The 144,179-nt window shown below is 38.2% G+C and overlaps 5 protein-coding genes across 5 annotated transcripts in view; 1 reads left to right on the plus strand and 4 right to left on the minus strand.

Moving 5' to 3' along the window:
* mtbp (MDM2 binding protein) overlaps positions 1-8,214 on the plus strand; it is a gene marked incomplete at both ends in the record, with an annotated part of 26,280 nt that extends 18,066 nt beyond the window's left edge. The window contains 10 exons of the mRNA XM_079241136.1: positions 490-645; positions 2,476-2,569; positions 2,724-2,882; positions 3,332-3,427; positions 3,509-3,772; positions 3,874-4,028; positions 4,656-4,768; positions 7,399-7,512; positions 8,007-8,072; positions 8,170-8,214. Coding sequence (XP_079097262.1) covers positions 490-645; positions 2,476-2,569; positions 2,724-2,882; positions 3,332-3,427; positions 3,509-3,772; positions 3,874-4,028; positions 4,656-4,768; positions 7,399-7,512; positions 8,007-8,072; positions 8,170-8,214 — 1,262 coding nt within the window. The remainder of the gene's footprint in view (positions 1-489; positions 646-2,475; positions 2,570-2,723; positions 2,883-3,331; positions 3,428-3,508; positions 3,773-3,873; positions 4,029-4,655; positions 4,769-7,398; positions 7,513-8,006; positions 8,073-8,169) is intronic.
* A 15,924-nt stretch (positions 8,215-24,138) lies between these two features.
* Positions 24,139-58,011, minus strand: sntb1 (syntrophin, basic 1; the record flags this gene model as incomplete). Its single annotated transcript, XM_079240010.1, has 8 exons — positions 57,468-58,011; positions 46,467-46,716; positions 38,189-38,306; positions 37,962-38,051; positions 35,061-35,197; positions 34,637-34,833; positions 27,375-27,604; positions 24,139-24,231 (listed from the first exon to the last, which is right to left on the minus strand). Exons 1-8 carry the CDS (start codon positions 58,000-58,002, stop codon positions 24,139-24,141), a joined length of 1,650 nt encoding a protein of 549 aa, XP_079096136.1. The 5' UTR covers positions 58,003-58,011.
* A 14,790-nt stretch (positions 58,012-72,801) lies between these two features.
* Positions 72,802-80,358, minus strand: LOC306756409 (CCN family member 3-like; the record flags this gene model as incomplete). Its single annotated transcript, XM_079241137.1, has 5 exons — positions 72,802-73,098; positions 73,233-73,456; positions 73,865-74,119; positions 74,235-74,463; positions 80,242-80,358. The coding sequence occupies 5 exons, from the start codon at positions 80,356-80,358 to the stop codon at positions 72,802-72,804; spliced, it is 1,122 nt and encodes a 373-aa protein (XP_079097263.1).
* A 4,390-nt stretch (positions 80,359-84,748) lies between these two features.
* LOC306756410 (secretagogin-like) lies at positions 84,749-96,442 on the minus strand (the record flags this gene model as incomplete). Its single annotated transcript, XM_079241138.1, has 11 exons — positions 84,749-84,880; positions 85,677-85,745; positions 88,007-88,066; positions 88,175-88,220; positions 88,400-88,455; positions 89,026-89,103; positions 89,417-89,473; positions 89,967-90,056; positions 93,891-93,983; positions 95,976-96,046; positions 96,373-96,442. The coding sequence occupies 11 exons, from the start codon at positions 96,440-96,442 to the stop codon at positions 84,749-84,751; spliced, it is 822 nt and encodes a 273-aa protein (XP_079097264.1).
* Positions 96,443-99,726: 3,284 nt separating this feature from the next.
* LOC306755737 (F-actin-uncapping protein LRRC16A-like) overlaps positions 99,727-144,179 on the minus strand; it is a 66,171-nt gene continuing 21,718 nt past the window's right edge. Inside the window, exons 3-40 of the mRNA XM_079240241.1 lie at positions 143,037-143,087; positions 136,792-136,851; positions 128,724-128,845; positions 128,031-128,128; positions 127,760-127,830; positions 127,556-127,629; positions 127,274-127,349; positions 123,897-123,985; positions 123,539-123,633; positions 122,265-122,351; positions 120,868-120,971; positions 118,914-118,991; positions 118,363-118,439; positions 116,428-116,532; positions 116,012-116,081; positions 115,056-115,067; positions 114,704-114,785; positions 114,515-114,614; positions 114,351-114,405; positions 112,850-113,022; positions 112,384-112,452; positions 109,960-110,053; positions 109,706-109,804; positions 109,304-109,432; positions 108,996-109,127; positions 108,494-108,669; positions 108,229-108,316; positions 107,128-107,268; positions 105,760-105,777; positions 104,591-104,657; positions 104,163-104,389; positions 103,893-104,002; positions 103,480-103,719; positions 103,176-103,386; positions 102,459-102,495; positions 101,974-102,234; positions 101,650-101,790; positions 99,727-100,068 (exon numbers count right to left, since the gene is read on the minus strand). Of these exons, the coding sequence (XP_079096367.1) occupies positions 99,896-100,068; positions 101,650-101,790; positions 101,974-102,234; positions 102,459-102,495; positions 103,176-103,386; positions 103,480-103,719; positions 103,893-104,002; positions 104,163-104,389; positions 104,591-104,657; positions 105,760-105,777; positions 107,128-107,268; positions 108,229-108,316; positions 108,494-108,669; positions 108,996-109,127; positions 109,304-109,432; positions 109,706-109,804; positions 109,960-110,053; positions 112,384-112,452; positions 112,850-113,022; positions 114,351-114,405; positions 114,515-114,614; positions 114,704-114,785; positions 115,056-115,067; positions 116,012-116,081; positions 116,428-116,532; positions 118,363-118,439; positions 118,914-118,991; positions 120,868-120,971; positions 122,265-122,351; positions 123,539-123,633; positions 123,897-123,985; positions 127,274-127,349; positions 127,556-127,629; positions 127,760-127,830; positions 128,031-128,128; positions 128,724-128,845; positions 136,792-136,851; positions 143,037-143,087 (4,092 nt within the window). The 3' untranslated portion in view covers positions 99,727-99,895. The remainder of the gene's footprint in view (positions 100,069-101,649; positions 101,791-101,973; positions 102,235-102,458; positions 102,496-103,175; positions 103,387-103,479; positions 103,720-103,892; positions 104,003-104,162; positions 104,390-104,590; positions 104,658-105,759; positions 105,778-107,127; positions 107,269-108,228; positions 108,317-108,493; positions 108,670-108,995; positions 109,128-109,303; positions 109,433-109,705; positions 109,805-109,959; positions 110,054-112,383; positions 112,453-112,849; positions 113,023-114,350; positions 114,406-114,514; positions 114,615-114,703; positions 114,786-115,055; positions 115,068-116,011; positions 116,082-116,427; positions 116,533-118,362; positions 118,440-118,913; positions 118,992-120,867; positions 120,972-122,264; positions 122,352-123,538; positions 123,634-123,896; positions 123,986-127,273; positions 127,350-127,555; positions 127,630-127,759; positions 127,831-128,030; positions 128,129-128,723; positions 128,846-136,791; positions 136,852-143,036; positions 143,088-144,179) is intronic.

Consider the following 144,179-nt stretch of genomic DNA (forward strand, 5'->3'; position numbering starts at 1 on the left):
TGTCTCCACGTGTGTGTGAGAAGTGTGCAAGCCGAAGCTGTGTGTGTGTGTGTGTGTGTGTGTCAAGAGCTTCATTTATCATTCTCTTTCTGTTTCACTGGATCGCTAACTCTCAGCCATGTAACCCCAAAGAACCACATTTATAATTGTATGATTGTGTCAAGTAATATTCACTGTATTTAGCCCAAAACTGGGGGGGAAAAAAAGTTTAGTTTTTATTAAAAATCAGTTTGATGAATGCATTCCTTACAGCAAGTTTCAGGTTAAAGAAACCATTTTAAATTGTGTGTGTGTGTGTTGTATGTGTGTGTGTAATTACAACAAGAATTTACTTATCATTTTGTCTGTTCACTTGCACTTTAAAATTAACCTAATTGAATAAAATCACTTTGCAACTTTCACACCAAAGCCTAATATATTTTCACCTGTAAGTTGGGAAAAAAAATCTACCATGTTTAAAAAATGAACTTGTGCTTTTTTGTGAACCAGAACGAAGAGAAGATGCTTCAGCTTTAAATTCAGTGCCAGTCAGTGACCTGAAGACCCTCCTGAATCTGACCAGAGAGCGGTATCTGAAGATGTTTGACTCCAGTCTGCCCAGTGCGGCCACCTGTCTGATGAATGAACAAGCTCCAAAACTCTCAGGTATTTGCAAACGAGCCACGGGTAAACTGTAAAGTAGCATCCAGTCAACTTTTCCCATGTTGACTCATTAAGGAAATCATGAATAAAAAAACACAATTTTCCACTTTCATCTTGTTGTGTTAAATACTGGTTTTGCTGCTTTATTTGTTGAGAATCAATGTCCCACTCCTAAAATGACTATTGTGTGCAGAATACTATGTGACAGTAGAATAAATAATGAAGTAAAAGTTAACTTTACTCTGATTATTACAAGATAAACATGTGCTGTGTGCTGGTCTGAGTTCAAGCAGACGATCTGTAGGTGAACACAGCAGAAACGGGAAATCTCACAAAACTGCCTGAATTCATGCAGGACAGAAAGACAAACAAATAAATCAATGAAATCAGTCTTTACTGCATCCAACATTATATAGTGACAGTTTTAGGAAACAATAGCAGCTAATAATTTGCCTGTAAATTGTTAGTAATAAAACAAATTAAGGCCCTTCAGCTACAGCTTCATTTGCACAATGAATGCAGCACTAGCTGTAAAAATACGGCTTTGGGGCTAATAGACCCTCATGTTCAGCAGTTCGGTGTCAGAGTTGTTTTATAATTTGAAAAAAAAAATTTGAGTGTCTGCACGACACTGTCTCATTATGTGTGGTGTATTATTATCCGTGCATGCAGAATGAGGCATTGACTCGGCATGTGTAACGGACTTTGCACAAACTGCAATGTAGCAACTCCTTTGTCAGCTAAACCGTCTCTTCACTGGTTCATCCAAACAGCACAGCCTTTTGTTGTGTGTTTTATCAGTTTCATATTCTCTACTTTTTACATGCATTTAGCAGAAACAAAGGTGATGAGATGCTGAACACATTTATAGACAACCGATCAAACGTGCAAACAGTTTTATTTTCCTTATAATCCTTCCACACGTCTTGCTCCAGAAATTGTTTTTGTATTTCATTGCCAACATTGCCCGAAGGTGTGAGCGACTTTGTGAGGGCTAACAAACTTCTGGCAGGTAGCGTCACTTTCTTCATTTGAAAAAAATTCGCCCTCAGGCCATAATTGTTTCACGCCCTCCTCTTGCTTGCTAAACTGGTTGTATCCAGACTTGTCATATTTCTATTCATTGGTGATAACACACCGTCTTCCAGCCCAAGCGTTGGAAAAGTGCAGAGTCGGGGATATTTTGGATGCTTGAATTTATTCCATTCAGAGTCCCATCTTCTTGGAGTGTGTGTTGACCTGCGTCAAGTGAAAGTTCAGATAAATTTTGCAATCCATCATGCAGTACGTGGTGCTAACATTATGCAGCATGCTGGGAGTGGGCACTGCAGCTCGGTTTGTTTTTGTTGTAACAGCTGTTTCTTTTAGAAAGTGCTTATGATCTGTGAGAGCTTTTCTTTGTGACTGCTATGCGTTGCAACTTCTATAATGTCCTCCCCATTCTTTCTGGCGGTGGCAACTTCATTTCCGTTAAGGAACCATGAATGCTCATCCATCAGCATTTAGAAGAGACAGATGTCTCCCACTCATTGTTTGGAGACATCAGCTACTGTGTGCGCTTCCATTTTTGAGCTGTGCTGACAAAATAGCACAGAAATATCTGAGGCCAAGGTTTTATATGGATTTTTAGGCATGTGTGAGCTTAACAACTAAAGCTGCAAGCACAACTGCAGTGCACATCTCTGGTTTGTTTAATTTGGGATTGAATGATGTTTTTTTTTTTTATCTGCACATTTCTCACTCAAAATGTTTCATATAACTGATTTGCTCTTCACTCTGAAGGCACAGCTTTTTTTTGTCATGCCGGAATAAATCTAATTGTTTTTATTCTAGATGTTCAGCGTATTTCCCACTTACCCTCCGACTGGCCTGAAAGAAGCGTCCTTCACAACATTGAAAACTTACAGAGAAGACGACAGAAGAGACGGTAAACAGGGTCTTCTCTATTTACCCATTTTTATCCCTGAGTGAAGTTTACATGAAAAAAACACCCAAAAAACTTTTTTTTTTTTGTTTTGTTTTATTAACATAAATTCTTTTTTTTTTTTTTTTTTTTTGCAACATGGACACGTGTCTCTTAGGTTTGGTCTGCTGGGTCCAGGTTCTAGTGACAGTCTGCTGGGTCCCAAAGATGCCCAAAGGGGCTCCTTTGCTTTACTCGACGCTAAAGAACTTCTAAAACATTTCACATCTGATGGCTTGCCCGCTGGGGATTTACAGCCCCTGGCTATCAACAGAGGGTAGGTTCAGCTGTGAGAGTTCAGATAGCATCTCCTTGGCTTGTTGAGCTGAGTTTTCCAGAGCGAGCGCCAGCTGAAGCTTTTAAATCAGCCTCTACTGAGACAGATGGAACATTTTCAGATTATTAAATAAACACACACATACCATGGCCAGGTAAACAGCATATGTAGTTAAAATGGATTTGTTTCTTGGATGGATCTGAATGAAAAACACTTTTTGAGCCCTTAATTCGGGTTTGATTATGATAACTGGCCTGTTACAGCAAGGTTATATTCTTTAGAGGAAGCTTATTGAGCCAGGGGGGAAAAAAAGATGAGCTGAAATCAATCGCTACTAATATGAATTCTGTCTGACCAAAATGTTTAATACAAAAGGTTTTAAATGGAGAATATAACAGCCTTCTCATCCTCCTAATCTGTCTCCCTCTCTGTGTCCCAATATTCTGTAGCAATACTATGTTTCAGCTGTCGTCTGACCTCTCTCCCAGAAGAGCAAGTCAGATGTCTTTCAGCAAGGCCTCAGCCTCTCATTACCACGGCATAGAGTAGGTTTCTGAAATGGATACAGCAGTCTATCATTTGCGATATTTCATTGAATTACATGTGTAATATGTTTGTTCATACAGGTTCTGTCTGGATAACCAGCGCTCCCTAGATCGGGACCAGGCTTTTGCACGCCTCCAGTCCCGTCTGATTCGCTATGAAACCCAGACTACCTGCTCCAAGGAGCCCAGTGCTCTCCCCTTTGCTCTAAGCCCCGCCCCCTCTCCCGCTGTGATGTCAGAACCAGGAAGTGTGCCTGATGGAGAAACTTTGCAGAACAATGATGTTTCACGGCTTAAGCGCAGGTCTTGGGAAACAGAGATAGCTGGAGGTTATCCTCGCAAGCGGTATGAGGACGTATTTTCCCTCCTTTTCGCTTCAGCAGTGACGTTAAAGGTCGTCACCAAAAGGTTGTTGATTGCTTGTTCTGGATGTCTGAATGATGCAGGTTGGTGAAGTCAGAGAGCAGTGACTCTCTGTGTTCACAGAGCAGCGGCAGCAGTGGCACACACCCCACCATAAGGTCTCTACGACAACATCCAACCAGGTCCCAGTCCACCTCATCCTCCATTGGTACCTGTTTATCTACGAGACGTTCATCAGGTAAAAATAAATAAATAAATCCGAGGGAGCCATTAACTCTGTGACCCTGCTGCATTACCATGTAATAACTAGTTGACACTGTGTGGATTACATGGTGTGATAGTTGAAGAAACTACACAAATAATCTGCCAGTGTAGCTGTGGATTATGGAAATAAGGTTCTAAACCTTATTTTATTAATGAAAAAATGACATTTTGCATTTAGAATTTTTTCTTTCTCTCTGAACATTTTACTTTCCAGAAGCTGTTTTAACTTTTAAGGTTTGAATATTTACCAAAGTGTTTATTTTCTTCTGCATGACTAGTCCTTTGGTTTGTTGATATTGGCAGTTGTTCCAGAGTCATAATTAAACATGTGTTTCACAGTGACAACTTTATAAAAGCCAACAGCGAAATCAGGGAGGCTATCGGGACATGTCCAACCATACCTGACATGTTTGACTACGATCTGAATGGTTTAAGAAGATTAGAAAAACCTGATTTGAGGGACATTTCTATACGTTTGGTACATTTAAAGTTTAATATAGTAATTATTGTCACTTTTGTTATTTTATTTCCATATTTTTGCCTTTAGTTAAGGACTTGTACTGTTTTGGATGTCATGAGTGATCCTGACCTTCTTCCACAGGTTTGGCGAGTCTCACCTGTCCAGATGGACCTAAGCCGCAGCAGCAGCAGAACACACAAGGAAACACTGAGGACAAATCCAGCAAAGAGTCACGCTCGCAGAAACACAACAGGGTGAGGGATTTGTTCTATGTTTTGTTTCATCAATGTTTATGGAGTTAAACATGTTTATGCTTCAGATTTAAATACAAAAATAAAAGAGGCCAGAAATGTATTTTTCACCATGCTAATTCTGCTACTTTTTTACCTGCTATTCTCTGATTTTAAGGTATTTCTTGTAGGACTATGTTAAAACAATTCCATTTATTGATATGAATTGATGCAAATTTATTTTTCCAATATTGATTCATAAAACTCAGAGATAGATTTGTTTATTTTTAGTTCTTTACATGTTTCCTTTATTCAGTGACAACAGCAACCCGACTCTAAAACCACCTAATGATGCTCAGCGAGGTCTTACACAACTGAAAGGTTGCCAGTTGCTTCTCTCTAATATCAGCTTTCCTCACCAAAATAATGCCTGATTAATATTTTTTTATTCACCTGTTTGAACATTTATCTATCTAGCAGCTGACGATCTCTTACATTAGCAGCTAAAGATAAGGACCATGTGGTCCGCCATGTTCAACAAAACACCAAATGCTTTGAAAATGACAAGGAGCCATGTCGTGTGTTCTAACCCGTGTTGGAAGCATGTTTCTATCGCCACTCGTTCCATGGTATGTTCGCTCCCTGAGTCACTTGCTGTATATTAAAAACATCCGATAATGGACTGGCAGTGTTTCCCCTACCATTATAACCAAAGCCAAGCCCCCACTAAAAGGTCAAGTAAATGTCTTTTGAGTTTGTTTCTTCGCAGTGCCAAGTCACCACAGAAGTCATTTAAAGTCACTTTTCCTCCGGAGCAGGATAACATTTTGTCAGATGATAAATCAGACAAAAATATGAGAGTTTTTAAATTCTCCCAGGTAGGTGGAGATGGAAAAACTCTCATCCCAGAGAGAAGCAGCTGGAGCATTTCTCCTGTTCCAGTGTTGCACCGAAGATGTCTTTGTAGTAATTTCTCTGTTATATTATAGCTTGTTGTCTAAAATCTCAGCTTTAGGAATATTGAGAGCACTTCCACTGAATCAAACTATCGTCATCAGAAAATTAAAAAAGTTCAACTTTATTCTGTTTTTAGTATTTTTTTTCGTCGCAGTTTTGGTATCATCTTATCATAGAAATGCATACAGATGCGTCATATCAGATTATTACAGTAATCCGAGACAATTACCACAAGATATATCGGATTTTGACGGTCATGTAAATTGGCTCAGTGTTAAAATAGTTATCTGAGAATGTTTTTAATATTCAAGATAAACTACATGAATAAAACTGAATTGATGTAGTATCGAATTTGATTGAATCAAAATCTAATCAAAAGTGAAGCGAAATTAAATCTATTTTGAAAATGAGTAGTGATCCTCAGCCCTGATGCAGTGGGATTATTAGCTAGAAGTCCAGTATGTGTGGCTGAGCAGAGCAACTGTTGAGCTTATAAGGCAACTGCCTGCTTTTGGTTGAAGCCGAGCTGTACTGGTGACGACAGCAGCGGACTGCAGTCAAACTTTTTGCTCATTGTTTCTCTGCCACTTCAAACTTCAGGCAAATTTTGAAGAATGTCAGCGGCTAAACCTGGTCTCTGTCGTTCTTTTCTTGCAAGCTGTGCTGTAACCAAACTGAAGTGACGTCATGGCCAGAGTGGGAAGAATAAAAGCCTGTAAAGCTGCACTTAATCTGCAGTTTTCCTGTTAGACTTCTTTCACTTCTATCAAAATCTGAAAACTGATTATGCAGCCCTGCAGCCCTAAACGGACTCGCAGTGTCACACACACACACACACACACACACACACACACACACACACACACACACACACACACACACACACACACACACACACACACAATTCATTCATTCCTCTCCAAGTCAAAGCACAGCGCAACACACAGCAGAGATGAATATGTTATATTTTGCATGATCATTGTGGATGTGTGGGCTGTATCATAATGGTTGTGGCAGATCCACTTTAACAGCTATGATATCACCTTCTGCCTGCTTCCACAGACACGTCACCTCTCTCATTCTTCATGTTCATACAAGGACACACACGCACACAATCCTCTGCACCGTTTCTCCTATGACATGTACAGCACACACTCTGTATCTCGACCTTGACTTGTTCTGATTCCTGATTACTATGCAAACACGCTTATCATCCAAACCTGAGAAAGGGGAAAGAACAGTTGGTCCTCTTTGGTAATAATGATAGCACTTTATTCAGGACTGAGATTAAAAGCTGCCTGTCTACTCCTCCCGAGACTAAATGGCACTGATGATTTCTCACAATAATTTATAGTGTTTTCTCAGAACCGTTGCCTTGACGAGATTAAAGGCGAATCTATTTATTTCAGGAATGTGTTTTCCCTGTCGACACTACCAGTGAAATATTTGTATGTTTGTACCTGCAAGTGAGCACTGGGAATGTAAAGGCGTACATTTATATGCCAGCAAACAACAACACCCCACCCCCCCAAAAGGAGAGAAAAAAAAAAAGAAAAAATAGAGTTGGCCATTGACTTCCTACTATAAAGCTCTCTGTGAACTGTTCTGGCATTAGGTGTGGAATAAACTAAACAGCATTGAACACATTTGCAGTTGTATTAGTACTGAAGTATGCTTCGTTTTTCCCCTGTCCTCAGATGCTGCAGGAGGTCGTAGCGAAAACGCTCAAACACCATGGGATCACAGCAGAGCATGAGTGCTTTGAGGCCTGCAGCAAAAGACTGTTTGATATCTCGAAATTTTATCTCAAGGTTTGTCCTTTTGCTGCCCTCACACAATCAGTGTTTTCCCTTTGTGTGACAGTCTCTCTGTTTGTGAGTCTCTGTACACCCAGAACCTTGTACAGTGTCTGGTTTTGTTGTGCATTATTTTAACAAATGCCATTTTCCTTTTAAGTCTTTTTTGTGTTTGCTGATAGCAGCATTCATATGTATTATATGTATTACTTATGTAGCAATACCTTATTATTAAAATCCTCATGGAATAAAAATGTTGTGTTTATATGCTTAATATTAACCAGATGTACGTAATGTTTAGTCTGCCTGAAGACTCTCATGCTAAGTGTAAATAAAGACAAATACACAAACTTTTCTGTATGAATAGGTCACTTATTTTGCCTTCAAACAATTCAATATGTTGGTTCGTCAGTATTTTCCATTGTTGATGTCAAGTTTTAACTTTGATGATTAATCTGTAAGAAGTCTAGCATTACCCTCACATATTCCATTCTGGTTTATCCATCCAGGATCTAAAGACATCTCGGGGTCTGCATGATGAGATGAAGAAAGCAGCCGGCAGTAACGTTAAACAAGTAATGTCTCCAAAAGCTTTCTTCCACTAATTGCAGTTTTTATTTTTTATTTTCACTGAATCCAATCTCACTTTTATAATCATCTTTTCCATTGTAGGTCATTGATTGGGTGCTGGAGAAGACCTCAAGAAAAGGAAGATGATGATGAACAAAGAGTGGGATGAAAAATTGTCTTTTGATGTGTTTTTTGGGGTTTTGCCTCAAAAAAAACCTCCTCTGTTATATTTGAAGACATTCATGATGGTGTTTGATGTTTTAAGCCTTTCTGATTGGTTTTAAATGATTAGAATAAGCTCATTTTAATTAACTTAATCTTTTCTTTGATTTTGTTTTCCTTTACTTTCCAGGAGATTGTATAGCAACTTCATATTTTAGGTTTGTCTTTGTGTGTATTTATATGCACGGCCGTGCTCCCATTGCTCCCATTGCTCCAGAGCTTTGAAACACAAATCAACTGCACAAGCTGCTCTGGCTGTAGAGGCCACAAGGGATACAATGTTGTTGGAGTCCTCTTTTTTTTTTCTTTTTTTTTTAACAGATTTTAAATTTGATTTTAATTTCTTCACCAAATGTTATTTTTGTTTATAAATACATGAATAATTTTATGCCTTGATGTTTGTAGATGTTTTATCTTTTTCTTTGCAACACAATAAATATATTTGATCTCATTTGGTGTGTAAAGTGCAGCTCAAACTGGAGGTTTCTGGGGGGGGGGAAGGCAGTGTGTACGTGTGGACAATGTATGCGTGCATTCTGTGTGTGAGAAATATGTACTGTGTGATTACAACCGACAGCTAACAACCCAATCAGCATGGTGGCAGTTACTCAGAGACAGCATAGCCCCGAGCAGAGCAGCACTATATCAGCACTGATCATTACTGACAGTCAAATTTCCCTTACTTGTTAGTTTCTTAGAGATGCATCAAAAATTGCTCAGGTGTTTCCGTTCCTGTGATGAACAACATTCCTTACGTCTGTGTTTTACAACTGGCTCCGTTTGGTGTTTTACATGCAGTGATTGGCCAAAAAACTCTTTTCTTTTGCCAGTCTAACATTAATTTATCTGCTTTTTGTGACGCAGAACTTCACTACAAAATTCCCAAACCTGAAAACAGTGGGTTGTTTTTGGCTTGGAATGAAATGACGTCGTAGAAGGCGGCTATAAAGAGTTTTATGACTCAAGGAGAAATAAATTCCTGCAAAGCCAAATATGGTGGGAAATGCTGATGCAGTGTTTCAGCACATGGCTTGGCACTTAAGCACACTCATCTGTGATGTTTTTTTTTCCAGTGCTGGAGCTAAAGCAGGTCAAGCATATGTGAAGAGATATTTATATTAGAGTTTTAATATGGATTATTAAAATATTTTTTTTCTCTCTTAATTATTTAAATGAGTTTTAGTTTACTGAGTGGAAGTTTAGAAGCAGGTTTTAACTACTGGAGCTCATGAGGAATTGAGCGAACTTCTCCCCTGTTCTTATCTAGATCTTAGATCTGTACAGATTTGTTCAATATAAGGAAGAAATTATCTGGTTAATTAATGTTTAATTTGGATTTTTCCTCATCCATGGCTTTCCTGAGAAAACAAAGAAAAGCCATTTTAGGTTGGAGGAGTTATATAACTTGTTCAGCCTACTTTAACTGCTTGGACTTTGGTTAATAAATCTCTGTTGTGCATTGGGGTCCTACCTCCTTGTCCCATACCTCGTCTTGTGACAGAATTTGCTGTGTAGGTGTTTCTCAGTGTGGAAACCATCTGACTTACTAAAGCTTTTGTCCTAAACAAAACAGCTTGCTCCACACAAGCTCCTTCCTGGTCAGATGAAAGCCATGGATCAACAAAGATGTCATAACAAGGATTCTCAGTTAAAGGGCAGGTTAACCAAGACTGACACATTTACTGTGTGTGTGTGTGTCTTTAGGGATGGGCCGTGAATATGACATAGCACTACTGTGAAAGTGTATACTATCTGCATGTATGTGTTGCATCACTAACTAAACAGATAAAACGGTGAACAATGTAACTGCTGTGTGTGTTAGACAAATTTCCATAAAAAGGCAAACTGTCTTTGACAAAGGAAGAAATCCCAAATCACCAAATGATGCCAATTTTTCCAAAACAGTAAATAGAAAAATTAGGTGACGTGAAACATTCATTTACTGGGGAAAAAGTCACATCAGTGTCACAGGTAGAGGACAGTCCTGCCTTTTTAAGATGTGGAGCAACAAATCTGCTATGAAATATATCTTAAAGGATCTAACTTCTTGTTCTAGAAAAGTTTATAATGATTTTATTGTTATTTTAGGTTTAAGCCAAAACCTCCAATGATCATTTCTGTGGGTACATTAAATGAAAACAGCAACTGTTAAATGAGTAGGCCATCTGTTGCTGCGACATGTAAAATGCATGTCATTAATGGCCATGGGGTGTTGTCGTTCTGAGGGCTTGAAGATTAAAGTGAAGGGGAAAGATGTGGGTAATAGATAGGGAAGTGACTTCCACTCATTCCGACGCTGTTTCATTCTAAATACCCAAGAGGTAAAACGTCCCCTTCAAACACTGTTGTCATTTATTGCCTGATAATATTTGTCTTTCTGAAGCCATTTTAGGGAAATGCAGCTCCACACCTCAAACCTCTCAAATGTTAAACGAACAGTAAAAACTTGTATTTAATGATCATATGCTTAATGTGGACTTGAATACTCACATATGCAGGCATGTGGTATTATCTATAGGTTGGGCTAAGTTGGCCTGGATTTTATTCACAAGAGAGGATCGTTTCTTTTGGTAGGGGTAGGGTGTGTGTGTGTGTGCAAACTTCATAGCTTGAGAAAGGAAGTTGTTACACAGCATGCAGAGAAGGCACGGATCCCCTGATACGACCTGTCAGCAAGCAAGAGAGTGAAGCTGCTGCAGCTGGAGTCCTTCATGAGGTCGATCGCCTTATTTCAACAATGATCTGATGAATATATTGGTGATATTGATCTTTTTCTGCTGTAGGCTGTTCACCATCACTGGTAGGATCAGAGAGCTTTATCCTGTACCTGACAGGTGGATGCTTTCACTGAGGCTTCTGGAGATTGTGGTGAGAGGGACTGATGAAGGCTTGATTTCACTTTGCAGAGAAAGAGCTGTGCTCTCCAGGAGGTGTTGGGGGATTGTTTTTGATCCAAACTCGAGAATCTTGTGCTGCTGACGATAATTGTTGGCATTCACAATACACTGAGTCGAACCACCTCTGCTCCTTGTGCTGTGTTTTATGAGGACATCAGCTGAAATGGATATTGTTGTCCAGATTGTGTATCTGCACTCTGAGGCTGTGAGGGTGCTGGTGGTGTACCTGCAGGTAAGGTTTAGCCAGGGGGCTTCAAGCAAGGATGTCCCTGAAGGAGATGGAACTGACTTTGAATGGATCAACAATGCTTCTCTCTGGTCCAATTTCTTTGAGAGAGTTGACCCAGGAGAGTTTTTTTTTCCTCACACCATCTGCAGTCACACAGAGTTTGGTTATCTGGGAAAATAATAGTCTTTATTGCCGTCACGGTGCTAAGATTGTGGCCAGCAAACCCCACCTAGGGAGAATACTGGACACAAACACAGCATTCAGGATGATAACACAAAGTCCTCAGGCACAAGTCTCAAAGGACAGCAAGGCTGTAGGAAGAGCGTAGCTTTAATGAAAACCAAAGCTGAAGCTTTCTGTTGGGATACTGAAGCCAACAGTATAGATGGAGAGAGCAGGTGCATTCAGCAGAATTTCAACAGAGTTTATTATGAAAAACAAGAGTAATTGCAGCAGACTTAAGTAGACGCTGTCATGTCATACTCTACAGTCAGAATGACTTGCTGCATTTTTTTTTGGGTGAGCTTGATGTTTTGCCTCTTGTATAGAAAACACATTTAGAGAAAGATGGATCCAGTATATACCTGTACTGGAACCATAATTAGCTGTAAGTTGAAAGAAACAGAAGTCCCAAGAGAAAAAAGACTGACAGAACAGAGCATTTGTACATTTTACAGAGCACTAATTAGTGTGGAACAGGCTATGAAGCCACTTTCACAGCCGAAGTGTGTGTGTGGTGCACAAAGTGTGTTCTTCATTCTGTTAGGTAGCTAATTTTGAGTTGAGTACATCAGCCTGTGACGATGCTCATTTTGGTGGCAAAAGCAGTAGTGGAAAAATGCGTATCAACCAAATGTTTTATTAGACTTGATGAAAGTCTGTGCTCATTTAGCTGAAATGAGAGACTTGATTGCTGCATCCAATTTGCACAGCAACAGTCTAACAAATATATTCTGATGGACAATACAAGAGCAAACAGACTATTACCAGCAAAGATAGCTTGAACTTCTGGCACATAAAGGAAATAGTTTACTTTTGCTCTGCAATTTAGATGAGATACAGTCATCTGATTGATTCAATGATGACACGTCAATTTAAGCTGTTTAACTCTTTAAAGCCCGACCCCCCCTTCCCCAAAAAGGGGAAAATAGTTATTTTTTAAAGGCTGAAATCTTTATTTTGATATTTAATTATATGTTTGTTTGTTTATTTTTACTCTGTCCTGTCCAGCATTGTAGCATACAGAATGGAAGTCTGTGTGCCATATTTAGCCAGACAGATTTACTCTACCAGGAGAGACTTGTCTCGTATATGGCAGCCCTTGATATTCTGAATATTGTTATTGTAATCAGTCCTGATGTGGCAATGCTGAACCTGGCAGGGAAAGAGAAGATGGGAAGAGAGAAAAAGGAAAAGACGGAAAAGAGAGGAGAGATAGGTACAGAATTAAAGTGTGAAGGGAAAATTTGTCGAAGCTACCAAATTCACAGTATACACACAGAAACAGCTACAGTTCTGTGGTACTACAGGATACCTAATATAGAATAATAATGACATGTAAGAGCACATGTAAACACACCTGCAGGGAACCTGACAACACATAAATATCAGCAACATTCAGTAAAAGTGGCACTTTTGTGGGCTTGCACGCGGCAACGGTGAACTGTGTGCTTGTAAGGGGACCACAGCCAGGCCCCGAAGCATCAGAGAGGAACCCGAGTTCCAGCAGAGAAGACCCCTGGACCGGAGCCGCAAGGTGCGATGGGGCAGGGGCACCAAAGACAAATATCAGATTGTGGACAAAAGGGTTTTGAGTAAAGTTTTCACCACATAGTGAAGCAAAAGGTCATAGAAACATCACGATTTAAATAGGATTTATACGGCATTAAAGGGTGAAGGGGATGATGTTAACTTGTCCAGAGGGAGCCTGTAAAAACATGTTATGCACATTTTATGTTAAGTTAGACTCACAAATCACAACATTTGTATTACTGGCAATTAGACTGAAAATGGAAACCATTACTCTGAAAAAGAAGACTGAGCAGGGTTGTTTCTCTGAGAGAGGAAACACATTGCCCCGGTTTCTGTAAGCTAATCCAGTCCACTTATTAGAGCTGCAGTAACACAAAGTAAAACACTATTAAATGCATAGATATTACTATGAGCTGTTACTCAGATGATTACTGTAAAAGACATCCTCGGCTCAGACCCTTAGCCGTTTGTTGCTGCATGAAGGAAAGCGCATGGCACTGCTATGGAGCTCACATAAATCCAAATTAAGTAGCAAGAGCAAAAAACAGATCTTTGAAGGTTGGTGTGAACTGTGGAACTCAGTAATAACTCGAGGTAATGGTCTCAATACATACAATACGCTGCACACTAAACCAAATAAGGCTTTAAGGGTAGAGGCTGAGGAAGATGCCATTGTTAAAAAAAAAAAAAAAAAAAAAAAAAAAAGATATAAAATAGAGTGACTGATTTTTACCAAAGAAAAATCTGGACAAAACAGAATCCTTCTGCGCAAATGTTCTGTGGTTGGATAAAACAAACAGAACATTTTGGTAATGCACACCCACAATTTGTTTTTAGGTGACCAAATAAAGCGAATAAAGAAATAATTACCCGCCCAACAGTTAAGCATGGTGAAGGACCTGTAGTGTTTTAGGCTGCTTTGTTACATCTGGTACTGGAGGCCTTAATTGTATCAGAGGACTAAAAAAACAGGATTATCAAGGGATTTTAGGATGAAATGTGCCACTCAGTGAAACTAGGTTTGATTAAAAAACAACAAAACATAAAGATTCCCACAGGGATGGTTGAAAAGAGGGAAAATTAGCTTTTTAACTGGCCAGTAAAGAGTCCGGATGTCAACCAAATAAAAATATATAGAGTGAGCTAATATCGTTTGGGAGAGGACACCAAATGCTTAAAAACTTGAGAGTGACAGAAGTTAATGGCTACAAAAACTGTCAAATGGTCTGTAATCAAATTTTATAGTGTCGCCTTTATCTCCGTCAGTGTCTTCTTTTTTCTTTTTATCAACAAAAACTTGATTATGGTCACAACTCACATACTCCACTTTCCCTTTCATTCCAAAAATGCATTTGAAAGGTAAATAAACGGGCTTTTCAACAATAAAAGATTTATTGCCAAGAAGCATTGTTACAAAGAAATAATTAACCAATCACTTTATATGTCTGAAATGTTACAAAGGAGTAATGTATGTGTACTTGAATTCCTTTAGGTGGTCAGAGGGACATGAAAATCCAGTCAATTTGTTATTTGACATGAATTGATACTCTCATAATTTCACACAAGAATGACAGGAGAATAACACGCAATTGTTATTTTCATTTTACCAAAGCTTTGGGAAGTTGAACTTTATCTCCTTTGTGTGTCAAATTGACTCATCTGTTTTTTACAATTAATATTTTTACATATTTTTAACAGCTTATTTCTAATCTTTTATTTACCTTCTCTTTAGTACTACACAGATTATTTAGCAATGAAAAATGTTCATCAATGACAAAGAGCAGAGCATATGACCTCTGAGTTGACCATTTTGGTTTTTGCAGAAACCCCTTGTATGCTTATGGTCTGTGTTTTTTTTAGTTAGAGCATACAGGATCAGTTGAAATAGTTCGCTGTTGAGCAAGTCAATTGTTCCAGGGTGGTTAAAACTACAACGGGTAGTTCCTGTTTAAAAAGTTCTGCTGGTCATATTTTCACAACAACATGCAGGATCCAATGTCATGTGCAAGGACACACCCTTATTGCATGCCTCTCAGTATGGAGGTGTGTGCGTGCATGCAATGTGGAACATTCAGGGGCACTGTGGGGACTTGGCAGAGGCATCCTGAAACATTCCTTTGCCTCCCACACTTGCACCCCTTCATCACTCCACGTTCCTTTTACCATCAGCCTCCCAGAGACAGATACTTTGTGATTTTGTGTGCGAGAGAAATAGAAGGGGCAGATATATTGTTTCTGCCTTGCTCGCTAATAAGGTGAAAGGGTACGGTCAGGGTTAGTAGGGATTTATATGAATAGACAACTTGTTTTTTAGAGTAACCGAGACAAAAGTACAGCCCTTGTGAAGTTTTAGAGACATGGCAACTATGTCACCTGTCAAACATGCTCTTGTTTGTCCTCTAATTTTGTTACGACAGTATGTCCTCTTGTGTCCGTTTACACACAGTGTGTATGTGCTGCTGAGGTGGTTACTCATGCTTCTCTTGTCCATTAACAGATAATAACAGGGATAGGGTGAGAAGATGACCCAGTTTCTGGCTGTACTTTAGTTACACAAATAGTTAAAAATCAGTCTAGCTTAAGACATGAAACCTTAATTTCAGAGTTTGGATTATCATCTTAGATATCAATCCAAAAATGAGTTGAAAGTGACATTTTAGACATGAAGGCGTGAAACCCCTGTAGGAGAAAGAAAGGGAAACAGAACTTTGTAGTTTGCAATGAAAATACCACAATTTTCAAACATGATGTATCTTTTTAGCTAAACTCTAAAGCGAAAGAAATGGGTTTACTGACACTCCGATGGTGAAAAACCCATAAAATCCAGTGCCATAAATCTCATCCCTTTTCTAACAGGTTTTACATATTTAAATGCAGATCTCTAAAATTAAAATATTTTTTACTGTAGTAAATACTTTCCATCATGTCAGACATTCCCTTCAAGCAGAGATCTTTTTGAAATATGGCATCGTATCAGGATCACAAATAGGATCTTATTCTATCAAGACTACAGACCATGGCTGCATGGTCAGATACGGGCTCAGTTTATTTAGCAGATCAGACTAACAGGCACATACTGAGCATTTTTGCAAATATTTAAACAGGTCCCATTAAACAGAGACATAGCTCTGGCATTTCTAACGTGCAGATAATGCCCACAAGTCACATTGTAAAAAATGTACTGGAAAATAACAGCGACATACTGGCAGCAGACACACCAGTACAATGCTGTTACACAATTTCCTAATTGTTAGTTTACAATGCTTGTACTCATATAACTTTAAATATTTCTTTAATGAGTTATAGTTTTGATGTAATTTACATCTAAAATATAGGAGCATGTTACCATTGGATTACAAGTGGCAGTATAATCTGCTTATTTTCATTTGTCTTCAAAATTTTACATCTTTACAAAACATCATGGTGTTATGTAATTTGGCTTGATGTAAATTCAGTCACATAAAATTAGTTGAACTTTATGCATTAACATAACTTCTTCTCACTCTGTGGCTTAAAGTTACTCTTGAAGTCACTCCAGACTTGAAGAGTATTGGTAGACAGGTCTTCCAAGAAGTGAGTTTGCTGAAGAGATTACTTCCACAATTCAACCTGAAAGCTTCTCCGAAATTAATTTGAATTCAACACTAATCTCTGTGTTAATCACCAATTAAGGAACTCACTATACTATGTACACAGTAAGTGGGATGGGAATGTCAGAAAATATCATTTTGTTACAGCACTCTTCTGTTATTTTCAAATAAATATATTAATACACCAGGATAATCTACGGTAAAAATCCACTGTAAGTGGTGTCTGCAAAATATGAATGTTTAAAAAAAAACCAAAACATGTGAAAAAGCATTAGTTGGAAGAAAATGAAGTGATTTATATCACTGTGTGACGACCTCCTAAACATCAAGTCGTATAATTGTGCTCTATGCTAAAACTAATAATGGATTATTTTACATGTGCAGTGATTTATTTCATCTTTTTGTAGACACTTGTCTGCAGTCATTTAAATTGGATTTCTTCCAGCTGAGCAAATACGAAAACAGTGGAGATGGTTTCTTTTATTTTTTTACCATTTCACTGGTCTGGATCAAAGGCATTATTTTGTCATATATACTTTTTAAATAATCTATTCTAAACACCACATATTTGAGTTTAGCGCTTGTCAGATAGCAATCTTTTTCTGAGTTTTGGGAAAAATAAACATCAATGTTGCTCAACTCTAGATTTTTAACTTCATGGTGAAACCAAATGCTCTAAAATTGCCAAAAACAAATTAAACTCAATTGAGAGGGATTATGATCAAACATAAAAGTTAACACTTGAATAAGTGTAAGTTCTTGAGGTATCTTTAAATATTGGATTATGCTAGCCCCATATGAGGTACCTAGAAAAGAATTTATTGGAAAAATCTGGCGTACTTAACTGGGAAACAGCTGGAGTTTCACACAGGCCACAAGGGCTCTTTCAAATATTTGAAATGTCTCCCCTTTTTGCTCTTAGTCTGACACTACACACCAGCTAAGAATAAACCACTTGTTTAAATGACTTGTATGTATTTTTACATGCAGTCTAGTCTTTTAGTAAAGAATGTGTCAAGTACTGTAGTATTCTGATGTCTTTAATGTAAAAGGTCTGAGAAATCACATCTCTCATCTAAGGACAGTATGATGAAGATTTACCTTTACTACTTACTACTGGAGTCTTCTCCATTTTAAAAAAAAAAATTATTATTATTACTGGGAGCTAACATCAAAATAAGGACGATGAAAGAAAACTCATCAATGTGAAGATCTGTAAAACAAAAATCGGTTTCATCATTCAAAGGCACCAGCACAGCGCCACCTCACAACAAACAGTGATACAGTTAATCTGACAATTTCAATTAAATCTTTTCACCAGTATATCTTTAATTTAATGTTTGCAAACATGAAAGTGTAAAAACTGTAATTTACTGTTTTGGACAAGTCAGACACTTTCTTGGCAGAGAAGAGCAACTTCCTGGAGTCCCGGCTGGTTTCCTGCAGCTTCTAATATGAATCAAGCTCAACTGCAGCGTTTTCCTTCAGTACTTTAATAAGCTAAGCCAACATATCCAGCTGCAGGTTTGCCCAACTTTAACTGGACAGATGGGAGATTTATATTGACCTTTTTTCAAATTCTGCCAGAAAAAATATTTGTCTTAACACCCTATTTAAGCTGTTGGCTTTGATTTGGAAAAAAAGAGAGAGAAAGAGAGTAAGTGAGAGCAAAAACACACACGCACACACACATACAACCCACATTAAAGATCTCAAAGTTTCTCATGCCCTCTTTCTTCTGTTTTTTTCCCCCAGAAACAAACAGAAGAAAAATTAACAGTGTTAATAGATAGTGGAAAGCAGCATAGAGACCAGTAACAATTTAACTATGGTTAACATGTTCTGTAGCTCAAGCTAACTTACTACTTGTACAAAATGTGACAGAGTTAGAGCTGTACACCGGGAAGAAAAAAAATTGTGTTTACCTGGCAGAGAAGAGCCTTAAACGTGTCCTCTAGTCAGTATTTATTTGTCTTTGTTCAGCTTCTCCATGTTCCATTTCATCTTTACCCAAACATTTGTGTTTTACTCGGTTAAGGCACCACAAATTTCTTTCAGTGTTATGACGACTGTTCAAAAAGCAGTGCATCGTGATTCAGTTTTTATGTACTCGGTCATTTATCTGTGAACATCTGGAGGCATGCACCACAGTAAAGGATGGGTGGCATCTTGAGTAGGGATAAAAAAAAAAAAAACCAAAAAAAAAACCAGAGAAAGCCTGTGTAGGTATTTTATGTAAATTTTACATAAAATTGTAATTGATGAAAAGAAATAATGATATTTATAAATGAGCCAATAATAAAACGAGACACAAGGTCGAGTTTTCCTTTTCTTGATCAAGGCATTCACTTGATGTCCAACTGGACAAGAACATTTTAGGTTTGTGTTCGTTTACTTCACACCTGCATCCCAATTTAAAGACACATCTCAGTTTCCATCACATTTTTTCTTTCTAAAATCCCTTTTATGAAAACATGCTTATTATTTTTTTTAACACGTAGTAAAACCAGAAACAGATTTTTGCTTGTAGTGCCTGGCCTCACTTGGCATCAGCGTTCTAAGAAACACTGGCAGCTTACACCTGGAGAGATGAACCTCCCTTCCTAACAAGTCAGTCTTAAATGTTTCATACACATTCAGCTGTCGGATGACTTGAACTTGATTTGACTTTTCATTTTCACTTTTTCTACACCCCTTCTCACCTGGCCTGTTTCCTCCCTCCTACAATACTACAGTGATTTTAATTCACTCTCTCTCTCACATACACACACACACACACACACACACACACACACACACACATACACATACACATACACATACAAATGCCCACACAGACAAGCAATCCAGAGCCTGTGAGGACCTGCCACAGCAAAGGAATGCAACAGGAGACTGGGCCAAAGAAAAGCTTTTCATTCAGAGTGCCCCCCCAACCAACACACACACTCACTCACACATACACACAAACAACTGTAGTGGAGTGTATTTGCATATGAGAGGCACCTACTGCATGCACATGAACACAACTTTGGGCAACTCTCATATGCTCTCACAAACATAGTTTATGACTGATTACTTATTGATCTGGCTGTTCTCCAGGCCATTAAAATAAAAAAAAAGAAGAAAAAAAAAAGCTGACATTCTTGGTCAATACGGCCCCATTTTATCTCCCTCTATGAGATAGCTAGCTAGTATTGAGTGTGCATGTTGGGCTGATTTTATAAAAAATCCATCTATGTTGCCCTTCAGGGCTAGAAATTGTGCACATCTGTGCAGAAACTTAACCTGGAGAGACTTTCTTGTGTTTTTGTTTCATGTTATGCAGCACTTGCTATCTGCAAGCGTCCCACTGCCTGAACACAAGGGAAACAAGAAGAAATGCAAGAAGGGTGGGAAAATCTGCTGGTAAGGAATGTCAAGCAGTAAACAATGTCAAGTCACTTCTGTGTTTTGAGGTCTTAACTTCTTCGTCTCATTACCATGAAATGCATCCATCCCTCTGTTTGTGAGTGGAGAGGTGAAGTAAAAGATGCCAAATCATTACCTTGGAGGCAAGTAAACAATGTCAAGAGTTACGGTTGTGTTAAGTGCCACCCACAACTCAGCTGCTCCATGAATTCTTTCTGCTGAGCTGCTCAATAAAACTCTCCAAATCAAGCTGAAGTGTTCACCAACAACCAGCAAATTAAAACATCTCTTTCATTTTAACTGTTCCTAAACTAAGGCTTGTTTTTGTGTCAGCGCAGATAATGTGCATGTGGTCACAAACAGGTTGAGGTAATTTCCATTCTTAAAGTGGAAGGGGATTATTTGGATTTCCACACTGCATTAGAAATTAATTTAGAGGCTGTATTATTAGCAAACAAATTACTCTCCATTTTAATGTGGAAGAAGAGCTGATATGTATTCACGGCTGATGAAAAATGAATAAAGCACAAGTGCAGACAATAAAAAAAAAGCATCACATGAATGTTTTTAAATACATGATTTATGTGCACTGTTTGAATTAAAAACTATGCTTTATCGTTCTCAGTGACAGTACAGTAGCTGCACAAGGCATCCGAGTTTTCTACATAGAAAAGGACACTTTCCTCAGAGAGCTTCTTTCACTTGACATTATCAGTAAGTGCATGATTCTTTATTCTTACAGTGTCTCTTTCTTTCTACATCCACCAAAACATAGAAGTCTGCAAGAGTGTTTACAATGTGTAAATCATTGTTCACAGTGTGTGTGCGTGTGTGTGTATGTGTGTGTATGTGTGTGTGTGAATGGCCTTTGGAAAAGTGTCTGTGAGTGCTGGCTGTCCATTGTGACACAAATCCACCATAGAAGTTATTCTTTGATTCATTTCTTTAAAAATTCTCTTTTTTTTTAAATATTCTACAGTCATCAAAAGGCACAAAAAAATGACCTGGCAGCCTGTCATGTGACAGAGCACTCTACAGATGTGATCCATTGCAAAAAGTGATGAACGGCACAGCGGCTGCAGGATGAATAAAACTGGGATGGTTAGCTTAATATGAAGCATATACCATGTATTTATTTCTGGATTCAAATTCTGTATCGATACTAGGAATTAAGTTATTTAGCTACTTATGACAATTATTGTCTTTTTAAGGCGCAGAACATCAGGATTTTGTCATTAATGAGGCAAACATGATCTAGAAAGGTCTGAGTTAATAATTGCTCCATTCTGGGGAAAAAAAAAAGAAGGAAGCATCATGTCTGATCACACAGAAAATCCTTAGATGAATATTTCAGCTTCTTTGAAAATATGCTTGGTCTATTTCTTGCAGAAATTTGAAGTCAGAGGATGGAGCCTGTTGTTTCGTGATAAGGAAAATGGCTTGCCTGGATCTGTCTGAAGGTTCCAAGATTCATCATTCAATGCTTCTCAAATTGTCCAGCTTTTTCTTATTTTCTTCCTACGTGCAAAATCCACTCAGGTAAAGCAGCGTGCCAGATTTAAGTGATCATATTCCTGAAATGAAAACTAGGAACATTTTCAGGTCGCCATTCAAACTATTCTTAGATCACAGATTGCCACAACTCATCAAAAACAAACCGGCACAAACTTATAGTGCAATTGCTTATTGTTATTATTATGTGTGACATACAGTGTAGAATTTTGATGAAGTTTATGTTATCGTTTGCAGTATATCAATAGACAGTTGCAATTATTTACATTAAATTCACCTGCAATTATGCTCCGAGTATGCATGATTTCATCCAAATGAGCTGCTTTTAAATTGGTCTCTCTCAACATAATTACTGTGCTTAAATGAAAACAGGACAGTCTGTGCGGTCAGTCACTGTGACAGTGATCAAGATTTATCGGGACTTCTTACTTCAACGAATAACAAAACAACTACTCAATCTAAATTTTGCAAAGTGATTATTAAATGCTGAATTTGATCTGTGATTTGGAGGGTACAGAAAGAGTATATGTCAAAAGGAGCCACACAAATGAACATAATGAAAAAGGTACATATATTCCCCTGAATGTAGTTCATTACTTTTACCATCATAATTTTCACAATTTTCCCTGTCCTGTACTCTTTGTCTTGCTTTCTGACACACATATCTGGCTGCTAGCTTTTATTGTCAGAATCATTAGAAACTGACATAAGGCTGAAATGTTGTCTCAGTGAAGAGTGGTAGATAGCTGCTGAAGCAAACATCCACATTCCTTTTGCAACAATAACAAGTAAAAGAAAACTGAGACTTCAGCTAGGTGAAGCTGTGCGCACTGCACTGTCTTGTCACCTTTATAGTTATCATTGTTTACAGTCATATTGAATGTACAGCAAACCCCCATCCAGTAATAGACCACCAGCAAACAAAGCTTATCTAATTAAATAAAGACATCTTCAAACCTGTGGATATAGTATTACCTAGGAGAGTTTAAATATTTCTGAAATGATTGCATCTCTTTTTTATCTTTTACTAATCCTGTTCCCAAGGTTAAGTATGATCGGGGATGCGGGTTTGATGTTTGAGAGTTTGGTTTCATATGTTATGTGAAATACAGTTTCATATTAGTTTATCTGAGAGCAGCTATTCTTGCTCTTTTCAGAGTTAAAACAGTCCACCTACAAGCACTAGATGGATTAAACCAACAAGACAGGACCAAGCAAGCTCTTTTCCCCGGCTGCCAGTTATGTAGCACAGGTCAGCTTTTTGCTGTAGCTTTACATGTAATAAATATTTGTGTGAATACCTGTGAAATGAAAATCACTATAAAGTCTCTACGATGCATTGTTTTGTGCAATCCAAACAATTTTCAGTTTTAGTTGATTGCATTACAGTGAAAACTTATGATGTTAACTGTCAACTTCATTAATATATCTAGGAAAAATTTACAGGAATTAAAACTCAATGTATAAATTTGATATAGAAAAATCATTTAAGCAGAACGACTGAATTGGATTGCTTTAGATTAGACAATAAAGATGTTCCTGATTAGTCTTTACATTGTAAATAGGTCATCTAATTAGGACTAAGAAAAATAATGAAAGAATTTTTGAAAAACATATAAAATTCTTGCTTTGAATTTTCAATTTCTTTTGTGTTTTGAATGTCTTAGATGATTGGGATCCATTATGGGATAATTTACTAGCATGTATCTTTGTTCTTTTCATAATAATCCGTCTGCATGTAACTGTCAGATTGTTGTCAACTCATATATGGAAGTACCCTAACCACGCCAGGGTCATTATCCGCAGTCTGTTAAATGAACACTGTGACATTTTGAATTTGAATGAGCTGTCACGTTGTGGAAAATATGCCCCCGGTTTGGATGATGAATGCTGACACTGCTAACGAGACATCTCAGGGGACTTTAATCAAGACAAATGCGCAAAGTTTTTCCACAGTGTGTCAAGTGTTTGAGGAAGAAAAATGACAAGTGAAATTCAGAATGTCCTTTCTGAGCTAATGGCAAATGAATTATAGAAATGGCTAATGGAAGGCAGGTTGCCATTGCATTTTGATTGAATTAAAAATGAATTCATCTCAACCTTGCTACACGTGGCCAGCCCGTCCCATGTGACAGTAATGCCCAATCTTTTTCTGTCCGTGTGTCGATATATCTGTATATATAATTTGACTGCATCAAGTCCAGTCTGTGTTTTTCCTCTGTGGTTCTTCAGATAACATTCAAGACCCTGCAGCCCTTACAGGGGTATTTACCCCCAAAAATCCGTCAGGAGCATGATCAGTCGCAGTTGCTTTCTTCAACACAGAGTAAAGGCTACATTCACTTGGCTTAAGTTTCCATCTGAAGATGTTTGAGGTGGTTTACTGCATGCAGACTGCAGGTACATGAAGAAACAAGGTGGATTTGTTTTCAAGGGAGTTGGAATGTCCCTTTAGTGAGAGTCAGGCTACCAGACCCAGGCGGGAGATCTTAGCAGAAAGGAAGGAGTGGAGGATGAAGACGATCGGCTTCGGACACGAGTGGAGGTCCAGCTGCTGGAAGAAATGGAAAACAAATCCAGATTTAAAATATAAAACCGAAAACGTGACATTAGATGAAGAGAAAACAATGAGATGAAAAGAACTGAAAAAGCTGAAGATATAAGACGGTAAAACCCTAGTAGGTTGCAAAACATTTAGCAACATTTAGTAAAGGCTTCATTGACTCGTGGAAGGTCTTTATGCATCGACAAATTCAAGCAGCTGACTTGTTTAAAACTGGTTTAAATAATTTCCTACTCAGTTTTTTTACACAACTGGATTAGTGCGGGATCTGATATCTCAACCTACAACCCATTAAAAATCCTCTGATTTCATCATTCCTTTGATACACCCAATGCCTTAAATTCCAATGACAGAAATTTCTGCCCTAGAACATGACGGTACCTCTAGCAGGTCTCTAATTTGTTAGTTTAATTTAGTACCTGATCCACAGTCTGAAACACTGCAGAGAACTCTATTTATGAGGCTTTTGCAAACAAATTGATATTTTTTTTGTAACCTTTCACCCTTGAGCTCTGCTTGGTTCAGGGTACAGCTTATGCCCCCCCCCCACCTCCCCTCAGTTTACACTAGTTCACCTGAAGCACTTTATACATTTCTGCTTCCCTGTCTCATTTAAATCTTAACAATTAACAACAGTGAAATTTCCTAACTACATTAAAAAAGCATTTTTAAGATCTTTAACTTTGCTTAAGCATTTAAATGCTGCTTTTCCAGTTTTAAGAGGATTTTATTGTTTAAAGCTAAACTCAAAACTAAACTTTCGATCAAAATATAATGATTAGAAATAAACTAGTTTATTTCCATCATTTTTTTAAAGTCCTAAAAATGACTGTACTGTAAAACTGAAGTCTACCACATCCAACGGGAGCTGATTAAAATCATTTAAAAAAAAACAAACAAACAAAAAAAACATACTCAAAATGAACACACCAGTCAACAGTTCCTCATGTAGCAAGGATTAGGCGCAGCCAGGCACTGTATACACACACAAACATCACATCTCTATGAACACAGCTCTGTTCATTCACTAAGTCAACAGTGGCTGATTTAATCAGTATGATGACTCACATCCTGCTCCTAAAGCCAAAGGCCTGTAGGGGTATTCATCTGATAATTTCACACACAAATTTGTGTTCAGGTGGTCAAAGTTAAGTAGAAAGGGAAATTTCAAAGGCCACCTCATATCCAGCGAGCACTTTACAAGTGAAACATAAGGCGATCTACACATCGTGACTGGACCACAAATCTCAGCTAGTTAAAACGTGTTTCCTGTGTGGATATCTCACCCTGTGGATACTGTGAGTAAATTCTAAATAAGAAAAGTAAAATATCTGCCAAGTTGACACCATAGTCAAGCCTGTGAAGAAGAAAAAAAATAAGGCCCTGATGACTTTCAAACGTTGAGCTAACGAGCCACCAGCTACATCCACGGGGGCCTTGGGATTGTTTTATAAAGCCGCGTAGATGTGCTGGGATTCAGATACCACAGACACCAAAATCTGTCCTGCTCAAGTAGCCAAGAGGGGGGTTTGAGTCAAAGCTCAGAAGTTTTTTTTTTTATATATATGCCTTCAGTTTAAGCAGAGCAGTCAAACACGAGTTTTTCTGTCTGAAGTCCACAGATGCATGAGGACTGTCATTGCAGTATGGGTCACTGATGTAACACACCGTTTTAAAATGTTTAAATCCACAAAGCTTAAAGAGCCCATTTGTATGTTTTTAAAGTTACTTTCCCTTCCAGCCTGATTGAGCTACATTCCAGGAATGATGATACATAAAGGAGGAGGCTATAGGTAACAAATAAGCAACTGAAGTTAGTTCAAAACAACAACAAAAGTTGAACAAGAAGCTGAAAACTCGGCCTGTACTTTAACCGGACCTGATTACTGAAACTCTTCCCTGGCCTATGAGACAAGTGGACTGATTATGGGAACTGTTGAGTGGTGTGATCACATTAAAAGGGTAACATATGTGACAGGATGTTTTTAAAGAAAACTCAATTTTCAAATGGTCATTTCTTGCATTACCTCAAATTTACGTCTTTGTGTTATTTCAGTTTTTTCTTTTGTTTTTAACAAAGTGCTGGAAGTGACTGTTTTACTGCCTCCCTCCTACATGCCTGTAAACCTTTGTGTCTTCATCTCCTAGAAAAGTTCCTGAGGCCATGTGGAAGGCTGTAAGTCATATGTGCTTTACCACAATAAAGTAAGCCTGATGATAAATACTGTTATTTGTATGAATTACAATGAGAGCTAAAAAAACAAAACAAAAAACAAAGTAACAAAAAATATAAATAAAAAGTCCTGAAATCCAAAATCAAATGTAAACTGATCTGAGTGAGTTTTACTTTAAGTCACAAAGAAAACTTGTTAACATGTAAAAATGAACCAGTCTTTGGAGCTTCCTTCATCAGTAAACAAGTCACTGTAGCTCGTGTCATCATGCAACTCATTGACTGACTGAGGTTTGTACAAGTCAAACTCTATGACTTATATTGATGTGGTGTTAATTGATAAATCTGTGGCACTATCAGTGCTGCTGGAATAGCAGCTTGCTCCGGCAGACCTGGCTCTTAGTCGCTTTTATCTCGCATCTATCATTTTATCTCAACTACACAAAGATTCTGTTTATACTATACTGTAGCACACAAACTCTGCAGTTGTGTCACCAGACAAGTAGCAACTAGCTGCAGCAGTGGTGCAAGAGGATGCAAAAAGCACACTATAGTCTGTAGAATAAATAATATTTCTACAATCGTCTACATTGAACGCACCATGCTCAGCTGCTTCAGGTGAAAAACAGCATCATGATTAAAGCGCACGGCCTGCAGATGAATGGATCAACCCAATATATGCATTTAGCATTTTCAGATTTCCCTTAGTGTTCTCACTTCTTCTATTCAAATACAAGGATTACAAATACAAATACAAGTGTTTATATCTAAACCATCTGATTTGAAGAAGACACGGATGAACAAAACACTCAGTTATTTTGAGTTGCATTTTTCTTTCTGAACAAACCGATTTCTCATTTGGTTTTCTTTTACTAGATCATAAGCAGGGAAGACATCTGAGCTCTCTTCAGACCATTCCTTTTATCATTTTATGAGTCAAAATATAAAACTTTCCACGTACGATTTCCCCTTCCTTTCCTCCAAAGTCGAGGAGAAGCATTCGTACTCCATCATCAGAGGACATCTTTAGTTTCTCGAAGGGGTACGAGATGAGCACTTGGGGCTTGATAGAAGTGTTAACGACTCTCTGTTCTCCATCATCCCCGTCTCCTGCTATCGGGTCGGCCAGCACAGAGAAGCCCTGTTCATAGTGAATCACCAGCCGACACTCCTGACCCTTGTACAGGCAACCTGAAAGGTAAATATGAGTGTTTTACAATAAAGCTACTTATTAACAAATCATGTTTACATGCATATTTATCTCATTGATGAAGAAATAAGAATGAAGACGAAGCAATCAATTAGCCTCAGTGGATGTTTTATAAAGCCCAGAAACAGACAGAAATACATGAACTATAATAAACTGCAAGATGGGCTGGCAACCTCAGAAGTGATGTGTGCCACATGTCGGTTTGGTTGAAAAAAAAAAAAACACATTACAGGTTGCAACATTTCACTAAAACACACTCGTCTTCAAGTAGAAATCTTAGTGATAGCAAAGAGAGATATTTCTCTGATTTGCACCATTTCTCGTCACTCTCTTTGCAGCTATTTCTCCTCTCTTCACAGCAGGTGTCCGCTTGAGTATGGCCGACTATCTTTATCAGCTCCCCCGAGTGAAGCATAACTTCAATCAGCTTATCCACACACATAGCGTGAACTTGGTACATTTGGTCCAGTTTGTTGTAGATTTGACAGCACGGTGCCCTCACTTTCTCCAGCAGACAACAAAGACTTCATGCTGAAAACTTTTATTATAAGCTCATGTCTCAATGACATCTAATCTAGCAGTCAGTCTGTTTAACAAAGAGGCAACAAGCCAAAATATTTACCATCTCTCCAATGTTTGCTGAAAGCCTGGCTAAGATTCAATTCAATTCAATTCAACTTTATTTATATAGCGTCAAAACACGGCAATGCCATTTCAAGACGCTTTACAGACAGAGGGGAAAACATAATGAAGGCCAATTCATAATAGCCTATATAAGGAAACCAACAGATTGAGTTGAGTCCAACTCAATCTCCCATCCTGAGCAAGCACACTGGCAACAGTGGGAAGGAAAAAACTCCCTTTTAACAGGAAGGAAACCTCCGGCAGAACCCGGCTCAGGACAGGCAGCCATCTGCCTCTGCTGTGTGGGGGGAAGAGGACAGAAAGACAACAGACAACAGGAACTGCTACTCCCGGCCAGGGAGACCTGCTGAGACAGGAGACATACATGTTAATGATGCAACACTGTTATGGGGGGGGGGGGGGGGGGGGGGGGTAAAAGAAAGAGATAAAGAGAAAAAGAAAGAAGCTCAGTGTATCAGGAAATGTCTCTCAGCAGTCTAAACCTATAGCAGCATAACTAAGGGATGCTAACCATCCCTAGCTATAGGACTTATCAAAAAGATAAGTCTTCAGCCTAGTCTTAAAGGTGGGGAGGGTGTCTGCTTCCCTAACACTAACTGGGAGCTTATTCCATAAGAGAGGGGCCTGATAACCAAAGGCTCTGCCTCCTGCTCGGCTCTTTGAGACTCTAGGAACCACAAGTAAGCCTGCAGTCTGCGAACGAAGTACTCTGCTTGGTATATAAGGAACAATGAGGTCTTTGATATATAGTGGTGCCTGGTTGTGGAGGGCTTTATATGTAAGGAGAAGGATTTTAAATTCTATTCTAGATTCAACAGGCAGCCAATGAAGAGAGGCTAAAACTGGAGAAATATGATCTCTCATGCTGGTTCTGGTCAGGACTCTGGCTGCAGAATTCTGGATCAGCTGAAGGCTTTTCAGGGCATATTTAGGACAGCCCAGTAATAGAGAGTTACAGTAATCTAGTCTCGAAGTATTAAAGAGTGAGTTAAAGGCCTGTAACTGAAAATCAGCTTATTATGACAATGTGTCAGCTCATGATTACTTCAAACATTTTCAAACTGTTGCTCTGCGTTAAGAAAATCTAGATTTTATGACCACATTATCATAATTTTCATGCAAATAAATTAAAGACAATGTCTGTGCCCTGAATTAAGCTATACTTAGCTTTTTTTTTTTTTTTTATTCCTGACACAGTTTTATTCATTTTGGCCATTTTTTCCTGTTGTTTGGTTTGCTTGATGTTACTAATAATTTCACCACCTTGATACATAATCAAGATTTCCACAAAATGGCATGGGGTCATTTATAATGACTATTTCCATGGGGAGGCAGCAAAGGCTGGTATTATAACATTATTCCACCACTTATTTTAAGACAGGCCTCTTAAACTATGCTTTGCAGCCACTACATAAAATACACAGAGTTGTAAAGGTGTCTCCCTCTCCTCACTCTGTGTTCTATTCACTCTATTGCTGATTTAGCCAACATTAATGATCTTGCATCTGTTCTCTGAACGGGGCACAGTACAGCAGGCACAATCTTGCTGATGCTTGGGGTCTAAGAGAGTTGCCTGAAAAGCTTGACTGCACAACTGAGGTGCACACTCATAATAAATATCCAGTATAACATCTCATTCACACTGAGTACATCCCAATCATGCTGAAAAATGAGCCTCATGATGTGTAACATTATGCTAAAGAACAATATGGCAGGACAGACGTCTCCCTAATGACATAAATGGAGTAGTAAATAGAGTGAAGACTGCAGGTCTTTGCTTCGCTCTGGACTGAATTTTAGACCTGAAACTTTACTCTTCTACCTGAGAACTTTGTTCTGTGGGGAAAGCAGGGTTTCCCACCAGAATACGCTTACAGAGAAGAGGGCTTTTCAGTCTGCAACAAAGGCCCTTTTTTCTGTATAATGGTGAGCTGAAGAGATACAAGGAGGGAAGGGGGGGGGGGTGACTGAATGTATCAGGAAAGCATAAGGACAGCAAGACAGGAGGGAGACACTGCCTGTGATAAGACAACAAGTGTAAATGCTAAAAGGTTACTGTGGGATGGAAGTTTTTCCACTGTCATTTATCTTAAACCTGAAAGTCATTAAGAGCGGAAAAAGTACTTCATATTCCAAAGCTGCGTACAACTTCAAGTGTCACAGCAGGTCAATAGATTAATTTTCCACAGCCGCTTGGGTAATTTGCTTTTTAAAGTCCTCCAAGTCATTAAGCTGTTTACCTGTTCACTAAGAAGACCTAATTGACCTCAAATGCAATTACATAAGTTTTACAGCTGCTTCTTTGAAAACATGTTAATGAGAAGTTGGAGATGGAGAGCTTGGATTCCTGGCTTAAAACGGCCACCTTTGAAACGAATGTTTGTTTCAAACCTTTAAGACAGCAGATAAGGAAACAGTCTTGGAACAACGTTCATTTAAAACAGGCAAAAAAATAATTACTACACACAAATGAAACAGTTTTTTTCTCTCATAGATCAAACAAGCTCAGGAGGCCTGATGGCTCAGTTTTGTCACTTTAGATGTGGCAAGACTTGTAATTTCCTCCTGCTTCCTTTTTTTTTTTTTTTTTTTTTTTTTTTTTTAACAAAATGGAGTGGCAAACAGGAAGGTGGCTTTGACTCATGTAGAACATAATGTATCAATTTACTCAAAAATATGGTTAATATTAAAAAAAAAAAAAAAAAAGAAAAAAAAGTGATTTTAATTCATTTTCTTATCAAGTGGGCTCATCCTTCAGTGAAAAGCATGCAGGCAACCCAAAAGAGGGAGAAATGATCTGCAGTAGCCTCCATACATGCAAGGTTCGAACCATTACACCATCCATACAAGTGCTTTATACAGCTAATTGCTAAAAGTATCGGTTTGACCTCTGAAATGTTAAAGTCACCTTTGACATAATCACAGAAATTACAGCAGGCAAAGTGCTAGTGAAATTTGATTTCAGAGCTGAACAAATTACTTTCCCCTTTTAAAATCCCAGAAGAATGGCCGCCTGCCCGGTGAGTGACTGAGAGTTAATCTATCTTCAGAGGAAATCTTCATCATTCGCTCTGACAGTGAATAAAGCATCACAGTTTAGGGTGTTACACAGATAAGAGCCTGACAAGGTCAGTGTAATGACTCCTCAAGTGGCAACTGCTGAAAAACGAGTGAATGCACTTTGTATGCAGCATCATGCTCCTTCTCAGGGAAGTGAAAATTACTTTCCTATTTCCATATCAGGAAACTGAAGAATCCATTCATACTTTGGAGTAAGAATGATTTATAAAAGTAAAATCTTTGAATTATTTTAAATATGTGTTGGCCTTCATCACTGACTTGCAATTAAAATTACGATTACTGTGTTAAATTAAAGCTGCTATTGAATATTGCATTGTAGATTTAATTCTACATAGTGCTGTTCTACATATTGGTAATGTTGCTCTGACATTTGGTCACAACTGAAGTTAAATTTAATGTTATAAAAACCACTTAGTGGTGTGTCTTCTCTGGGATGGTGATGGGGTCCTGCCTAAGTAAGGGAGTTCCAGTAATTCATGTAGAGAAGAACTGAATGGGAGATTGACATCAGTTGACTGCATCAGTCTTTGGTGGTTAAGAAGGAGGTGAGCCAAAAGGCAAAGCTCTCAATTTATTGACCAAAAGCCAGAGAATGTAAATACAAATTTCCTCCACATAGTGCCTGCGGGGCTGTCTCTTAGTGATAGGGTGAGAAGCTCTGTCAACCAGGAGCGACTCAGAGTAGAGTCCCTGCTCCTCCGCAACATTACGTGCAGATGAGGTGGCTCAGGTATCTGGTCAGGATGGCCTCTAAAAGTCTCCCTGGTGAAGCGTTCTGGGCATGTCCCACTGATATGAGCCCCCAGGGAAGACCCAGGACATGCTGAGGTGACATCTCTCGGCTGACCTGGGAATATCTTGGGATCATCCTGGGCAATCTGGCAAATATGGTTGGGGAAAGGGAAGCCTGCTTAGGCAGCTGCCCCCTTGACCTGACCTAATCCTGGACAAGCAGCAAGAAAATAAATGGTATACATTTTTAGGGAAGATGAGAAATGAGTGAAATGTCTTAATTGCTGCTGTATTAATTCCTTATTTTGTTAAAAAAAAAAAAAAAAAAAAAAAAAAAAAAAATATATATATATATATATATATATATATATATATATATACATATATATATATATATATATATATATATATATATATATATACATATATATATATATATATATACACACACATATATATATATACATACACATATATATATACAAAATCTAAAAAAAAAAGCAGTTCCCTCGAATATTATTTATATAACAATTTAGCCAGCAACCTCAAAGAGTCTGGCATTCCATGGAATTTCATGGTATTTATTAAAAGACTTGATAAAGACTGTGGTAAACACCTTCGTAACCATATTTTTTCCAAGAAAGACCCTTTGCTGGATCAAAAAGATCTTTGTCTTTCTTTTTGTGTGTGTGTGTGTGTGTGTGTGTGTATGTGTATTTGCAGGTATGATTCCTAGATGCAAACATGAATTAATCATGCATTCAATCATTATTTAGACGAAATTACATCAGTCCATTTTCTGCCACTTATCTGGAGTCAGGTCACGGGGGCAGCAATCTAAGCAGGGTACACTAAATTAAATAAATAAGTATGGTTATTTAAGATGATCAATACCTTGTCTGTAAACGAGTCACAATCAACTCTATTCACCTGCAGCTTTGTGAGACAAACAGAAATGTTTTGTTTGATTGAGTTGGATGAGTCATAGTTGCAGCAGTACTTGATGGATGCAAACAGCACTACAGCTCGAAGAAACTGCTGAGTGCTACAGGCTGAGCATCATACAGACAGACATGGGAAAATAAGAGCAGCTCTACAATGATCTCCAGAGTAGTAAGAGATTACTGCAAGTAATTACAGTATGTTCCCAGAAAGATGTCTGATAATTTATGTGAACACTTCTTAAACTGCGGCACGAATAATTAATATTATCCAATAATTAATAGCAATGAATGTTTGGCTCTCATCTGCAGTTTTCTTTGATCAAAAACTGGCCCTGACAAAAGGTAGTGATTCATGATGAGTGTCGCTGTCACCACACTCGGCCCAAATCAGAATTTTCTTCGGACCTTCAGGCTATATTTGTTCCATGCAATATGTAACTCATCTAATCCTGTAACTAAGCCATAAGTACTAGAACCAGTCCATATAAGGCTGAAATGTGGCAGCTTTCTAAGATGAGACTACTTGCCATATCAAAAAAAAAAAAAAAAGAGTTAGCTTTAGTTTCAGTTTGTTCTAGCTGAGGTAAAGGAAGTTTGCGACCCTGCACATGTTGACAGAAGATTTATGCTCGTCTGACCACCAATGGGAGAAAAAGAGGCACCCACAAAGCAAAAGGAAGATGGAGGAAGTTGTCAAATACACCAATATGCTCTGGGGAAATGCTTTCCTGGAGAAGAAAAAGAGAAACTTCTGTGTCGCTGTGTTTCTGTTAAGCAGCTGATCAACTTCATCTGTTCAGCTTGCAGCAGACAGACTGCATTTTGTCATGGAGTTAAAGCAGAAATCCACAACATCTAAAATTCCATTATAAAATTTGTAGCATTTCTATCTAAATCAAACTTGGTAAATGTGGATGAAGTGCTTGATGCTAACGTATACCTGTATATAACGTATGAGAGGGTGCAGAGGTGCTTGAAGAAAGTTTCACAGGAGTTTAGTGATAAATGATGCAGAAGCTACACTGACAACAAGGACATTAAGCCAAGGTTGTGTATCATCTCCTGCTAGATACATGCTGTCTCATAGATATAGGAGAAGAATTTGAGGTGAAACTTAACTTGGCACATGGAAAGAGAAATAGGACCCAGGGGAGCAGAACAGTTCCCAAGACATTTTGTTCTTGAAGAAACAGGGAGGCCAAGTTGGGAGGTGGTGGTGGGGGGGGGGGTTATTATGTCGGAATCCCCTAAACGACTAATATTCAGTGCCAAACACCAGACACATGCATACTGGTGAAGCATTTCTTTCTATAAGTAGCAAGTGCTTTGTCAACATCAGCCATATGGTTGTCATATTATATCACAACCCTGTTCTTCTTCAGTGGATGTGGAAGCCTGCTTTCATGTATACAGCACAAACTGCTTTTTGCAAGGGAGTCAGGGTTGTTAGACATAATGAATTGCTTACCACTGCAGGCTCTCACATCCTTCTGAATGCACTCAGTTGAAGCATATCAACACTTGTCTGAGGAAGCATCATAGAATCCAACACACTGACCTGTACAACTCTCTGCTGTCCGTGTTACTGAATGGTTGTGCTACTGGACTTACTTGTTGTGACTTCTTTGATCATCTCAGCTGATGCGTGACATCCGTTGACTATGTGTCTAGTCCACAGGGACAGATCCTTGGTGGTCTCAGCCCTGAAAAGATGAGTTTCGATGCCGAGTCTTGTGCCAGTTCGAGTGGCAAAGAAAAGTTCTGTGCCAGAGCTGGGCGACCCCCGGTCAGGGCCGGAGTGGACCAATCTATGAAACCACACACACACACACACACACACACACACACACACACACACACACACACACACACACACACACACACACACACACACACACACACATAAAATGTCGCTTAGGGTCATTTTCAAACACAAGAGTTTAACAATAGATGACAGAATTCAGTTTCCATATATGCTTTGTGCAATAAACATAATGTTTTGCTCTTTGTGAAATCCATTCACAAGGGAGCCTACCGTGTTGCTAAAAGCGGGAACGTGTGTGCAGGACTCTGCCAGGCCTCCTTGCAGCGAGGCAAACTGTCATACAGCAACAGGTCCTTCTCCGTCACCACCACCAGCACTGGCTTCCAGCACTGCTTCTCACTCTCTGTCTACAGCACAAACAAATAAATATAAGAAGCGTGAGCAGTTGCTCCCATTCACCCATCTGCTGGGTAATGAAGGACTGTGGAATCTAAATGAAAATGAGAGACAATTAAAACAGCAGAATGCTTCATGTTAGTTCAGTTCTGCTCAGTTACTTTCTTAATGGATTATTTCACTGGTTTGTGAAATGCGAAATGTTCTCAGAGCTGCATCATTTAGTGCTCTTTTGTTTTTCTGTGCATCTTTTGGTTGTGAAATTGTTTCTATTACTCAGTTTAATATGAAGGGAGACAATCAGCTAAAAAAAAAAAAAAAACCCTTGTGCAATAATGAGAGTTTTGTATCTCCGCGTGAGCTTGTGTAATATTCAATAAAATTCATTTTTGCTATGTACTACATAAATAATTCATTTCGAGTGAAAAAGTGATTGCTGAAATTTTTAATATAATGTCAATAGGATAACAAAGCAATTAATCCTACCAGGTCGCTCCATTTGAATTTGATTGCTTTCATGTCACATAAAATTAAGTACCTATTCCTTCTTATATTCATTTATTAATTCAAAATAAGAGCAAGAGCCCAATGGTGTGTAAGTGTCTGAGTGTTTAGTGTGCAATAGAGCTTGCGGTGGGTCCACTGTGTAGATTGGCTATTGTGTATCCAACAGGGAATGAGCTAAAAATAAATGTAGCTGGTTTGCACATTCAGGTATACTTTTTGAGCATTTGCTTTGCTGCGCCCCTCCTCACCCACTCATCGCTTCAAACCTCTCACTTAGGAGACACACAGAGCCACACACACACACACACAAACACACATACATACACACACACAATTCATGTGTATTTAATGTGACAATGCTCCAAAAGTATTCTCATTATGAGAGCTTATCTGCGGCGGAGCTATGAAATCCTAAGCTGCTCTTTGAAGTTCTGACTCAACCAATCATATGGAAAGACTCAGAGGGTCGAGGGTCATCTTTTTAACATAATGAGAATAAGTTGCTAAGTAACAGTATTATACTGCATTTGGAGGATCAAATATTGGCAAATTTGCAAGGACTTAATAAGACAGATATGGATATGTGTGTGTGTGTGTGTGTGTGTGTGTGAACAGGTGTTTGTATAAGAAAGAGAGTGGAGCTTTGGCTGTGAGTTTGCTTTTGTGCATTTCAAAGATGTAGACATATGTGTATATGTCAGGATCATAATAAATATGCACACAACAAGTACACACACGGTCATATACAAATGGATGTTTTCTTAGTATATTGAATATTCAATCTGGCCACAGCTCCTGTGCTCCTGCTTACGGCCTACACAGGCTCAGTCTAAACATTTCTGACATCTAAATCATCAGGGAATTAGAAGAAAGAAAAAAAAAAAAAAAGCACAGTTTTTGAAATAAATAAAATGGTGAAAAAGTAAACATGTGATAAACCAATGAATTTCATAACTTCCTGCTTCTGCATGATGGGTGGCTTTTTGTGCTTTTGCATGTCATCATTTTGAAATGTTTGAGCAGCACAGTGTGGCATCTGGTTCTTTCAAATATGTCTCAATTTTTGCCCACAAACAGCAAAGTGTATTTTAAGAGGACCATCAGTCTGAAGTCCATCAAGCTATGAAAAATGTAGAAAAATACATTTTTGAAACTAACAGGTATGATTTAAGATGTTGCATTCATTAAATGTATGATAAATAATAAAAAAAAACAAAAAAACTAAATGAAACGTCAAGTATAATCTATCAGTTTCACAACTTTTAGACACAACAAAGTGATAAACAAGGCAACCAATTCAAAGTATGAGAAATGTGCAAGCTTTTACTGGAACCAGCTGTTAGACCATCCATCTGCCATCCAACTCCTCCTCCAAAACCAGTTTAATTTGCTAGGGATTAATCCTGCTACATAATCCACAAGAAGCGAGACTTTTTTCTTGTTCTCGAGGCTCCGAGAAGAAAATGTTGTTGTTTTGTTCTCGCGGATCGGGTTAAAAACAGTTCTCGACACATTAGACTGGAAGAACTTCCTTTTTTTTTTTACTGGACTCCAAGAAGTATTGTGTGATGGGTTGGATCGGGGTGAGGTAAGCATGGCTAACACGGAAAAGCATGAAGTGGACAGCTGCCACTTTCACATTTTTGCTTGTGTGGGTAGAACGATTTTTTTAAATGAAACAGCTGATCCAGGTGGTGAGAAAGTACAAAAATTTTGACAACATGTGGCATTTAAACACACAGACACAACTATGTGCACAACCCACCCTGCTGCAGACCAAATTTCTTGTTAAATATGAAATAACTGGGTTCATTGCACTTAAAGCAGACATCACCACCCACAGCTATCCCTACCCGATGCAGATAAAACCTCTTGTAGAGTACAAATGGACCAGATGAAAAAGATTTTTTTTTCTAGTTCTTGTGGCCTCGAGAGCTTGAACAAAGTTCTTGCTTCCCGCAGAGTATGTAACAAGCTTTGGCGCATGGATCCTCAAGTAACAGAGCAAAAACCTTGGACATGGAGGACGTTGGGTGGTCCATCTTTAAGAACCCCTGAGGCTGCTCAGGATGTTACAAGAATTTTTATGCCCATGACTTGTCTCACATTTTGCATTGTCCTGAAAATGTCATATTGAATCTTTAAAGTTGTTACTGTTCGCAATTTCCATAGTTTAGAATCTGTACCGGCTTCCCATGTAAAAACAACAGTGTGTCTGTATAAGCACATGCATGCACACACTCACACATAAAAAAAAATCACTCTTACCTTTCCTGCCAGCCATCCCAGATGTCGTATTACTTTGCTGCCCGCAATCCCTGTCCTGGATGTGTTGTGGATGACCTCTGCCATTGCTTGCTGTGGTGGGGGGACAGTTTTAAGGATAGATGATCATTCAAAGCAGTTCTGAGGAACTGAATAATGGCCAGAGGCACACCTAAAGCTAGAGTGATGGTGAGAACCCTCTGCAAAATCGCTCACATTAAAACACAGACCTGTGCCAGCGTTGACGTGACAGAGTGCATGGCAGAGAACCAGGACAGGGCAGATGGTTGGTCTGGACACCGAAGCACAATGGTGTGTTTGGCATCAGGAGAGTGCAGCTCCAGTTGTCTGGAGGAGAAGATAAGAAAAGTTTTCGAATCATGAATGAAAAAAAATTCAATTTTAATACCTAAAGATGCACTGCCAGCCATATCAGGCAACCCCAATTTGTTTACAAATAAAAGCTCTAGATACCAAATGTTACCCAATTCAGTTTTAGCTTCAACAGATGCTCTATTTGTCCCATTCACTTCCTAATGGGCACTCGGTCAGAACAATGAAACAAAGTGCCTTGAAATTTGAGTTAATTCAAGTCATCTGAAAACATGAAAAAGGCTTTGCTCATGCATTTTGTGTGGGCCAGATGATACAATGCTTTCTCCCAGGAAATTTCCATAACTAATCTGCTTATATCATATGGGAGTGTTTCTGCCCTTGGGAGAAAAAGCAAATGCTTCTCAATCCCTCTGAATGGTGCTTTGATTGTGTGCTCAGTAAATATGAATTTTAAAAAGGTACATAAGGCTGCCTACGATGCAAAAAACAGTAAACTGTTGCTTTATAGTGCAGCATTAAGTAGTCAGCTGTGTAAGTTTAACAGGCTTGCTCAAAGAAATGCAACCTGCTCCACATTGTTGGAGTATGAAAAAATAATGACCTCGGAATAAGGGTGCAAACTGATTGCAATTATTTCTGTCAGAAAAACCATCAATTATTCCTGAGTCAGAGACTTAGAAGACATGATAAGCATGTTCTTCATGCTGAGTTTGGCAATGTTTAAAGAAAATTATACATGTTTGCACTGGATATTGTGGTAGAAAATATTATAAATGAAGCTCAAAGGGAAGTATAAACAATTTAAGATTTTACAAACTATAATTCTGAAATGTGAATTTTTCTAATCTGTGTAGCTGTTGTAATGTAAAACCAGTAAGGTTAAGCAGAAAAGTTTGACATAAAGAAAAAAAAAATCAGTATTAGCTGTTATATTGGGAATAAAATGGAGCAACAGTAATAAATAAATAAATAAACAAATACATAAAAAATAGTTGTTGATCAACTGGAAGATGAAACATTATTTTAACACCAATCCACTGTCCAGGTGTCCCTTCCCTGGGTGGTTTTAACTTGGCAAAAATGCTTACTTTGCAGCTTTCTGAGTCACAAATAGATACACCAGAGACCTTGAAAATCTTCTGTGAATGTGATAAATTTGCTTCTCTAGCCCACCCTTAGGTAGGAAAGACCATCCATAGTAGATCTGCTGCAGGTGCTACCATGGAATAAACATTGAACTGGTTTCTGTAAAAGGGAAGCTGAATAAGGACATGCCAGGAGAGAGCAGGGAGAAAGAAAGAAGGAAGAAAGAAAGAATAAACTTTAGACCCAAAAATACATTTGAAGGATTAGGACCCTAACATGTTTCATGAAAATTAATAGCCACGTTGACAGCCACGAGCTGATCCATGAGTTCTTTGCCTTTTTCTAAAGCAGATGTGGAGCGACTTGTTGAGTACAGTGCAGACACGTATAACACGAGGAATCAGTCCAAGAGCAGAGAATCCCGTTAAATCACCATTCTGCATATTGATGAAGTTCAACCTTAGTTTGTTCCTGCAGGGTTGTTGTTGTCATGGGATTATCTCTACGACCTCAATTCCAAATAATTACTTGACATTCCTTACTTGATGTATAATTGCTCAACGATCCATGGTCTGTTGATGTGTTTTGGCCTTTCGAAACGTACCACACATTTTCAATGAGAGACAGGTCTGGACTGCATGCAGGAGAATTTTGTACCTTCATTCTTTTACAATGAAGCCACTCTGTTGTAACACATGCAGAATGTGGCTTGTCATAGTCTTGCTGACATTATGTCCCTGAATGCTCCAAAACATGTCTCTTTTAGCTTTAATGGTGCCTTTACAGATATGTAAATTAACCATCACATGGCCATACACCCTGACACCATCACAGATGCTGGCTTTTGAACTTTACACTGATAAAAATCTGGATAGTTGTTCTCCTCTTTGGCCAAGAGGACACAACGTCCATGAATTCTAAAAAACAATTTGAAATGAGGGCTCGTGAGACCACAGCACTTTACCTTTCTGTCAGTCCATCCCAGATGAGCTCAGGCCAGAGAAGAGAACATTTCTGAGTGATGTTGATATATGGCTTTGCTTTACATGATAGGGTTTTAACTTGCACTTGTAAACGTAGCAATTAACTGTTAGCTGCCAACGGTTTTCTTAAGTGTTCCTGTGCCCGCATGGCAATATTCTTTACACAATGATATCAATTTTAAATGCAGCGCCACCTGAGTGAAGCTTTGAAAAAAATCTGAGGTTGTGTGCTTGCTCAGGATGGGAGACTGAGTTGGAGCCTCCAACTTAATCTGTTGGTTTCCTTATAGGCTATTATGAATTGGCTTTTATTATGTCTTTTTTTTTTCCTGTCTGTAAAGCGTCTTGAGATGGCATTGCCGTGATTTGACGCTATATAAATAAAGTTGAATTGAAAAATTGAATTGAGTTATCTGGATAAGTATATCTGAGATTCAACCCTTTGGTATGTTGCAGGTATAAAAATAATTTTGAATCAAGTCCAATTTGTATCCTTTATTAAAACTCTTCCGCTTACTTCTTTATCTTGGTCATTTATCAAAGGTTTTCATCACTGTCCCCATCATGCCCTTTCTCTCATGCTACTCTTCTCTACCACAGTGTAGATTTAAATGTGGTTGAAACAACATCTGAATGGAGGCTAGTAAAGAAGCATAAACCAGTTTTACCCAGCACTTCCCATGAAGCCACTAAAATAATTTTATCCCTGTAAGCCAAATCAGAAGAAAAACTATCAGCTGAGTCTTGCTTTTTAATCTTTAAGTCTATTGTATTATTTTGGAGCAGAAAGTCTGAGAAAAATATAAACACACAAAAACATGAGCACCTTTTCATGGCCAAAGCACAAAAGAGAACATTTCAACTTTAATTTCCTCCTATTTAAGCATTTACCAAGCTTTTATTGGCAAGTTTGACAAGAAAACAACTTGATAAAAAGAAAAACAAGTGCTTGTCAAAGCAAATTTGTCCAAAGTCTTCATCTCTACCTCTGAATCTAGAATCTGCTTTATCAATCTACACAGTAATACTGTGGACCACAAACCTTCACTACCTGCCGATATGAGATACTGACCTCAACTTCTTATGTAAGTGCTCACCAATAAAGTCAAAATTATGGGCGACAAAGTGAATGTTCAACTCGATCACTCTGAAATGGTTTAATACTCCAACTGAGATTTAGCTTAAAGTTTTACCAAAGAGTCTGTGGGCATTTGGAAAAATTGTTTCAAGTACATAATGCTTGAAAAGGAGGAGACATTTAAAGACAGTCAATTAGTGCAGTCTACAATTAACTACAGTAGGCTATGTCCATCACACAACTGTCTGGAAAGCAATTACTGGTAACTATTATAGTGCCTCGTGGCCATAGAACACCTTTTGTCCCAAAAAACCATAGAAATGTGACAATACCAAAGGAAAAATATTAACCAGAAGCCAATATTACACAAAGATATCACATCACTCCAACAAAGCTCCAAAGAATGACACTGATGAAGGACAGTTTATGCTTAAAAACAGAAGAAATTTTCCTGCACTGCATAGTATATGGAAATGTAAGATAGTGAAACCTTCTGGGTTCAAGTTTTGATGGTCCTGAGTCATTGGTGTGGTTCAGGATCTCCAGGCTTCAGTGGGAAAATATGATGCAACATAGAAAATCCTTGTTTTAAAGCAGAAATCCCAACAACTCTTATTTTAATGCAGTGGTTCACAAACTTTTTTTCATCTGTCTTTCATCCACACAACCAAATGCACCCCAACACTTAGCAAGGATAGTGTACAAAGAAATGCCTCGCAAATATTATACTGTTTGGCAGAGAAGTAGTCCCTATTTATAGGCTAATATTTAATTTTTGATAAGTAAAGACCATATCAGTAGCGGAGGAAAGAACCCTCCTAATGTATAAAACAACTGCTATGCAACAGTTGAAGTTTCTCTCTGAAGTAATCAACAGGTTTTTCTTAGTGTTCAGAATGAAAAGGTGTAATTGTCTTCATACTGTCAGCTTCTAATATTTTGAGATATACGACACATGGCTGTCACTCTGTATTACCCATCATAACTATTATTTGACCATTACCTGGGCACAACCAGGGCAAGAAATGCCTTGTCATTTTTTTTCTAGTGGTTATTTAAACATCTTTTGTTGATTCACATTTAAGGAAGCATAGATGTATCAGGTATAAGTCTGACACCGTGTGTGTGTGCTTGTGCTGGGTATTCCTAAAAGTGTTCATATACTACAGCACCCAATGCCAATAGGAAAACACAAGGACTGTCACATTTATAAATGGGAAAAAATTAATCTGCGGAGTTAACATTTATCATATTAGTTATTACCAAAGACATGCATGTTTGGTTAATTGGTGACTCTAAATTGCCCATACGAGTAAAGGTGAGTGTGAGTGGTTGTTTGTCTTTGTGTTGGCCCTGCAATGGATTGGCGAGCTGTCCAGGGTGTACCCCACCTTTCTCCCAAAGACTGCTGGGATAGGGTCCAGCTTTTCCGTGACCCTACATCGGACTGAGCGGTTAGAATAATGAATGAATGAATGAATATTAGTTATTACACTTATAACTTTATCCTTGAGTGCCGAGAAATCAAATTATTCATGGTGCTATTCTAAAAAAATCCCAATTTGGCACTATCTCAAGCAAAATGGTGGACAACAAAACAAAACGTTTAACTGAAGACTGCCAGGATCTCGTATTACCTCTGAAAACTACTATTGTTGTTGACGAAGAAGTTGTAGGTAAAAGAGAGGGACAGGACTGAAATGGAGAGCACAATGAGACCTGAAGGGGCTCCACTTTGACTCAGAGCTAGCTGTTCTTCTCCCGGATAGGTAAATAACAACATAAATTGCATTTGAACATGTTTGACTGAATGGTAATATTATTCTGCTCAGTGTGTTTGCAGACTTATTGTTACGGTAGGGTGAATATTGGACTCAAACAAGGGCCAATTACAAACAGATTGAAAGAATATATTTCAATAGTGGACATGGTGCAGCTGCTCTGGGAATGGGATAACACCAGGAACGCCACCAAACAGGGAAGGTTGCCAATGTGGTTTGGTGTTGTTGAAGAAGTGCCTGGAATAAGTGAGTTTACATCCATATGTCAATTCAAGAAAAGAGTCACAGCACCAAGGGTGGGGGGGCTTCAAAGAGGAGGATAAGGTCTAGGTTCAGAGCAGGTCAGATCAATCCAGGAGGGGCCAGTGTTGTTAAGCACATTAATGAGCATATCAAACCTTTAGGTGGCAGTAGCACCCCTCATCCTATCCAGTCAGGATAACCTTCTATCTCACAATGTCACTTCCACAAAACATGTCTACAGCTTGATATAGTTAGGTGGCGAAAATTACTTGTACTTTATGTTGTCCTTTGCCATTGGTAGTTATATGGATGGGTTTTTGAGCTTGTAAAAACAAACAAATACAAGAGCATGGACAACAGATAACGCAGTCAGTTTCAAGGACGTCCATGCTGGTGTAAATGTAAACGAGTTAATGCGTTCAGGAAGCGCGATCCCTGCGGTTTTATTTTGAAAAGGCCAGAGCGGAAGTCTGCGCTGTGTTGTTGGTAAAAGATGGCGGCTGTGCCAGTTCCGCAGAACTTCTTTGTGTTTTTGTTTTATACATTATAAAAGTATAGGCGCATGACCAAGACCCCTACTTAAATAAACAAAGGTTGCACATTGAACGTCATGGTAATTTCTGTTGCAGACGGGTCACATTTAAAAACTTAAAACCTCGGTCATATATGTCCACATGCAGACGTGCAAATGGAGTATTCGGAAATCTTCACTTTGGTAGGAGGTTTTAAAAACCACTGGTTTTGAGTGCATAAATCTGCGTTTTGGTCTGGATAACAGGGCAAATTGGAGAAAAATATCTTTGTTTTGTAAGATTCCATGCCGGGTGTGGATAAGGCCCAAGAGAGGCTAATCTAAGATAATCTAGCAGAGAACTGAGGGTTGCATGGTGCTTGAGAGAGGAGTGGAACAGGTGAAATGGATTGTGTTGATTGATGGTAATTGCAGTCAGTGGGAAGCGTGCCCAAATAAGGCATGAGTCAGGGAGGCAGACTGGAAACCATGACACTTGTAGACTTCTACAAAGTTATCCCAGTCCACTGAGAGGCTTTAGTGTCATTTAGAGATGATTCAATATATATTTTTTAAAAATATATATTTCATGAACGGAAATTTGTTTTATTGATTGTTTATACTGTATATGCTTGAGTGTTAAAACCATCTAAAAACATACATAAGGGAACTTTAAGGTCACAGTTAAGTATTGCAACTTGACTTTGATGTTTCCATCATGATGTGAAGCTTTCAAGTTTAGTAAGGCTTCATAGAGAGAAGCATGCAGATGAAGGGACAGCTTGATAAGGAGACACTCAGAACTGTAGTAGACGTAAAATAAAATAAATGGAGAGGAGCTCATAGAAAGAGAAGCTCATCTCTCTCTGGGAACACGGGGAGATGATGAAAGAGAAGACAGCAAGCAGTCAAAAGGGGCAGAAAAATACAAACAAGCACGAAAGACGAAAAAACAGACAAGCAAGGATGAGAAAGTATTGCATGGAAGAAGGGAAACAATGTGGTAAAGCAAACACCAAGGACAGAGGAGACTGGTGCACGGAGCACACTTAAGATACGACAAGTGGGTGGAAAAAGAGATAATAAATGACTATGCGCCCCCATGCTGTTTGACCGGGCCACTGTCAAATTACCAACCCATTAGCTTGATACCAACTCCTCACACACCCCGACTCCAATGACTGAGAATGATCCAAGCACTACTTCAAACGTCTGTTTTTATGCAGAAAAAAAAGGCTTTAAAAAGTCTGAAAAAACCAGACTTTTGAGTGATTTCTTCCGAACAGCAAGAGAAGACTGAAACATTTAAAATAACCATGTTTTGGTTGTTTATCAGCTGAATATTTGCAGATTTTATTGTGTACTACATACACAAACCATCAAGAGCGCTTTATGAAGTTAGGGAGAGAATAACACACAGTCCTAATTTTTGTTTTATTAACAACATAAAACTTGAAAAATCCCCCTCAGACACAAAGACATACTGTACAATATCAAGAAAAGAATCAAAACTTTTTTTTCATAAATTCAATTTGTGTTTAAGTGTTTATCAGTGTGTAATTCATTGACCAACACATTAAATGTTACAGCTCTAAAAACTGTACAGTACTTTACCTGTTTAAGCGTAGTTGTACCTCAGCTGTCTTCAGAAAATGTTCAATGAACAAAATGTGTAAACGTTTAATTTCAATTTGTAATGTCTTCTCACTTTTCACTTGAAATAAGCACATTTCTTAAATTGACTAAGCCTGCACATCTTGAGCATTTTGTCATTTTTTTGGCACAAAGTTAATTGACACTGTCTGAGAAAGAATCTTTTATAGGATGCAGGCTTTCCATCACCGGCCATTTGTCAACAGAGCAAAACTAGCTTACATACAGCAGTTTGAGCGGTCTCTTTAAGGTCAGATTTTTCAGCAACATTACTTTTTATTCCTCATCTGTAGGCAGGCAATGGAAACTATACCACTATCCACAAGAACACTTTTTTTGTTTTGGGTCTGTGTTAAAAACACTGTTGTTCTTGCGACTGATTTAGCTTGGTCTGGTAGTTCATGCAGCCGCTAACAGCACAACAGGTACCCTAACTCCACAAGGCCATTTTAGTAAACTCCAGATTGTTAAAAAAAAAAAGCAAACAAAAAAAAAAACTGAGTTTTATCTACTGAATTGAAAGCAAATTACTTTCAAATAAACCACAGCTTGTGCGCTGCTACCATGGTTAGCCAATGGCTTAATGCTACTTCCAGTGTCTGACAGGAAGTTGTACCCATAACTCGTTCTTCAGTAACACCCACAGTAATAAGGTAGACAGCAAGAAAAGACTCTGCTTCAGCATACTCCATTTTTTTCATCAGTACTGTCATCTAAACCTTATATTTCACATTTGTTTTCATATGACATGTCTGGGAATGTCAAAATAAAAATGTTAAGATGCAATTAACAAATACATAAATAAATAGTGGGACACGCATATGAAGCTGCACCTACCTGTTCTCAGGATCTGACGTGGTCATGGCTCGTGTAACATAACACATCTTCAGTGGTATGCACCTTCTGTCACCGTTCAGAGACATGGAGGCCTGAGTAGGAGGGCTCGGAGGGTCAGAAGAAGAGGAAGAGGATGAGGTAATGGGAGGGCTGCTGGGACGGGGGGACTCAGGAGGAGGCCTCTCCCAGCTGATCTCCGACACAGGGGAGACCTTCTTGACATATGGTGTGGCCTCACGCATGTATTTGACTGGAGAGGAAATAAAGAATATGATATTCAGAATGGAATAAGGGATTTGACAAATGCAACACAAAATGAAATATATTTTGAAATTTAATATGACCTAGCAACACATTTGTCAGTCTTGGTCATAATTTAAAAAGCATAAATTATGCTAGTTGAGAAATATAATTCCAAAATTTACTGACACCAAATTTATTCTGATCATAAAAAAAAGTTAATCAACCATTTTCTCCAGGTTTATTGGTATGAATCTGTCTTATCAGGTGCTTCATAAACAAATATGTACATGAAAAATATTTAATAACATCCTTTAAATGACATTAAATGAGGCCAACCGCACAACTCATGTTTCTTTTGCCGACACTTGTATTGTTTTAATCTTCTTTACCAAGCAGAAACTATGGGGCGAGGTAGTATGTGAGAGGAAGGATGTGGGGATACCACAATTTTTTTTAGCTCTCAGGCAAACTGAAACTTTCCAATCGCAACAAGCTAAAGGCCCAGACAAGTATAAAGTCATAAACATGGGACAGCAGTGAAAAGAAGCAGCAATCGAATGTTGTAAAAATAATGTCAACAAGTCTGTTTAAAATCTGTATCATCCACTTGAGGTTAGTTTTGGTAATAATTCAAACCGAGTCCCTGTGTTGCATGTCACATCTATCTCCATTACGCCATATTTCCTGTCTGCTTCCTCACTCTCAACAGTCTATTAAAGCAAAAATTATCTTAAAAAAATATGGACAACTTGTTTTATTATTAAAAAGTATGCAAATGAAGAAGTTATTGTTTGCTGCACAGACAGCAGGAGGCTCAGGGAAAAGATTACAGTTTGTCTTCCTATTATAATGAGCTGGCACAGTTGGCCCTCTCTGCTGCCAGTGTGAAACAAACGCAGCAAAATACAAACATGCCATAAGCCCAAACACACTCAGGCATCTTTTCATCTCTCAGTTAATTTGTTAAGACTTATTTATTTATTTGACCTAAGCAGGTTGTCCTGCTGAGATTAAAATCTTTTTTTCAAGGTAGACCTGGTTCAGGCTGAGGCTTTTACTTTGCATTAAAACATTAAATATTAAAAAATTAAAATATATCTACAACAAAAGAATCCAAAATATTTTTATGAGTCACACTTTGTCTCTGTAGCAACAGGCAGACAGATTAACAGATGACTAAAGCATTTAAACAAACCCCACCCCCTTTCCCCTCATTTCTACTGATAGGACTTCAGCAGCTGATGCTACAAAACCTGGGAAACCTTCCAAATGGTAAAACAGAAAGCTTTACATGTAAAATTAAAACTGCGAACCACTGCAGGCTTAATAACCATGTTAAATCCACCGTGTACTCATGTTTTCAGAAAAATAAAACAGAAAAGGTGCACTGGAATGAAGAGGCTGAGATAAAGTGAATGCTCTGAATGCTGCACATGGCCTGGATGGCTAATTGGCATATCCCAAGCCACACATAACTGGCATGCGCCTGGTGCCACTGGTAATCCCAACATGGGAGCTATTCTGGGTAAAAATCACCGTGAAGTGTGTGTCGAGCCAAGTGCCAACCTGTAGAGGAGAGATGACAGGGAAAACACAGGGAAGGAGACAAGGCTAATGTGGGAGAGTCCTCAATTGACCTGCAGCAATGATGTCATCCAGTTACACAGTACAATAATCCCCCACACACTCAGATTAGATTAAAAGGGTAGAAAAATGACTGATCCATTTATACTGGTACAATAGAAGTCAATGGACTGAAAAGATCTAATCTGCTGCAGTCAAATGATGAAAGCAAGGCTGATGTTGCTTGCATCAACAAGGGCTAAATTGTGAAACTGAAAATTGTAGACACAAACCTTTGAGCGTATGAACACATATTTTATAATTTTACCTTTTTGTTACACATATTTTATAATTTTACCTTTTTGTTACAAACTACTGGTATGTAGCAAGTCTATATTAGAAAGGAATTTAGATATAAACAATAGTAGTGAGACAATTTATATATATCTATATATTATATATATAGGTTATGATACAGACTATGGATTTCTATACGAATAACTCCTGCTCATCAAGTGCACAAGATCATTTTAAAACAGAGGAATTGTGCAGCTTGGAGTAAAACTGAAACTAAATAGCTTTAATTGTGCTTTAAAGCTAGCACTACAACTACAGCCTTGGGCCTGCCTGCAGCAGCAGCACACCTCCTCAAAGATGAAAGCATACAACTGAGCGACAGCGTGTATGAAAATTCTCTTTAGAAACCATACAAAAAGCAGTTTATCAGCATGACCTGCTTGGGTTTTCTCTGTGCTTCTGATTCTGGTGAGAAAACAGAAAGCAAGATGTAAAAAAAAAAAAAAAAAAAAAAAAAGCTAAATTATCTATCCAGCTACACACATCCAGTAAATCCATCTCCACTTATGTTTACTTTTGGGAAGAAAAAAAAACCATTTTCAAATAATATGCAATTATGCAGCTAATTAGCTGATTTGTGAATCATTTTTTTGCACTTAACTTTCTAAAATATTATGTACAATTAAAAAAAAAAGTTGTGTTTAGCAGATCATTATCATTTTCTCCATCATAAATATCGTGTCAGAAGGGAATTTAAATTCTGTGCCTGGATACAGAGCTGTGTAGATAGGGGGAAGTATATGGGAGGTAGCTCGTGCGTTCATATCTGTGAATTCCCTCAGGTCGTGTTTCTGTTTCACATCAACACAAGCCAACTCTGTACAACAACCTCAATAGTTGGAGAAAAACTAAAAAAAAGATGGAACTGATGCTACTTCAGCCTTCATTTCTAACCAGACCACTTCACTGTGATGCAAGTCAAACCAAAGAGCTAAATAAGGGCTGTCCCTCCTCCATCTGTTTGATTTTTATTTTCCATTTTTCTGGCTCATGCTTGAGTCCAAGACAGAGCATGCATGCACAATTAAATCTTTTCTAAAATTATTCCAATTCTGAATGTGCCACTGCAGCTGCTCAGCTCCCCTTTTAAACCATTTCCTTCTGCTGACAGCAATGCCATTCACACACTCTCTGCACACAGTCCTTCACTCACACATTTTGCACCTGATGAAATCCATTTTTTTAGGAGTTTTTGCTTATTATGTGAAATTATTGAATTTCAATCATGTCTTTTACACACACACACACACACAAACAAGCCTTAAACACATGACAGCAGGTAAGATTATAATATCCGTCTCTTTAATGGTGTTTAACAATGCTTAATGAGGTCTGAAATTATAGGACTTTCTTCCATATGCTCTCTGAGTAAGAAAATGCAAAACAGATAAAAAAAATAAAAAGTGTTCTTGCCATTAAGCCTGTGGGAGAGAAAGTTGAGGGTGAAAGAACTAAGTGGAGCAAAGTGGCAAAAAAAGAACAAAAAGGCTCCACTGACTGCAGAATGAAGCCTGTTACGACAGTATTGATATCTGGATACTAAAGAAGCACAAAAGGGCTTTAGCGATCTTCCCTCCAGGCATCTTTTTTATAATTCTGATGATGGTATATGCCGCCTTACCCAAATGATATGGCTAAGATGAAGATCTTTTTTAGAGTTGGATTGTAACGTGGACATTTCACCTCCAATTCAACACCTTTATTATGCAGATATGTTTTCATAACTTTGGATTTAGTGAAGATGTATTGAATGTAATTTTCTAACATATTGTAAATGATATGAGACATCAAAAGTGAGAAAACAAAGATTATTAGATTAACAAAGATTGATTAGTTTGTCTGAAAGGATGGCCAGGATTTCAGAGGATTTCATTTATTTTTTCCAATTATTAAGAGTCAGCTGTTCTTAAAAGTTCACAGTTAATCTGAAATTAAGTCAATTTCAGCTCTTTGCTGACAAAATGCCTGGCCTATATCAGCTTTTATGGCCATTTCAGCCTGTGCAGACCAATTAACACAGCCCTCCCTTTATAACGCTGCAAACCAAATGTACTGCAATTTCATCGAGGCATCCCAATTAGCTCTTCAGTCTTCCTGTTCTTTGTGAACAAGTCTATGAAATAAAAATGTTAGATTATGCTGAAAGTAGCACAGACAACACCTGACCCTCCTATTGATGCATTTTCTCATCCATTTTTGCCCTTTGGTGTCTATCGAGGTCCAGACAGTGGGTGTCACTGAAACACAGACGTTGGGACGTTGTCTAGCATGGAAAAAAAACAAACCTCACATAACTTGCATAAAACTGCAAGCTGTCTATGTATTTCTACTGAGATCATTAAATGGGTTCTTCTGGCAGAAAATGATCACGCCACCAGCTTGGCCTTTGTCAGACAAGTTGAGCGACTGCAAAAACTATGACCAAGTCCTGAAAACTGAACTGAACATTCGATGCAGTGGGGTGAGCCACTGTGCCTCAGTGAGGAAGAGAATCACTATAATAAAGGTAAAGTCAAAAGGGGAAGAATGCAAAGCTGAGCCAACAGAAGAATACAAAATACCCAGAGCAGGCAATATGTTTCAATGAAGCTGTGTATAAGTGGAAACATCATTCTACTACTGATACACAAGGAGACGCTTTATGATCTCTGAATGGGTCACGAGGAATAGAGTGTCTGATTGACTTAAATGGGAGGATTTAAGTGTACAAGTAAAGAATGATTACTGTAATTGTTTGTTTTATAGTTGCAAATCAAGGTATAACTAATGTATAATTAAGGTATAATTAATGTACACCAGCTGTCATATTTGTAGTTTCTTTTTCTTTAAAATGATTTTGTTTTTCTGTTCTTAAAACAGAAATTATGATCAACTTTGTAAAAATAGCAGAAATTACAATATCATCCTAAGGGCTGAAATCTGACTCTTAATATTTCATATGAAAAAGATTAAAGAAAGGTTGATTGAGAGGTTGCACAAAGTTACAGAAGCTTGTGAATATGACTCAAACTAGGTGGCATGAAGGATTACTAGGATCCTTACTCTGTGTTTGTTCATAAAGCAACTAAATAAACAAATTGTTTGTTGATGCAACAAAGTATCAATACAATATAACCTCAATACAAAAGAAAAAAAGTTGTGATTGGGGATCACTAAAACGTTTGGTGAAATCAAATTGGGGAAAAACAACAGCAGATTTCAGGGCCATGTTGAATAGTGAAAGGGCATCTCCATGTGCACAACAGGAAAAGGAACTTAAGGGATTGGGACTTAACAGCTGAGTAGCCATAAGAAAACCAATAATAAGGGATGGCAACTGGAAAAAATGGCTTGCTTTAGAAAACTTTGTTTATACAGATTGGACTCTGGAGCAATGGAAGAAAGTCATGTGATCTGATGCGTCCAGGTTCACCATGCTGCAGAGTAATGCGAGCATCAGGGTAAGAAGAGAGGTTGAAGAAGCGATGCAGCCATCATGTTTAGTGCCTTTAGTATAAGCCTGTGGGGGCAGTGCTATGATCTGGGGTTGCTGCAGTTGCGTGGGAGCTGCAGGGAGCATGAGAAGTCATTTTTAGACATGCATTAACCATGAACAGGTGGAGTCCAGACCTGAACCCCAGTGAGAGTCTTAGGGAGCTGCTGGTGTAGGCTTTATGCAGTACTCAGACTCTCCCTCCATCAATACAATATCTCTGTGAATTCAGGCAGCGTATATTCTATGTGTCTTCTTTGGCCACCTTGTTGAATCTGCATTAAAACCACGACAGAAAAGTTCAAATTTACAACTACAATAACAAACAGCATGAAACCAAACAAACAAACAAAAAGCACAACATTTAATCCAAACTGGAGTTCATATTCTCGCTAGACAACGTCAACAGGATCAACAGATGAGTCTTAGCTGCAGGCCTCTGCTTTTGTTTTGGCTGTAGAAACGTTTACACAGGAGAGGAATGAGTGAATCAATCTATTATCTTCCCCACAACAATCACCAGCACAACGCCACAAGTTGCTGTTATTATCGGCCGTGTCATCTGCTCTGAGTCAGAATCCACAAGCTGTAACAAAGGAAGGAGATGATAGTTTCTCTAATGACATAAACAGTCAGCTGACAGACACACTAAGTCACACACCCACACACACTGTGGCATCAGTCTAGACTACAATACTGATGCCCATATTGGTCACGCATGAATACACACAGTGAGACACAGACTTGCACATTGAAACTGCTGACAGCAGCATAGAAAAACACATGCGCGCACACGCACACACACGCACACACACACACACACACACACACACACACACACACACACACACAACTTTCTTCCAGATGTCAGGAGATGACAGGTTCAGCTTGTTAAGGACTAAACAAGAGAGCTTACAGGACACTGACTCACATCCTGCCTGCTGGAGTGCTGCAGGTGTTCTTTATTGTATTCTGACTTTTCATTATTTGTTGCCAGAGCTTCCATGTGGATGCTTGCCAACAATACTGGTTCATATGCACTGAATTACATTTGATTCTCATCTACAGCCAGTTCCACTGTGTTAAATGCACATTTTATGTACTTTTTTAATGAGATACTTGGAATAAGATATAGTGGGAGTTTCCACTCAACATGACAACATGATTAGCTTGTTAAAAATTGCAAGCAAGATATGTGTTTTCAGCTTACAGAAACTTGAATACAAGGATTGCCTGGAATCGAGAACTTATAACATTATTTTCCTTTTGGCTTTTCCCCCTGAAGTTGTCGCCACAGCGAATCATCGGCTACAAATTACCAAACTGGTGTATTTTGGCACGTTTTACACCCTTCCTGATGCAACCCTCTGCATTTATTCTGGCTTGGGACCCCTCAGGGCTGCAGCGTAGGGGAGCAGGACCCGACAATTGGCTCTACCACCTGAGCCACTGCCAATCAAGAGCTAATAATATGAGCGGTAAAGCAAAGTTTTGATAACCGCATGCTGCTTTGTAACACAAGGAGGTGCAAAAGGCATTTTAGTTTAACTAAGATGGCACTCTTCACAAGTCCACATGCTAAAAAAAGTCTTGTTCAAATTTGAATAATAAAATCAGTAAATATCATAAAACAACAAGATAAAGTCTAACTAAACATTTAGACAGGCATATGGGACATTTTATATGTTTACTCGTCAATGAACAGATACTCAAGGATTACATGAGAAAGTGAGATGTAAGAATGTGTTAGAGGTCACTGATCTGCAGGACACCACCAGTTTTGCTGGTTTTGGACAAGTCTGCATGGGATCTCTAACTGGTTGCTCCACTTTCAGGATCAAGCAGCTGTTTTTGCAGAATGGTGACAGAATTCACTGCTGTCACTGAGACCTGCTTTACACTGCAAGTGGGAGACGACTGCAACGAGATCGACTGTCAGTCATGTCAGAAAAGTTGCCTGAGTACTCTGCTGTGTTGTGGGAGAAGGTTAAATTACTTGTCAGTGTGAAGCTTGTGTTATTATACATGACGTGTTTCTACATCGACTGAAATATCAGTCTTGCCTTTTCCATCAGATACACTGGGACTCATTGATCACATCTCAAAGGTACCTTGAGATTATACATAATCTTGTTTGTAGAATCACTAAGCAGAAACTTTATACTCTTACGCTGGAAAAAAAGAAGATTTGTGCAGATTAACATGAAGAAGAAACTGATTCGGTTGCTGAATACATATTTCTTTAATGCCACAAAGTTTTCGGTTAAATTTAATTTCCCTTCCACAAAGTAGCAATCATCTCAGATCACTTAGAAAAAAGTGATTCCCTTTGAGCAAGCACTGTCAGTTCTTCTTTTACATCCTAAAAAAAAAGCGCAGTCAGTGTTCAAAGGTTTCCCACTGGTGTGTGTAATGAACACCTGTGGTTAGGAAGACAATCTGTAATGAGTAAAAATAATTTAGCCTTTGAGTTCCAAGTCAACCTTTGGACTTTTCTTGTTTTTTCAGGATTTCACTTAAAGAATTAACTTATTTCTTTCCTAAATAACTAACCCAGCCTCTCCTTGTGCTTGGGGGATCAGATATATCTCTTGACAGAAAAAAGGAAGGGGGGGGTACTGGTAGCAGTTGAAAAGTCAACCTGGTTATTTAACTTGTATGAAGGCTTGATACTGGGAGAGGAGGTGTTTGCATATGAAAAGCAGCCAACAATCCCTCTGGAACATGTGAAGGTCTCAGTACGGCAAAAACAAAATATTCAAGAAGGAATTACGTCACAAAGCCAAAATGTTTTGTGGGGAGAAAAGCTGGCAGTCGCAACCCCCTCCTGGCTTCATCATCTGCCTCCTGATCTCTCCATCTTTTATACTTTCTGTAAATGAATCATGCAAATCGGAAAACAACATGTCCTCAAATGCATCTGTGCATTGCTCTAAAGTGTTGAAAGCTTCAAAGAAAAGTTCCAAACCCTCCTCTTTTATCACCTGTGCACAGTCGGCCATTAGACCTTGTCACAGAAGACATTTTGACATGTCACAGTCAGAGAAAATAATAAATGATGAATGAATTCCACTTTGAGACTTCATTTTCAAGCCTTGGTATTCCTGAAGCTCACAATGACATGTCAAAATGTCAGAAAGGAAGCTCGCGCCACCACCTTTATGACTGCGGCTTGCCTTATGCCAGCATTTAAAGGTGACCTGATGAGGCCGTGCTCAGAGAGGACCTCATTAGCAAACAATCTTCAAGGCAAATGTCAAGTGAAAGTGCACTGCACAAAGCGGACAGTTTTAGGCTTAAAGTTAAAATATTCTGCACACAGTCCACAACGCTATCATTCAACACTCAATAGTTTATAATGGAATGTGCCTGTATTTTTATTTATTTATTTATTTTTTGCATAGCTAGGACCACCATAACACCACTGGCTGTGTTGCCGGGAGCTTAGAGAACGCTGCAGACAGCTGACTGCCTCCCAAAGTACTTCCCAATTGGCTTGTCAGACTTCATGCTGAGCACAGCGCAGGGCCAACAGAGAGTGAAACTCTCGCTCGAGGGAGTCTTCAACAAAGCGGTGGCTCTCTGACACGGAGGTTTGAACCCTGGTTGTGTGGTTGAAGTGCAGATTTAGAGAGCAGGGTCAAACTGCAAGCATCCCATTCCCCTGGATCAGTGTTGTCACAGCTTGTTATTTCCTAAAACTGCACTTCATTTTCCTAATAGGTTTCCAAGATGACTTGTCAATGCTTCTGTAAAACACACAGACTGCAAACTGTCTTTCATGTACAAAGACACACAGACAAAATGAACAAAGATGCAGCAGCATGCATAATTCCCATGAGACAGGTACTTTTTTTTCCCCTAAGAGATTCATCAGATCTTTCCTCTTGATCTCCTTCCTCATACGATGCATTCTGCTTCTTTAAAATCTTAAAAGGTGGTTCACTCTGAGGAAGTAAAGAGGAAATATCTCTTATTCTTGGACTTTGCATGTTGCTATGCTCAAGTGAATGTGAGCATGCTTGGCTACACATTCAGCAGCAGTCACACAAAGCACTGACAAGGCATTTAATGCATTTCCTCGATGTTTAAAAAAAAACCTCAAATGCAAATAATATCTTTTGCATTGCATTTATGTAGAAGCGCCATGTCTCTGATATCTCCCTGTTAACCTTCCCAGTTCTGTGTTATATCAGTCTCTAACCACCCTTGTTAGCTCTCCCTCCGTTTTGCTCCATCCATCTCACTTCCTCTCAGCACTTTCCCCATTAAATTCACATTTCAGCTCCTCACCCTCCCATTCCTCGTTCCTTCCCTCCTTTTCTTTTATATCTCGATAAGTTCTCAGCTGGGACCGGCTTCTCCCCTCTGCAGTGCAGCCAGTGTGTCCTCATGGGAAGAGTGATCACCGCACGCGTGTGCATATGAGAAAGTGACGTGCATGACTGAAAGAGGTGCTTTGTTCTTATGGTCTCAAGTCCTCATTGAAACGGGTATAAAAACTCAAAAGTTGACACTAGTGTCCAATGTTTTCCTGTGTGTTTGTGCAGGTGGGTAAATTAAGATTACCCATTATAGTGGAGAGTGCTTGTTGTTCTGTTGATTTTTTTTTAAATATTTTTTTCTGAAAACAACTGTTCAACTTTACATTGATGGCACAATTAAGGAAATATTTTGCCTCTCAAACTCATAAATAGTCTTGCTACAAGTCTTGCTCTTGACCCCCCCCAAATGTTTTCTTAAAAAGGCAACCAGTCTGTGACCTGTTTCCAAACTATACAGAATAAAATACAGCGGAAAGAGTTACTATAAACTAATTTAGAATAAATTAAGCCTGCTGATTTAAAAAAAAAAAAAAAAAAAAAAAAAAATTAGGCCAAAATCCCCTAAGAGTGTTATTATCAAGTAGCCCCTTTCATTCAAGTGATATTTATGGTTTTCCCGAAAAGGTTTCAACACTCGAACTCCTGCTGTTTCCACTCTCCTCATTTCATCAGGGATTTATTCAACACCTTCTCACTCTCACTTGGCAGGTATAATAACACTCTACTTGGACAAACATCAGTGTGGAGAAGAAAGCTTTTTCAACCCCTAACTGCATGTTTTATTCACAGAGAGGTAGGGGTCCGCATGGGCCACCGCTTATGTGGGGTCTTTGATTGATTTGGTCCCATACAATGTCAGCTACATTCACTCACAGTCGCGCACAAGTGTATTTCTAAAAAAACAAGATTTAATCTCGTGGGAAGTCATTAATGAGAGCATGCATGTGGGAAGGAAAAAAAATCTGTGATTCCCTTGGCCATACGCTCTTCGTCTGAAAGCCCCCCCCCCCCCCCCCCCGTTTCTGTGATCCATCTGCCTACCTTCCAGAGTCACCTCCTTCCCGGCTCGTTTCAGCGCCTGCACAGCCTCGTCGTGAGTTGCGTCCCGCAGGTTCATTCCGTTCACAGACAGGATGGCGTCCCCAACATATAAAGCCTGGGTCTGGTCCGCTGCAAGCCCCTTGAATATCTTACTAATGAGGATAGGCATCTTGTTCTCCTTGCCCCCCTTAATGCTGATGCCGAGTCCCCCGACTTCCTGCTTGGTCACCTTGACGCACCGCTTTTTGTTGGCGATCGCTTCGGGCACTCGCTCCGGCAGGTCCGTGAACGCGGTACGAACAACTTGGGGGCCATTATTGGAGTTGGTGTTACTGTTGTCAAGGTAAGATCCATTGGTAACGCCGGTGGAGCTGACGTTGTCGTTAACGCTGCCCTCCTCGCAGCTCAACGTGAGCACTTCTTCGCTCAAGTTGACCAAAACTTTGTGCCACCGCTCCCGCACCAAAAGCTCCACAAATCCACTTTTTTGCACTCCAGGGCCACTCGAGGCTCCTGCCGCTGCTACCACCGCCATCTTTGGAGCATTTCTGTAAAATCACATGTGATTAAGTTCCCAGCGCGCTCTCACACACACATACACACACACACCCACTTTCACCCCGTCTCCTCTGCGCTGCAGGCTGGACTTTGACCCTGTGAAGTTTTTCAGTGGGGACTTGTCAAGCGTCCCGAGCAGCCAGCCAGAACCCTCTCAGCACATGCTGCCCTCCGCTCCGCCTGCCCAAAGATCCTATCTTTTGGGTGGAGTTTTCCTCCCCCTGACACCAACCGATCACATCTTTAGATTCAGCAAACTGTTCACCGTTGTACAAGTGCATCTCAAACACAACCAGATACATGCATGCCAACATAGAAAAACTTCAATAGCATTCATTCAAAGGTCACTGGCATCTCGTACTTACAATATTCCAAAACATATCTGGACATGAAAATCTATATTAATCTGCGCATTTCTGTGAAAATGCAAAGAAAGATGTTTTAGTGATTTGTCATTTGGGGTGTTTCTGTTTTGTGCGCAATTTGATCAGAAAAAAAGTCATAACGACACGTTTTTTTATTTACAAAAACAAAATCTTAACCAGACCTAAAACTGTTTCGTAATCTACTAATGAGCCCCGCTGTACTGTACAAGGTCGCGTTCACGTCGCATCACTTAGATCGGTTACGCGCCTGCAAGAATGTGCCTCTGCCGGTTTTATCCATCAGGGAAAAACAGAAAGCCTGTGTTTAGTTAGGAAGGTCAGCCCTTCCTAAAGCCCCCTCTCAAAGAACTTGTTCTACATCTATTCACTGGGAAGAACCCAGTAATGGACAAAAATTTTGAGAAAAAAGAAGATGGAGAAAAGCGCAACGTGGAAGCTTCCTCCCGTCCAGATGATAGCAGCAATTTGTCACTACTATGAAACCTGCAACTCTGCAGACAGTCTTTGGATAAAGGAACATTTAACCCCATCCCCAGCAACTGTCACCCTGAAGCTCCGCATCCCACTCTGTTACAAACGGAGGAGGGAAACTTTGCTCGAAACCACGATGTGGTTACGACACCTGCTGGTTACTGTATGAAACGACTTTGTACCTCAATAAGCTTACAGGCATCTTATAGGCTCTACTCAGACCAGCAAAGCTCAGCTCAGCAAGGCTAAATAAAATGTGAAATTTGGGACTGGACAAACTTGTAAAAGTACCAAATGGCAAAGGATGATGAAACAACAAGAGAGACTTCAAGTACCTGAGAAGAAAATATGATGAAGCATATCCACCTCTGGACTTGACCAGGTAATGGTCAAGTAAATGTAATAATCAATGGTGGGTAATGAAGAAACCACAGTCTGTTGTCTATATCAAAATATTATCATCTGATATTATGAAGTACAAAGCCAAACAAGTTACAACACAACTTTGGGACTTTTCATCCTGAACACAAAGAAAAGCCTGTTGAGTTACTTTAGAAATAAATCACCAAACTATCATATAAAAGAGTTGTTTTACTAAAGCAGCATCCATCTCATCCAGAACTCAGCTCAACTGAAGTAGTTTGCAGAGATTCCTGGTTTAAAACATTTAAAGAATAGATAACAATTCTGACACTGACATTCTTTTAACTAATAAAGTAACGACTCTGCATTAATCATTTATGTGCGCGCATGTGTGTGTGGCATTATTATCCGTGACATTATTGTCATTGATGAAAAGGGGGCCCTGCAGCCATATTTACCCGCTATATGGGGACAAATATGGCTGCTAGAAAAGTTTTAGGAAGTGAATTTTGCATAAAATATGGAACATTAATGCACAAACTATATGGGAACTCTCTCAGTAGCCCCCTTTGTAGTTTTTCCCTTATTTGCATCCATTAACTCAAACAGGGTACAGCACTTAGTGTGTTATCAGCAAATTTTCATTTACCTGGTTTATATATGCATGGATGGAAATGTTGTTCCCTTAAAAATTTATTCTGTTAGACTTCAACATGGAACGGGCAACTTAAGTATAAACATTCAGCCGAGCTGCAGCTTGATGCTTACGTCACAGTGGGATCCAAAACGGCTTTTGTAGCCAACATCATATATCTCTAAAACAACTTTTCTTCTGTGCTCTATGTGCCTTAGTTTTGTTTTTTTTTTTTAAACTAACTTGATCTTTCATAATTAATTTGAATATCAAGTTTTGTATAGACATTTAATCTCATTTATATATTTTTTTTGTTTTATTCTGGTTAAATAAGGATTTAATTAATTTAAGGTTAATTTATAGGTTTCAACGTTATTTAAAGATTGGGAGAGCCTTTTGTTTTTATTGCTGATTTAATTTTTTATTTAATTACAGAGTTGTTTCACCAACTTAAATAGTACAGATAATGCAAAAATGAATTTTAATAAAGTTTCAAACTATGGCTGATCTATAGTCCTGAAGGTTATGTGCAGATACTGTGGGAAGATACAGCTTGTATGTGATATTCTAATTCTTCACCGAATGTTTCATAATTAATAAAATCTGTAATCATCATGCAAATACAGAACGAAAATGCTGCACATAAGCCAAGCTTTGCGACAGGCCCGCCCTGTGAACTACATTGGATAATTATTACTGAGCTGCCCAAAGAGCAGATTAATGTACTTTTTCTGTGAAAAAAAAAGAGTGCAACAGAAATGTTTTGGTTTAATGAGGCATAGGAGACACAGCTGATTTAGACTTTAATATGGAAATGAGTTCAGATAAAATGTACATTCCTTGTTATATTAATGACCTTCTGAACAAATAAACCACAGTCTTATTAAAGGTGTTGCTGTTTGAAGTCTGTTAATTAATCTTTGTTTTTAATCTTCCGTCAGCTCACTGTGTTGATCACACTGGGTTTTTTTTTTTTGTTTTTTTTTTTTTTTTGCAACAGGGAGCAACAGCAGAGATGCGTGTTCATGCAAAAACAGAGAGAAATCATATTGTTGTTCTGTGATGGGATTTTCTGTGGCTTTAAACATGCTTTTTGGTTTTAAGTTTAATGATCACATTGGATAACTGTTAAATGTTGTGGCTTAGCTTCCTTCTTCTTTTTCCTAAGCCTCTCTCCAAACATTGTTTCCTCACTTCTTCTTCTCCATCAGCTTCCTCTTGGTCTCTTTACCTGCCGCTGTTACTTTCAGCCTCCAGTTCTCAGCCTTTATTGTGTCTGCCTATCTTCACGTCTTTCATTTACTTTTTTCTCTTGAAAGTTCACTACCAATTAGACAGACTTACAGTATGTAAACCATAAGGTTAAAGAACTGTTTTCTGTTCTTTTTTCTTCCAAAATATTTGTTGGTTTCAGGATTTAACTGTTTGTTCCCTGTGGAGCTTTAAAAAAAAAAAAAGTAAAAATATTCAGCTTCATTCAGATCTGTGTTTACTGCCCTGAAATTCTCGCTTTTCTCTGTATTTCATGGCACCTTTTTGCCATTATATGCACAAACTGCTTGCAGTAATGTGTGCTGTGTTTGTGCTTTCTTGCTAACAAGTTCTTTCATGTGGCACAAATGAAACGGGGACTCACTCAAAAACATCATCTGCTGAGCTAGACCCATGAGAGGGCTTCAAAGATTCCTTTTAAAGCAAAGAAAATTGAACTTTGACGTAATATATTAATGTATAAATTAAGGTACGTATGAGTTAAAATAAACATTTGTTAGTAGCTTTTAAATCTTTTGTCAGTACATCAAATGAAAGGGGTTATTTGTAGTTTCAGGATTTATCCTGCAGCTGTTTTGTCTACCTCAGTTTCCAAATATATATTAACATATTTAACTATTTGGGGATTCAGAATAAAATAAGAGAAGAAAAGAAAAAAAGAGTTTGAAAAACAGTGAAAAAAACAAGAAGTGTTACAACTTTAGATTAAATTAATGGTGAGAGTGGCAGATGGTTTTATATTCATTGATTATTGAAGTAAGTGTTTCATGTTCATACACATGCATGCGACTTACTGCACTGTCTGTTAAATCATCCATGTTTTTCTTCTCCTTCCAGCCTCATCATCTTAGATTTTCCTTCACTGACAGACTTTTCCAGCTAATATCATCCATCTGTTTTTACAAATGACTTCACAGCATAACCAGACACATACCAAGATGTCTGAGATAGATGGGTAAATAATACACAACAAGGGCCTATTGCACAAAACCAAGATAAGGGAGTGAGCCAGGATATCTCTGTCATCCATGCTCCGGTTGCGTACTGGATGGGGTGATCTGTTATGACATACGTTACCATGGAAATTTATTCTGTCAAGCTAGCCTGCTCCAAACCAGGCTAAGTTCCAGGCTTTATTAAATCTCATCCCTTATTACAGTCAGCAGTCACCACAGATGGAGACAAATATTTATTCCACTGCCCACCCCACATTGTTGTCACAGTAAATTAGAATCACTGTCATTATCTAACACTTGTGATCATTAATTGCACGCATTTAAAATAATTTGAAATCACTTATCCATAGATTACATATAAAATAGACATCTCATATGAATACAAATGTGCATCAAAGAGTGACATGATGTTATTTTTTTTACATAAGGATCAATCAAGGATGAACCATGAGCTGAACTGAAGTCACATAGCACTCTTCAAAATAGAAAATCAAACCATCATACAAATGAAGAATAGATAATCATTAATAAAGGTCTGTATATATTACATTTCTGCACACTGAAATAAGTGCAGGACAGATTCATACTCAAAAAAATAAACAGATCAATGAGTAGATGCAGTAGCACGGTATACAGTGCAAACATCACAGCAGGCCAAATCTATTTAAAATGACACAAACTCTTCTGCCACTATAAGCCATATAACTTAAATTGAAAACATGCATATTAACAAAAATAATTAAAGACATATTGGTGTCTGATCATTGTCCCAATCCACATGTTATGGCACTCTGGGGGTCCTCCCAGACGGAGTCCACCACTTTGCCTCAACATTGCTGGTTTTCCAGTTAAACTAATCACAAGTCATGTACAGCGTTCATTAATGGACAATATCAAATAGTTGTGTTCACCTGAACATAATGCTGTGAGAAGATTTCCTCATGGGCACCTGAGGGAGAATTTTATGCATCAGTGTAACATAAAGCAATGAGTTTTCTGCTGTAGTTTTTCCACACCTGTCCTATATTTAATCATTTCTAATGCAATCCTTTAAAATTCCTTATTGATAACACAGCGTCTTCTGTGGCCAAAGGAAAGAGATAAAGACATCTGATGGTGCTTTTAACAGCCAGACACATTTTCATCAACTCACTCACATCTGCAATTTTAGTGGATTTATCACCAAAACACAACTATATTATTGGATATTTTATTAACTGTGTGGATGTACACCTCTTATGCATTCAGGCGGTTTATTGTATAGTACTTTGCCACACTTTCTCTCTTTGTTTTATCACCATGGCATGGCTTTTAGTTGGTCCAAATCTTCATATGCTTCTAGAAGAATTTCCTGACACGCTGCTTTTGTTGCCATGTTGCTTCTGTGACAGATCAAGAGGGACTATTTGAGGAAGCTTCGAACGTGCACTGAGTCACGATTGATTTTGCCTAGCTCGATTAATCCCCATGTGCTCATTCTGGCTTGCTCTTTGTGCAACCAATTAAACCTGGAAGCGCTTGCTCTGGATTTGATGAGCCCTGCTTAGTTACTTATCTTGGATATCTGAGTCCTACTTTTGTGGGATAGGCCCTAGGTTTGCTACTGAGCTGATAAAAGAATTTTTAAATGAAGCGTTAACATCAGAGACTGCCCCCGATTTTCAAACCCTGCCTCCTACATGCACCCTGTCACTTCATGTCCTTAAATTAAACTTGAAAAATGCACTATTAGAAAGTCCAAAACCTCTATTAGCATGGGAACAAAAGATGAATTCACATAAAAAATGACTAAATTTAGTCTTAGAGCTCTCAAAAACATCATTTTGGACCTGAATCAAACCGCAGCTCCATATAGTTGTGCATCATAGTGTGTCTTCAACTAGTGGAGCATCTTTTTCCACACAGGTGGTGTTTACCCACTCAAAATTGAAATTAAATTAAATGGGTAAAGAACAGAATTTCTGCGTAAGGTGACAGATGGTCACGGTTTACAGTTTTTCTCGCTGCGGTGCATTCCTCTCAACGAATTAACATTTACACTGCAGTGTGTTTCTCAAACCAATTACCGGTAGTACAAACTGCAGAACTTTGTGGATGACCAGCAAAAGTGAGTTGCTTACTAAAAAAATAGATAATTAACTCCTTAAAAGCAAGAATTTATTCCAATGAAACTGTCAGAGCTGTCAAAATGTCACCAGTCCTGTCACCACTGAGTACTAACAAAGAACTAAAGTGGCTCAGTCATGTTTTCATTGTGATAGTTTGATCTGTAAACGTTTTTTAATACAAAAAAACATGACCTGAAAATGCTCAAGACAGCATTATACACACTGGAAGGACAGTCATTCAAAAATCCAGTAAAGATACATGTTACTGTTTTTAGTAGAGTGACTGAATACATTTTACTTTCTATGCTTTTAGTTCATGTTTTATGTCATCTTATAGTAATTTTCCACAGCGCGCGCGCGCGCGCGCGCACACACACACACACACACACACACACACACACACACACACTTCTATTTAATTAGTTTTGTTGAATTACTAAAACAGAATCACTTGATCACTCCTGTTATAGATTTCTCCAATTCAATCTGTTGGTTTCCTTATATAGACTATTATGAATTGGCTTATGTTTTTCCCTGTCTGTGAAGCGTCTTTAGATGGCATTGCCGTGATTTCACACTATTTAAATAAAGTTGAATTGAACTGAATTGAATAGATAAGATGAATAAATAAATAGATGACTCTTGTCTGTCTTCCAAACTGTCTGGACACAAATTGTCATCAACATCACACCAGATATGCAGATGCAGTGAGGAAAGTATTTCCTCCAGTGGCAAATACACCCTCTGCAGGACATTTTGATAGCTAATTTATTGAACTGTTTTGCATGTAATGACTTGCGCTATAAATTGAGAACTACGAGTTTTATGCGGACAGACTATTCTGCAATTGTAAGCATAGCTAATTTAGTCTAATATGACAAAAGCAAATAATATAAAAACAAAATAACAGAGAACTGTATGAAAGCAAATGTTACAGGACCAAAAGCATTTGCAATGCAATCAGATATGCTACTCTGATGTTCACAAAGGACTAATTGTTACAGAGTTTGGACCAATAATTATGAGAATGTTAATTCTGTTGAGAGAAAAGCACCAAAGCAACTGAGAAAAACTATAATAGGCTCATTTAATCATATGCCAATGATGACTGGAGTTTGTTGGAGACGATATCCATAGTCAGTTCATTTTGATGACTGTAAACAGGACAGCAGTTTATAATTTAGAAATGAAAGAAGTCTGAGGGGCAGAAGCTTCCACGGCAGTCTGTGTCATCAATATAAGGTCAGAGCTGATTATTTAAATCAGGTTACATCCTGACTGTGAAATAGGGTAATAAATTGTCTAAATGGATCCATCCTCTATGTCAGCTGGACCAAATTGTATGTTTTTATCTTCTATAAATGCCAGTACAAAGATATTAGATGCAACATCATAATATGTTATCAGTAAAAACTGACAGGTGTGTTATAAGCTTAGATGTGTGAAGCTTTAATAATGTAGCCATGTTGTTTGTCACTGATTATTACAGAGAAACGTTGTCAAACTCTTTTAGATAGTTCTTATTGTCACTACAGTATACACTGTTTAGATATATAAAATGACAATAATGATAATCTGATTGCTTTAGTTGTCTTTAGTATTAAAAAAATTCTGGTTTTTGATGTTTGTGAGACATTTTGCTGCACCAGAACTGTCATCTACCATATTCAGCTCTTCTGAAAAAGATGGCTTATATTTTGAAATTATTTATTTTTCTGGAGTTTTTAAAGAAATCTTTTTAAAACACAATCCTAAACATTGTCTTTGTTTTCTAATCCATCCATCCATCCATCCATCCATCCATCCTCCCTCTGTCATCTGTCCAATTATGGGTCACGGAGAAGCTGGAGTCTATCCCAGCAATCACTGGGAGAGAGGGTGCCCCAGGTCGCAAGTTTTCTTAAGAAAATGATGCAATAATTTGTTTTAAAGTATTTTGCAGATCTCATTCCTATTCCATCTACATTTAGGGGATGGAAAATAAAACTGCACTGAGGACTTTTATTAACTACCTTTACATGGACAAATTTTCTTCTAATCAACTGAAATCAATGTAATGACAAAAACATGAAGATGCTGTAAAATGGAAATAAAATGCAATGATTTGCAAATCTCTGGCAACATGTCAGTGACTTGGTATAAAAATAGCATTTTAGAGAGGCAGAGCCTTGTAGATGTAAAGATGAGTAAAGGTTCGCCATCTGTGATAAACTGTCTAAAAATTGGCAATTATTTTTGAAAACGGTCTTTTCATGTAGAATTGTGAAAGTTCTGAAGCCCTTTCTTTTTTCTTTTTTTTTTAAAAATGTGTCACTCCCTACAGGTTCAAAAGGCTACGTTTTCTATGGCCAAATATTCTAATTTAAGCATCTGATATGTAGTTTTTGTTTTGTTTGGAATAAAATGCACTTACTCAGAAATGTTATTTGTTGTGTTGTCATGTTGTTGTGTTACTCGTACCAACTGCTCTTTTGATCAACTTTGTCGGTAGTATTTATGGTCTATAACTTAACAATCTGCCTTGTAGATATGTCTGCATCTAGCTGTTTCCTGGCTGAAGATCAGTTTCATTGCTCCATTTGTCTGGAGGTCTTCACCGAACCTGTTTCTCCTCCATGTGAACACAACTTCTGCAAAGCGGGTCTCACCAGGCACTGAGCAGACAAAGAGAAATATCAGTGTCCACTCTATAATGAGAAGTTCATTACAACTTTGTTTTACAAAGTTGCAACCAACACTGGGTTCAGAGAGGTCATGGAGAATTTTAAAACTCATCATGCAATGGCTGACGATACACCTTTAGTAAAACCTGGACAGGTACCGTGTCACTGCTGCTCTGGCTATAGTTTCAAAGCCCACAAAACCTTCCTGGTGTGTTTGACCTCTTTTTGCAAAACTCATCTAGAACTTCATCAAAGACTTGCTGCCTGAAAAAGACATGAACTGACAAATCCTGTGCAGAACTTCGAGGACAAACTATTCAAGAAGCACAACAGTATTGTGGAGTTTTTCCGCAGGAATGACCACCCTCGTGTTTGTGTGCTTTGCACAGAACATAGCAACCATGACACAGTCCATTTGGAGGAAGAGTACGTAGATAAAATGGCTCAGATAAGGAAGAAAAAAAACGGATGTTCCAGGAAATAAAAAAAAAATGTCAACGGTGGACTGAGAGCAAGCAGTGTGGTGTGTAATGTAACGCAATATCTGTGTTCTCTGTTTGATCCCTGTGACAACCCACACCATGTGTGTGGTCATTCCTGCATTTCTGAAATTGCACCAAACCAAATGGGTAGAAACAGGATCACAAGGCGTGAAGATAATGGGAACAAGGGTGATTTTCTAGATCATGAAAAGGAAGGGCTCTCCCTCTTTATGAAAAATGGCCCCTCATGTTTTTTTTTCACAGACGTCAGACTAAGTGAGAGAAATTTTCTGCTCTTCAGCTTCCGCCTGTTTGAGAAGGTTAGCTGGACACAGAGGCTAAGAAGAGGTGTTTGGAATACTACTGTTTTACTTTTAACATGATACTTGCATAACTTTGGATCTCACATTTGCGTGTACTACACAAGACAACATCTGAGGCAAATCTGCTCACATCTAAAGATGAATAGTTTGGTTTCTGGAATCTTTAAAACAAATCATCAGTTTTAAATAATCACTTAATGGTGGTAAATAATCCTGTTTATTGTCTTTTGTTGTCTTTTAGCCATATGTTCAAATCAAATCAAAGTTTATTTGTACAGCACCTTTCATACAAGAAGCAGTTCAAAGTGCTTTACATATATTAAACAGTAAAACAAATAGACACATCATCATTCACACACACACACACTGACAGACCCCCAAACTCATGTTGCCTGATAAAGCTTCTTAAATAGTCTTTTGTCTTTTTAACCGACAATAATAATAGTAAAAGAATAAGATGATGAGTGTTAATTTGCAGATTTTAAGATACACTGGTTTTTTTTTTTACATTGAAAAGAGTTTTTTTTACAGTCATTAGAAATAAAAATCTTTTTCATAGCCCTGTTTACACCCCAACACTGAGACAGTATAACTCAAAGGTTTTGTTGCATTCTGGCCTCTCATTTACATGGTAACAGAGGTTTTGGTGGGTAAAACCACAATTTGAAAATGGCCTGTTCCAGTCCAATTTGAAAATTGGACTGTGTGAACAAAGGTGAGGGTGGTAGAGGGGATTAAGAAACGTTAAAGCTCTTCCAGTCCAATTTGAAAATTGGACTGGAAGAAATCTTCTTCCAGTCCAAGATGAGCCCTGCCAGTATAACACGTAGCTGGAACCAATAGCAATGATGTATAATATAATATGATGCCCTTCAGAACCTGCTTAACCCATGAAAAACTCAACAGCAATAATGACAGACTTCTTGTTAATATTTGTGATGCTCCATCTTTAAGTTTATTTTGTCTGTTGAAGCAAAACCTGGTTCTGGTTGAACATTCAGGCTGTCAGTAAAGACTCAGTGGTTTCATATGCCAGATGACTAATGAATGTTTCTCTTGTGTTTTCCATTTTATGAAGATGAAGTACACACCTGCATGTGTTGTAAACAGTGATGATGAGTGATGATGGTCATAACATAACTGTGTGAACAAAGGTGAGGGTGGTAGAGGGGATTAAGAAACGTTAAAGCTGTGGTTTATTTAACAAAATGACAAGGTTTTATAATAATTAAATTCATGCTTCAATTTTGTTCTGATTTTATTTACCCACTCCAAGAACATGGTGACAGAGGCTCCACAAGAGGGAGCAATGTTTCCATTCCAGCTGTCCTTACACTGCATTGTATTTAGACAGAGAAAAGTCCAATCCCATTTTCCCACCCATTTTCAGATGGAAGCTAGCTGCCCTTTCCACAGCCTGTACTGGTTTCCAGGTTAGATGACCATTTCTCCCTGATCCCTAAAAAAAAGATGCATTTAGTTTAGTACAAAACAGAGGGACAATGCATTATGTTGGTCCATCATGATAAATTTTAGGGATGCAGATATATTGATTGCTCTAACATAGTATCTATAGTTGTATTGACGATTAGAATATTATCAACTGGTTGCAAAAAAATGAAGTTTTTCTGGTTTTTCCATGTTGCCTACATTGTTGTTGCCCTAAAGATGACAAGACCTCCATCCATCCATTTTCCATTGCCAGTTATTCCAATGCAGAGTTGTGTATCTGAAAAGATCTATTACTGCAAATTATACAAAACACAAATAAATATTTCTTATGCTGAAAAATATTTTAACAGACTAAGTCTTTTAAAACTGACCTTTGAAAACAAAATGTAAACTTATTATTAGATATTAGACTGTATAAGGCTATAAGCTATTTTTCCTTCAGCAGGATAATGTTCTGTCTTTACTGAAGGTGTATCATAGATAACTGTTGACTTTAATTAGACCCTGACTTGTGATCTTTAAGGTCACCATTTCATGTTTCTTGCTTCTCACTAAACAATAATGGCATGACCATTAGCAGTTATGTTGTCGGCATGCTATCATGCTAAATTGATATGTTGCAGAAATAAACATTGAATAAAAAGATAAAGTAAAAACTTTGATTTAAAAAAAAAAAAAAAAAAAAATCATCATTATTTTGTAACTATGTTGATAACTAAACTTAAGAACATGAAGCAAAGCTAGCATACATGTTAAAAAAAAAAAAAAAAAAAAAAAAAAAGGATGCCCCACAATGGGTTATTTAGTATTAATTTCCAGAATATTTTAGTGAATTTAATAGACAAAGACAAAAGCGTAAACAACATTTATCACTTTGTAAATTTCCAACATTTTGTGAACTTGTTCAAATGCAGCTTCGTGTATCTAAAAAAAAATGCAAGGGCTCATAGATGAAGGTGTTCCTCAAATACTAAATCTGGTTCATTAAAATGTAAATTTTTCTCAAAGAAATATTTTTGAATCTTTATTCTTCTTTTGATTTATTTCCTAAATTCATTTTTGTTTATTATTTGTTTTTTTCCCCCCCAAATTGTCACTGCAATACACATCTCAATCCATGCTGAGTTTATGCAGTTTCAGCATCAAAACCAGATTGTCCAAAATTCATGTTGTGCACTTGGCTGAACAAAGAAAAATCTGATGGTATTCATACAGATTGTCAAAACAAGACTTTATTTAATCACCCTTAATATAAATATCAAGAATATGATACTAAACAAGAATTTTTTTTCTTTTTTACCTGTGTCATTTTCACATACAGATATAACATTCCCATCTTCTGCTGGTGTGCAGAGGATGTCATAACAGTTAATGCCATACAAATCAATCAGATTTGCAAGATCTTTAGTTAATTTTTGTGTTAATAATAGTACCAACATGAGAGATTATTCAGAATTATGCACAAATAGACTTGTGCTCCACTGATCTATTTGTGTCTATGAACATGTTGCGATTGTTTTTTCAAGCAAACTAATTTAATTTCTGTCATTTTATTATTATATTATTATTATTTATCATTATGATTCAAGCAAACATTTCTTGATGGTTTCACTGGACTAAATGATAGTAAAAAATGTGAGTGTTTTAAATCCCAAATTTCCAAACCATACAAACATGCAACACGACGCTCACCTCCTCTCAGCAGAAACACAGCTGGAACCAGATGTGTTGAGAGCAGCGCCAATCCCTGCTGATTTAAGCTATGAACTTAAGTTTCCACTGAGAAACTATTTCAGGAAAAACAAGCAGTCCCACAGGGAATATTTGGGTTTTCCATTGTGACCTTCCATGTTGGGGTCAGCGAGAGATGTCAAGGGGTCTCCACCCTCTGTCAGCAGGGTTTGGAGGGATTGGAAACTCATGGGTTCCCATGGGAGGGAAATCCTGTTAAATCCTCTTAAAAGGGAATCCCCAGGAAGAGGTATATCCCCAATGTCAAATGTGTGAAACATTCAATGCATACATTTGTTTCTAGGAAAAGCACTTCTTGCGTTTAAAACTTTAAATCCATATTTATTTTTATATAGACAGGGATCTCCGTTGAATTTCAAAGGATCAGTCAGACATTCCAGATACAGTGGTTTCATCAACACTGACCTTATTGATTAAATAACACTTGAAAAACAGCAGACTGACCCACACAGCACATCCATGAGGATCATATCAACAACAGAGCAGCATGACAAGGCGAAACAATCAGCTGGACATGAAACAAAATCAAAAGCTGATGCTTCATGTAAGCCTTGTGAAAAGTCTGTCTGAACTTTAAGCTTGTTTCTTTTCCCTGTCTTCTCACTTCTTCATCAGTTTCCCCTCTTTTCTGCACCTTCCAAATCTTTCTTTGAGTTCTCGTCACTTTAAGCAAGCTGCCTTTTATCTTATGTGACAGTAAAGATAACGACGCATCACTTTTAAAAAAAACACGTTTATTTCAAATATACAAGTTCTGAAATATTGTTTGGCCAGATACAAGGAGATGTAGAGTGAAGTATAATAACAGTAGAAAAATAAGCACATCGTATAACAAACTATACAAAGGTTTACATTATTAACATTGTGTATTTGATACACACTCAAACAAGCTACCATTAAAATAGCTGTTATGCAAGCTACTCTAAAGGGACTTAAACCACAAATACAATTTCCCTTCTAAACCACACATTTACATTAATTGATGGGAGTGTACAGGTTGTGTATTTTGCAGTGCGGGTAAGATTTCAGGCAGATGTTAGAATTGGCACTAAAACACCAGAGTGACCCCCTCTTTCATAGGCTGACCATGTTTGGGACCATGTCAAAGCACACAGTCCCAGTGTCCTGCACTTAGAGAAGTTTCATGGCAGTGTGAGGAAAACAGAAAGTTACAGTCTGCCTCAATTCATTCTGTTTTTTCATTAATCTTTCTGTGTGGCTGCTCATTTATTTCACCAGCCGTTAAACAGAACAGCACAAAGTGTTAACAGTTTAAGTGGGACATTCTTGAATTTATAGGCTACATTACTTTGCAGAAACCTGCAGTCTCATAATTCAGTCTGAACAAAATGTTCTGGTTTTATGAACTTTGTCATTCTTCGTCACAACTGTGTTTTGTAAAAACCATTGAAAAATATAACTTTCAGCTATTTAACCTCCTGAAGAGAAGGTGTTTTACCGTCCTCATGCACAACCTAGAAATAACATTCCTGCTCAACGACTGGTCAAAAGCTAAAGCATAAACAATTTTCCAGCATAGTTTTGTGATAAATAGGTTACAATATTCTCCACCTGATCTCTAAAATAGGAGCAGCTGGATATTTCACACAGTTTAAGTGCTTATATTGTTTCCAGGATTGCTAATAAAAATGTGACTTATTTGTCCACAGGATATTATGCAGTTAAATCCCTCTCCAGGAGAGACAACAACCTGAAATCAGTTTTTTTCCTGCTGTGTAATGTTACAAAACCATGGCCTCTTTACTGTACAGTAACACCCATACTGTAGTAGACTGTTTTAATCTAAAATTTTGAGTTAATACAACCCATATCATAGAGATGGCCAACAATTTGTAGTCATCAGTTACAATCTGGACTTAACTGGATATAATCATACTGATCATTCTCTACAATTTATACTCTCATACCACTGTATCCCAGCTCTGATGGCTGCCACACAGCATTGTCACGAGGGCAGTGGCTATGGCAGACACATGTCAGGATCACCATGACTGGCCTCCTGCTGGTTTTACCGCCACTGCACTGGAACTCCACCAGTGCAGTTTTGGTTCTGTGGGGGGTACAGCATCGTCCATCTGTGCAGGAGCCACAGTAGCGAGGTCTGTAGGCCTGGACACTGGTGCAGTTCTTGTATGACAGGTGAATGGCTTTGTCACTCCTCACCATCCTCTGGCACTTACTGCCTCTCTGCTGAGAGATATAATGATAAACGTATAGTACATTGTATTGCTCCACAAAAAAATGTTTGTTGCAAACCAAAAATAACTTGCAACTAACATGTGTGTAAGTTAAAGCAACATGTAACTTCAGCGCCTGAATAGTACCTTTGTTGCAAGATGTGTCAGTTGTTCCTGCTGCTCATCACAGGGTCTGATCATACACAGTCGACTCTGTTTCACCATCTCGCACTGACTGTTTTTATTGGTGACCCTGGTAGACACCCCCATGCCGCATGTCTGAGAACATGCCCCCCACTCTGTGGTCTGCTCAATGCAGTTCAGGCTGGGGTCCCAACCATCAAAGCTCACCGTTTCCTCCTGACGAAAGGCTGCAGAAAAAAGCCACAGGGTTAGATGGGGGTAAATATCTGCATAGACTTAAATGAAAAATCTTTTTAATTTTAGCACCCTGTAATCATTTTGATATTCTAAGACAAAAAGGTCTATATGTAATGTACTTAACATGTTCTTATCGATGCTTTGGCTGAAAATGGCCATTTATCACATTTCTACTTCACATTCTAAGCTTACGTAACATTCTCTGTCTCTAACTTTTCTCCTTCCTTCTCACTCCTGACTCTCTTTCGCTTTCTTTCCTCGAGTCCAGCTCTCTCAACAGGTCAGAGAAATGTACATAACCTTTCAGAATTGTGTTTCGCACTTCAGTGGTACTAACGTCAAGGAGGAATAGGTATGTGTGCTTCCATCACACATCATTCTACTTGCAATCAACTCACCAGCCATGGCAAAGCCACCCAGTGCACTTGCTTCAGGCTGTGGCTCACACACCCACTTCTCGCAGCACTCTCCAGGCACCTGAACCTTGCGTGGCATTGGACAATCTGGTCCAGGCAGCATAATGTCTAAGTTGCATCTTGGCACGCAAACTGTCTGCCCATCACGACACATGCACTGGTATTTACAGCTGGGAAAGAAGGTCTGGCCGTTTTGATAGACGGAACCATCCAAAACACACACGTTTCGCACGTTAACTAGACGAAAGAGACACAAGAGAGAGACGTTTTATTGTTACAAAGAAGAAAGTCGCAGTCACCAATAACAGATCAGGGTAAAACCGGCTACGTGCTCCAACAGCAGCCCACTCACCGGTACAGACACCAGTCCTCTTGTGGATGTCAGCTGAGTAGTTACACTGCAGGCCTTTACGTGTGTCACATGGGTTCATCTCAGAGCAGATCTGCCCTCTTTGGGCGGCGCAAACCAGGCAGCATGCACAGTCATCCAGAATCAGGGGCACCCCAGGTAGACACAGAGGGGGCTCCTTGGGGCACAAGCATCTCCGGGGACACATCTGGGACCAGGCTAGTGGGAAAACCTGAGTGGAATACAAAATGTAATTTTACATGTGTGAGAATCTTATCTTCTCATGACAAATTGAGCTGTGCATCACTGGAATTAACTGTCTAACTAAATTTGACATGTCTTGATAATTACTTGTGCCGTCACGCCTACTGTTGGTAAAGAGGGGATAAAATTTCCAATAAATTAGTTTAAACAAATTAAAGATATACTTTAATACTCTACATTTACCTGTTTATTAAAAAGTTTTGATCAATATTAAGCAATGTCTTAATCTTAATTGTCTGGATAATTATTTTAGTTACAATGTGAGTTCAAATATTGAATTTTTATACATTTCTAAGTAAAAACATAAACTTTACAAAGACCATAATGCTTACCTGTGCTATAATGAAGAAAGCAAAAAAGGCTTTATCTAAACAATTTGCCATCTTTCTTTTAAGCAGATTTGTGAAAAAAAACCCCAAAACAAACTAAGTTGTCTTCAAGTCAGTTAACTGGAGCTGTTTTCAGTCCCGTAGTTCAGGGTTTAATTTTCGCTCCTCTCGTTGGTGCAGCAGAAGGTTGTACACTCTTTGTCGTTCTGGCTTGGGTCTCAGAAGAGGAGGACCTTATATACAGCAGAGCTGTCGTGCTGGCACCATGACGACAAAAAGGAAGGAATGCTGACGAGATCAAACAGACTTGAATGAAGATCAGAGTCACATTTCATTGCGAGATCCTGTCAAAGAGGTCAGCATAAGCATGAGAAACTTTAGTCTCGATGATTTATTTACATTCAAAGAAATCCTGGACATTTGAAAAGGATCCTAGATCATTTTCTATATACGTGACATGAAAATTAGATTTAATTAATATAATTTATATTCTTGCACCAGCACCTGCAACGTTCTCTCACAAACTTCACTTTGTCCTTGTAGGGAATTCATTCTGTTGAGGACTTTCTTCTTGCATTCAAGCTGTTAATAATTTTCTGCAGCTGGCTGGTTTCCTTATTTTAGGCCCTTTAACCTGTCTTCCTGGACCCTTCCTGGGAGGTCCACTTTATTCCCCATAGAATTGTTTCTACTTCCTTAAATAGCTACACTGTGGAAACTTTGGACCATCAGTAGCTCATAACAGTGGGGGGATGACACTGCTTTCGACACATCTGGTCAGAGGAGTGTGTTGGTTGCTATCCAGCAAAAATATATGGATTAAGGAGTGAAGCTCCCCAGATTACTGAATGAAAAATTATTTAGTTTGACTCATGCGGTGAGATGTGGCTTTCACTGCTCTCTTTAAACCACATAAAAGTTCATGTTTTCTCCTGAAACTCATTTTAAAACCTTGTAAATATAACAATATTTGATCATCTGGACTTATATGACACCACTGAACTTCAGCTAGATTCTGCAAAGTGTTTTCTAAATGATTTTTTCTTTAAACCATTCACACACATTCAGATTTGTATTGATATATGGGGTCAATAGAACAGCTATACCGACCCAAATTTCAACTCCTTTACAGATGTCTAAAGCTTAATACTTTTTTCTAAATTAGTATGTATAAAGAAGATACATAATTTAAATGGTCTTAAAGATGGGACTTTAGACCATTTAAATTATGGGTATTAAATCTACTTCATTCTATATGGCCCAAATTTCTTCTTATCTTCCTCAGTATGGGTAGTGTGGTGGAAAATACTCTGGTCTTGAGAAGTTGTAATACATCTAAGAGTCAACTGTCTTCTTACAATGAACATTTTATTATAAACTAATACAAGCACACGCTGGAGCTTGGAGAGAGAACTCTCGCTACAGATGCTGAAGCAACACCCGATTATAAACCATGCTTAACTCCTCTTAGTTGCTGGGCAGACCACAGAAAACAATAATTCTCTCTTATTCAGAGCTAAACTGAGCTCACTAAGCATCAATCACTCACTATATTACTTTATTCTCCAACAGTAGGCTAAACATTATAATCACTCAGCAGTGATGCCAGTTACAACCTTGATGGTTTTGCTATATTTTGGAACAGGATAACTAGCCATCGAAAAAACAAACGTGTTGCTGAAGTTGAAGACTTCACCTTTTCCATTAGAAAATTGGATTGTTGTATTTGCAATGTCTTGGGGTCAGCAGAGTCAAGTTTTGAAAACGTATGACCTACTACCACATTACACTCTGAATACCATGTAAGTCTTTTACTCTATTGAAATCCTGGAGTGGATTTGCTTTTCGTTCAGTGCGCTGCCTCTCTCAGTTAGTAAAAAGAAAGACATGAGTCTTGAGCAGCTTTTTAATAACTTCTGATTCCAGTGAACGGTGGGCAGCTTTGCCAAAATTATGATTCAGTGCTGTTCAAATAATTTTTACAGTTTTAGCTGAAGAATGTCAAACATCACAAGACAGTAGTGTTGGCTTAGTTTTGATTTCTTGGCAACATTCCTGCCTTTATTCTGCTGCTGACAGCTCAATCATACCAGACATCACATATGGCATCACAATATATATAAAATATATATATAATTTACCATGGTCCTGTTCTCTGTCAGATAAATCTAATAAAATTGATCTGTGTGACCATCTATATTTTCTTAAAACATGGTTATTGATTGACTACCTAAACATTTTTTTTTCTCCTAGACTAATTTCTCATGATTCAAAAGATGAAAATGTCATTATTAACATTATGGAGAAGCATACAATGTAAATTCATGTGGAAAACACAAACTTTTTTCCAGTGTGATAGTTTGACACAGTGTGATATCTCTCAGGGATAAGGTGGGAAGTCTGCATACGCACATTCATGGTATCTGTGAAATATTTCCCCTGAGAAACTTATAGATGATGACGTACAGGTAGACGGATATGGAGATGTAGAAAAAAGTAAAACAGTGGCTTGTTGGTACCTTGAAGGGAATAGAAAAAGAAGAAACAAAGGATGAGAAAACACAGAGGAGATATTTCTATGTGTGTCTGGTTTGTAGTCTTTGTCTGTTGTGTTTGTCAAGAGGGAGGGGACTCGATGGCAACAAGAGTTTGTACTGAGGTTTTACACTTTGTGTTTTTTAGGCATCTTTTGTGTACCCACTAAGTGCACTTCATCCAAGAGTGGTAGGAAACGTTTCAGTTCTGCTTCTTGATACAATGTCCTTTAAACAAAGATCAGGAGAAGTTTTTACCTGTCTTTCTGGCTCTTGGTGTTGGACTCTGCTGTGGTGCTTCAAGCTTTGTGCCATGTGGTCAGGCCACACAGGAGATGCTTCGCTCCGTTTATGTGGATAATCCAGCAACATTTTGAAACAACTCACACAACGATGTTTGCGGCCAACAGCCTGTGTGGCACAGTGAGGAAGATGCAGTTTTCTTAGTCCCATGCCTCATAACGGGTTGTATTTTTTTTTCCCACACGCAGGAGTTTATGTTGTCTTTTATATGTGTTTAAATTATCTAAATACAAAGTCCGTAAAAGGATTTTATCTATATATATAAAAGAAAAAAAAAATAGCTCAGCAGTTTAAAAAAACCCTTCCTCCAAATGTCATTGTTAAAATGTAACAATGTCCACCTCCTGAAAGCCATCTGGAGAAGTCATGGATCCAAACAGGCAAATAAAGTTCTGAGGAATAGTATAAATTTAGCCTGAACTGTATTAAACTGTGTCTGGCTCTGAGCATCACATAAACAACACGGCAGGAAACATTTGTAACATTTTCAACATACTGTACACTATTAAATTCAATCCATCTCAGTTTAACAGCACTTTCTTCATCACAAAAATCAGAAATATTTCAATCAACTTATGCTTTTCAGTTTGACATTTTATGTGACATTGTTTGAAGTGAGTAAACGCTTTAAACAGCAGGGATGGGGGGGATAAAAATTAATGCTGGGATAGAAATGAATGTTGTTAGTCCAAATATTTTTAGTCTCAGAACATTTAAAGTAGTTTTTATTCCTCTGTTTTTGGCAGGTAACACTGCAGGGTATTATTTATTGCTTGCACATGATAGACTATATACTTGAAGGAATTTTAGACCCTTAATGTTTATGTTGAATTATTACCGTTGCTTTGATACTGATAAATGTCAGCTTAGGCAATATGACAAGTTAAAGCATTGCAAATGGTAGTGTTTGGATTTTTCTGAACATAGTCTGAATTTCTTTTCTTTTCTAATTTTGCTGAGTTCGGTTCAAATGTCCTAAAGAAAAAGGATAGTTCAGGCCTTGAAGTTTACTCAGAGCAGCATGTATGACCTGGAAGATGTAGGTATGTGCTAAATGCTGTTGTTGTTTATACATTTTTAAACGCATCTTTTTTGCTTTCCCTCCAACACTTCTCCAGTTTCTTGCATGTCCAAGGCACACATAACATTTTGCTATACATTCTCAGTCGTTTATGTGTGAAGGTGTGTTGTTATCATTTCACTTTTCTTGCCACTCAGTGGAAATAGCAGCTTGGGGGGGCCACCACAAATCTCTCACCCAGGGTTTATTTGCTGTACGCTACTGTACATGAGCTGAATCATTGGGACAGGAGTAACTGTCTCTTATGGTGGGTGGCACTGGATGGGCACAATATGGAGCTTTCCACTAATAAAACTTGCAGTATGGAAAAACCTCAGGATGCATTTAAAAAGAGTTTGAAAAGTCTTTTACATTTGAGAAAACAGACTGAGAGACAGTGATTTCCTGCATGCAGACGAGGGATCCTTTGAGCTGCTTTAGACTTAATCAGGAACGCTTATTTGAAAGATTTGTTGTGCAGTATATATGAAAGGAAATATGAAAGGAACATATAGGTTCACATTCTATACTTTTCTTATTCAAGTCTGGCTTTAAATCATTTAAAATATACAAATATCTTATTATTAAACTATGTTAACCATGTTCAGATGAAATAGCACAGATGTGTCCAACTACAGTCTTCAGTCTGCAGGTTTTTGATATGTCCCTGCTCAGACACACCTGGCTCAAATTAATGAGTCATTATGCAGAAGTTTGTAGGCTGCTGGAGCCATTTAACATGAGAGAAGTGTGTTAGAGCAGGGATATAGGGTTTTTTTTTTCTTCAAACAAGGCTCCATCATCTGTTTTCTTGTGTAATTTCTGTAATTTCTTTCACCTTCACAGTTACTTGCAAGGATAATCAAGAGGCTACACATTAGAATTATTTTATTTATTTAAATTATGACCCCCCTCCGCAAGCATCCGATAATTTTTAAGAACATTTCTCTAATTTCCAAAAGGTTAAATAAAGTTAATAAGGGAGCAAGAGTAAAGTTTGATGTAGAAAGAAAAAAAAAGAGGTCAAAGAGAAACATCGTTTGAGCTGGATTGCTTGGTGGGTTTTGAAGAAGCTGATTCCATCTTGGGAACTTGGAGAAAGTGAACTTAGGGAAGCGGTGGGACATGTGATGTATGGTTTAGTAGGAAAATAACAGTTGATGGTGTGATTTTAAAGGAATAGGAAGGTGTATGATGGCTGGGTTAGAGAGGAAACAGGAAAACCATCGTGCCAAAGCAGTGACATCATAACATGGAAGGTTGACAGGAAAGGAAGAGTGAACAAGGACAATCTCTAGCTAATTAAACATTCACTAAAGCTTAATTAAAAACATGCTCAAAACTATGTAAAACTCACGATTTGCTGTTTTAATAGTTTGTAATTAAAATTCTTAAGATTTGTTTGCTTTTTTTTTTTTTTTTTTTTTTTGGCCAGGACCTGTTACCAGCTTAGTCTGGCTTTTTTGGACTATTTCTGGTAAATAACAATCACTGCTGCATTAAGAAAATACCTGACATACCTGCAGAAAATAGTAAATGTAAATGTTTTCTGATGCCAGCACTTTGAGGGAAGGACCAACTTCAGTAAGCAAAGTCAGATCCTCCACCACTGAGTCCAGGCTCACAGTGAATGTCATGTTGACCTTCACTCAGAGACAGTCTTTGCTTTTATAACTCTGTTGAGGGTTCAGATTGTCACAGTTTGCAGCAAAGAGCCTACTGCATCTGTTCCATGGCTTTGTTTGTTTTAACATCATCATGGTTGAAGAACTGAGCACATGGCCACCACTTGTATCTTACATAAAACGAGACGAAGAAAAAAAAAAAAAAAAGGGAAATTCTAATTTATAGCCATATTTGCAGAAGTCTTATAGAGCCCATACAGTATTACAAACAGAAAAGTCAGAGAGGTCTGACTGAAAATGATGAGACGCAAATTAATAGACTTACTGTAGATTTTAAAATGGACTTTATGATGCATTCTTTGGCAATTTTATATGCTAAATGCATAGTATAATAAAGCTTCTCCTCACTTAGAGAAAGTAGCTTTGACTACATATTTAAAATACATTTTAAACTAAAACTCCAAAAACAGTCCTGACTTAAGTGGTTTAGACATTGACAGTGCCTGTTTGTTCCTTGTTTGTTTAGGTTGTGAGTGAATGTCTGCTGTGTCGTCAGCCTCACAATAAAGTCCAGTTTATAAAGAAAGTGACGTAAGTAAACGGTTTTCGAGGACACCACAATGACCACTTGGCATTATTTACACAGTGGCGATTTAAAAAACAAGGCCCTTTTCCACATTTCACGAGTTGTCACAGTGACGGACTTTCAGTTTATTATTGTTTTAGAAAATTGTGATTTATAAAACTTAAGATAATCATTTTTAGCTGTATTGTTAAGAATTTAATCTCACTTGCATGCACTCCTTCTTTCCTTGGGCAGAACAAATGTTTACCCATTTAATTAAGTTATAATCTTTCATTAAATCCAATTCTTTTGCCATGTGATCAAAATTCTCATAATGTCACCACTACTTTGATTTTTAGATGACCTGGAACAGAAATAAGAGAGATTATTTTAAAGGTTGTCTTGTCCTACATACCTTTCCTTTGACTGACCTGTGGTAAAGGCTGTGGAGGTTTTCAACTGAATCCATGGCAACCAGTGACCCGGCACATCCATATGTTGTGAATTATAATTACAATTCAGTGTGTTGGACCCTGCGAACTGTATTTAGCCCTGGCATTTTTGGGAATGTGAATGTTAGGTTTCACCTAGGAGAGGGACAGAAACGCAGCCTTGAAGACGCTCAGAGGAAGTCTTTTAAGGGTTACAATTTACAACACCTTTCTCATTTGCTGTTTACTTAGAGGGAATGACCCAGAGGCTAAGAAGAAAAGAAGGCAAAAAAAATGTGGAATAAGAGTCTGAATAAGTATTCTGTCCCTTTGAGGAGCCGTTCATTACACGCATATGCAAAGAATTATGTCTGTATGTTATAACTATAAGTAATGGTTGTCTGCAGTCAGCAAACAAAATGTAATAATATTCATGTTTTCCTGTTTACATTCATCCTGCTCGGTAACGGCTCGCTCAGAAGGGACTTGGTGATTGTGAAGACAAAAATTCCACAAATGTATTGTCCAGGAAATGCTGTGAAAGGTGAGATCATATCAAACCTCCTTTGGTGATCTTAAAGTGTTGTGGCAAAGTATGAGTCATTATTATTCAGTATTGTATTCATTTGAGAAAACACTAAAATGTTTTGAAAATGGATGGATGGATTTCTTTTGAGTACTGCAACACTCCACCTTACTGGTCACTAGAGGTCTCCATTACACCATATGTAAAAAAAAAAAAAAAAGTATGTTGTTGGTTTTTTTTTTTCTTATTGTTGTGCACCAAACTTGCACAACATACACAGAATCACAAATGCAGAAAACTGCTGATTAAATGCTAGAAATATATCAAGATACTAATACAAATGCATGAAAATACAGAACCATTTAAAAAAAAAATTTAATCCTGTAGCTGTTATCCTTTTTTGTCCCCAAAGTTAATTTACTTGATTTTAGTTTGCTGTCTCAGAACCAAGATTCAGAAGTGCTTCTCTGGGGCTGTGGAAAAATTACAGATGCTGCTGGATGTCAAAATACTTAAAAAATGTCATCCTCTTGGGGTGCATCAAGTGATCCATCAAGTGAAGAGGTAAGTTTTGACAGATATTAAGGAACTGGTTTGTATTTAATCTGAAAATGCTGAAAAATTACAAGCACAAACTAAATTTGATTGTACACACTTTTACAACAGTGCACATGCACTTTTGGAGGAAAACTATGTTGAAGTGCCAAACATGGCATTTTAGAAATAGCTAATGTGATTGAAAATACTCAACATAATCCCAGAAGCTCAAAGACATGAGGAGAGACTTGGTGTCTTTCTCTCTGTGCTCCAGTGACTTTAATGCTCAGCCAGTTTTTTGGTTCATTTTGCTGAAACAACCACAGAATAATTGTTTATACATCTGCATTGCTGCTATAAAAGAATGAGACAGCTTGTCGTCCATAATTTTAGCTCAAATTGAAATGTGGGAATTTTGTTCAGCAGCTCAGTGTATATCAGGATACATCGTTGTTTGTTTGAATTTCTTCCCTCTTGACCTTTTCTTGGTTTTCTTTCCTTTATCTGTTCAAACACAAGACCTGCAAAGCCTCAGGAAAAGCATTTAGTATTACAGCAGTGGGACACTGCTTACAAATTAATCCAAGAGGGTCATTACTTAAGAATTAGATCAGCCTCTACTGGTTGATAACCTCTTTAGAAGCTTAGAGTAATGCTAGTTCAGGACTGGTTAACATAAAGGCCAAGCTTCATCCTCACTGAATCAATGGTAACAATTTTCTAGACACAGAATAATTTGAAGTTGAAAAACGGGGTACATAGCTTACATATAACTATAATTATTTAAAATTAAATTTATATATTACAAGATAGAAGTATCAACAGAAAGATGAAAATTGCAGTTATATTATACTACAAGTAAGGTTTGAATTGTCTAAACGGCAGTCAGAGCTCAAATCTGCAGTTTGTAACTAACAATATCATTTAGGAAGGACAACAGCAGAAGTACATGATACTAGGTGATGTTCACTGAGACAGCAGTGTTCTTTGTCTAATTTAAAGTGCAATACAACATGAAATGCAAGAATTGCGAAGCAACAAAATGTTTCTCCAAAAAGTTCCTAGCATTCAAAATGACAGAAAAAAAGTTTGCCATCTTATTCAAATCCTTTCACATCAGTAATAAAAATATTTTTTTTGTGAAATTATTCAGTGGTTCATGATGGGTGGGAACTCTGCTGAAAGTTGTTTCTCCGGCTCAACAGCAATTATTAAACACCCAGTGTGATACCGGGCAAAGCTTTCAGCCTAAATGAGGAATTGTTTGTTTAGAAGCAGCTGTGTGGCAGCTGCTCTCCCCACACAAATACACGCATTCATGAGGACAGTGCATATGTTTTAAATATTTGTACTGTTACTTCTCTGTTTAAGGATACATACACAAAAACAATATCAAAGCACACGCCACAGCCATGTGGTGACTCAAAGGGCACTCAGGCTGTCTGAGGCAGAGTAAAGCTTTTAAGTACACACCATTAGGCCCTTTTTAGTGGCTGAAGGGCTTTCCATTTACTCAGGAGCACTTTTTATTCCCTGGCTGCTACTTGCTAAAATATCTTGCAACCTGTTGAATATCATCAAAAAAGGGTCACAGTGACCATGCTACGGAAGATCTGCTTCAGATTTATTTAAAAACTATTCATTTCAAGAAGCTAAACCTCCAGATCTCTCAAATATATGTAACTTAGCATATGATCAAATAACAAGGGCAAGGCTTTCTCATCTGTGTGTGTGTGTGTGTGTGTGTGTGTGTGTGTGTGAGTGAAGCATTAATGTGACATTTGATCAATTGACATACTATATGATCTTGTAGTATCAATTGTCTTACAGAATAATTAAAAAATTCTGCTAAATTTCTGCCATAAATTAATCAATGATTGTTAAAACATTAGTTTCAGCTCCAGCAGCTCATCATCCTTCAAAAAATGAACATTTTTAAAAATTGGAAGGAAAAAATACAAATACAGTCTAAAAAAAAAATGTCAGCACTTTCCATCGTTTTTTATTTTCTTGATAGCCAGTAATGTTTAAATACAACGAATAATATCCTGAAAGCCTGTTTGGAGAGGGAAACATGCACATATCAGTATTAAACAAGCAATTTTCACTGTTTCAATTTTACTGACCAGTAAATTGTGGCATACATGAATATTTAACCAATAAAATACTGTTGGCCCTGAAACATGTGCAAGAAATTGTATCATTGTGGACTGAGTACAACTTTAATATTGACCTTAATGACCGAGTAATCTGACTGACCTTTAAATACAACTTCCTACCAGTATAGACTATAAAGTACAATCACATAAACAGCTAGGGCTTTACGATACACAGGTAAAAAAATCATTGAGGTTTTGGTTTGACTCCCAGACACAAAGCTAGTTCATTTTTCTGGATCTTTCCATCTTTGTTGACATCACAGTGACGCAGCAAAACGGCACGCAGCTTGTCCAGCTCAGGACCTGTGATGTTGGGCTGAAGTAGAGGACAGAGGGAGGACAGGTGAAAACTTTTAGTGGTTTAAATGGTGAAATGGTATAGTGAATGTAACACCCAAACAGCACAAATGCATGTAACCATCCATGCTTTGGAGTTGTTCCTGCATGTCAAATTCTTCCAAAATAATCCACAGTTTACAATTAAACTCAACAGAAATTCTGTTGCTCTTTTTCTGCTTTATATGCTGATATAAGTAAAGGTCTGACTAGATACCTAAACAGCATTTCCTTGATGATATTTGAAGCTTGGACTTTCAGGTGTCAGCAAATTTATCTATCAAAGGTCTGCACTTGAGATGTAGGTGAAGCAAATGACAAATTTCCAGTAATACCATGCTCTCTGCCCATCAACCACAGTGGCTGTGAAATATGTGAAAAGATGAGTTTAGATTCGTTGTCATTCATTGTCTCTCCTGGTCTAGTTGGCAATGCAGCAGAGGTGTGATGCAAGGAGGGATCCTTAACAATTCTTGTTTTCAAAGTAGTACATGTATGAAAACATGGTTTTAATGTTTAGCAAAAACTACAATTACTTTTTTTTCTTGCTCATGCTTCACAACTTGCTGTACATTTGTGATTTGATTAAGAAATATCTTAGCAAACGTCATGATAGCACCAGTTGTAGGACTGATACTTCTTGTGGTTAAATGCTGCCTAACTTAAAGCAAGTAGAGTAGCAGGAAAAGTGGTAAAATAATCTCACTTCATGGCAGTATTTTGCAAGTGAACGTTAGCAGTTAATGTAACACAAAGAAGGATGATAAAAATCTCACCCTGACCAGCCCCATCATGTCTTTGACGAAGCCATCCACCTCAGGACCCTCCAATGCTCCCGTCTTACTCTGCAATGAAAAAGAGGAAAAGAACAGAATGCAGAAGAATCATTAAGTTTTTGTTATTTCTTCATTATTTTCATTGCATAACCAGCATTCAGTTAATATATTAGTTTTTTTTCCTATAAATTTCAGAATATAGATAATCTAATGCCCTTCCAAATAAAAAAAAAACCACAGAGAGAAATATAATATACAAGTACAAGTTAAACAAAATAAAGGGCTGAAAATGAAAGAAAAATAATCTTTTTTTTTTTTTTTGGCCTTAAATCCTTACAGTTAAATTTACACTGGAAATGACAGGAAAGATACAACAGCAACACTAGCAGACTAAGTCACACCTCATCTGTGACCACAGAGCAGTTCTCACAAAGCTAACTTTAGTCTCAAGTAAAGAGAAGCAGGACCATTTCAGATTATATCTATAAGTCACTTTCACTACTACACAGACAACGTTATAAAAGATTGTCCAGAATAACTCAAGCATATCAAGAAGTTCTAAGTCTGCGAGAGACACACGATTAATCAGAATAACTTGGTTAACTCATCATTCCAGAGTGTGACTTGACTATAAATTGGCTCATTTTATTTCAGTGTATTATTTTACATAAGTAACCAGAGCTAACTGGTTTCACTCTCCATACTGAGCCCTCTTCTCCAACCGCAGCACACTGTGCAAATTTGAGAGGTATTGCTTGCAGTGTGGTGATCACATGAATTCTGTATGAAAACTGTAAATAAAAGCTTCCCTTACAATCAGTAGATATATTCATTGTTTTTAGCCAAAATCTGATTAATACACAAGTAAAACATATTCAATAATAACATAGAACTGGGATGCTTTATTGATTAACTTCTTTGACTTGAAATACATAAAGAAATAACATTTTAAATTTAGAAAAATCACCTTGTTTAGTTGTAAGCAGTTATATTAAGTCAACTGCCTGTTTCTAGTTATCAGAAATTAGAAAGTGCACCCCCCTTTGAAGTGTTTTTGTATTAGTTCAGAATAAAATGACATGAGGTCTATATACTTATACTGTTCTGCTATTTAAGAAAAAAAACAATCCAAAAAGCAGAAGTAATGGGTGAAAAAAAAGAACATGTCATAATTTCATAGCTAGTAAAGCCAGTTTTAGCAGTAAAATGGACATTTTTGTTTTCTGCATGATGTTATCAGTTGCTAACATTGCTATGGGGGATTTTTGGCTCTATCATCTTTATAATGTTGCTGCAGTTTATTGGTGTTTGTGGGCTTTAGTTGTACCAGAGTCTCATAAGATTTCTCCAAATTATTTAGATAAGTGTAAGTTCTTGGGTCAGGCCAACGTCTTAATTCTTTTAGTTTTCTGTTGGACTTTTGCTGCTGTTCCTGGGAGCAGCATCCTTCTGAGTGACCCAGTTTTAGCCCAGATATAGCTGCCAGATGGATGGCCTCATGTTAGACTCTGGGATACTTAAATGTGAGGAGTGGCTGATGAATTTTGTTGCAAAGCAAGCCAAAATCAAGCCCCCCCCCCAATCTAAATGTTTGACAGATAGCATGAGCTGTTTGTGTTGATTTTTTTTTTATTTTTTTTCTTTGCGTTTTCTTAAACATTACACTGTTCATTATTTCTAACTATCTCCACTTAAGTCTCATCCATCCAAAAGAAAACCAAAAAAAACAAACTGTGATCTTGCAGTCTAAGCCTACGATGTGCAGCCATGTTCTTTTTAGAGATGATGGTTAGTCCTGGTGCCCTTCCAAATAAGTCGCAATTGCTCAGTCTCTTACCAAACTTAAAAAGTTAAATTTCACAAGTGGCAGAGTATTTGTAACAGCTGGCAACTCTATTGCACTGGGGGTAAGTCACACAGCTGACACATTTTGCAATTTCACACAGAGTTTATAAGTGATAGAGCTGAAGCTCAGAAAGAGACAAAGCAGAAGGCACTGCAGCAAAGTTCTCTGGTTCCTGTTTGTGAATTCCTTATTAATTAGGCTGTAATGGTTAAAAAAAAAAAGTTTACTTAGAAACAGACTTAAATTAAGTAAATATAATGCTAATTGCGTTGTATTGTGAAAATTTTTGCCTGGCTTTTTGCTGACAGTACATGTATTTATTAAACAATCCTTGGATAAAATGGCAAAACATTTGAAGGCTTCACCTGATGTTGTAACTTGTTTATATGTCAAATATTTTTCCTGAAGATGTAATTCTTTTTAAAAATATCACTCTTATTGTGTATTTTCCCCACATGGTATACCAGTTTATTATTTTACTTACCACATCATAATGGTCGAAGATCTTTTCAAAATCTCTCTTTCTCTCATCTTTACTGGAGGCCTTGAATAAGAGATGAGTCGCGTAAGCAAAGGCAAAAGCAAAGAGTAAAATTTACCTAATTTCCTGCAGTGTTAATCAGAAACAGAACAATACAGCTCATATACTTACATCCATCTGGAACTGGAGCAAGAAATTCTCCTCCAGGGCTAAGATCCTGGGAGATAAATGCGTATTTTAATGTGAGTATTTGAGTAAAAGAACCCCAGTTATTCCTCAACAAAAGAGTATACATCGATCAACCGTAAGTGTGCATCTTGAGTTACGCTCCAGCTTTCCTGCAACCCTGAATTAATTTATGTGGTACAGAATATGAATAAATCTTAAAATACATACCTGGCCAAATCATTAAGATCTAAACGGCCATCCTTGTTTTTATCAAAGATTTTCATCTGTAAGAGAAATAAGACAGACTGAAACCCTCAATTCAAATGTTAATCTTTCTTTGCTGCTGCTGGTTATTTCTCAACACCACAGTTTTGACCCAACAATTTTATGCAATATACCAATGTGACATTGATATAATTGTATGAAAAGGCTGCCTAAGACTGAGGGTTTATGTCAAATTAAGTCAGGAAGTTGACACAATTAAAGTTCTGCGTGTATCCCAAGTGACGATTCCCTCTCAAAATATTTATTTCCCTTTTTAAACTCTTAGTTTCATTCAGCAGCAAAAGACTAGTAGATGAATTCATCGCAGCTTCTACAACCTTCTGAATCTTTTACAGCCTTTACTCATGACATTACACGTACCAACAAGTTATGTTTTGAGGAAGGCTGTTAAATGTGCTACACTTGCAAGCAACTTGAAGATGATAAGATCTAAATACTGGCAATAGACATCATCACTTTAACTCCTAACTAACATTAATGCTCCTTGCATTAACATAGGGGCACCAGGTATGTTCTGCATGAATGTGAAGTGTTTTATCTTTGTGTGTATGTGTGTGTTATAGTACTGCCATTGTGTCAGTGTACTCCTCCAGCTTGTCAGGTGACACTTCCTTGTGATGCTGCTGGAACAAATCTTTCAGGAAAGCCTAAGACAAAGAAAGACAAAGAGAGACAAAGGGTGAAAGCCCCGGCAGTAAAATAAAAATAAATATCTTAGAGAATTGTTACTGATTGCATGGTTTAGTAATTTTGACATTTACCAGAGATAGATTAATAAACTACTGTAACTTTATTATGGTCGTTCCAGAGACTGGAAATAAGTTTTTTAATGCATGACAGATATGCAAATAATAATATGATAGTCATTCCCAGTCAGCAATGCAAATACAGACTGGAGGAAACATTCTGTGTAATTATTATTGAGAAAGTTGTTTCATTTGTTTGTGTTAACATCCTCACCTTAAGTTCCTGAGCTGATATGTAACCACTGCAATCCAGATCATACTTCCTCCATATCTGCAGTGGGTACAGGACAACAGACCAATGACTGGATATTACTGAGAATATTTTAATATAGTAAAGTTTGTGTAGCACTTTGACATATTTAAAAACCCGATTATTTACCATTCGAACCAGGTTACTTATAAAATACCACTGGAAATTAATTGCTGACCTGTTGATTAATCAGGTTTTTCCTATTTTGGTCAGGAAAATGTACATGTCACAATATTGCAATATTTAGAAGAATTCATCAGTTCAGCTTGTATAGTTTGTGGTCGAAGTTCATAAAACACACCACTGGACAAGAACAACAATTTAATTTAAAGCTGTTTTTAAATTCCTTGGACTCTTTATATTAAGAAGCCTTTCGCAATCTATACCTTCCAGCATTGCTAAATATATAGGCTAAATATATAGATATTTAACGGTTTCTTACATCTCAAGATGTTAGGAGATGCAGCTTTTCTTATGTTCTTTCGTCTCATCTGATGATCCTGCATCAGCTTACCTTCATGAAATCAACACTGTTGTCAAGAGGAGCTTCTCTGTGGAAAATTAACAGGAAGTTTTCATCTTCAGGCAGGATCATGTTGGCCAGCTGGAAAACAGTTAATGGTGAAGAGTTTAGAGCAAAATAAGGCTCTCCGTGTACTTAACTTTTGTGCTCATCAGCCTCTGATGGGTTTTTGGAAGTCATACAAACTTCAAAGCAGTTGAGTTTATTCCACATTGGTTTTAAGCCATCATTAAATTAGTAGTTAATCTTAATTAAAACATTTGTGACAAAAACATGTAATCTGAAGAAACCATGCATTTTTATTAACTGCTTCAATTTATATTATATTAAATTAGAATGAGTATAAATCAACTGCACGTATCTGACACAGACTAAACACGTAGTAATACCGTAAATAAATGTAACATAAATGTAAATAAACTCAGTCAATGAGACTGTGACACAGTTTCCCACCCAACCATAAAAAAAGCCCTGCACCAATGCTTCCTGGCTCCCCTCCAGCTCATGTAGCTTTCTCTTTTCTGTAGATCTTTTAACAAGATCACCCTCCATTAGCAGATTAAAATGATCCCACTGACCCCCCTGATCACTCCAACAAAAATACTGCTATCATTAAGGTGCCAGATGAAATATGTCTCCAAGAACAAGCGCAATGCAGCAATGCTGTTGCCAACTGCAGAAGGCCAACACTGTGTTTGTGCAGAACCTGAAAGGCTGTTCGATGCATTTAGTTTGCAGGCATCGTAGGACTGAGGTGAACACCCCTAATTGCCCCTGATACCGCTAAAAATTTCAATGTATTGGGAATAAAACATGTTTTTTATTGGATTAGCAAATACTTGTAATCGGCTTTTAGTTCAATTTTAAACAGCACTTTTTAGAAGAGGCGCAGTATAATGTGCATACAGTACCAATCAAATATGCAACAAACAAGCAACTGCACAAAATATCATGCATTTATGTTTTGCAGTTGCTTGATCTGAGCACTTGCAGTAATGATATTTAGTTAATATTTAGTTGATTTATTATGTGTCTGTTTAGTGAATGTTGTCTAAAAGACAAGTCATGTGACAGTGCACTACAGAAGTAATAGCATTACATAGTGATCATGCAATAACACAGGATATTGTGGCCTTCTGGTAATTTTGTTGACTTCCTTTTAATGGCATCAGACTGTAGAATGTAGCAATAACATAACTAATACAAAAAAAAAAAAAAAAAAAGACAACAAAAGAAAATGAGAGCAGAAACATCCGGTATCTGGTAAAAGCTCCACTACAACAGCAGATATTTTACATCTGGGCCATTGCTACTGATTTTCCATAATTCTTAATTTTCTAATTTATTAAATATATGAATTTCAGCATTATGTGTTTTAAACAAAACTGCTGCACACAAAGGCAAAATGTTACACTTCAATACTGAATGTATGTGACAGCAGCTTGCTATCATCCTGAGCATCACGTTTGCATTATTAGTTACGGCTAAACATGATATCAACTTCTGTAAATACTCTGTGTTGCTTACTGGGACTGCTACAAAGGTTGTTGCTGGGGAACATTACCACCAGTCAAGTGTAAGCTCTGAAGACACAAACAATGTAATATGACATACACAACAAGTCAAAAGTTTGGACAGGCTTTGACATTGGTTTTAAGGTCAACGTGAACCTGTTTGCTATGAATGCAGTACAAACAGCTGATTCGAGCAATTTGAGAACTTATTTTACTCAAAATGCTGAGAGAAAGCATGGACATATTAACTCATGGTTGCACTTTTGCTGCTATTCCTCACGTTATTGTCTGCAACCTTCACAAACTGCTGTGCGTTCTGCACACAGCTGTATAGAAGTTACCCTCTCATTTTAAGAATATTAGTGGACATAACTGTGCAGCCTATGTTTTAAATCAGGAGTGTCCAGCTCCAGTAGTCAAGGGCCACAATCATGCAGGTTTTCAATAGAGTATACCCTTGCTCCAACCCCACTGGCTCAAATTAAGTCATTATGCAGAACTTTGTAGGCTGCAAGAGCCTATTTAATACGAGGTGTGTTAGAACAGAGAGGGATATATAAAAAACCTGCAGGATGGTGGACCTCAAAGACTGACTTTGGACACCCCTGTATTAAATAAACAGGAGGCCTAATAATGTGACCAGTCAACATGCACACACTTTATTTTCCAATAAAACATACAAAGTGGTGTTTTGTATAGTTACAGTCATATTCCAGCTTTGCATCACAGCACTTATCACATGGGAATGATGCATGTTCACCATTTTTGCATTTGGGACTTCAACTCTGTTGTCAGATCGGGAACTGGTAGAAATAAGATTGAAATCTATAAGGGTCTGGAAAGTTTGTGATAAATTCTTAGACTTGAATAGGCAGAGAAATGTCAGGTGAGAAGAAGTTACTTAGCAACTCAGAGCTTTGAGGCAGTAACAGCTATAGGCAGTAACAGGTCAATTGTAAGACATTTATTGAATTGTTTTTTAGTTTTATAAGTTAAAACGGATGCATATTTCTCTGTGGTTATAATACATTAAAGGAGCGGCATATTAAATGGGTAACAGTGTCTTTCTGTGAAGGAAAAAAAAAAAACCAACAACTTAATTTTCCAAGGAAGCTCAGTGGCTTTTCCAACATAAAAAGCTGCAGCAATTACTCAGAGTGGGGCCTAAGAGAGCTGCATCATCATAATGTGTTCCACTCTGAGGAACAGCTCCACTACCGATGTCAGTCAAGTTTCATTCATTTGATTAAAGTAAAATGAGAATTAGCCTTTTAACAAGCAGTTTGTTGGGATATGTTCATCTGTATCTTTATGCTTCTGACTGTTAGTGAATGCTTTCAGTTTAGCTGTATCGTTTGAGTTCAGTTCTTCTCTTGCTGTCTCTTAAAAGTATAAAGATGAATTGGCATGATCCTCTGCAGCCCCGGATATCAGCTTTCCTCTTGAAAAAGGCACCGGCTCTATTACTGACATGAATGCATGAAATAAATAAAAGACATAGAAGAGAACACACAGCAGAGGAAGAGGGAAGAATGGTTAACAAAGAGAATGGGGAGATGGAAGTACAATGAATTTGAGAGGGCTGACAGATGAAAGAAAGACAGTTGAGCATAAAGAGGAAGTTGGCAAGAGGATAAACATGTTTCCATTGTGATGTGTGAAAGAAAGAAATGATACGATGAGAGAAAATAAACTTGATGCTCAGAAAGAAACAAACACAAACAAACAAACACTACTATAAAAAAAAGTCACATTTTCTCAGTGCATCTGTTAATTGACCCAAAATATTAGGATTAGATGTGAAACAGAAGATTACTTGATTTTTTAACCACACACCTAATTGTTTTGGATACTGTCGCAGCTATTTAACTTGCTTTGGCAAGAACTTCAAATAAATGGTCACATATGATCCTCTCCGCCGCGTGTGTGCCAACTTGTGAGGAATTACACATTCAAAGCACCAAGCAGACCAGATACACACAAAGCATGATTAAAAGTAAGTGTATTTCTGGTCTGAGGGAGTTGGGTAATTAAAAGGCAAGAAAGGAGTTGCACTCAGATGCCATCTGGACAACATAAAACGCTAATATTTACATTAAAATGCTGGCTAATATGCACATTAAAGTATTGGCTTGCAGAGAGGGATGCCTCATGAAACTTTCCAGAGAACATGCAAACCCCTTTTGGCATCAGAGCTCCTGACTGTGAGGATAAAATTTTTAATGCTATTCTCTCTGTGAGAATATAAAAAAAAATCTCTCACAACAGAGTGCTTAAACTTTTTTTTTTACCCACCAGCAATAAAAATGTTGTCAAAAAAATAAATGTTCTATGTCAAAGCTAACAAAACAGCTACAACCAGGGGATGACTGCAAGATTTCAGATCCAGAAACGGTTTTACCTCTTGTATCTGTAGTTTCCCATCAGCAGTGACATCATAGGCAGACATAAACCTCTCCTTTAATCTCTGGACTCGGTCCTCTGTGGCTTTCTCCTGCAGAGCAGATTATACATGAAATCATTGATTTTTTTTATACGGTAATCCATCTTTACAAATCCATAAATCTGTTTAACTGGAGACAGATATAGTGATGGAGGGAAAGTAGGGGAAGGGGCAGAATGAAATGTAGGAAACAAACACTAATACGTGACTGCAATAAGTTGTAGAATATTTTCCAGTGGATCTCTTAAATCAAACAAGATATTTTTGAAGACAGTAAAATCAAATGATCTTGTATTTGAGACCTTTCAGGCTGAGTCACACTTTTTTTTTTTTACAATGTCTCCATGGATACTCTTAATATTTTTTTCCCTCAAGGTCTGCATTTCTAACCCTTGCAAACCATTCCTTTAAGCTTTTTATAGGTCTACAGCCCACTTCACTACACTTAAAGTCAAATGTACATCATTTATTTTTCTTGTAGCTTAATGGAAATTGCGACCTGAAGGTTATCTAATTTGTCCTAATTGCACTACTATTCACAACTGTTTGCGAACAAACAAAAAAAAGTTCTGGCATTTATAAAACATTAGTTTAAGAATCAGGAAACACTTTGTAGCATATCATAACCACAGATAAATTGAGGGATCCATTTCCTGCATGCTCAAACAAAGGTTTCTTTTTCCTTGTGTGGACAACAACTTAGACCAACAGCTAAGAGGAAAGCACTTTCCGTCGCTGGAGCTTTTCTCATTAGCAGCCAATCTTCCAGTTGCTCCTCTCTAACTTGCTCATTCTGGTGCTGTAACTATAGAAACCTGTTCATCAATGGTGTTAAAGTCGGAATCATTGTTTTATGTAGAACAGAGCATATGATCCAGACTACAGGGTCCTCACATATTTGTCCTCAGCATGCTTCCTAAAGCCCATGAGAGCTCACTGTGCTGCTGTTTGTAAACATTATTCTATTTTTATATATCATTTATTCCAATTTAGTCATGGGAAAGATGAAGCCAATTCCGGCAAATTAGCAGGTGAGAGGCAGAGCACATCCTGGACAGGTTGCCAGTCCATCACAGACTTGTAAACGTTTCAAATCCAATCAGTGTTCGATTTAAAATGCCAGAACAAACAAACAAACTTGTGTATTTCTTATACTTTTGTTACACAACTGATTATGCTGCATGTGAGAAAATAATTGTCAATTTGTCGCAGCTGCATGGCTGCATCATTATTGTGTTTGATACATAAGAGGAAATAAGAGGAGAAACGGATAAGGGGAATGGGAGAGGATCGCTGTGCAGTGTTTTTGCAGCACGAGAGACATACATCAGACACTGCTCCTCCCGGGGGCATTGATGATGGAAAAGCAAACATCACAAAGACAAAGTAACATGTGGTTGGTGGTCTGTTTGTTTTTGCACAACTCAATTAGTATCCAAGGAAGTCCACACATTATACCCACACACACACACACACACTGACAGGAACATACAAAAGATGCACGCTCCTTGCAGTGAACATGATGTGCCATTACAGCTCAATGGACGCTCAAATGCCCTTTTCCTGGTTAATTTGTAACTGAATCAAAGACTTCAACAGTGCCCAGAACTCCTTAATTGTGTTGTGTGTCATCCTTACAGCAACCCCACCCATACAGCTTGCTGGAGAGAAGTTTAGCAAAGAGCAGAGATAGCAAGAGCTGCAAAATTCAGGCCAGTTCATAAAGAGACAAGTTTTTATATTCGCAAAGTTTGTCCCATGAAATCATGAGTCCAAACATTAGAAGCAAGTAATCTGTATGAAAAATATTATTTTAGCAACAAATTTCTAAATAAACAGTTGCCTGAACACATGGAGCATGTGTAATTTAACAATAGTATGTCTATTACGGAATGAAAAAAGCCCTAATTTGAGGCAACATTGCATGATTTAGTTTGATCTGCTTGGGTGCATGAATATCTCCGCATCAGATGGAAATGATGTAGCAATCCACTGTTGTCATTACAAATTATGAATCAAGTCATCCTAATGAGACAGTCTTACCTGAGGACCTAATTTTTTCATCATGTGACAGAAAAAATCATCCAGCTCTTTGCCTTCGATGTAGCCATTATCTATGTAAAATAAAAACATGTTGTAAAGTTAAAAAATGTAGAAAAACCCGTTTTTCCTAAAATGAATGTCATGTTTACTTTTGTGCACATTCTTCACTTTATGTAGGCTTTCAAACATCGTTTTTACCAAGTTTCACAAAGGAATATTCACAGAAATCCCCCTAAATATATTCTAATATCTCCCACAATACTTATCCGCATACTGCCCATACTTAATGACATTTACTCTTCAATGTGCAGTAATCTCAAGCAAACATTACTTCTATGCATTGTAGTCAGTTAAGTAAATAGATGTGAAAAGGGAATATGTAATTAAATTTTCTCACCATCTGCATCGAAGTGTTGCCAGATTTCCAGAAAACCAGCTGCATCTAGGTTTTCAAAAGAACTGTCCATTTTAATGAGGAAAACTAAGCTATTAGTTTTTAAATACAAAAGGAAAATGTCTGATGTAATACACTGTGTTGCAGTAATGTTTGGTTGACATATGCTCTTTGTGACTCCAGGAAGCCACACCTCCGCTATGTGTGTATGTGTGTGCGTGTGTATGTGGACAGCACTGTATACATAAGATTATACTGTATTCGCCATCTGGTGGCGGTGTTGTTTCACTGCACAGCAGATCTGCAATTCGAGCCATCCAAGTAATATGATTGTGATAAAGACAATGCAGAGATATTATAGCCTGTAAAGTTCTTTTAATGAATATTATATATTTGAAGAAATTTAACAGAAAAATATTTTGACTCATGACCAAACAGAATATTTAAAGAGAAAATGAGCAAACACACCATGTGTTTTTATGCCCTTTTTTTTTTCCCAGATTGAGAATATTTCCTTTTATTGCATTTTTTTTGGTCAAAAATAAAAATGAACCGATTTAATGAAAAAAAAAAAACCACATATAAAGTACAAAAACAGGAGAATCAAGACATCAGCAGCTGCTGTCTGCGTTTTGTTTTTAATTTTCTTTTTATTCCAAATAAGTTACAAACAAACCCCTAGTAGAGTAGTGTACTTAGTACCAAAACAATAGAGGATTTGCTCTGTTCACATTGGCATGTGAATATCGGTGTGTATATTACATGTGCTTATTTTACACGTACATACACACACGCACACGCCAACATGTATGAAAGCACATATATACATACAGTACAACTCACAGCCACATCATGCAGTCACACATGTAGACTCTGAGGTCTAAGTTTAATGCTACTAGTTCACGGTCACGTTTCTCCACTCTGAGCACTGGCAGAAACAAAGTGGACGCTCATTTTTTCAGGTTAGAAGTCTCTTAGGTGCAACAGAAACATTGACTGTTACTTTGTAAAGTCCACACACAAACCGAAAAACAGTAGAGATGTCCAGATAATTTCCTCGCATCACAAAGAGTTCAAAATACCAACAGAATATATCGCACAGCCACATGTATTTGCTTTAAACACCTAAAAGTAGATGCATATTGTTTTTTTTATGTCCTTTTCTGTAAAAATATGAGACAAAGTGATGTGGAGTGGTAGATATCAGGTATTCAGAGGAACTACTCACAGCAAGAACAGTGTTATTTGTAATCCACAAATAGTGGGAAAGGAGAAAAGTCTCACTTTAACCTCACAAAAAAAGACATCAAACTCAGCACAATGGAGGAAAGGTGAAAATTTATGACCTTTGGCTCTGACTTGAATTGGACTCTTGTACACTATAATACAATATAAACCTTGTTCACGTTGTTTACGTTGCACACAAAGAACCAACATCTGCTTTATAGTTATTAAAGTTGGAGTTTGGCACACAAGATGTAAAAAGTTCAGAATGTTAATGTGAGAAAATTCAAGATGGTGAAAATGGTTTGTGGTATATAAAGCTGCATAAATGTTATACTGACAGGTTGGGAAGGTTAAGACAGTTTGTAGAGATGGCTACACAAGCGTTGACTTCCAACATATCTCCAAATCCAGTAAGTCTGCGTTTGTGTCAGATGAGTGATGGAGGTATCCAGTCTTATTTCTAGTTTTTTTGGGCTTAGTTTCCAAAAATCCATAATCATCACAACAAGAACATGACATTAATGCAGCATGACAGAATGTAAAGTTTACATTTCAATTCCCAAACTATATGAGCAGCGCCCTCTATAAGAGCAAACGCTCCTTTAATTGGGGAACAAACTGTTAAACTGTTCAAGCCAGTTAGGTAAAAATGAATATTATCAATACAACATATATTTACAATTTGTTAGCAAACTGTAAACAGTGAATAAAGAGTGTTTGCGGATCTTAGGAAAATGAACTAAGTGAATCAGCCTGAGACTATTAATGTGAAAAAGAGGTCCATGTGGTTAAAATACAGCAACACTCACTTTTAATTTGTTGTCTTTTTTTAAATAACCATCATAATAGCAATGTAATTCCACGAGTGTCTTTATAGGCAGAATGTTGAAGACTTGCCCAAATCTGAATGAGAAGAGGTGAAAGTGGGATAAATTTAAAGAATGATGAGGAAAAGGAGCATCTGGAGGCTGGAGATCCTTTAGTGGAGTCTGAGGAGTAAGCTCCTCACCATCAATTAAAAGTTAACACACCATGGGAATCCTGTTTTCTGACACTGGTGACTTACTAGAAGACAGCATCCATTCATCTCTGGGAGCATTTCCGTCTGTGACAATTAATTCAAACATTTTGTTAGATGTTCTTAGGAATATTATAAATAAAACTGTTCAAATGCTGATTTAACCATCTTACACAAAACAAATATGGTCCAAAATTATTTCAAGACTGCGTTGCACTCCAACGACATCTTCCTAACCCTAATTAACAGTAAAATATAAATATTTCCACAGTGTCCACAGGGAACAGTGTTAGCTAACAGTGCAGAAGCCATATTGATTATCAATAAAGTTAAAGTGTACCGCAGTCCTCTCAAAGCACCAACATGTTATATATGGTCACTTCAGCTGTCACACAGAGAATAACCTGCATCTACTTGGCTCATTTGGGCCTACATATGCCAGACCTTAGGTGAAGAGTCAAGCAGTGCGTCTCTCTTGATAGTTGTAGTTGAAGTGATAGGCGAACTACATCAACTCTCTGATTTCTGTTTATGCTGAAAACTCAGCTGAAAGCTGAATATTCCTGTAAAGAAAAAAAAAAAAAAGAATTGCATAATGGATTCAGTCAACTCTGAGGTCCGGAGTAAGTCATTTGCATGTACTGAAAAAAGCACAAAGTAAAAGATGTACAGATACAGAATGAAAACATTGAACTGTAGCCCTGGTTTAGTCGTATGCTGGATTTCAAGTATACTAATCCTGGAATAATTGTTATTTTGGTCCCGGGAGAGAAGCCATGACAGCAAACAGTGAAAAGACATTACATTATTACTCACAGAAAGCCTTTACAGATGTATATTCCGGTATTTTTTCTGTTTTCTAAAAGCATCCTGTCTTACCTGTACTGGGTTGAATTAGATTTAATCGTGCATTGACTGAAAAGAGCTTGATCGACACCTGATAAACTATTCTCTTAAACCCTGAAGAGTTAGTAAGGAACTGAGTAAGAACATGGACAATAACAGATCTTTACCAGAAGGAAGCTCTTGTGAATTAAGCACAGCTGTAGTTGTGTCATGAACTTAGCAACAAATCTATAAATTAAAAAAAAAAAAAAAAAAAGTCAATCATAACCATGAAATTGAATGTCCTTACACTACAGCAGCTCTTCCTGCTTAAACGTGAATTGTAAGTTGTTGTCAGACAGGACCTATAGGTACGAATGCCAATATAAATGAATCAGGAGCTTTGAACAATGTCGGCTGCTTTTCTAAAGGTAAATGTGAGGTTTGTAAATGAGATCATATTAAAATAAAGTCTTTGTCTGCCTCTTCCCCAGAGTCTGATGACTTTTTGCTTGCTGCCTTGTCTCTGTCTGGATTTGGCGATTTGTCCTTGTTCTTGGCGGAGCTGTGATCCTCAGAGTTGGTGCTGAGAGAGCCAACACGCTGAACACTGTCCGATGCAGACTTTGCTGAAAACAAGACACAAGTATATTTAGTGCTGACAACAAGGAATGATAGGATAAGAAAGTAAGTGGTAAACTGTGGTAATGAACACTTCTGCACATGTGACTCATTCATGCTGATTGGAGCTGGAACTGTTAGCAGAGTTTGCGTTAAAACAACTGATAATATTTGTCAGTGTTGCTGACAAATATGCTATATGCAGCATATTGGTAAATCTGAGATATGAAATAGGGAGAAAAATATGTTTTTGTTACCTGAACCACATATTGGACCTTTTTTTCCCCCAGATATTCATTGGTATAATACTTAAAGACATTTTGTAAGTTAAGTCTTAATGCAAAGCTACATGCGTTTCTGATCTTAAAACTGTGCTTTTGATTTGTTTTAATGACTCACTGATATTTATTATGCACATTTTGGGGGCATCATTGCTCTGCAGCATCCCAGGGCTGAAAATCACAGTTTACAACTTTTCTTTTTAGCACTGGGAATTAAGCAAAAGCTGTGCTTTGCTTTATAGCACCGTGTCAGTCTCCATTCCTCAGCATACATGCTTCTTTGTTTGGTCTACATTTTGGTGTTTGAAACCAAAAGAACTGGGTCACAATGAGCCGACAATTCTGAACCAAGATGGAAATGCTTTGTTGGAAAAACTGCACAATATATGAAAATTTGAAATCCATCCTTTGATGAATCAGTGAAGGCTACGATCTTAACTTGAGATATATGTTTCAGCTTTTTAAGGGTCCAAGTAGTTAAAAGATTTCCTGTCATCATACTACAAGAAGCAATAAAAAACATAAAATAAAACTGCATCATAAAATGTAATCTAAATTCATAATATTTTACTATTTTTGTACTCAATATGTCAAGAAACTAAATTTCCATAAGGTTTTTTTTTTATTATTATTATTTATTAATTAACTGGTAAATAAAATACCCCACAGCAAAACAGTTTCTAATAAGTAAAGTAGTCAAGCCCTTTTAAAAGGTGATTTTCTTTGTCAGTGTGTCAGTCCACAGATCTATCATGACTCTGAAAAACAAAAACAGATTTTTTACTTCACTCTGAGTCACCAGAACAGCTGTTTCATGATAAATAATACATAGGGTGTAAGTTTGGCGCTCTCCAGGGTTTAAACAGAGGCCTTGCTCTCATCTTTGAAGTTTCAGTGGATCAGCAGAGTTGTGCTTTTCATTTACACTCCATATGACAGCCAGTTCATCCAGTCTGACAGACTCAGACTCTAAATGAATATTCAAGAAAGTTGAGACCAAAGGAGAGGGTACAGACACACAGTAAAATGTGTTTGTTGCATAATACACAAGAGACTAAAAGTGGTGGAGGTGAGTGAGAGTCCTGACCTGAATCTTTCATTCTGATGTGTGTCAGACAATGTGATGGACATGACCCACTGTGGGCTTTATAGAAATATGAAACCACAAGAGAAGGAAAGATTATCTAATTTTGGCAGTGACATCAAACATGAACCAGTCTGGTTTATTTTCCTACTGGTATAAAAACCACCAGGTGAAGGTTAAGAAAAGACACTTAAAGCTCTAAACAGGCTGATGTAGTGACTTACCATCCTGAGTGGTTTTGCTGGTGGAAACTCCTAACTGCTGACTGCTCTCCTTGTCTTTTTCTGATAGTGCCTTCTTCAGTGTTGAAGAGAGAACTGTCACTTTAGGAGACACGCCACCACTCTGGGAATCTGAGCTCTCATCTATTTGGACATGATGAGAAAAATATCAGTGAATGAAAATATACGGTTGTTTGGTTAAAAATGGATGGAAAACTTTTATTAGGCCAAATGGCCAACGGAGACGTAGCTCAAGTGTCAAAATAGCTGAATCACTGGGTAAAATTCATTGTGACAGCCTGCCCCCAGCCAGTGCTCCCACTCTACCTGCACTCTTGCTGCTACTGCTGGTCCTTGGCTTCTGAGGGATGGCGGGCCGGGCTGCCAGCGCAGGCTTTGCTCCTTGTGGCACTGGTGGTTTAGGGCTTACTGGTCCTGAGGGGGAGCTTGAGGAAGACGTAGCTCTGAGACGAGTGGTGGGTTCAGGCTTAGTGTCACTGCGTGCTGGACTCTTTTCTGAGGAAGAGTCTGTTTTGTTGAGGGAACTACTGGGAGACCTGCTCTCTGTAGTCGTAGAATGTGGCTTGGCTGTAGGTACACGCAAACACACATACACACAAAAAAAACCCTCTGATTCTGATTAATCTGATGAGTTAGGCCAATCTGCAATTTAAAATCCCATTTCTGAAAACCAAAGAACAGCTGAAGAACATTACATCTACACTGATTCACTACTTAATCTTTACACGCAAGCTCATTCTGGTTTTCATCTCATTTTTAGGTTTAATCTCAGACTTTTCTCTTTAACTTACCTGTTGCATTGCTGTCTGGCCTATCCGGGCTGGAAGACTAGAGGAGACAAAATAATGAATCATTATATATGAATGAAACACAGTAAAAGGCCAGAACACACCCGCAGTATATTGTTGTGGACACCATTTTTAAACTTGGTCATTTACCTGAAAGCTAATATTGCTGATGATTAACACAGAATTACAGGTTGTGTATACTTTAGCTTATTTCTTATTCCTCAGTCTCTATTCATCTATTTTAATACATCACACCGTGCTATTAAAAGGACCAGGGTGTCACAGTTTGCATTACATAAGCATCTTGATAAAAATCCAATCTTTTCTTGATTTTGGAAGTCAATCAACTTGTTTTTCTTCCCTCCATCCTTTTGACTCACACATCCCTCTCCTTCCTCACCTTGTTGTCCAGTTTACAATGTAGTATTGTGTTGTTATGTCAACACGTTGTAAGACTGAAGATAAGTCACACATAACTGTGTGTGTGTCTATGGTGGATGCATTTTATTCTACAAATCCTCCCAGCTGGAAACATTACTTTCTGAATGCTGAACAAACCTGCTTTGACAAGACGACACTAAACCCCTTCAGCATTTTGTGTTCCAAAGTCTTATGAGCTGATTTAAATGAGCATCTTTCTCTAGTTGAGTTTGCAATGAAGTGTTAAGTGCATGTGAGTTGTGTTTTCTGTTCTTTTTGGTTTTGAAGACATCACTTCACCTTGTGCGCTCTCCTTTCATGTTTGGCCTTCATCTCTGCCAGGAGGCCGCTTCCCATCATCAGCACCCCAGGGTACCGCTTCCCTCCTTGTGGACTTCCTCTGCCATCTGAACCCTCCCAAGGTTCATCTATGGAGTCTGGTGTCCTCAGCTCCTCCGACCGGTCTGAGCTGCTGCTGTAGTCTGTGGGTTGTGAACGGGTGGAGGCGTCTCTGGGGTGAAGACAGGATGTGTTCATGAAGCTGTGGCTGTGCTACGCAAACCGAGTTGGTGAGTAAACATCTTTTATATGTTGTTACCTTTACCTGGACTTTGGCTCAGGTGCAGGACTCTTGACTACCACCTTTGGAGAGGAGGGCTCCTCAGAGATGGTGGGTGCTGGAGATGAGGATGTCCCAGAAGATGCTGGAGCTGTCTGGTTTTTCTCAGATTTCTCCGATTTGTCAGATTTATCAGATTTGGAGGATCGCTTGATGAGGTTTAGAAATCCTCCTTTACTCTTTTTCTTTTCTCCGTCTTGTGATTCTGAACTCCTCAGGGAGCGTCTTACAGAAAGGAGTACAGGGAGCAAGCACAGAGAGAAAGCCATGTGACTTATTGTGTTTTTAAAATGGAGCAGATGAGCATAAACATGACCAGATTGAAGCACATATAAGTCGTTCTCTTTCTGAATAAAATAAAAACCGAGGTGGGCATTTATCAGGGGAATAATCCTTACTTAGAGTCTATCTTGGTGACTTTTTTAGAGAAGAACTCATCGACTCCTTCATCCACTCTACCCATGAGGCCATTCTGTTCCCCATCTTGGGATGGAGTGCTGTTGATTTGCTGAAAGAAAAAGGGCAAAGAATGCCAGGGTTAAATTGGACCATTTCTCTGCATGTTTCAGCGAATTTTCAACTTATTTTTCTAAAATGACTATAAAAAACAATTCAGTTTAGGTTTATATTGTCATCAAATAGTAAGTAAACTGCAAAGTTTCACTCACTGGTACTTTGCTAGAATGTGTTTTTTTGTTCCTCCGTGGTCGTAATTTGGTGAAGTGCTGCAATTTTTTTTCTTCCTCAGATGGCAACTCTGCAATTGTTCCCTGTGGTCGCTGCTCCAGTTTAGATGCAACCAGAGATGGAGTGGGTGGAGTCTGAGACGAAGCAGGAGCGTCCTCCACATGCACGGGGACATCTTCCAGGGCCTTGTCAAGGTCAAACTCCATCTCTAAAGATTTATATTTGATCAGATTGAAAGCGTAGTCTTATTAAATCATTAATGCATCAATACCTTGAAATTCTTCCCAGACACAAAATAAACAGAATGTCACCCAAGCTGCTCATTTAAAAATCTCCAGGTTAGCACAGAAAAACCTTGCAGTTATTTAAAAAATATCATAATATGTGCAAAGTGAAAATGACAACTTACCAAAAGCACGAGACACTGGCCGCAGCATTCTGCTATGGATGCTTTTCCTTTTAGATTTAGGCGTCATCTAAGGGGAAAGCAGGAAAACTTGCATCAACTGGGGAAAGCTCATTTCAGCATATTCCATTACACAATGGCAGTAATGTAATTAAGAACAAGATTCTCCAATATTTGTGTGCTTACTATTAGACGTACGAAGTGTGACAATCACTCAGTTTACACCAAGACAAAATGTCATGTAATTTCTCAAAAAAAGTACTCATGACACATAGATTATTGAAAATCTTCATTTTCTTACTTTTAATTTGGTCTATTTGTGTCCTTTGTTGGTGGGTGTACAAACAAAATAAGAAATTCTCACTAGCTGCATAAAAAAATAAATTGGTCCTACACATGCTTGTCAGCCAAGATGATTCAGTCATCTATTTAATGAACAAATACATTGCCAAACAGTGTTGCAAGCTGTTTTTTTAAGTCATCATTATTCATCTATATTGTCAAAGTCCCAGTAAAACTGTATGACTTATATCTGAATACATATATTTACACATTTTTTTGCAAAAAAAAAAGGTTAGGGTGAAGGCACTTGATCTAGTTGGAGGGTTTAAATAAGGACAAATCCCTTAGGAAAGTTTTTCAAAAATTTTAGAATACCCACAAATGACTGTTTAATTAGATACATTCTGTGTGTAGGTGCAAGTAGTGCAACACTCATACATGTAATCTGATTTTAATGGGCTTAAAGTAAATAAATAAAGATGTGCAAATCTTTTGAAAAAATAAACATTGAATTGACATAATGACTTTTTGTTTAGTGTTTAAATTATAAGCAACACTTACAAGGAGGTGATGACAGACAGTGCATTTTATGAAAACAAGCAGTGCAGCGTGGCAAAAAAATCCCATCATCATTCAGAGAAATTACAAAAACAAAAGCAGCAGGAAGGACACAAAAATAACTACAGTATGCAGCTTGATGGATGGAGTGCATCTTCTGTAATACCTACACTTATTCAAAGAATGAAATACTAAAATCTTGTCGAGTAGAAGCTACAGAGTACATCTGTGCAAGCAAGCACAGGGATGAGAGACAAAAAGTGAAAGTACAGGAAGCTGAAAGAAAAGTGGGAAGAACAGGAAACTTGGAGGGACAGTTCAGAATTACTTACGCTTGTGCAGCACAGATTCTCCAAGGAGCAAAGATGGCAAAGACAAGAAGGATCAGAGGAAAAGGTAGAAGAGAAAAGAAGACAACACACAGTGAAACTTAAAGAGGAAAATAAAAGAGAAAGCCATGAAGATCAGAAGGAGGAAGAGGAAAAAAGTGATAGAAGATCGAGAAGGGAAAAAACATGAAAGCAGGTGTAACTGCTAAAAGACTGTTAAAACAAGACAGAGGACAGAAGATTGTGCTGCTTTTTATGGTGCTAAAAGAAACACCAGAACTCTGATTTATTTTCCTTGTGTGCTTAAAGGGGTGCTATTATGGTATTTCGAGTTATCTGAGCTTTCTACAATGTTACAGTGTTGAATCCTCATCAGACATGTGAACAGAACTGTTTTTTATCACCTAAACTCATGTTTGAGTTTGAGTTCCAGCACGCTCTCCGTTCGGTTTCCATGGCGACGAAAAACGCGTCATTTTAGAGAGTTTTTTCTACTTGGAAATCCTTGTGACGTCCCGGGGGATAAGGTTCGGTGATTGGTTACCTTCTACTGGTTAACAAGGGCATGTACAAATACATCAGGCGGGTGGAAAACGTTGGATAAAGTTATTTCCAACGATGGCTGGTGAGTTTACCAAAGAGAGACATCCTGCTGCATTCGTTGCTGTGGGTTGCTGTTTTCCACTTCGTTTTCAGGGTCTGATTCAGGTTCCAACATGTAGGGCTGTATGCTATGTGTTGATATTGTATTTTGTTTTTTTATTGAGTTCATATTAGCCTAATCCTTCTGTTTATGAGATGTTACAATGACGGCGAAAGCAGGTGCGGTGCGCGCTCTCGATGTAGTGCAGTGGCGGGAGGCGGAGCTTAATGCGGAAGAGTCTCAATCCACTTGTTTTGCCCGCAGGCTGATCTGACAGCCTACGGAGAGGGTCGGTCTGAAGTAAAAAAAGCGATTTGTGACAATAACTCGATCAATCCCAGCCCTTCTGGTCTCAGAAATAAAAATAAATTAGCCTGAAATGCACATAATAGTTCCACTTTAATATTTTAGGTTTTTTCTTCAGATTTTTTAAGCAGTGGATGTGGATACATTTGAATACAATCCAACCAGACAGGAATAAAAGAAAAAAAAATCAATTATTAGTGATTAATGCTTGATGTTGATCTGGACAAGAACCGTTTACACAGGGCTGATGCCATTTCAAATATAGTGTCACAATCACTATTTTTAATGGCCACTTTTTAGGCCACAAAAAAAAATTAAAACATCATGAAGGTTCCATCTTTATTATTGATAAAATAAAATAAAATAAAATAGTACTCTGTAAGACTTCTCTTATCCACCTGTTGAAAAAAATCAACACCTACCATACAAGTTTCCAGATCCTCAAGCCTCTCAGCCTCCAGAATCTCAGTTGATGCCCGTTTTGGAATCTTCTCTTCTGGGACATCCAGATCCACGGACCCCTGTTGCACCAAGGGTCGACCTCGCCGTACCAGATGGTCTGCCTGAATGGACAAGAGATTGGGGGAAAAACAGTCAAGAAAACTGTTATGGTGAGAAATAAAAACTAAATGTCATTTCAATTTCCTGCTTTCTCTTGTTTGCTGATTAAAGACTAAAACAGAGTACAAACATTAAAGGAGCATCCACACCAGGATTGTCTGGAGGACGATTCGACAGGGATTTCTGAAAATTTTCACATTTTTGCAAATATGGTTTGGTTTAAGTTCAAACTGAGACATTTCTTTTAACTCTGGGTGAAGTGGTTCCTCGTCCTGATATATTTTGTTATCATGAACAATAAGAAATATAGTTAGATCCCTCAGTTGACTGTAACTCTGTAAAAATTCTGACCAATCCAAACGTTTGGACCGAAATGGAGTTGTTCATTTGTTATATTTTGTAAGCTTCTTCTCCCGGCTCCCCTCCTCCCCCTCCCGCAGTGCATACCTGATAGCCAAACCCTGCATATACCCTGCGTGTTAGAATGAAAATACAAAGTAGTGAAGAAGAAACTCAGAAGGCAAACGTGGCTAAGAAAATGCAGGGAGGACTTTCCCGGCTCAATTTATTTGCCTTCTTTTATTTGGCTTTAAAAAAAAATTTCTGGATCCAAACAGTGATCTGCATCACCACCAAAATCAAATCAGTTCTTCATTTTCCAGCAACTCCTGAAAATCTAATTAAAATCTGTCTATAACTTTTTGAGTTATCTTGAACACAAACGGATAAACGCAGCTAAAAACAAACTCCTTGGTGGGGGTAAGAAAATAAGCCTTGGATTGCGCAAGGAGCAAAACCAGAGGGGGAGGAGCCAAGACAGGGTGCTACTTTCAGATCTTGCTAGCTCCCCAACATTACCCACCCAAGCTTTAAGTGAGATTGCATCGTCGCGTTGAGATAAATATTTTTTCTTAATCCAGCCAAATGGAGGTATTTGGTCTCACACACTGCTCTTGTCTTACCAGTGTGTGCTGTGATGTGGAAAGAGCCTCCAAAATCTCATCAACGATGCGATCAGACAGAAAGGATGCCAGACTCAGTTTCACTTCACTGAAGAAGAAAACATGATTTTTAGAGAGCAAATAAAGAGGGTGAAAGGGTGTGGAGCAATAGCACCCACCAAGCTTTTCTTTTCATGGTTTATTCATGAAACAGTTGCTGAAAAAATACAATAAAAAAACTGATACATCTGTAATATACACTTCAATCACAAACTCTCATACACACCTGATCTTGTTGATAATATCCACTCCTGACTGCTCTAGGAGAGTTTTGGTGACAAAGCTTTTAGGTACAAGCATCTTGGCTGAGCTAGCCTTCATCAGCTCAGGTCGAAGATTACTCCTCTTAATCACATGAGGACACATAGCTTCTGCTGCATCCATCATGGACTCGAGCAAAGTCTGCAAGGAAAATAAGGAGGAGAAGTAAAATTTAGCTGTATCTTTAAACTTGACTGAGAGAATCCAGGTGACATTGATCATATAAACTAACAGATGACTTGAAGATTAATAATATCGTACGCTGCCTGATTTTTTTAAGGTTTTTTTTCGGGTAAAGCAGTTTGATGTCAATTAATCTTTAATGTGATGTGTTCTGTATCAAAGCCCCCTAAATAGACAAACAAATCTTAGAAAAACTTTTTTCCATCACACCTCACTATAGAAACCAGAAATGTATGTACAGAAACATGTACATATAATAAATCTGATTTACCAGTATACCCTACCTGCAGCTGCTGGTCCATGACAGAGGTCACCTCCCCAGCCATGGACTCCAGTTTCTCCTGAATGGGACCCACTGATGAACTGTTCACTTCCTCTCTGGATGCTGATCCAAGGTGATATAAGTTAGGGAGCAGCTGGGAAAAATAAAAATGAGACAAATTAATACAAATAACAATGTCTGATTTAAATGTCTGTTTCTATGTAAAAGTGGCAAAACCATGTACATGTACACATACGTAATTTCACATTTACATGAAAGGATTTTTGCCTGTAATTGTGAAAAGCATGAGTAAAATGTGAGCGTCCTCACAGTTTTTGAATTTCTGGCATCTTTGATGAGATTCTCTGCTGCTTTGACATCCTCTAAGATAGCATCTATCTCAGAGTTCCTCAGAGAGTTCAGGTGGTCTTGCACCTTAACACAAATCCGGTCTATCATCTGTGAAACACCAAGAAGACATGAAGTTTTGCAAGATTATATTTAACAGAAACAAGATCAGAGTAATACCTAATATAAAAGATGACAACTTTGAGGGGTGTATATTTTTAAAGACGGATTGTGTTTAAATGGGAACATTACTGAGCTTAAGTGCGACAAACAACAAGCAAAATGTGAATGAAATAAATGATAAAGTCCAAAGCTTCATCACACTCTAAAATTAAAATGATGATCATGCATCTGAGGACGACTATAATTGTCGGGTGTACTTACCTGCTGTGTGGTGGTTGTTACGATACCTTGCTGAAGTCTGTAAGCCTGCTCCTGGAGGTATTTTCTGGTTTCATGGTTTCTGTATAAATAATTCTCAATCTGGGAATTAAAAAAAAATTAATGTCAAAATAATAAACAAATAATCTACTGAATTTTCATTACTGCACTTTTTTTTTTTTAACTCAGTGAAAAACCAGAGGTACTTTTCTCTTAGAGATGGAAGGTCAGAGACTGGAAGACAGAACTTAACGTACCCTTAGCAGAGCATCCTCTGTCTTTTCAGGGCTTGCTTTCAGAGCCTGGGAGGCATCAATGATTGGGATGGGCATGAAGCGAATGGTGAAATTCCTAATTGACATGTAACCAAAAGACATGATTCCACATTGAATAAAAAATATATATAAAGTTACACACAAGCAAAAGAAAAAAAACGCCAAATTATCTACATGGTGACTAAAGTAGCAACATAAAGGCCACTGATCTGGTCATAAAGATCACACAGTGTGCTTTTAGACACATAACAGAAGAGAAGAACAGAATAAAAAATCCCAAGTTTAATGTAAAAGAAGTGTTAGATTTGGAATTAAGCAATTGTTAATTGGGAGAAATTAAGATTTGAGTGTAGCAGTGCCACATCATTTTGCATGACAGAACAATAAATTAATAAACGAACAAAAAAAAAAACAACAACAAATGCCGACAATGCTGAACTGAATGATAATCAGCGATCATAAAATAGACAGTTCTTTTAATAATCCCAAACAGCAGCTCAGAGGGGAAATGGGTGGATTGTGCTGCTAGAATATGGAGACAAGCAAGGGAAAAGATGTTGATCTTCAGATGTGTCCCAGAGGCAAATGTTACCACCTGACATTTATGCATAAAATACTGATTAAACAGTCAAAAACACATACGACAAAAATCAGATCTTTTTTCTACGACTTTTGCTTCCTAATCTGCTATACTCCTTTGGTTTTTAGCGTGTTTTCTCATGTTACTGCTTTTGCTGTTCTATTCCATGTTTGTCACTCTGTCCAGCCTAAACATACCTCAAAGTTTTCTCCTGTTGGACAACAAACTAAATTGCATTTCAGCTGGAATATCTCATCCTGATTTTCCTGTAGTACAACATGAAGTACACCAATATAGTACATACCCTATATCACCAATCTGCCATTACATGTATATGGATTTAAGTAACATCCCATTCATAATCCATACCATCCATCCCAAAATGATGTCAGTCTACCATTTAAAGCTATAACAGCTTTAGGTATTCTGGGAAAACTTTCCATCAGGTTTAGGAGTGTTCGTGGGAATTTTTGCCCATTCTTCCAGAAGCCCATTTGTGAGGTCAGACACTGATGTTGAACAAGAAGACCTGGCTCGGACTTCCCACTCTAATTCACCCTAAAAGCGTTCTGTCCTATTGAGGTCAGGATCCTGTACAGGGCAGTCAAGTTCTAACACACCAAACTGGCTCATCCACATCTTTATGGACCTTGTTTTGTGTCCTGGTGAGCAAATCATGTAGGAACAGGAAGGAACCATCCCCAAACTGTTCCAATAAAGTTAGGAATATGGAATTGCCCCAAAACATTGAGAGTTCCTTTCACTGGAACCAAGGGACCATGCTCAGCTCCTTAAACTTGTTCCATACTCCACGAGAAGCAAGAACTGAGTTCTTGCTCTCGAGGCTGCAGGAACAAGAAAAAACTTCTTGTTCGTCAGGTCCATAGATACTCCACGAGAAGCACGTCTGCAGCGGGGAGGGATCACTGTGGGGGGCGATGTCTGCGTTTATGTGCAATGAACCCGGTTGTTACCTCCACCAAGGAGGTTATATTTATCATGGCGTCTTTGTGCTCAAGATAACTCAAAAGGTTACTGACGGATTTTTCGAAAAATTTCAAGAGTTGTTGGAAATGTGAAAATAAAGCACTGATTAAATTTTGGTGGTGATCCGGACACTGTTTGGATCCAGGAATTTTTGAAAAAGATTCTTTACCATTGTGCTAGGTGGGGCTTTTCGTTCTCTGAGTTCTTTTCTAGTTTCATATTTAACAAGTGACTTCGTCCGCAGCAGGGCGTGTTGTGCACGCGGCAGGGTCCGAGTGTTTTATTGCCACATGTAAAAATGTTCGTCCTTTCTCACCACCTTGATCAGCTGTTTTATCAAAACAATCTGTTTTACCTGCAACAGCAAAAATGCTGAAGCAGCAACTCCGCTTCATGCTTTTTCCATGAAATGTCCGACCAATCACACGATACTTCTCAGAGCCCCGCAATTAAAAAAAAAAAAAAGTTATGCCAGCCCGGTGTGTCGAGAACTGTCTTCAAACGTGTCCGCGAGAACAAAATGACGTCATTTTCTTCTTGCAGCCTTGAGAACAAGAAAAGAGTTCTCGCTTCTCGTAGAGTATGTAACAAGCTTTAACAACTCAATATCATAATCCAATCTCCATCACACTTCACACAATGAAAACAGGTACCGCTGGCCTGGCAACTGCCAAACCCCGACTTGTCTGTCAGATTGCCAGATGGAGAATTTTTCACTCCAGAGAACACATTTCCACTGCTCAAGAGTCCAGTGGTGGTGGGTTTCACACCACTGCATCGGACGTTCATCCAGTGGAAAAGATTAAATACATTCTGAATGAATTTACAACGCTACTTACTTCTCTAAAGCAGCTGCTACATCCTGTAGACCCTGAGGACTGGTGTTGTTCTTATCCCAGATCACAGTTCTACAGAAAGGACACAGGATGAGATGTAAAGAGTACTTATTCATGAAAAATGATCTGATTAAGATACTTATATAGTATACATTACTAAAAGACACATTGAAAGTGATATTTTTATTGGTTATACTTTTAATTCATCTTGTATAGATAAACTTTATAATGAGACTTTAATTTCTTTCCAATATCAGTAATTGTGTCAATGCTATAAACTCAAACTTAAATAAATACAGTATAGATGTATACATTTAAAAAACCTTTGACAACGTAAAAACACTTTGTGTTGGAAAACAGATTATATTCCAGTTAACACGGTTATAGATAATTACTATAAATCAACACAGATTTATGAATGCAAAGGAACATGATGTAGTTGGACTGCTGCATACACCTGATCCATCACCTGAGTTTTGAGTTGATCTGCAATGCCTTTGCCAGCATCTTGGCTCCCATGTCTCCCATGGCATTTCCGCTGATGTCGAGCCTGGTGAGTGTGGAGTTGCTACCCAGAGCATTGAGAACGATGGTTAAGTCACTCTTTAGTTTGGAGTCTGCTAGAGACAGAGATGTGAGGGGCTGGGAAAGGGGGGTGAGGGACATAAAAAACATACTGAGACTTGGTTTCATCAAGAGAAATAAGGTCTACGTTGCATTCATTTTACACCCAGGGACAGCACGGTACTGAGCTGCAAGCTGTTTGACAGTCATGGTTGACGTGACTTACATGCAGCCTTTTTTTCCTTGTATACTGTATGTTCTCTGCACCAAACCAGTGATCTCTGGCAGGAAAGCATCCAGCTGAAGAGGACTGAGTTCACACCAATGGTAACAACATAAAATTCTCCAACAATTTTAGCTTATTGTTATATATTATAAGCTTAAATGTCCTCTCAAAAAATATTCAAACCAGTTGAACAAATTTCAAGAAAAAGGGCCTCACTGATGTTTGAACACCTTATCTAAAATGCAGAAAGGCACTGATGAATACAACATCCATGTACGGAGCTGCGACTGACACTGCATGATGCATGTTTTCTCTGTTTTAACATTCCAACAGAGGAAAGGATGCACAAGGCTTCACTTGTCTGTCAGCAGATAGCTGAGGCTGCTTATGCATTCTGACTTTCTCACAATGGATGCAAAAAAGAAAAAAACAAAAAAAAAAATGCACACGCAAGCATCCAGGAAGACATTTTACCTCTTTGGAAAGAATAAATAAAATGTCATTTTCTGTTACTTTCCTCTCAGCATGGGCAAGTTTTTTTTTTTGGCCATCTCTACTGGACATCCCAAACTCTAAATTTCAATATTAAACTGTACAGTCGAAAAATCAGACTACAAAGATTTACTGTCCACTATAATGAGTCAGTCACACACACACACACACACACACACACACACACACACACACACACACACACACACACACACACACACACACACACACACACACACACACACACACACACACACACACACACACACAATCATACAGAGACTGAATGCAGGGACCGCAAGAGCAATCCAGCTCAGTTCATTGATCATCAACCCATCACATCCATCTGTTGGAGCAAAACAATGGCAGACACCAGGGTAAAGCTTGTTGCAGCTCCCATGATGGGCAGAGAGAAGATGGATAATATGGAGCCTAAAGGCTAAATTATTAAGCATGGGTGAATCCTTAAAATCCTCAACAATGAAGGTGTCCATCAGATCAGATATGGACAGAACAAGGCAGCTACATATTCAGGCCATCAGTCATTGACAAGAAGTTGTGTATTTTGGGGTTTCACTTTAATTGTATTCATCCAAAGTCAGAAATTCTGTCCCTGAAATGCTGTCCCTAAATGTCCCTAAATTGCTGCCCTCACAAACCCAAGCAGAGAAAGAAATTAAATACTCACCAACTCTTCCTCTTGAATCATGTGGACCAAACCGTCCAATACTGGAGCAAGGTTCCTAAGCCAAACAGAAGAGAGAAGGAAAAAGACACAAATGAGGAAAAAAATTCAGTTTTCTACTTTAGTTCCAGGAGACTAAGATTGTTTGTTCAGCACTGCATTCTTACTTGGACTTGATGTTGTTGAAGTTCTTGCCCAGAGACAAGTGTTTAATGGAACGGTTCTTGGCCAACCAAACAAGCAGCGTGGATAGTTCTGAATCCAGGCCTGGAAAAAGAGATATTGGATCCTTTTTAATATTCAACGCATTTTCTTGGTCATTGTTTTCTGTTTAGTAAAGTGAAACACCATCCCACCATTATCTGATATATCTAAGCTGGAGATGTTTGGGATCTCAGCAATACAACCCTCCAGGATCTGAGAACCGCCAGATCGAAGCTGGAAAAGAACCAAGTAAAGATTGTGGGAACATGTTATTCTTGTATGGAGAAAATGTACATTAATATATACTGATGCATACCCATCTGATGAACATAATTACAGTAAACAACACCATATAAAACAACAGATTCATGCAGAACAATTGCTTTTTCATGCAAGATTCTCTTTGGGCCTCACTGAGAATGCTTTCTGCAGGCAAATAAAATGACAAGACGCATGAAGAAGAAAAAGTTGTTAATGAATAGGTGCGAGCACACAAGTACTTACACAATGGCCAAGCTTGCAGAAGCATTAGAAGGAGAGTACAGCATATCAAAGCCAAGCCAGCAATTAGAAGCAACAAAACACACAGATGCTTAATGATCATACCCGTATTCAAATACAAACTCATCAAAGACAAACTCGCTGCTGTGCAAAACACACTCAGCAGGGAGTCATACAAAGTCCTGGTTTTGCATGCAGTCAGCTCAGTCAGAGAACTCTGTTGCTCCACCAAACGGTTCATTTAGAGCTTCATAAAGCATCATTTCACTGAGAAGATTTAGTTAGGAAAGATTTCTATGGAAATCTGAAAAAAAAGGACTTTGCACATAATTTGTATTCACAAATTGCCTTTATCCATCACACTGGAATCTGACTTGTCTCCAGTCAAGCAGGAAGAGATGAAGGCAACAAGCTGGTGCAAACATCCATGAATGATGTGATGAAACAGAGAGAAAACCCAAATCCCCACCCACTACACCCTAACCCCCCCACTACACCCTAACCCCACCATGTACTTCTCCTCCCCTTAACTCCTTTCTGCTATCTGCCAACTATTCCATTATGCACACTCTCAGTGTTTCCACTGGCCTGTCAAATGGCTTTTCAAGTGCATCCTAAAAAGCCAACTGCTTTGGATGAGTTTCCCTTTTAAACTGTTCAAAACTGCACTCACAAAACGTCGGCTGACAAGAGCACTTCTACAGCTTTCACTATGTTTTACGGCAATTCTAACGGGATAAAAAGCATCAGTGTGTTCTGAATTTAACTACAATTGGTCTACTCCTGTGATACTGTTGTGATATTTTATGTTTAATCTCTGGTTGACAAAGACTTTAATTCGTCACATGAAAAATGAATGAAATGAAAGGTGTGTTAATGGATCAACATCAGTCAAAATATGTAACATAATGGGCATGGTAAAAACAAAACTGAAAGGATTTTGATCAGGAGAGACTTACCTCACAGCAGCTGAGGTCTAGTGACACATCCTTTAGGCTGGGATTACTGGCCAGACCAAGTAGAAGTGCTCTACAATAATATTTTATGCAGTTAGAAAGAAAAATCCCTGATCATATGTCCTCAGCAAATAGTAGCTAATCAATGATATATTTTAAAAAGTAAGTCTGCTAAATGTTAATAAACTGCTAGTCAACCAACATTTCCTGAGAACAAACATTTATCCCATCATTAGTGTCAATAAAGAGACGAGTCCTAGTTTGAGCAAACTTAGTACCTCTTAGCTGCATTGTATCTAAAATGAAAAAAGTACTCTTTCAGCAGCAACATACAGATTCAGTGTGAATGTGACCAGAAGAGAGCAACTCCACAGACACAAGCAGATGAATGTGAATATGTGAATGAATCATAGCCTGACTTGAGGGCCTCTGGAGGCAGCCTGGTTCCTGACACATTGATGGAGCTGAGAGCCGTTGCACTGCTGAAGAAATGCTTGAATGACGGAGGCACCTCTTTGCCTTTCCTATGACCACAAGAGACGAACATGAACAAAATATAGCAATGTGACAAAGCACAAATGTAAGAAATTATCTTTAAATCTGATATTAAGGATGACATTACGATTAAGAGACTCCATGACTTACATTTTAATTAGTGTGTAATAAACTGCCTGGGCTCCACAAATCCATATCCTCTTTAAACTGTCCTGTTTCTCAATTAACTCTGCTCTTCTTCCCACTCCAACCCCACCCCCACTCAATCTCTGCTCCCCTCTTTCCTGGCTTATGTTCCCGACTCCACAGAGACACACTGGAAAGCTAAATAGTTGTGAGGAAAACACAACCCTTCACCCATCTGTTACATACAGAACAAATACACTAGCATCACAGTGTGATTGCTTTTGTTCACCAGCAGGTGTCACACACCAACACACAGACAGCTCTTTCTAACTGTGATGTGGAAAATATAACAGTAATACATCCATGAAGAATACCAGAGGAGCCTCAGCAGGGTGCCGTGTTAAGCACTTACTGTACACACAATGCCATATCTTTTTTTTTTTCTTTCTTTTTTTTTTGTCTTGTCCAGCATTTAAGCAAGCAGACTGATGTTCTAGATGCTGTGTTCTGCTGAGCAAATTTATTTTGCCAAGGGGAACTTTTGTAGATGTAATGATCCCCTTGTATTTCTTGATTCTTATTTTATTTTTCAATTTGTTTTGGATAATAGCTTGTATTACAGAGTTTATGCTGCCGGACCCGACCGGAAAGGACAGGAAAGGGGCAGAAAGAGAACAGAAAAGAGAACATAAAAAAACAAAAGAAAGAGATCAATGCATACATGTATATGCACATACATACCCACCTACATATATATGTATATACACTCGCACATACATTATATATACACATATATACATACATACATACATATACACATACATACACATGCATACACACACATGTACACATACATGCATACATAAAGATAGATATACATACTCACATACACACACATACATACACATACACTCACACATATGCATACATATATACATATCCATACACATACATACATACACATACACATAAGTACACACACATACCCACCCACACACATAAATATATACACCCACACAAGCCAACTCTAGATTCGTGGAGAACAAAACCGTTGACAATCATGAGGACCAGAAACTAGCAAGTTAAGTCAAAAAGACAGAAAGAGAGCTACCTGCTGTTAGTGAATAAACTTGCTGGATGACTCAGTGACTGTGACACATGCAGAACATTCATGCAGAACACAATGCCATATCTAATGGGTCACAGCACAATTTACAGTTAGCTCATGATGACTGATAATGTACCATCCATTTCAGATCTATTCAATATTAAAAAAGCCACAGGATGCAGTTAAATATCCATACTGTACTACACTCTACAAACTGCAACATATTGCTTTGACATATCTTCATTAGATGCATTTTAAGAGCAATAATAAAAAACTATGTAACAATATTGATGAAAAAAATTAAAATGACAAAAGTCAGTGGATTTCCCACATGTAATATTTTCTAATATTTAAAAAAAAAAAAAAAAAAAAATCATAAAATAAATATTTAAGAACTACAGCTGTGATTTGTCATCCATATGCCTTATCATCCATAACTGTAATCCCAAATCTCTTCAAGTGCATCTTCAACTGCAACATCGGGCATCTCCAAAGTATTTGTGATGTCATTCTAACTTACTCTAAAATGACATATCTGACATAAAACATGCTGCTGTGTAACAAAGAAAGCTGCTGCTTCTCCTCCTCCTCAGCTTTCAGCTATTAAACCCAGAAAAGTTTGTACCTGTGCGGGAAGATGCTCTTTGACACGTTGAGAACAGAGAGGTGCTGGACCGAGCCTCGCAGTAGAGCTGAGCAAACCTACAACATATGATTATCCCAATATATGAGCTGGTTTCTGTTAATTTTTGAGGCTTCATTTTTGGCTCTAACTGTGCATAAGGGAGACAGAATATGATTCAGGGGCTAATCAATATGTTCAGTGACTAACAGCTGGCTACATCTCAAAGTAATCAATAAGCTTGGCCTCTCTCTCTGTCTGACATCAATACATCACAAACAGTTTTTAGACCATTTCATAGGCTGGGAACTGCAAAGCAGACTGAGTGAGCATACAAAATTGGATTAAAATGCCTGCAACAATAATATTCATTTCATTTTACAAAGACGTAAAACTCTCTATTCATGCAGCTATTTACAGAAACTAATTCTCTATATTTGTGGAGCAAGGGAAAGTCTGCTTTCTATTATCATAATGAATGTAAAGCTTCTTTATTTGCACTTATTAACTGTACTATTCCCCCCCCCCCCCGATGCAGCTATTTACTGACTTACCTGGTCTAAAGAGCAGTCGGTGTTGGAGAGGTCAAGCGTTGCCAGGCTGTTTGGTTGACCAAGGAAGTGATAGAAATGCTGGAAACAGATAAAAAAACAAAACACCAAAGAGTAACAGTAAATAACACTTCAGCGTTTTCACTACTATCCACTTTTGTAAAGTATGAAAATGATTTAAACATACTTGTTTGAAAATTTCCATTAAGTCCTGCATTAAACCAGCTTAGTGGGCAAGCTTCTGTTCATGTTTGGTTTTTTAGATTGGTAAACAGTAAATATATTGTATTGGTAAACAGTAAATATATTGTATTTAGGTAGTACTTTTCTAGTAATTTGTTGACCCCTCAAAGTACTTCAACACTAAAACGTTGCATATACTTTTTCACACACTCATACAGCTCTTCAGTTGTTACATACTAAAGGACCTATTGCACACATTTATGCCTTGCTATGCACACTGAGAGGCAATGTGGGGTTCAGTGCCTTGTGCCCAACGACACTTTGGCATGTAGTAAGGGGACCCCCAGAATCAATCAGCCAAATTTCCAGTTGGTAGAAAACTGCTGTTTCTCCTGATCTGCAGCTGCTCCTGACACACTGCAAAACTAAATTATTTCTGACTGTCAATAAAAAGGGAAATAAAAGTATTTTCTAGATTAAAATTATGCAGTGGGAGTCAGTGGATAAACAAGTGGAACACATGAAAACAGGTAACTTTTCCCAAAGCTGCAAAACTCCAAAGTCCATTTTCACCTGTTAAGGCTGCATGCACATGATCCCCCAATGGTTTCATCTGTCTGTAAAACCTGTTAGGAGGGGCTATTGAAGAGAAATCTCTTGAGAATCAACTCTTCAAGAATACTTAATAGAAATCAACGGCAGAATTATTTATTACTAGATGTGGTGACTGTAGTACTGGCTGTAGTACACACAGTATGTCCCATTATTTCCAACAAGAAGCCAGCTGTCAGGTATATGTGCACAGTTTAGGTTAACTATAGTGTATTTAGAGTGGTAGAAAATATTTAAACAGATCTAGCTTTGATTAAAGCAAGGAAAAAGACAGCATCATGGACAGAATTAACAACGTATCCAGAACCAACATTTGAGTCATTGGAATGAGTATAAGGTTAAATGAAATTAGAGTTGTGTAATCTTGTTCATGCTTTCTTGGGTAAATAAAAAGATGGAAATTATGTCTTTTGAACATATTTTTGGGTCATCGTGCTTTCCTTTTTTTCCCCCCGAAGAATTAATCAAACAGATGTATTTTGCTTTTTACGTCATAGTGACCATTGATGATGCATTTACAGTTTTTATGTAGATAGGGACCTGGCACATTTCCCAAGTTTTCACACCTATCCAGACAGTCATGTGATACACTTTCTAATTTGAAAGTTAAGCTAATCAACTGTATACGTACTTTAAAATACATAAAGAAGCAAGTGGTCAATCTTTTCATCTATGTCAGTAAAAAAAAACAAAAAAAAACAATAGGCTTGTTCTTTTGCAAATATCTCCCTCAAACAAACCTCATGTCCTGTTAAAGCTGCGCTAAATGATAACGTGCAGCTGAACAATAAAACACAATAAAACACTGATGGGTGTGATGGATGTGTGGTCACTAAGTAAACAGTTTTATCTGTCATGCTCTTGGGAACTTCCTTATAAAAATGCTTATCAAGTGGACAAGTAATATACTGTTATCGGGAAAAAAGCTACAACTGTGCACAGCTGTTTCCATCAGACAAAAGTCAAATCTTGATTCATGATGCATGACAAACTGTGTCTGGAAAAAGGTTGTGTATAATAAAACTAAGCACATAAAAAATAAATAATGTACTGTTAGTTTCTTACTCTGTTTTTATACATTTTATAAAAAGGTATGTGCTTATTTCTTGTCACTTCAGAAATGATCAACCCCACACCAGTACAGCACCAGTACAGCATATACCTGCATGTCATCTCCTCTGAGCATATTCCCTGAGAGGTCCAGATGGACTAGGCTGCTGGGGATGGACGGGTTGGCACTCAGTGACTGGCAAAGGCTATTCACCCCTATGAGGCACACACAGAAACAGAAATACAAAAACAGACAGTATTGGTATTATCACAACCTTCAAATCTCCACTTGATTTTCTGACAGCGTGTTGAAGGAAATGGCAGAGGAAATGAGTGAAGACAGGAAAGAAACAGGATCCGAATATGAAGTAAAGGTTTTGTAAATATATTGCACAACCCTCGGCATGGTCAAACTATGCTGTGAGACTTTCTCCCATTTTATCATGAATATATATTGAAAATAAACAGATTATAATTAAAATTTAACAAATTTGAAATATTGTGAAGTGCTTGAATGTTTTTCTTGTATTTATAAGGAGACAGTAAAGATGCCAGTGTATAGATGTAGTTTCTGCACTACAGTACGAAACTCAAAACTGTACCCAATACAAACAACCACTGATCTGTGTTTTGACCATTGCATAAAAATTAAACTGACATTTTTACACTGTTCCTGAGTAAGTGTCTGCTCGAAATTCACTTGGCATGTTGCCAAGTGAAATTCAAAGCAGCATTTAAGAAAGCCAAAACTACAACTTACAACAAAACTGCAGTTATAAAAAAAAAAAAAAAGAGAGAAAAAAAAATCTCTCAATCCTCTGGGGACACAGGTCATGCACTGAGCCTCCAGCAACAGTCAGGGTTCAGGTTAAGGAGCATTAGCTCTTTCTAACCCTCACCACAGAATATAATAGCTATTTATTGATTGCCTGAAAGTGGAACATGTTTACAGTGAGTCCCAATGGTCTGTGCCTGTGCGGGTGCTAATATGTTTACTTTAGATTGCAACCAAGAAGAAATGAAATTTGTAAGTAATTGCTGACATCAGACACTTTTAATCTTGCAAACAGAACAAAATAAATTAAAAATTCCCACAGGTTTTAACAAAAATTAAATAAAAATTAAATAAAAATAAAATAAATAAAATTTGAAAAAAAAACTCATGCCTTTATATATTTTGAAAGGACAACATGTACAAATTGCAACATGCATTATGTTATTAAACACATTTATCCTGTCACTGCCTTTCTCAGCCAGTGTTAATGAAGCAGTAATTACATTTTACTGGCATGCCAGCTGTAGCGACAATCAGACTGATGGAAGATATGAATTCAGTCTGCTTGTAAGCTTGTAGGGGAGCATGTAAATGTAAAATGAAAACAACAAAAGATGGCTGATAGCTAAATAATTATGTTATGCATTGGCTTAATTAAACCATTGGCTTTGTTGAAAATTGCAAATGTTCTTGTTTATCCTATCATTACCCCTTTTCTCCCAGAGAATACATACCTTTGGGTGATAGTGAGGTTTTGGAAAAGTTTAAATGCTTGAGCCCCATTCGAAGTTTGGCAAACTGAGCACCTAGGGAGGAAACACCTGCAGCAAGAGAGAGAAAATGTGTCATGATTTTCCAGATGCTAGTAGCAGTTCACAGCACTGCTGCTTTGTTAGTTAACAGGGTTAATCTCTTCAGGGACATCTTAATTTTCATGAATATAACTTTAACAATAATTGTTTAGAGTAAACTTTATGAATATATGGTATAACATAACAAAGGTCTTATTTTTTTCTTTGTTAAAATCTGCATATACTTTACGGTATACTAGGATATTACAAGCCCTGTTTAAAATCAAAACATCTAACTAAATTAGTATTTCTAAAAATGATCAGACTGCTCTTCAATATGTTTGAAGTTAATTTAAAATGAGTTTTATAACATACAGCATAACCTAGCTACTTATCCTTGCTGCTATACCGGATGATGGCAGAACACAGCAACTTTTTGTTTTGTCTTTATTTAATCTTTTCACCCCCTAAGTACCTCTCTGTCAGGTTCAGAGTGTGTGTACAAAATGCCAAATAATATCACTGTTTCTGCTAAAACAAATCTGAAGTAACCCTGAACCTTGATAAGGAGAAAGTGTAATTTTATCAAATTACTTTGAAGAGCCACATAAATCTGTTGCATGCTAACATGCGACTGCCTGCATATTTGGTGTTATGTATCTTTAATTCATGTGTCCTGGAAAGACAGAGGCCTTTAGAGAAAGGTGATGAAATATTAAACTATCAGCATATGCAGCACTATAACAAGTTAGCTACCAAACAATACGCATGAGTGAAAATGTAGAAGCTAATTGTGTAACTTTATAAGAGTTGAGAAACAGGGTTCTGTATTTGGGTTTTATAGCGTTCTGTATTTTACCTGTCCCCTGCCTGCATGTGTCATTGGTAGAAGACTTTTCTAACTACTTATCTGACAATCTGTTTCTTAGATTAGTCTGTAAAAAACTATATGTTGTCTTAGAGGAAACTGCACAAGTGCTCTGCCTCCTCAGACAAACTTTGGTTCTGTTACTCTGGTAAAGCCAGGGCATTCATTACTGTATTGGAAATAAGAGTGATTGTAACTTAGTGAAATATTCATAATCAAGCAATTAGAGTGCAGTCCACATTGTTGATTAGATATATAAGAAAACAGTGAATAAAAGGTAGAACTCAGTTCTGAGACAACTAGAAATCATGATGAAAACATTAAGGGTTGATCACAGCAGCCATTATACCTCTGTCCTCCAGTGGGTTGTTAGAAAGATTAATGGTGGTGAGTCCTGAGCTGGAGTTGTGGGCCAGAGCAACAGCTAGCTTCTGGGCAAAGTCCCTGCAGGTTGTGAAAGGGTGTTTTAATGATAATTTATGGTCAATATACAACACACACAGCCTGAATAAATACTTTAACAGCGTGAATATTTCTTTCCTGTCACAGCTGGAAAGAAAAGCTACATCAGAACTAGCATGAGGAGTAACACAGCATTTGTATTAAATATTCATACAGTATTAATTAGATAAGTATATTTTTCATACAAGTTATAAACAAAACTAAACCAAATAAAAAAAACACTGCTTTGCATTGACTTATCTTACGTTTTGAGTCCTGCATTGTCTAATACCAACTCTTCTAATCGACTGGATCGAGACACCACCCGAAGGATCTGCTCACACACATCTGCAGACTAAAAAATACACACAAGCAACATTTTTTGCAAGTAGTTAAATAGTGAAGGGGAATCTCTGTAATGTACCTTAACAGTATTCGTAAATGACATAGCGAGAGAGGGAAAAAAAGATTTGGCATACTTTAGAGGCAGAAGGTTGTCTCACATCACAGAAGACACAACCGGGGGAGCAAAAGCACTCATATTTTAGCAAAATTAAAAATTCAGTACTTGAATGCCCCGCCTAAATGTTCACTGACCCACTTCGCGATGTGCTGAGTCATCCTCGAACATGAACAGCAGACTTCAAAGCACATTTACTTTGTACTGTTACAGATTTACAGTTAATCATCACTTACATGCAGTGACTCGCACCACAGTTTCCTTTCTGATAACAGAACTTTACTGGAACATTGTGTTATTATTATTCTTGGTTACTGAAATACTGCAACAAGGACCGTTTCTGTCATCCTACAGCCTGACCAACACAGTAGAGGCATTGTCTAACACACATCAGCAGTGAGGAGGAGAGAAAGAAGGGAGTAAAGGAGAAAGTGATAATGGAAAGAGAGAGACAATGATAGGAAAACAGAAGAAAGGGGCTGCTGTTCACAATCATTACTATTACAAACGATGAGTATTAAAGAGGAGGAAAAAGAATAATAGAATGGAGCCAGGGATGATATAACAGCGATAAAGAAGATGTGAGAGTAGCGTTGGCTGGGGAAAAGTAAAACAGGAGAGAGAAGAGTTGCAGCATAGCAGCGGAGCACAAAAGAAGTCTGTATTTTCTACATAAGTCACAATAACCCTGTTGGAGACAGCAGTGACTCTCAGCATGTGTATTGTACCATTTACCACTTATTAAATAACAGCTCTGTCTTGTTGTGCTGTTCTGACCCTACATTCTGATGGAAATATCACACACTTTTACAGATGTGACTGCACATGTGTGCTGTGTGATCACAAGGTAATCAGGGGGCTTGTTTTACAACTGCAGCCCTCATTGTCCCCTCCTTCCTCACTTTTGGCTCAACATCTTGATGACACCACAAAGCAAACAACCTGACTGAGCTGAAGACGAGCAGCATAATCCCGTGCTGGGATAGCCTGCTGGGTGTGTGAGTATGTGAATCTGTGTATTATATTATCCGGTCTGATGTACTGAGAGTTGTCTTATCTTCTTCATAGAGGTGGTCTGACTGTAATTAGGGGCTTGAGGCCTGTGAATGTACTAGTGCTGCACATCTCCTTATCAGCCACATTTTCATTCCTGTTCCTGCTCTTTAATTCTGTTTAATATAAACACATTAGAGCTATAAGAGCACACATTAAATATTTTGTGTGGTTTGGTTATGTTATTCTTGAGTTGCATTTTTTCATTTCTAGTGGTTTATTTCTCAACTTTGGCATTTTCAGTTTTTTTTTTATGTCTCCTTCTCAGGCTTCACTGTGTGAACCAGATTTGTCTTTCCTGATACCTTCTGACTCGTTTCCTTATTTATTTGGGATCAATCCATTTCACTCTGACCTCGGGTTGGACCTTGTCACTTGTCTCACTGCTCTGTTATTTTCACTGTGTGCTTTTGTATTGCACTTTCAGACTTGCTTTTGTTTCCACTAACACAAGACCCTAAAACAATTTATATTTACAGTCCAGGATCACATCCTAGTAGAATTTGTTTGTCCAGCATCTTTAAAAAATCCTGCAAAACTCCATAAGCCAAATACTAAAGTAACAAACAGACACAACAGGCTTAGGATGGCAGACTAGAATAGAATGGACACAGTGGACTTGGACAGCACATGTGTCTACAACAGCATTTATGTTTAAATCTGGACATGGTATGGTGAGGGACTGGATTTTTAAAGTTCAATATAAAAAGGAATACTCTGTGATGGAGAAGTGTGGTAATTGTTTGGACTGAGGAAGCTGAGTGTGGTAATTGGTAAGACTGAGCAAAGCCTTGAGATGCAGAGTTGGTAATGGAGTGCTGCAGGGGGCAACAGCCCAAGACATTGAGCCTCTTTGTCTCGTTTGGATTAGGAGTCTTATCACACAAGAACATTGGACTGATCCTCAGTCAAAAGAGTGGAGGAGGGGGGGGGGGGGGGGGGAGACTAAGAAAAGGGGCAAATATTCTGTAAAGGCCAACAGATTCAGCTGTGCGCCTTGTCAGCCAAAAGGTAGAAGGAAAAGATGCCTGCACTTGTGTCAAGAATGGAAATATGAGGTTTAAATGTGCATTAATGAGAGAGAAAGAAATAACAGATATGAGAAAGATAACAAATTAGAACAACATCCAACCAAATAATGAGTGTTGACTTTTAATTAAAAACCAATTATATCCAAGGATAACACTGTAAGTTAATGCAAACTTGCAATCTTCAGCCTCTTCTCATTAAAAGTATTACTGGATGATAACCGGTTCAATCAGTCTAATTTTTAGCCATGTTGCCACAAGAATAATGTTAGTATCACAGAGTTGAATTTTTCCTGTGGTTTGGGTTGTTTACAAAGACAGAGAAAAAATCTGGCATCCCTTTTTGCTTCAGCTGTGTGAGGTAGAGGATTGCAGAGTCATCAGTGTTACTGGGGACTTATCTTAATACAGTCATTTTCCATATTTTGGCTTGATCTTGATGCGTGAACATTTGGGAAACATTGGGGATTTGGCAGATAAACGACACAAAGAATTCAGACCTTTTTTGTGGCCAATACAAATACTGATTTCAAGATACTAAAACTATTTTAAATATTTTCAACAGGCTGCTCCTCTTTGTCTTTCACATTATACACTAATTTTCCTGTAACCTACTACAAAAACATGTTAGCAATTTACTGTGAAGACAGCTAGTTTAGCCATACCATCGGCTCAGAAGACATGTGAATGCTCCGGACAATACTGTAAATAATGTCCAAACTGTGGACACACTATGTGATGAAGCCAACTTAAAATTACCTGAAATAATACATAAATAAAAAGACCTAAAGATGATTTTGTGACATTTCCAAATGGCTTTGTATAGTATCATAAAAACGGTGATAATACAAAGAATTAAAAATCAGCCTTTAACAAGTTAAGGAAATAGGAGTATATCTGGGAGGCAGAAAACTAATAATATTTGCATTTTAATAAGCAAAATCATACCAATGCACAGATGTTTGAAATTCTGGAAGTACAACAGAACTACTGGGATGAAAACAGAGACCCAGAGAAAAACCATTTCTAATATATTTTATCCAATCTTGTTAATGAAATGAGAAAAGGCACTTGATGATATTTACATCTGACAGGTACTGACCAGTTTATAATCTTTGGTAGAGAGCTTGGTGAACCACTGGTTGAACTCCAGAACTGCAATTATAGCAACAAGATCCCTGTAGACATGTGGAGGAGAGAAAAAAAAAAAAAAAGTACCACCAATCAGATGGAGACATCAGCAGATTTACTTTCAGAGTAGTATTATAATGCTCCTCTTTTCTTTCAGATTGTGCAATTCAAAAATATAATCTCTATAGTTTGATGTTTTACATGTTGCTGTTGTGCTCTACAGATATTGAAGAAAATCTCTGCCAACATTCACCTGTTTTCCAAATGGCTGAAGTCCTGGAGGTTGAGCTCTCTCGTGTCTTGTGTCAGATAGATGGTGTCAACATCCTGGAGTAGAAATGATTAATTAAACATGCTGTGCTGTGGCTATCTTATTTATCAAAAGACTGTATGCAGTTTTATGTATCTGGCCAACAGTACTGAGGCAACAACACACAAAAATAGGATTAATGCTTACCCACTGCACTTCTTCTCTGTATGTTAACCCTAATGAGTCACACACACATCTGTACATCTGAGAAAACCCACCTACACACAGAGACAGTCAAGGGAGTAGACAGTCATAAAAAAATCAGAGAGCTAGACCAACTGGTATAATGAAAAAATTATGATTATTTTGGCTGTATGAAACTTCCGTACCAGCAGCTGCACTAACTTTATATAAACACATTTTTTTTTCCAACATTACAACATAGAAGCAAACAATGATTAAAGTCTGAGGTTCCTACCACATGGCCCAGGTTCGGCAGGTTTGTTGTTCTCCCACAGAGTCTGCAGAGTGGCCAGCCTGTCTGGAGGCTCAATGGAGAGCTTCTTCATCACTTTACTAGGGAGAGAAAAGGGGATGTCTTCAGTCATTGTGTGTCTTCATTATTCCAAGTGAAGATTTCAGAAAAAATATCCTCCAGCCCTTCTGAAAGCATCAGAAAGAGCTGCACCGAGCTACTTTTGCAAATGCTCACATTTATTTGATATTAAAGGAAACTGCTGTGAGCTTTTTCCAGTTATACGACATTTCCGTTTAATGTAACACAGATTATTAATAACTAAAATTCAGCACAAGAAAAAACTTTAGCTTTTGATTCAGTCAAAGACTTTGTTCTAATTACAAGGTTGTAAAAATTACTTTTACATCTCTGAATGTGCTTCATATTTGTGTTCCAAGACAGATTTGCATCTTCAGACATATTAAACTTTTTCATGTCATAAAACCCAGTTTGTTTTGCTGTGATTGGTGACCTCTGGTTTACTGACTGTTTCAAAAATGTGTATGTTCTTATAAAGATGTACCGCCTCAGCCCCACTTACGGCTGAAATCAAATCTGGTAAAAATGGTTGATTAAAATGGTAAAAAATGGTAGATTAAAGTTTCAGTAAACTCCAAAAGAGAGGATGCTGTGATGCATACAGAATACACTGACCTTGGTGGTAAGCCGGGACATATCCTCTGCAAAGCGTTTCCTATGTGAGCAACCACTTCATTTACCTCCTCTGTTGAGGGCAGCTTCAGAGAGAAGGAACTACGCTCATACTCTACAAAGAGCTGGAAGGAGACACTGACAATTACTGATTCATGCTACTGTTAGAACTCACTAACATGTGTTACCCACATGTGTTCTTTTAGCAGTCACATGTTTTTATAGTTTTGCATTTATTTAGTCTGATTTAAAGAATAGAGTTAGAGCACAGTTCCACAATGAAGACTCAACTTGAATATTTTATGCCTTAAAATGCATCTCAAAGTGGACTGGCAATTTGCCCTGGGTCTACCCTGAGCTTCTCCAGCTGGGACAGGCTAGAGTCCCCCACAACCCTGCTCTGGAATGAGCAGGTACAGATAATGGGTGTATGGATGCATCAGGCTCCCTTCTCCTTATTTCATTTCATATTCCACCTTGTGATATTGAGCACCATCAGAAGGACTTTGTAGCTATCCATCTTTGGTTTCAAATTAATCTTTACTTAATTTTCCCCAATAATCTCTTAAATTTTCCACAACAACAAAGTAGGCATTTGTAGTGAGCGATATATTTATCAGAGACAAACATATTCAGACCCTTCACTCACTATGTGATCTCAAATGCTTGTCCCACTTTTACTTTGGGAGGTTCTTAAATGCTTTTTGGCAAAAGTATTCAAGCTCAAACAGAACATAGGGAAAATCATCAGTGCACAACCATTCGTACATCTCTACAGATATTCTGTTCAGTTCACATCTGCAGTGTGAGTGCAGACTTGATATCTGGAAGATCCAGACCAGTTTGACAGGATTTGAGCACAAAGCCTCAATAATGCAAAATCATATTTCTCCTCTCATCCCTAAGCCCCTGTTTGAAAAATGTGAACCACCTGCAAAGTTATGAGAGAGGGACTCTGCAGAGATGTTTCAGCTGTGTTAGTTGGAGAATTTGGAAACACTGAGGAAAGAGATGATCCAAGATTTTTCTGAACTTCACCAATGTAATCACTTAGAAGTGTGGTCAGTCTCTATTATAGAAAAGGCTTGCTTTAGTTCAAAGATGTAATAAAAAAAAAAAATCAAATATACCAGAATGTTTGTTCACTTTGATAAACATGAGCAAATGTAAGACTTTATACAGGCAGTGTTGTTCTAATGATGTGCACTTAATAAATTATACACAGGTAAACTTATTTAGTCTACCTGAGTATCTGAATATTAACGAGGATGTTTAACCTTGTTATATTACATAACATTCCCAAACATGAGTCTGAAATATATTAATATGTATAACTATAGAAAAGCTCTAAAATATTTACATTTTCCATTAAACATGTCTATTGTAGACTTCCGGTTGATGCGTTTATGGCGTAGTCGCACGCTTTTACGGCTCCAGTAATCTTTTTTTATTTTTAACATCCAGTCCCCTCTAACGCTGCTCAGGACGGAAAGTATATTTCACTTTTTAATCGTCAAGCCGACCAACTCTAGTCCCAACGCACATAATGTCTTCTAAACACACCAAATCTGCCAAGAAAGAAGACGCTAGCTTGACGCTGGAGGCTATTACCGCACTGCTCGAGCAGCACCGTGAGGCGCTGGCCACAGAATTCAGAACCTCCTTTAACCTGCTGGATTCGAAGCTGGACCAAACACGCCTCATGGTGGAGGACCACGGTCAGCGCGTTTCATCCCTGGAGCTGGCTTCAGAAGACCTTGGTCAGCGGTTAAAGGATCTTGAAGACTCTTGCTCCAGCCTTCGTGAAGCTAATGCTAAGCTAACCGCTAAAGTCACCGACCTGGAGAGTCGGAGCAGACGCCAGAACATCCGAATACTGGGCCTACCGGAATCGACGGAAAGCGGAGCTCCCACCAAATTCTTCTCGGATCTGCTGTGTGAGGTGTTCGGAAAAGAGACACTGCCTTCCCCGCCAGAGATAGACCGGGCTCACCGCTCCTTGGCGCCCAAACCTGCTCCCGGACAGCGCCCGCGGCCAGTCATTCTTCGCCTACACCGTTACCAGACCAAAGAGCTTCTCATCAGAGAGGCTCGCCGCCGAGGGAAACTCGAATTTCGTGGGAAGCCCATCCGTATCCTGGAGGATTACAGCCCTGAAGTTGTCAACCAGCGGGCGGAGTACCGGAACGTCATGACTGAACTTTATAACCGCGGTCTGAAGCCTGCCCTGCTTTACCCAGCCAGGCTCCGTCTCACCCTGCCCGGCGGCGCCAGAAAATGGATCGGCTCTGTGGATGAAGCGAACCGGTATATCAGCAGTCTTCCACCGATCGCCTGATCAGTTATGATTGACTCCGTTTTTATTACCCAGCAAGCAGATTTAATGCATAATCTGTTAACAGCCTACCTGTCATGGGGAATTGAGTTTGGACTGTAAGTAAATTGTTTTATTTCCGGTGACTGACCGGGCATTAAAGAGTTCTTGCTGCATTGTTAACTGAGCAGATGTGCCTTCACACCACTTGAGCAGTCTTGCTTTGTTACTGTTACACTTGGGGTGCTCAGACCCACTTTTACAGCTACTCTGGAGCTAGAATAAGCTGTTTGGAAGTATAGTGATTGTAGAATGTTGGTTTTGGAGAGCTTGCTGCTTTGTTTTTTTAGCAGCTATCTTTATATTGGGGTTTGGGGTAGTTAGGGTCCCTTTCTCGGTCAGTTATGCTGCATTCTTTTTGTATTTTCCCATTAATCACTTCAGCCTGGTGCTTGGCTGCCGTAAGCATTTCCCGCTGCTGTCACTCATCCTGCTCTACATACATAACAGCTCCAGTCCTAAGCCTCCATGGACAGTTCTACTAACTTCCTGAGCTGGAATGTTAAAGGTCTTAACCATCCAATTAAGAGGAAAAGGGTCCTCTCACACCTTAAACAACTTCGAACAGAGATAGCTTTCCTGCAAGAAACTCATCTTCGCTGTTCAGATAGTGAGCGTCTACTAGCCGGTTGGAGGGGACAGCGCTACCACTCTTCTTTTCAGGCCAAGGCCAGGGGAGTCTCGATTCATATCAGTCCCCATATCTCTTTTGAGCCTCATTTTGTGACCCCTGATAAATATGGCAGATATGTTATCGTTGCCGGGAGATTATTCAATACGCTGGTTGTGTTGGTGAACATATACGCCCCCAATTCGGACGACACAGACTTTTTCAAACGGTTGTTTTCTTTATTGCCTGACCTCAACGTTTATAGCCCCATACTTGGTGGGGATTTTAACTGTTGCCTTAACCCGGTCTTGGACCGTTCCTCCAAGAACACCAGCCCATTAAGCAGGTCAGCTTCTCTCATTCAAGCCTTCCTATCAGATTATGGTGTCTGCGATGTGTGGCGCACTCTACATCCAACTGACAGGGATTATTCATTCTTGTCGCACGTACATCACACTTACTCCAGGATTGACTATTTTTTGATAGATAACCAATTTATACCACTTGCCCAGTCCTGTGCCTACCAGAGTATCACAATCTCCGATCACGCCCCAATTACGCTATGCTTATCCCTCCCTGGCATTCCACAGAGTAGCAGACAGTGGAGATTTAATTCAACCCTACTGTCTGATGAAAATTTCATAGAATTCGTGGAAAGAGAAATATCATTCTTCTTTACCACAAACACTTCCCCTGAGATGTCCAATCTGGTTGTCTGGGATGCCCTTAAAGCCTACTTGCGGGGTCAGGTCATTTCATACACTTCGCAGCTGAGACGAAAGTCTGTTCAAGAACGCTTAGACATAGCTAATCAAATTAGGAATATTGACAAACAATATGCTCAAACTCAGAACCCAGATCTTTATACTAAGCGGATAGAACTTCAAACCAAATTTGACCTACTCTCAACTCACTCCGCTGAACGTATGCTCTTGAAAAACAAAACTCGGTTCTATGTTCATGGAGATAAACCTGATAAGCTACTAGCTCATCAGCTCCGAGGCTCTAGAGCGAAGCTGGGCATCCCTGAGATTTGGTTACCTGATGGTCGCACAACCTTCGATCACTCACAAATTAATGACGCGTTCAGAGACTATTACTCCCAACTTTACACCTCAGAGTTCCAAACTGGCCAAGATACAATTATTGAGTTTTTAAACAATTTGGATGTCCCTACACTAGCCCCAGATCTTAGGAAAACACTTGATGATCCCATTTCTACCACAGAAATCACTCTTGCCATATCCTCAATGCAATCAGGAAAATGCCCAGGCCCCGACGGGTTCCCGATAGAATTTTTTAAAAAGTTTTCCCCGCTGCTCTCTCCACACTTATCTCTGGTCCTCTCTGACTCTTTCAGATCAGGATCCCTTCCCAAATCTTTCTTCGCAGCATGTATTACCCTCATCGCTAAGAAAGGGAAAGACCCTCTAGACCGTGCTTCATACAGACCTATTTCCCTCCTAAACTCAGATGCTAAAATCCTAGCAAAGGTCCTAGCTCTTAGGTTGGAGAAGGCTCTCCCTACAATAATCTCACTGGACCAAACAGGTTTCATAAAGAATAGGCACTCGTACTTTAACACTCGTCGGCTGTTTGACATCATTTACACCTCCCCTGAGTCTGTCCCTGAATGCGTTGTTTCACTTGACGCTGAAAAGGCCTTTGACCGTGTTGAGTTTAGCTTTCTCTTTGCTGTTCTTGACAAATTTGGCTTCGGTCCCAACTTCTCCTCATGGATTAAACTAATGTACTCGCACCCTATTGCATCAATTCGGACCAATCGCCAGCAATCGAAACCTTTCAGTCTACATAGAGGAACCCGTCAGGGATGCCCTTTAAGCCCTATGCTCTTTGACCTAACCATTGAACCACTTGCTGCAGCCCTCAGAAGCTGTACAGACATTCCGGGTATCTGGAGAAACGGTACAGAACACAAAGTCTCCCTCTATGCGGACGACCTTCTCCTCTTCATTTCGAACCCTCACACCTCACTGCCTGCCGCACTGTCGTTGCTCAGTCAGTTTGGAAAGCTGTCAGGTTATAAACTAAACCTGGACAAAAGTGAACTTTTCCCCATCAACAACAAAGCTCGCTCAGAGGATTACACAAATCTACCTTTCAGAGTTGTAGAGAATACATTTACGTACCTGGGGATATCAGTCACAAGAAAACACAGAGACCTATTCAAAGAAAATTATTCTCCTTTATTAAATCAGTGTAAACAAACACTGGCACAGTGGTCACCTTTATCTTTGTCTTTTGTAGGGCGTATTAACTCCATTAAGATGAACATCTTGCCCAAATTTTTATATCTCTTCCAGGTCCTGCCTACATTTATTCCCATTTCTTTTTTTTAATCAGCTTGACTCAACTCTCTCATGTTTCATTTGGCAGGGTAAGCGTCCCCGTGTCGGCAAAACCCACTTGCAAAAAACTCAGGCTAGTGGTGGTTTTGCCCTCCCAAATTTCTGTCTCTACTACTGGGCCGCAAATTTACGCTGCTTGGCATCTTGGTCTTTTTACGCCAACCGTTCAAACCGTCCTGACTGGGTAGAGATGGAACTACACCAGGACAGATCAACCTCTACTTTTGCCATTCTTTGCTCCCCACTTCCTCTCCCCATCACGTCTATCGTCAACCCAGTGGTTAAACATTCTTTAAGGATATGGGCACAGTTCAGGGCACACTTTAGTCTACATGATTTCTCCCTTTTAAGCCCAGTGGCTTCCAACCACCTCTTCAAGCCCTCCCTCACTGACTCTGGTTTTTTGGAATGGCACAAGAAGGGCATCACTACTTTCAAAGATCTGTTTATAGACAAGACACTGGCCTCATTTGACCAGTTAAGTAACGTTTATGGACTTCCTAAATCTGATTTTTTTAGATACTTACAAGTTAGGCACTATTTGCACTCTTTTAAGCCTGGCCTTGTCACTCTTCCGGACCCAACCATCATTGAAACAGTTCTCTCTCTAAACCTGTCCCAGAAAAGGCCGATATCAGTCCTCTACAACCTCCTCTCAAATCTAAAACCACCTCCAGAGACCCAGATCAGAGCTGCATGGGAGGAGGACCTAGGCATGTCCCTGTCACATAAAACTTGGAATTTAATATTTAAACGGATCAATTCATCCTCTCTCTGCACCCGCCACTGCTTAATTCAGTTTAAGGTAGTCCACAGGGCTCACCTCACTAAATCCAAGCTCTCACGCATTTACCCAAGCATCAGTCCATTCTGTGATAAGTGCAAAACTTCTGAGGCCACACTCATTCATATGTTCAGGTCCTGCCCCAGACTCGGCAAGTTCTGGTCGGAGGTTTTCTCTACTTTATCTCTGTTAATAAAAGTTAGACTACCGCCGAACCCCCTAACGGCTCTGTTCGGCATCACCGGGGAGGTGATGCCTTTATCCTCAATAAATCATCACACACTGTCTTTCGCTTCTCTTGTGGCTAGACGCTGTGTTCTACTCAAATGGCGTGACACTGTCCCTCCAACACATAAGCAATGGCTAGTGGATCTGATGTCCTGTTTGAAGCTTGAAAAGATTAGATGCTCACTACAGCACAAGAGCAGGAAGTTTCAGGCGACGTGGGGACCCTTTTTAAATACTTTCCATAAGACATGGGAGCAGGACTTCTAGTGCAGCTTTAGGCTTATAACATGAAGCATTATTTCACAAGTCATTCATTCACTGGCTCATGCCTCCAAACTGACTCTGACCGAGTAGGGAAACAGGGTTCCGGGTGTTCATTTTCCTCTTTTTTTTTTCTCTCTCGTTCCATTTTATCACTATTATCTTCTTTTATTCCTCCTTTTTTTTTTTTTTTTTTTTTTTTTTAAATTTATTTTATTTTATTTTTATTTTTATTTTTTTTTGTGTGCTGTTGTTTTGTTAGGTCTCTCTCAATCCTTACCCCTTCATTGCACTGTACCTATGGCTCCTGCATCTGCCTACCTCCTGTGGGCTGGTGTAAATGTTCTGGAGTTTCTCTCTTTTCTTTTTTCTTTGTGTATGTTTGTTAAGAAAGAAAATCTTAATAAAAAAGATCTTGAATGAAACATGTCTATTGTATCTACCAAACAGTTACAGGAGTTATTACAGGAGAGTAGTATGTACAACACATATATCCACTAAGCCATTATATAAGCCACCAAGCCATTTATATCCCACATCTCTGTCTGTAAAGAAAAGTAAACATTTATTACATTAATCAAGCCTGGCTAATATTTTAGGTGTTGACCAAAATTCGGCAAAAACTAATGGAAAGTGTCATATGTACCCTCAGCCCAAAATTGGCATAATCCTACTTCAAAAACAGGAAACATTAAGTCCATCCATCTATCCATCCATCCATCCATCCATCCATTCAATCTATTCATCCATATCCATCGTCACATTTGCCAGCTCATCCTGGGGGATCCTGAGACATTCCCATGCAAGCCGAGAGATATAATCCTTCCACAGTGTCTGGGTCCTCCTTAGGGTTTCCTCCCAGAGGGACATGGGAGAAACAACTCACCAGAGAGGGATCCCAACCAGATGCTTGAACCACCTCATCTGACTTTTTTCAATGTGGAGTAGCAGTGACACTACTCTAAGCCCCTCCCAGATAACTGAGCATCTCTATCTCTAAGGAAGAGCCGAGCCACCCTTATTTGCGATCTCATTCTTTAGGTCACTACCCACAGCTTGGGACCACAGATGAAGGAAGAAACTAGACCGACCAGTAAATCAAGAATTTTGCCTTTAGGTTTAGCGCCTTCTTCACCACCTTAAGACCTTTAGTCAAAGTAATAAAAAAAGCTGATATTACTCAAAAAGGCATGAAAAAAGGCATTCCAGATCCCTCCTCTCATTTAAGAATCTGTAATGATTCAAGGGACGGTCTTCACAGATGAAGCATAATTAATGTCAAGGGTGCTAAAACAAGATTGTTCAGTGGCAGCTCACTTTTCCGCTTATAAAAATTTTAGGAAAACATTAGAAAAGCTTATCATTATAGAAAAAAATAATAACTAACACATCCCCTAATATATACCATCTGTTATTTTAAACTCCAAGAGAGGAAGGTTTTATACCTGTGTTGGCTTGTTGCAAGCAATTCCCTGGATCTCCAGATAATTAAAGGAGTGTTCGACCTGGAAAATAAGCACAGACATCACATTAAAGGTTGTACTGCCCCATGAAGCCATGACTTCCAAGCATACCGTGGGGACAATGAAAGATATATTTATAGATAATATGAACTACGCTTATTACAGGACACAATGCTTCTGGTAGGGGATACTGGATCTCCAAGAGTGAATCACAAATAACTGTCATGCAGAGTCACAGCCTGTCTGAGGAATGCATGAGCATGACTATTCCATAATTAACAGGCTGGCTTCTTGCTCAGGACAGTCATATATGTGCTTATTTTTTTCCAGCAAAACAAACACATGCTGTAGCTCCAACAAAGACTGTTGTGGTGAATGCAGTCATTTTCTTCTTTGCTTCCCACTAGCATCCTTGTCAGTATTTAATTTCCAACAGCTGCCTTTTGGTAATGCCACCACATAAGCACAGCAGTTAAGAATATTAACATTTCTAATAGGTTATCTATAATTATTATTTATTTTGTGAATTATTACAACTCAGCATGAGTATATTTGCATTTTTATATTGAACATAAGTAAACTAAAACAAGCTTTTTCTTTATGAAGAAAAAAAGATGTTTAAATAATGAGTCTAAAGCCAAACGGATCATTCTCACATTCATATATAAGCATTTTAGGACAAAGCAAAGAAAAAAAAAAAAAGCTGTGGCTCATCCTTTACAGTCTATAAAGAATAATATGATTTTAAGACATTTGTATGCACTCCTGTGCATTAGAACATAATGAGAACAGGAGAAATGTATTCCTCCACTTCTTGCAGTCTCAGAAACACATACAGGATGCCTGAGGGCAGGCCAGGCAGCGAGGCCAGACTACTCCAGGTGGGTGCCGAGTTCCTGAAGCTTGGCTCTGAGATGAGAGGGAGGAGGATAAGCTGTCTACTGTCTGTCTACAGTACACATGGTGTGTGTGTGTGTGTGTGTGTGTGTGTGTGTGTGTGTGTGCGTGCGTGTAATGTGTTGTGCTGCTAGTAATGTTCATGGCAACTCACTTCACAATATATACACATTAAGATTTTTTTCTTTTACATGTGAAACAGAGTAAACTGCCAGACACTAAATCATTTTCAACAATACAGTGAAGCAATGATGATTACATTTTAAAAAAAAAATTCTACAAAAGCCAAGTTAATGACAAGTTCTTTTGATTAAAAAGGAAGCAGATTTAATCAGCTGTTGTAAGGGACAAAGAAAGAAAGAAACTGCAGATCAAGAGTAGGTTTATCATTTTTACATCCAGTTTAGAGAAAGTAAAACTTAATTTCATCATCTAAAAATATGCTATTATAATGCTATTTTATTTTTTTTAAATCTCATCAACATGACCAGACGTTTATCAGTAGTGCATTTTTAATCCACTTTTTTGTACAAGCTAACATGTAAAACCTAAAGTCTTCCTGTTTAAATATCATGAAGGCATATTTGTCTTGCATATTAAGTTTGTTTAGTGACATCCTCACGACACGCTATTAGCTTCGCATTTACCTCAGGATGGTGTCTTGCTAGGTGGGCAGTAACGTTAGTCGTGTTACCACAGTACACAACATATGCATTACAGAGTTTGCAAACAGCTTTCGACATGTCCATCTTCGCTTTACCCTTCAAAGCAAAAAATACAATATGTTTCCACACTTTTGGCTTAAAATGTGATGGTGGAGGATTCATCTCTGTGCATTTTTACAGATTGTCCCCTATTCTCTGTCTTCTGTTGAAGTGTTTTCCAAAACGTGTATAACATGTAACAAGACAATTGAGGAGAAACATTTCCCCTTCTTCTGGAGGAAAGTGGTAACTTTTTCTCCAATCTGCATCTAAACATATAAACATCTAAAATTGAAAGGACAAAAAAAAATAAATAAATAAAAAAAAAAATCAATTTTGACCAAAAAAAAAAAATCAATTAAAAAATTATATAACAAAACAAATCCAGATTTTTATGTGAATCGATTTTTTTTCCTCCCCTACTTCATATAATCTAAAAAGTCACTCTTGAATAATTTAACTAAACATATGCAGGTTCATGCAGCACCGAGTCTATTTACCAAATTTGGTGGAAGCTATTGAGTTTTACTGATGTTGCCATTAAAAGGCAAAAATTCACCTGCTATAGTTGATGCACTGACCAATGGCGAAGGTATCATGCTAGGGGGTTGTATGTAGGAACCAAATGTTGTTCACTGAACATTCAATCATTCGTTCAGTGTCCATCTGTCAGTTTTAGTGATCATCCTCTTTATTGTTGCATTTTTGTAAATGTGTTGTCATTCACATACAATTGTTTGATTTAGATAATATATAACTATTTTTACTGTAGGAGCTATCAAGCAGCTACATCTGTATGCAAATATTAGGTTGTACATTTTCACACTACAGTATATAAGATGCTGGGTGTTTAAGTTATGAAAAGTGTGACATGTTTCATGTTTTCTTAAATTTATTCGGAATTTTGGCATTGATCAGACAGACTATCAACAAGAGACTAGACATTTAAGTAGAGACATGGAAGGGAGATATTCATGGATTAGTTTGTGTGTGAAAGAGAGCATATGTGTGCATGCTTTAGAAGAAACACAGACAGACAGTTAGACCCTGCAGCTTATCGAGAGCAGCCAAACAATCAATTGGGGAGATGCACAAAGGAAAAGCAACTGGAAGGAGCATAAAAAGAGCTAAAGGGGATCAGTGTTTAGCTGAGAGTTTCAATCTCCTACAACAATACTTTACTATAAAAGCTCTGGGCTTCTTCTTTTACAAGATTAATACAGAATAACCACGAAGCAGTTTAATAAATTTATAAGTAGTAGATTCAGAAAAAAATAAATCACTGAGTCAACATTTTTTAGCTAAAGAATGTAGAAGATGAGCAAAGCTTGTGGCTAATGTTTTGGATCAGGGAGCAACAGCTGAACATCCCTTATATCTGTTTCATCTAGGCTGATATAAATTTTACAGTTAAAATGGACAACAGCAAGAAATAAGTTGATTGTCAATATTTTAGCATACTGTCAGATTTTATCTGAAGGCATCATGCACAAATAATCCCCCCAGATTGAAGCACAGTGAAAATATTGGACACATAAAATTGCACCATGCCTCTACCAGAATATAAACTATAGAGTGGTTCCTTTTAGATGAAAACCAAAGCTTCAGACAGTGAGTGTCCCTGCTGACTTTTGGCAAAGTGGTAGGTGGGGGAGGAAAGCAGAGAAAGAGGGCAAGAAAAAGGGGCAGTGAGTAACAAGGAGAGAGAGAAATTACTGTTTAAAAAAGAAGGGTAGGTAAGGGTGAAAGTCTGAATGAATGGCCTCTAGGAAAGTAAAGAGAGCAAAGATTATCAGTGGCTGTAATCTCGCTGAGAGGAGAAAACGATAAAAGGTTTATTCTAACTCAAAAATTTGTCTCCCCACAGATCAGGGATTGACCCAGAAATGAATGAAGTGGATAAAGAGACAGACTACACCGTGGCTTGCTGGAGTTGAGAACTTCATCAGGTATAAACCAAAACTGAACCTGTGGCTCCAAACAGAGATATTATATCTACATATGTGTCAGACTGACTTGCTTACAAACCTTCTCCCTCCAGTAGAAGTGTTCATCCTTTGAACAATCATTTACACTGTCCCTGGGAAACCACATTGACTAGAAACCACACAACAATCTAAAAGCCTTTTTAGTCTAATTTTAACCACAGCTGAACAAAAATCTTAGGAATCAGTCTGCACTTGAAACCAGTAACAATCCAATGTCTGACCCCAAAAATATAAGTGCTTGCTTTTGCCACAGACAGTCTCAGACTGGTTCGTGACTATACACAGAAATGTCTGTCTTTTGGCACAGAAAATGGCTAAACTCAGGCATTTTGCTAACCATACCAAGAATTTTCATTTAAGTACTTTACGAATTAACTAATCACATGTTCTTCTGCACAAGCTGGTTTATTTGTAGGTAGTTGTTGGAGCAAAGTAGTATAAAGAGGTAATCCACCACTACATGTAACTGAGTTTCCAGGGAGTCGACATCAACCTGTAAACAAATCAAGCAGGCATAAGAAGATTGGAGCAGCAGTCAAGTGGACGCAGAAAATACCAAGAGTTGCAAAGTGACAGATATTGGTATCTATCTTTGGCAAAGGGAAAATTTGAGCTTATCTGTAACAAAACAGTGGAAAAGTGGAACACCTATAAGTAAGCGAGTTAGAGTTTTTCTGCCATTAGGAAGAGATAAACTTTGGGTTCACAGTCCCTGAGACTGAGTTCCTCAGTTTGTATCTGTGTTTCTGCACGACATTGATTATGTTGGAAAAAATACCTTAATTCATTTCAGTTACAGTTCTTGCAACTGCATTTTGCACTATGTGAAATTTAATTGAAAATGTCACAGTTCAATATTAAGGTTTAGTTCCTACAATGCTCCTTGCAACATTTCAACACTTTGATTAAACTTGAACACATTAAACTAAAGTTTTTTACATTGAAGAATAATATCTTTCAGATCTTCACTGGAGTTTAATTCAAACTTGCACATGTTTTTGCAATCCCAATAATTACACACTGCTAGAAGTGAAAAAAGAGAATTCCCAAATGGAAAAAATTTCAAAACTTTTGTCAAGGTGCAAACAAGAGCAGTGGTGGTGTAGTGAGTAAGTGAGAGCGCTTCAATACAGTAGGTCATAGATTCAATCCCGGTGTGGCACATTGAGAAAGCATGTTAGATGGTTGTGTTTTTTTTCACTTATGCAATTTCATTTAAATCATTCGGCATTGTTCAATAAATGGGCATTCACAGTTGCTATTATTTCAATAACAGCTGTTTCTCGTTATTATTATTTAAAGTGACGCTGTGTGAAGGACCTATAAGTAACTAGCATTTATCAGCTGGAGACAGTGATTAGTTTGCACTCATTTTTAAAAAGCAGAGAGAAAGAGTGAATTTTTGCTATTAAAAACAACATAACTAAAAAAAAAACAAATCCAAAGCAATTTGAGCAAATCCTCCATGATTCTCCACAGTGAGAGTTCCTCCACAACTGTCTCGTCCAAGTAAAGTACTCATATGTACTATGCATAGCAATACTACCTTCATTAAAAAAAAAAACAAAAAAAAAAAAAACAGGTTGCCCGGAGGGAAATGAATTAACTTAATTTTTTTTAACAGAAGCTTGAAAACCAACACTGTCTGCCAAGAACCGAGTGAAAGTCAATAAGAACAGTGAAACATTTTGCAGCTCCTAATTTAGTTTCCTCATATGCCATGTGGATGAAAAAGATGCTCCTCATATCAAATTAATACAGATTTAAAATGTAAATATTGCTTTTCAATTTTGTTTAATTTGCCATATAAATTAGCGCAGGTAAAAAAAAACGACGGTGTGCCACTAAATAAGATTACCTGAAAACTACCTAAACATGCAACATATAATCGATATATAATCGATCATGTGTGTTGGTGAAAAATTAGCTCACTACTCCGACAAAGTAGACATAGTGATAAGATGCACACAAACACCCTGGTACTGGGACTTCAGTGGTCTTCGTTTATTACAGTGTACATCAACTGTATAAAGCAGGGCTTTTCAGCTCGGTCCCACGAGAGCCACAGCCCTGCAGGTTTTCAACATTTCCCCGCAACACCACACCTGACTCAGTTAAATGAGTCGCTGTGCAGAACTTCACGGGCTGTTGGATCAATTTAATTTAGGTCAGGTGTGTTCAAGAAGGGATACACTAAAACCTGCATATAACCTGGTTGGATGTCTGTTTTCTTATCATACATGAGCGAAACAGAACCTACACAACCCGCATGTCACAAGGAGATTATGGAAACAAAAATAAGCAGAGTGTGCTCCTAAAATGTCCGCCCATGGTCAATGAGAAAACATCCCAATCTGCTGGGTGCTGTCTGATGACATCACTATCAGTGGACAACCAAAGTGTTCTTAAAGGGCCAGTCCACATTACATCTGTTACACATTCCTGGTTAGAGAAAGAGTTGCAATTTGTACCAAAACTCCTAAAGTTTCTTTTGCAATGATTTTAAGTTGAAACACTTGACTTCAACAGCAGAGAATATTATTTCCTGACTTATACTCTATCAGTGCTAGATAGTAAATATGAAAAACAGAAATCTAGTGACAAAGAAGCAGACTCAGAGCAGAACTTGTCATCTTACCTTTGTTGGAATGCGTGCTGTTAAGAGGTAGACGCGGTAAGTTGCGAAAGCCTAGAAGAAGAAGGAGAGAATAATGATTGTTTTGCAGTAAATAGATACTGTGTAGCTGTAAATGTACACCCTGAGGCGGAAAAAAAACATTGAAAACGTTGCAGAACACAGAATTGTACTGCTGACTCAACAATTTAAAGGCTGTCAGGGACAAACAGGGATGACAACAAAGGAAAGAAAAATCCTACTAGAACTATAAAGCCAAAGTAAACTTCAACAAGCTATATCATAATTGTTCTCTTTATTAAATGTTGATCAACAGTGTATATGTACATGCATATAATATGACAGATATCTCTTTGCATGACATCATGATGACTGACTGAGTTTTTCTTTAATCCTGGTTAGTGTTGCTTCAGCCTGCTGAGCAAACTGGGCACTAATGGGTTGGAACACATGACAAAGACCAAGGCTGATTTCATTTCACTTCTATGAAGGAAAAATCTAATCTCAAGCTGAATGCAGACTCCTGACATCCCCATAGCAGCCACAGAAAGGAAATCTGCATGGCCACTTGCTAAACTTTTTGTATTTCTCCAGATTTTTCAATTTTGTATATGTTTTTATGTTTTATATATTCATTTTCATCCTTTTAAATTATCTATACTTCTTGTTGTATACTTTTAAGCACAGTGAGGTTGCACATTGCCAAAACACTCAACAACTTCTGTAATGCAGAAAAATAAATAATCCAAAACCCTGATTCTCTCAAAAATCTAAGTCATCACAAATCAACCCGGGGGGGTACAACGAAGAAGCTTAACCTTTAAAAATGAAAATGTGTCTTAAAGTGATTTTTCAAAGATAGAGGCTTGTGCCATGACACTGAATTTTCTCCTGACAGAAGGTATCATTACACTTCAGCCTGACCTTTAACCAACACGGGGAGACTTTTACCTTTTCCGGAGTAAACACACTTGATGGTCTATAAAAGGGACACACCCTGAAAAGCGGCACTGACTAACAGTTGCAAACTATTACTTAAATTTCAAGACAAATCAATAAATCAATTGCACTCAACAAAGCTGAGCTCATACGGGAATAGCCTCAGATCTCAGTCCAACTTCTGCTTGGAATTTAGTTGATCAGGAA

The sequence above is a fragment of the Telmatherina bonti genome (genome assembly GCF_933228915.1).
Source record: "Telmatherina bonti genome assembly, chromosome: 5".
Taxonomy (NCBI): domain Eukaryota; kingdom Metazoa; phylum Chordata; class Actinopteri; order Atheriniformes; family Telmatherinidae; genus Telmatherina; species Telmatherina bonti.